At 37.8% G+C, this 144,179-nt stretch overlaps 1 protein-coding gene across 8 annotated transcripts; it reads left to right on the top strand.

Annotated features, from left to right (window-relative positions):
* The first annotated feature begins 31,488 nt into the window (after positions 1-31,488).
* PROX1 (prospero homeobox 1) lies at positions 31,489-106,018 on the top strand. 8 transcript variants are annotated; one of them, XR_009152969.1, is made up of 7 exons: positions 31,489-31,876; positions 40,487-42,277; positions 53,270-53,378; positions 55,089-55,226; positions 60,377-60,571; positions 98,055-100,774; positions 100,898-106,018. XR_009152969.1 is itself a non-coding variant. In XM_058165389.1 (6 exons), the coding sequence occupies exons 2-6, from the start codon at positions 40,554-40,556 to the stop codon at positions 98,241-98,243; spliced, it is 2,355 nt and encodes a 784-aa protein (XP_058021372.1). In that variant the 5' UTR covers positions 31,489-31,876; positions 40,487-40,553; the 3' UTR covers positions 98,244-106,018. The 8 variants fall into 8 exon arrangements, 7 of the variants coding, with proteins under 7 accessions (XP_058021372.1, XP_058021377.1, XP_058021378.1 ...); XM_058165389.1 differs by having other exon boundaries at positions 98,055-106,018; XM_058165394.1 differs by having other exon boundaries at positions 98,058-106,018.
* Positions 106,019-144,179: the final 38,161 nt, after the last annotated feature.

The following is a 144,179-nucleotide window of genomic DNA, read 5'->3' on the forward strand; positions in this document are numbered from 1 at the left end:
GGTCGCTCCCTGTTTCCCTTGTTTCAAGGGTTTTACCCATATCTATTTTTATACGCTTAAACTACTATTTTTAAAGTAGCTATAACACTGAAATGGAAGTGTCTACGGAGATTCTCAATCATTTTGGTCATGGTTGTCCCAAAGATGCTTTTTAAAAGGCACTGGACTTTCTTGGTTTTATTTCTTTGAAAGTATTTCACTGCTGATCCAAAAAGGTTCTTCAGTTCTGAACTGAACTGAAGAAGCTTCTTCAATGAGAGCGAAACGTTTTTCAAAGAAGAAAACCAAGAAAGTGTGGTTGCCTTTTGAAAAGCACCTTTGGGCCTGAAATGGAATCTGTCTCTTTCTATTGGTGTATGCATCTTGCTGGTTGTTGTTGTTTTTACCATATCTTGCAGATGCCCCTTTCTATTATGGAGCCCTTTCCCTCTTTTGTAAAACCTCTAAGAACAATTTAGGGATGGAAGCAATCAGGGAACAGATTTAAAGCTTCTTATGGCACATAACGCTCTCAGGCCAGATCAGGAATTGTGTTTTTATTTCTAGCAAATAACAACAAGAGGACAGTCATATACACTATAAACCTTTGAGAATATCTTGCTGTTGAAAAGTCTTACTTCTCTCCAGGAATCCCCGAGTTCTGAAATTCAGGAATGTCTGTTAAAGACCTTTAACAAATAGTTCTCATCATCCTCACAGTCTTTAGGATTTAGGACTGAAAGGGAAGCAAAGATACAAGTCTTTCTATCAGCAAGATCCTTTCAAAGTAATTGTTAGTTATAAAATAGCAGTTCCGGTATCAGACTAGAAAACCATCATATCGTAGCTTCTTTTCCAAAAACACCACACTACTAATCAGAGCATATAAAACATTCACTAGACCAATTCTAGAATACAGCTCACCTGTTTGGAACCCTCACCACATCTCTGACATCAACACAATTGAACGTGTCCAGAAATATTTTACAAGAAGAGTTCTGCATTCCTCTGAAAACAATAAAATACCTTATCCCACCAGACTTGAAATCCTAGGCTTAGAAAACTTGGAACTCCATCGCCTTCAACAAGACCTAAGTTTAACTCACAGAATCCTCTATTGTAATGTCCTTCCTGTCAAAGACTACTTCAGCTTTAATTGCAATAATACTAGAGCAACTAATAGATTTAAACTTAATGTCAACCGCTTTAATCTAGATTGCAGAAAATATGACTTCTGTAACAGAATCATCAGTGCTTGGAATACTTTACCTGACTCTGTGGTCTCTTCTCATAATCCTAAAAGCTTTAACCAAAAACTTTCTACTATTGACCTCACCCCATTCCTAAGAGGACCATAAGGGGCGTGCATAAGCGCACAAACGTGCCTACCGTTCCTGTCCTATTGTTTTTTTTCTTTTCTTCTTGCTATATTTTTTTTTTTATTTATTATTCAAATTTGTATACCGCCCTATCTCCCAAAGGACTCTTATGCTTATACCTCCTATATTTACTCATATATATGTTTATATACTATATAATCCTTTTGTATGATACCTACATATATTGTTGTGACAAAATAAATAAATAAAAATAAATAAAATAAATAAATAAATATACAAGATTGATAAAATCTAAAAGAGTAGTACAGGATAAAAAGATCAGCAACTTTACAAAACTACAGTTCCCAAATCCTTTACAGGAAACCACCATAGCTAAGCACTAGAAATTCAACTTATTCATAGATCTGAATGTGGAAAGCAGAATTATGTCAGTGAACTCTGTATCCTGACCTCTTTCAAATAGGTAAACAGAACCTATCTGTTCATAATCTCAACCTTAGCCTTTTTCCTTTATAGCACGCAGAGTTTAAACTGGAAGCTCACTTACAAAATGCGGCTATCCACTATCCCAGAACAGGGGATAGGGGGATAATTTCTTTTGCTGAGAAACAGTGCCAAAACTGAGAACATTATAAGAGTAATTTAGCAGTCAAAATCTCCTCTAGTAAATTTCCGAAATATTAATTTGCAAGTTCATCTTCCCAGTTTCATCAGGAAATCACAAACAGGCTTTTTAAGAAACTAATTAAGTTACAGTCCAACAGCAGAATGAATACAAATTAAATAATAAATTGGGAGAGGAACCAGCAAAAGCATGTTTTCGGATTTCATGGAAAATCCTTGTAGCCTTATCTCTATTATTTTACTTGCTGTTAAAACACACAAATATACCAAAAAAAAAAAAAAAGCACCAAACCCTCAGATTGCTGCTTTTGGGTACACTGTGGAAAACAACTAAATATAGCAATACTACACAGTGGGTGGGAACGGAAAACTACAGAAGTAGAAGCCGAGTTCCTGCTGATGTAACGTCATTCATTATATTACTATAATGTACATTTCTCTCTTCAACTATTTCTGGATAATACCCCTTGAAAATGACAAAGATTCTGATTAATGAGATAAATTATTTTTTTCGTGTCCCTATGGACAGCCAATGGTTCTTTCAAGGATGATCTTTATGTGGGAAGGGTAATTCACATTTCTTAGCTGAAGGATTTAGAAGAGTTAACCTGCCTTCTTCCACAAACGTCTATTCTGTCCCATGGATCAATTTTATTTTTGTCCAATATCCCAATAAGGAATCCCTCTCACCTAAATACAGTCTCTACTTTTGAAAAATGTTGTATTCTTCCAAACTTTCATCTGCGCAAGGATTATGCCCTAGCAGTAAGAATGGCCTATGGACTTTAGGCACAAAATGTTCTTGAGTCAGGGATACTCTGCTTTATAAATCAATCAGGCAATTGTTTGTTGGTATCACCATTGGTTTCAATGGTTTCAGCCATACTTGAGCACAGACCCACCTAAGCTCAAATATATAGGAATATGTAAAAGCAAGAATAGGAGCAGCTATGTCAGGCATGAAAAATTAAATTCACACATGAAAGTCTGATTAAATTGATTTATTGCTAAAAAAAATCTATGTGCAGGAATCTTCTCAACTAACAGTTATCACTTGCTTGGAGGGTGAATTAAGAAGGGTTAGACTTTGCTTGTGGCTATGTAGGGATTTGAGGCCTATCCCTCCTTTAACTCCACTCCCTGTTCTGCTCTTCTCCTACAAGCAATTATTTTTCAAACAGTAAATAGTAAAAACAATAAAAAATTCTGCTATTCTCTGAATGTTATAGAGTGACCAACTTAACATGCCAGAAAGAGTCAATAGAAACCTTAGCTTCTCTCCCTCCCTCTCCCTCTCAATTCCTCTTTAATTGCTCTAATGGGAATCCCTTGAGCTGGACCCTGCACATGTCCTTGTGGTTTTCTTGTCTGGCCTACAGTTCTGGATTTCCTAGTGGCCTATCATCCACGTCCTAGCTAGCTGGGATCCCTCTTATCTTTTTCAGGACCACCCAAGGTCAGCCAGATCGTGCTGTCAGCAACTAGTGGGCAACCCAAACAACTGAAGAGCACTTTGCAAATTAAAAGGGCTTTGGAAATGATTGAAAACAACAATGCAGAGAAGAGGGTGACTGATGTGCTTAGGTTTCTACACATCATCAAATGACTTACAGTGAAATATTGCCAACTGTTATGGGTAACAGGACAGTTCAAGATTAAATCAAGGATTCAGGGCATGTCATGAAGTTGACATACAGAAACTGCACAGCTTGGGGGGCTGTTGCTCTTACTGAACCGGCTGCCGGCCAATCCTTCGAGTGTCACTTACATCAGCTCCAAAGTAATCTGTTTGCCTGCCCTTCAAGCAAGAGATAAGATGTCACCATCAGTTAATAGAAAGTGGCAAGAAGGAATAATAGTAGATGGGGAAGCGGGAGGAGATTGGGGAGGGCATGAACCATTTTTCCCCCTTAACAGCCATGCTACCAGGGCCTTTCAGCAAGAGTCATTCATTGTTCTCCAAACCATGGTTGATTAATTCAAAAATAACTGCTCTTGAACTAAATAGGACATTTGGATTTTAGAAGAACTCCATAGAATCACCGTATCTGTTATTAATTGGGGCATCCATAGGGGCTGGACAAAGAAAGTCAAGGGGGACACAGTGGCTGTGTGACAGAACTCTGTCCCACCCCCACCCCCTGCCATTTTACATATGTCATGACTGCAATACACATCAAAAGAGGTGGGGCTTCAGTTGTGCAGTAATGGCTCCCCTCCTGACTTTTAGGCCTCCCCTCTCATTCACCAATTCTGATAATTTGAAGATTTAACCTAAGGGGAAAAAATTGGACAATGTGTCCTTCCAAATGTACCTCATGATGCTCTTAGGTTAGCCTTTTGTAATGATGCAGTACCTAAAATAAAGATTTAGCTTCTCAAATATGGCACTCATGGATCCAAATGTGGTCTTAGACACCTATTTTGGTATCTGCTGGGTTTCAGGCTATATTCTAAATTTTAATTTATATTATTTTTTAGCCCAAAAGAATGTGAAAAAGACATTATGTAGAGACTTCAGATTCTGTCTGTTATAATCAGACAGATTACTCTCTGAAACCTGAATGGAATACAATTAAATTTGGTGTGGTGGGGGGAGGGAGCAAAAGAAAAATTTAGGGAAAAATTGGTGGACCCAAAAAATGGAAGGGGGATCCCCCTATGCATCCTATTGGAAGAGGATAACAGTTTGGAATGTGGGCAGCTGCTCCATTCCAAGTCCCCTCCCTCCTTCCTCTTTGTCATATGCCTCTGAACAGATAATTGTAGCAGTATTTCTCGATCTCAGCAATTTAAGAAGTATGGACTCCCAAAAATTCCAAGTAGTACATCTTAAAACTGCTGAGACTGTGCTTCCCAGTATATGAACACACACAAATACAGCATAAAAGGGGAACAAAAATCCAGACACACACTGCAATTGTCAAACATTATTTATTATTTGCCTGTACACCGCCCTGAGTCCTTCGGGAGAAGGGCGGTATAGAAATCAAATAAATAAATAAATAAATTATACAGAAGGAAATACATATACCTTCTTTGTCCACTGGTAATAAAGTGGCCTAGTGAAGAGAAAGATTAGAGGGGGATGATAAGTATTTTCCAGTACTTGAGGAGCTATCATAAAGAAGAGGGAATTAATTTATTCTCCAAAGCAGCTGAGGGCAGGACAAGAAGTAATGGGTGGAAGCTTGCTAAAGAGAGATCCAACCTAGAAGTAAGGAGAAATTTTCTGACAGTGGGAATGATTAATCAATGGAATAGCTTACTTCCCAGAGTTGTGGGGTCCTCCATCACTGGAGGTTTTCTAAAATAGACTGGACAACCATTTGACCAGGATGGTATCAGGCCTCCTGCCTTGAACAGGGGATTGGACTAGAAGACCTCTGAGGTCTCTTCCAGTGCTATGATTCTATGGTCTAAGTTCTAGACCAGGGGTGTCCAAACTTGGTCCCTTTAAGACTTTTGGACTTCAACTCCCAGAGTCCCCCAGCCAGCAAAGCTGGCTGAGGAACTCTGGGAGTTGAAGTCCAAAAGTCTTAAAGGGACCAAGTTTGGACACCCCTGTTCTAGACTAAAAAGAATTCTGGCAGCCATTTTCCTCCCCTGAAATTAAAAAAAACTGGCATGCCGGCAAACAAAATACAAACCTCTGGAAATATCTTGATTTCCAACAAATATTTAATTATTTATGATATCCTGACATTTCAACGTCACTCCACTCCAAATGGCTCCAAACAAGCAAAAAATCAGAGATTAACCAGAAAAACAACAACAAATGTGTAAGCCACCTGTAATCACCTATGGGCAGCTATATAAATTGGTTTTTAAAAAAATCAATAAAATTAAAATAATGCAATGCAATGCAATGCAATGCAATAAAAATCCAGAGTCTGATCATGTGAAGATGTTTTGTTGTGGGTTAAATGATGCTAAATCCAAAACCAACTATCTTATGTTAGAAATTATTTTTGTAATGTTTAAGGCTAGAAGCTTAGAGTATGATTAATCCAATTAAAGGATGAGAAAAATTATGTAAGGCTCTGGAGATCCTTCCTTTCCAGCTTTTTCTACACGGGCTTATTATCCTTTTCCTCTGAAGAGCTGCATCATTGAAAGACAAAGTAAGAAAACGACTTCTTTGATACCATTTTGATTCCTGGTGTCTTCATGATGATGACAGTGGCATCACAATATTATTTTTACAATAATATTAAACTAGTTTGCCACTGTTTTCTTCTAGGATTTTTTTTTGTTCAAATTCCCAATTGAAACCATAACCTAGGGCTTTCCAGTGCTTCCCATCTATTAGCCCACTATAGCCCTGCTTAGCTTTTTGAAATCAGCCAATGTAATCTAGGTGCTGCCACCTAGCTGGAAGGCAGGAGGAAAAAGGAACAGATAAAACCCTTATGGATCGCTTTATTGACAAATTTATATCACATGTATACATCTTAATATAGCTTTATTGACAAAAAATGTCAATCTTTTGTCAATAAAATCATGTCAATAAAATTATATATTCCTTTGGTGTGTTCTTTTGCTGATCGTTCTAAATACTTTTGGAAGTTCCTGGAAGTCCATGGGCTGCTTCTCTTCAGCCCTTCAAAAAACATTCTGTTCACATTTAAACAAATATGATTGAGAGGAATGAGCATGACCTAACCTATTCCCTAGAATGCATTATGTATTAAGAGGGGATCCATAAAAACTTCAACTGTCCTTTTTATCTATTTCCCAACTAGGTGGAAATACCTAGATGTTAATTACAATTCAAGAGTCCCTTCCCTCACCACAATATCATGGATACCTTCTGGACAATTCGCAGAGATTGGGAATAGGAGAAACTTTTTGCAGTAGTTATTCTTACTCCTCTGCGTATAGCTCGATTTGGTAGTACTAGAAGAAGAGCCTTTATCTTAAGGTATTTTGGTTGCTTCAAATCTGTGCTCTTTCTCCTATCCTATTTAATAGTTACATAAATCAGGGAGGAGGTGATCTGCCAGTATGGGGGCTGGAATCATCAATATGTAGGTGATAGATACACATTTCAACCCAGGGCTGAACAGAAAAGATCAGGTCCCAATGCCTGGAAAGGATGACGTCTGGCTGAGGAAGAACAGACTCAGCTCAATCCCAGGAAGGAAACATTCCCCCTGGGATTAAAGCATTTTCAAGCCTGTTAGGATTTAGGAAGGCCACAAAGATCTGTTGTCCAAGAATTCTGTAGGAACCAAAAGCAGTATAGTTCCTCTTAGAAGAAATTTATTATTACTTATTAATCATCAAGCAATTAATTATTAGTTAAATAGTTGTGAATGTATTCTTCACACAATGGGCTGATTATATTATTATTCATATTATTTTAAACCTTGGTAGTGATATGGAATGCACACTGCTTAAAATAATTTTAGCAACATGGGAGCGTGCATAATAAATGAAAAGTAAAAAAAAAGAAAAATATAGAGTAATGTCATAGGTAATTCTCAATAGACAGAATAATCCATGCAAAACCTGTGGCCAAGCTATTCTGTTTCCTAAAACAATTACCATATTACTTGATCTATGTTAATACTTTTATTTTTCCCCCTGTTTTTTTTTAACCTTGAAAACACAAAAGGGATTGGCTACTATGAAAAACCATCTGGTTTTTAGCAGCCAGGCAACCCTTCTTTCTGGGAGCAGCTCTACTGATTAAGTTTAATGAGACAACTGCAACTTGTAATAGATTCAGGGTAGCAGCAACGTTAATGCTTCCCATTTCTCTTAGTCATTCCAGGCAGAGGGACAAAGATATCATAAAACTTCTCTCACTTTTTGATATTATTATAAGGGCTCCAACGTAAGGAACATTGGGTGAGTGTCCCATCATTTTACCTTTTCTTCATTTTCAATGGAACAACCCTTTAGGGTAGTGGGGGCAGAGAGATAATGACAACATCAGAGTCATCATGTGAACATTGTGATGGAATGGGGAGTTGAATGTGATTCCTCAAATCCCAACCCAGTCCATGACTACTATCATTCATGGTATTATTTGTGTTAAGTTTGGGCAATGAGGAGGCAGGAGACAGTCATTGGTGACAACAGCTCTTAAGTTTATTGTGAGAACCCAGCAAAAGCAACTGGCAAACAGCCCTCTTTATATAGTATTTTGGCTGAGGCACCAGCCAATCAGTAATGTGCTTTTTCCCGCCCAAATTTCCATCCAAAAATTCAAATACTTAACACTCCTCCCCTCCCAGAAAACACTTAGTCTACTATTTACATATTATTTACAAACGTAATCACGCAGGTAGTTGGGGCGTCTCCTAATCCTGGCTGACTTGACTTGTATCATTCCCTGGTGGGGACTTGAGCTGGTCAGAGGGACTCTCCGTTCTTCCCAGCTCCTCCAATTGGCTCTCCGGCCCTGGATTAATAGCAGAGTCATCCCTGCTGGTCTCTGGAGGGATTGTGGGGCGTCGCTGGACTTCGCCACTTTCAGATAAGTCCTCCGACCGCCTCGGGCTTGAGCTAGCTGTTGGCGTAAACATTTGGTAGTCAGGACCTGGTTGTTCGGTATCTGTTTTGGCTTCTAGTCTTTTTCGTAGCTGATCTATGTGCCTTTTCCAGACCCTGCCATCTCCCATATCCACTAAATACGATTTGGGACCTGTTACCCCTAGAATTGTCCCACCCAACCAAAGGGAACCTTCACTGTAATTTCGAGCAAATACAGGATCGCCAGTTGTAAATACCCTTGTTTTATCTCTCGTTGTTGGATACCCATCAGGGGAATAAGTCGGGTTTAATCTATCTAATGGGCATCGGAGTCTCCTTCCCATTAGCAACTCCGCTGGGCTGCGGCCAGTGGCCACGCAAGGTGTCCCATGCTGTATGGCCAGGAAGGTGTCAATTTTGGCTTGCCAGTCCCCTGGGCTAATTCTTGATAGGGCCTCCTTGGCACTTCTTACAAAACGTTCTGCAAGGCCATTACTAGCTGGATGGAAGGATGCCGAGAGGGCATGGCGGATGCCCATTTTGGCCAAGTACCCTTCGAATTGAGTGGCCGTGAATTGTGGCCCATTGTCCAACATCAGTGTGTCCGGCAACCCATGCATTACAAATAGTCGTCGCAAAACCCTTATAACTGCTTCAGCTATCATGGTTTTCATCAATATTATTTCCAACCACTTGGAATAAGCATCTGCTACAATTAAGAACGTTTGCCCATGAAAAGGGCCCACAAAGTCTATGTGAATTCTAGACCACGGTCCCTGTGGTTTCTCCCATTCCCTCACCAGGGCTATAGGGGATAATGGCCTAGAATCCTGGCAAGCCTGGCATATGCCTACCCGGTCACTGACGTCTTTGTCCATCTGAAGCCACCACACATAACTCCGTGCTAGACTTTTCATACGTACAATGCCCTGATGCCCCACATGCAACAAATCCAAGACATTATCCCTTAACCGTAGAGGAATAACCACTCTATCACCCCATAATAAACATCCCCCTTGCACAGACAATTCAGAACGTTTGGTCGCAAACTCTTTAAATTCCTTGCCCATTGAAACAGGCCATCCCCTCTGCCCCAGCCAATTACAGTGCGGATAATAATGTCTTTAGATGACGCCTTGGCCACTTCGGCAGAAGTGACAGGGCCAGTGTCCAAAGAGTCAAACTTGGCGTTCCCGGGGTCGGGTCTTGAATTGTGTCCAGTAAGGGACACCTGCTCAAAGCGTCCGCATGTCCCAAGTCTTTGCCCGGACAGTGGGTCAGGTGGTAAGAGTATGCTACCAGGAATATAGTCCAACGGGTCAGTCTGGGGACAGTGCAATCGGCGTAGGGCGGTCTCCAGCCAACAAACCCAACAATGGCTGATGGTCCATGACAATTTCAAATTGCCACCCAAACAAGTATTCGTGAAATTTTTTAACATCCGAGACAATTGCTAACGCCTCTCTGTCTAGTTGACTATAGTTCCTCTCTGCCCCCGATAAGGTGTGGGAGAAATATGCAATTGGGGCTTCTGCCTCATTAGGCAACTTGTGGCTGAGAACAGCTCCTACTCCATAGGGTGAAGCATCACAAACCAGGATGAGAGGCAAGGTTCCATTATATTGAATTAACAGACTGTCACTAGACAACAGCTTTTTGACAGCTTCGAAAGCTGCTGCTTCAGTCCTGCCCCAAGTCCACGGAGAGTTTTTTGCTAGCAGTCTGTGTAGTGGTTCAGCCACGGTTGCCTTGTCTTTTAAAAAGACTGCATAAAAATTCAAAAGTCCTAAAAAGGCTTGTAACTCTGCTTTGTTTTTTGGTGGGGGGGGGGCTTTCCGAATTGCTCGTACCTTGCTCTCTGTTGGATTAATGCCCTCCTTATCTATACGATATCCCAAAAATTCAACTGAGGGCACTCCAATTTGACACTTATTGAGCTTGACCTTAAGTCCAGCTGCTCTAAAAATGGACAACACCCTTCACAATTTGTCTCTTAGTTCCTTCATGTCACTAGCTGACACCAATACATCATCAAAATAGGGAACTACCCCTGGTAGACCCTGCAATAAGCGTTCCATGAGATTTTGGAACAGTCTAGGGGCGACACTAACCCTAAACTGAAGTCTGGTGCATTTAAATGCACCCCGGTGCGTGACTATCATTTGTGCCTCATCTGTTTCGTTATCAACAGGCAACTGCTGATACGCCTGAGTCAAATCAAGTTTGGCAAAGATTTGTCCCGGTCCTAGCGAATGCAGTAAATGTTGTACTATGGGGACAGGGTATGCACTTTTCTGCAATGCCTTATTTTGTGTTGCCTTGTAATCGGCGCAAATACGGACAGATCCATCTGGTTTAATGGGTGTCACTATTGGTGTCTCCCACTTAGCATGGTCAACTGGAATTAAGATGCCCTGTTTGACTAGTTCTTTGTCAATTTTGGGTTTCAAGGCAAAAGGAACCCTCCTAGCCTTAAGCCAAATTGGGGCTATTTGTGGATCTAAATTAAATGAAATGGGAGTCCCCACATACTTGCCCAGGCTGTCCTGGAACACGTCCTCAAATTCCTGTAGCAGTTCCTCCCTCAGGTCGCCTCCGATGCTGTAGACTCCGGTGATGCCCATTCCTAGGGCCCGGAACCAATCGAGACCTAACAAGCTGGGCAGGCTTCCATCTAGGATGGTGATCGGTAGAGATTTTGCATGTTTTCCATACTTGATTCGAACTGTGGTGATGCCTCGGACAGGAATTCGGTTTCCCTGGTAGTCTTAGACTCGCAGTCTCTGAGGCTGCAATTGACGTTTTGCGATGTTTGGTAGGTTCTGGGTGATCGTATCCCAGGACATGATTGTGATCGATGATCCGGTATCGACTTCCATCTTACACGGCACCCCTTCTATGCAGGCTCTTGTAAAAATCTTTTTCTCCGGTTTCATTGAGGCTTGGCCCACTCGTACTGTTGTGTGGTTGGACTTTGCGCCTTTTTGGATTGTATCAATAGGTGTCTGTCTCGCAGAGCTGGGGGTTTGCTGATAGGCTGGTTTAAATTCGGTTCGGAATTTTTGGCGGCACGGCTGAAGAGCTCGACACACCTGCACTAGGTGGCCTTTTTTGTCACACCTGCGGCAGATGGCTTCTTTGAAACAGCAGTTCTGTCGCTGGTGCTGTCCTTCACAACTCACGCACTCATCGCGGTCATTTCTTTCTGGCTTCCCCGTTTGGAAAACCTCTTCTTCACTTTCGCCCTCACACTCAGACTGGATTTCCTCACTGTGGACTGGTGTCGTTTTAGCTGAGGAATTCAGCGATGTTGGTTTTTGCAATGTTTCAGCAGCTTTGGTGGAAAGTTCATGTGCCCTAGCTTCATCTAGGGAAATCGTGAGGGTCAAGTTATTTTTAGCGAGTAATCGTCTCTGCAGCTGAATGTCCCGAACTCCACAGATCAGCTGCTCTAATAGGGAATCCTCTAAATCCCTATACTCGCAGTGAGTCGTGGCTTTTCTCAATGTAGCCATATAGATGCTGATTGATTCGCCCTCGCGTTGGACTCTCTGTCAGAGTTCATATCTCTGCATGAACTTCAATGGCACCGGGGCGTAGTGCGCTCTGAGCGTCGTCTGTAGTACTGGCCAGGGCACTAACTGGATGGGCGTCCGTTCCGATAACGATTTGGCGGTATCAAATACTTCTGGCCTGCAATGGCTCAGGAAGTATGCACACTTCCGACTGTCCGATACCCCCTGCAATTCGTTAGCTTCAAGGAAGCACTCGAAACGAGCCATGTATGACCCCCACTTCTCTTTGGCTGGGTCAAATGGCGCTGGTGGCGTGTAGTTAGACATTTCCTATCACTTCTACATCACTTCTACACACTTCTAAAACTGGATGGGTTCTAAACTATTTCTTCGCTTCAGCTCTTTCTTGGTCTCACTGCCATCCAAATCCCACCTTCGTCGCCAATGTTAAGTTCGGGCAATAAGGAGGCAGGAGACAGTCATTGGTGACAATAGCTCTTAAGTTTATTGTGAGAACCCAGCAAAAGCAACTGGCAAACAGCCCTCTTTATATAGTATTTTGGCTGAGGCACCAGCCAATCAGAAACATGCTTTTTCCCGCCCAAATTTCCCTCCCAAAAATTCAAATACATAACAACTTGCATGGGCAAATCTCAAGGAAATAAACAAGATATAGGTTGGTGTTTGAAAAGCATCCATCAAGACCAAGATGGCAAGCCTCTTCCCATTTCTAAAAATGCATGGTTGTGACTATAACGTCATCAGGAGACAATCTGAGTGAGCAGGGGCGGGTTTCAAAACCCATCGCTACCAGTTTGCTCGTGGGCATGCACGCACACAACGCTTCTGTGCATATGCAGAAGCATCCAAGCGGGTGGGTGGAGCCTCCTGCCACAGCTGCTACTGGTTCACCTGACCCAGGGCGAACCAGTAGCAACCCACCACTGTGAGTGAGTGCATCTTTACTTTTAAGGCATAGTTCACTATGTAGCATAAGATGTAACCTTGTTTATTTATTTATCAAATTTAGAGACGATAACTCTTGTCCTTCACTTGAGGATCTATCTTATTCCAATCCTCTAAACTTCCCCAAACAGATTTTCAGTCTTCTGTGATTCTTACTGGACTATATACAGGGGATAAACGTCTAGTAGTTTTTTTCTGCATAATATTTGTTCTACCTCTGTAAATCTTGAGTTTGGGTTCTCACAATCACATTACTACCTTCCTCGTGTTTCTCATTGGGCACTGTTTTGACATCAGTCCTGTGGCTCACAGCTTGTTGGTTAAGTTTGCTATAATATTTGTTTGTTTGTATATCACATTTAGAAAAATGAGGAAAATGGAGTGAAAAATTTTAAACTTCTGCTGGGAGGTTCAGAAGGATAGAAACAAATGCGGTTAATGTTTAATATTTTTCTTATCTTAATTTTTTTTGTTTAATTAGTATGCGTCTTAATAATCTTCCCTCTTTACCTTTTCTGTTTCCTTTTCCATGAACTTTCTATGGGGGGATGTGGGGGGGTTATTATTTTTTATTGCTTATTTTCTATATTGTAAGGTGCCTAGATTTGCTGTGAGCAAGCAGGCAGCCATACAAATTTCTTAAATAAATAAATAAATGTACTGATTTAACAGATTAACAGACTTGGAAGGGACCTTACAGGTCATCTTGTCCAACTCCCCTCCCCCCCCACTCAAGCAGGACACCCTAGACCATTTCTGACAAATGGAGGTCCAATCTTTTTTTGAAGGTCTCAAGTGATGAAGCTCCCACAACTTCCGAAGGCAAGTTCTTCCATAGGTTGATTGTCAGAAAGTTCCTCCTCATTTCTAGGTTGAATCTCTCCTTGGTCAGTTTTCATCCATTATTCCTTGTCTGTCCTTCAGGTGATGTGCAAAATAGCTTGACCCGCTCCCCTCTGTGGCAGCCCCTCAAATATTGGAACACTGTTATCATACCTCCCCTGATCCTTCTCTTCACTAGACTAGCCATGTAACTGTTCTTCATATGTTTTAGTTTCCAGTCCCCTAATCATCCTGGTTGCTCTCCTCTGCACTTTTTCTAGAGTCTCAACATCTTTTTTATAGTATATTAATATACTTAATAAGTATATTAAACTTCTTTTCTTTATGTTTTTTTTTAATTTATGGGTTTTAATTGGGGGTTTTAAATGGGGTTTTAAATTGTATCTAAATTTTTAGGCCGTTATTGAATCAGTTTTTTATATAGTTTTTAATTTGTATTCTATGTATTGTGTTTTTATTGGCTGTGAACCGCCCTGAGTCCTTCGGGAGAAGGGCGGTATACAAATATAATAAATAAATAAATAAATAAATAAATAAATGTTCCCATAATGGGTATTTTGGTTTTTCTTTGACAAGACTGAAGAAAAGTCACACCCAAGGAAGAATAGCATGATGCATTGGTTAATCAATTGCTTTTTTTTTCAAGAAAAATGATGTCTCTTTTCATTTACTGCCCTCATTTCTTTTTTGCCCATATTGATCTAAGGGGCCATAAACTGTACAGGCCTACCACAGAATTTCATGTCTTCTATCTATCTATAATCTGTGCGTTTTAAAATCTATTTCTTCAAGGGAAAAAAGGCTGACCCTGAATTTCCAGTTCCTGGAAGGAAATGGTTCCCGAAAATGCTTCTGAGAAAATGCTCCTGAAACCACCTTTGAAAGGTAACAGAAGCAAATACCCAGTCTAACCAGCCATTATTTTCCCACGGAGAGCCTGAACCTTCAGGAAAGAAACTTGATTTGTGAAGGAACTGTTAATTGGCTGACAGTTAATTATTGACAGATTTGGACAACTTTATCTTTTTATCAAAAGCTGGACCAAGACCAAACAGTATGCAATTTATAGTCAGAAAAGTCAATGTATCCACGTGCCTTTTAGTGTGACTTATTCCTTTCCTAATGCTTCACATAATTTGCCCCTGTTGCTAAAGCCAAATCCCTCTCCCATGTGGTGTATTCCTCTCAGGCTGCCAACCCTTTTGGCAGCAGCTGATCTGCAAAAGGCTCCACTCCAGGCAATCCCGTGGGTGAAAGGGGAGAAAACCCAGAAGAAAAAGCAAGTAAACAGAAACATCTCTCTAAAAGACTTTTACCCAAGTCAAGGTGTCCACCCACCTCAACCCCATTTGGCAGACCGGGAATTACTGGAAGGGTGGTGGGGGTGGGGTGGAATCCATCTGGAGCTGCCTGAGATAAGAGGCGTCCAGTGTTAAAAAACAGGCTTCCTCTATACCTCAGCATGGCCTTCCTTTTGTAAACAGTCTTCTTTTAATGTTGTAAAATGTTTTTTTCCATTTATCCAACAATAACGCCTATGGTGGTAGAAGAGGGAGAATAGAGGAGAAGCAGGGGAAATGGAAAGCAGAGAAAGAGGGGTGGGGGGAGAGTAATTAATATTGGAAATATTCCAAAGAAGACCCTCATCTGCTTTAAAAAGAAAGAACTCACCTGCTTTCAGAAGTAACAGGAAGAAGAAAGAGAGAACAAAAGAAGGAAGGAAAGAAGGAAGGAAGGAAGGAAGGAGGGAAGGAAGGAAGGAAAGAAAGAAAGAAAGAAAGAAAGAAAGAAAGAAAGAAAGAAAGAAAGAAAGAAAGAACCAGCTTTTCCAGAATCAGTGATTTATGTCCCTTTCTTATCTAAATTATTGCTGCCCTTCTTTCATTAGCCAACATACATCAGGACAATCAATGAAATAAACATTGTTGATTCTTCCTGCAGCATTTAGGAAAATGAACATTTCATGTCTTACCAAGACCACATGAAAGAAACGGGCAGCATCCAACTTAGGTTAATGAATGAATGAGATGCCCTTGAAGGTTACCTTTGTCCAAACAAAGGTCAGAGGACATCTTCAAAACAAAATATTGATTAAAGCAAGTTAAATGTTTTGACTGAAGGAAACATGAAGGATTAAAAAGGGAGGGGGAAAAACCCCCAAATGAAGCGGCCCGGATAAGAAAGGGACAGGAAAAGTGGGGGGAGGGGGGAGGGGGCATTCATACCCAGACACAAAGGAAATAGTAGAAAACATATCTGAATCAGCTAGTCATCTACTAACAAGCTGTAAAGATTTCCAATGACAAGTTGTCACATTAGTTTAGTGAAACTGAAGCAACACTTATCCCTTTTCCTGTGCTTAATCTCTCCCTGCGGTCCACAGAAACATGCTACTGCGTTTAATAGGATTAGGAGAGTTCACTTTCCCTTCTCATGAGCTCTTTCCTCTTTCCCACCCCCTTTCCTTTGACAAATCTATTTTCACCAGTGCAAGAGTCTGCTTTTTCCTAGACATTTCTCCCTTGAATCATCATTCTCGAGAACCTTCCCACCGCCCCCCTAATAAACACACCAGTAAGGTTCCTGGAGGAGATGGTGAAACATGTGGAGGGAATTATCTTCATTATTAACAGCTACCGGCCAGGTTATGATGGTTGGGATCTACTCAGGCAATGGAGGTTTTTCTTCCTCAGTTCCATTCTGCACTTCATAAATATCCCCAGCTCTGCTTTGGACCCTCTTAAGAAATCTGGAATGTGTTTGGGAAATGGAAAGTCTGATCTGGTTCTATCTTGCTGGCTAACAATTGGGTATCATCCGGTGGCGATATGATATATTTTTAACCTGGATGTTTTGTAATATGAATACTAAGGCTATTTATTATTTGTGCCAAACAGTCCTTAAAAGGTACTTTTGTGATTTCTGTCAAAAATAATACTATCGATAAAAAGCTCGTTTTTTATATTTTAAACTTATTGGTTACATTTCAGTGAGTTTATATATGGTCAAAGTTTCACTTTATTGGCTATTTTGGAGATAAGGCAGGTCTACCTAATAAACAAAAGAGACACTGCCATCTTTAAAGAAAGTTCCTGTTTAAGCTATAGGATTGAATGGGGTGTTTGGCTAACTATTCATTTTTAGCTTGTTTCATTTGCTATTTGTAATGCAGTTCTTACAGCTGAAATGTTTAGACCCCCTGTTCAAAAACTGAAATTCTGTACAGATTAAATTCTGGTTTTGACTAAATCCTCATGATCCTACCCATTCTCGCCTTCTCCCAGAAGTAGAAATTTGTCACTAGCTGTGTTAATTCCCCCCAGACTGAAGACTCTGGAAATTAGATATCTATATCCCTAGAGAGACAACTCATGGAACCTGGTGGGAATGGAGAGAGAGGTGATAGTAGAAATGAAATTAGCATATTTGTTTTCACTCTTTTTCCTAGTTTAATAAACATTGCCTCTAAATGCTTGGAAAGGACAAAAAATGAGTCTCCTGCTTAAACAAGGGGTTGGACTAGAAGACCCCCAAGGTCCCTTCTACCTCAATTCTGATTGATTGATTGATTGATTGATATGTCAATCAACATATTATAAATAAAAGATAGTTCTTACAAACAGAAATTTATTTTTGCAGGTCCTCTACTATGCAGTCTACTCTATTTTCCTTCCCAAAATTCCCTTCAGAGGGTAAAGGAGATTCACTGAAGTGGAAACTATACTCTGCTAATCTGCAGAGGGGAAGCAGCAATTGCTCAAAACTGGAATCTTCAATCAAATACACTTGGTAGCACAGCAAAAGTAAACTCAGACATATAAACTGAAAGTTGTAGCAAAATGTTCCAGTTGTGAAATTAGTTTTAGAAATTATCTTGATTATTGCTGCTCAAACTCCCAATTAGCTTTAAAGTTGAACTTAGAGGTCTTATCATCTCTGAATGAACCCTGAGCTCTGACATGATAGCAGACTTTTAATATTTTCACAATTCAAAGTAAAACTCATGATCACTTGTATATGTATGCCTTGAAATGCCACCATCTTGCGTATGCCAAAAAGTCATGAAAAAATACCATCTGCAATGCTCTAGAGCAGGGGTCACCAACCTTTCGGACCTCAGGGACCACTAAATTCACAATTTTAAATCCCACGGACCACTAAGACGAATTTTTAAAAAGATAAATAGTATTTGGTGCAATATAAAAATGCAAACAATTTTTCTGCGGACCACCAAAATTGCTAAACCAGACATAGGCGTGATCAGCGCGTGACACATCCAGCCCGTGGGCCAGGAGTTTGACAGCCCTGCTCTAGACATTGAGTAGTTTTATTGAAGCCTTTTTTCATTTCCTCTTCCTTGATGCATCACCACCATTGGGAACCCACAAACATACGTAGTGATGCCAAGTCTTAATACAGGCACGAGTTCCACCAGAACGTCTGCAGTTGTGTTTCATTTCTGTGTCAGTCCACTGCGGTAAACAAAGGATATATGAGCCAGATAAAGGTATTATGATTTGAAGATGAAAAAAATCAATGTATTGCAGATACCTTGTTCCTATGGGTACAATCAAAAATGTATTTAAAAAGGACAATGGATTTCTCCTGAGGTTCAAATCTTTCTTCCTCCCACTCTCTCTCTCCCTCCCTTCCTCCCTCCCTCCCTCCCCACACCCTATCATCTAAAACTGAAGTGATTTTCTAGATTCTGCCATTATTTGCTTACATATTTCACATCCATATCTTCAATAATGTTTCAAAAATAACTTCAAAAATGTTCCCTTTCAAGTTGACTTTGTTTCCTAGTGATTTAAGGGAACTATGCATGTAATGTTTTTGGTAATAATATGGAAGGGATATAACACTGCTTTGAGCCATCATGTTCTTTTGTCTTCCCAAGGCAGCCTTCAGCTCTGGGATTTCTCAGTGGTTTCACACGCAAATAGTCACCACACGTGTGTAATTTTGGGATTTAGAGAAGATCTACTAATGGTATAAACCAATAATAGCAATGAAGTTTTTTTTTCCTTGTATGAGACACAATTGTAGCTGCATTAATGGGCACATGGATGAAAGTAATGAAAAATATGCCGGGTTACCTCAGTCATAGGCCAAAATGTAACACTGTCAATATAGAGAAGGAGGAGGAGTAAACTAGCCAGTTCCTCTACTGTAATTAAACTTTCACTTTTTGTTTTTTTCTTTCTTTCCACATCTTGTCATTCTACACGTAGCTTTACATATGCACAATAATGGAAGCGCTGCCCAGAATGGGCAAGGCCAAATCAGGTCAGGCATTACCTGTACTGAATAAGGTAATGTACTGTTCGAAAGTGAGTAGCCAAAATTGCTTTCCTCCCCCCCATTCAAAGCTGATATTTATTATTTATTAAATTTATATACCCAGAGTTGCCTTTTAGAGTGAGATGGGCAGCACATAAATTTAATAAATAAATAAATATTTATCTCCATATTTCTTCCATTTTTTTTCTCTGCTCATTATTCTCTCCATAATTATTTCCCTACCTAGTTGTTTCACTTTCTCCTATTCTTGAACAGTTAAACAGGTAATACTTCTTTTTACTTTTTAAAAAACCTACTATATAATGGCTTCCACAGCATTAAAAGAAGCTTACTCAGCAGTTCATGAAATACCGATACCCCCAAAGAGTTATCACATAGTGGGTAGCTTCACTATTTTAAACATTCCTTTGTGTATTATTCTTTCTTTAGCTTTTTTTAGACTTCTTAATGTTTTTATTAATTGTTTTTAGCTCTGTTGTACACTTCCCAGATTTGCTTTTTTGTGAGATTTGCTTCTATGAATTAGTTTAATAAATACATAAATAAGTAATATAAAATCTGTTCCAAGGAATATATAGAATATTGAAGGGAATATATAGAGTATTGAAGCATTAGGAGGAATGGTAAGGGAGTGTGTTATATGAATTAGTCAGATATCAAAATAATGGGATAAAAATTTAAAATGGTTTATCTCTGTGATATAATGATTCATTAGATTGCAATGGTCCACTGTTTCTAAAGTGTCTCAGTAGTCCGGTGCATTTTGCATGATTGTGCAACCTGACGCTATTTTGATTCTAAGTTCTTTATTCAAGAGTATTGAAAACTCCTCCAGTCTGTTTGGCTGTATACAGTTCACTTGTCTGTGTTTTTCTGTGCACCTGATACCTTACTTCCTGCTTGTTTAAAACTTGCCATTGGGGACAATAAGTCCGTAAAAAATAGACATAGGCAGCTTAGAGATAAACATAAGCGTTTGTAAATTGTAGCCCATTTCATGCAATAGATTCATGAGAGTAGTAACATATAAATACATAGAGCTTCCCTTGGGAAGTATAGAGGGAAAGATGGAAGGTAAATGAAGAGGTGTGAAGCAGAGAAAATTACCTATAGTGTCCATAACAAAGCAGCAGACAGGCGTGACAAACACATTCTTGAATTAAATACCATATTTTTCAGAGTATAAGACCCTCCAGACTATAAGACGCACCTACATTTTCTGGTAAGGAAAACAAGAAAAAGAAATTTGCCTCTGCCTCTGCCTCCCAGCAATTTTGCCTTGTTGCAGCAAACAGCAAACAGCAAACAGCCTGCTTTACTTTCATTTTTGTTTTCAGCATAGCTTGATTAGCACAAGGAAAAAAAATTCTGCTCCCAGCAATTTACCTCTTTGCAGCAAGCAGCAGAAGCCCGCACAGCAATAGGCAATGGCAATCCCAGCAGCCTGAAACAGCTGAAAGTCAAGAGGCCGAACCAACCAGCAATCAACTGCTTGTGCTAATCAGGCTGTGCTGAAGCTGAAATGGACTGTTTGTGTTTGCTGCTTGCTGGGAGGAGGTAAATTGCTGGGAGGCAGAGGCCAAAGGGTGGGGGCCAGCAGGTGGACAGGGCTACAATTGGTGTATAAGACACACCCAAATTTTCACCCCCTTTTAGAGGGGAAAAAGGTGTGTCTTATACTCAGAAAAATGCAGTAGTTATACCTGAATTTCAATAATATCATGGAACAAACTATGTAAAAATCATACTGGAGCTCTTGTCTTCTTCAGCTAATTCTTAGCTGTCCATTAGCAAAGGTTTACTTAGCTTTTATTAACGAACTGATAGTATGTTATTTCTGAATATCTTCTTTCAAAAACAACTCATGAAATCCAGCTGGCAAGAAAATCCAAAAGCTTGTATTTGGGAAATATGTGTTGGATTCATTCACATTTAAATCTTGAGTTGATTCCTTATCTCTACTGTTGAAGTTGGATCCCTATAAAGACATCCAGACTGTAATAAGGACCAACAGGAGGCTTTTTGAACCATTTGGCAATTCCGAGAACTACAGAGAGAGAGGAATGGTGTGATTGACAGATCTACCTTCTAATCAAAGAGAATGGGTCATCAGAAGCTCTTAAATCACAGTGCTTTATGAGAAGGTGTTACAGTATCCTTTTCCCGCAAATATAATTTAATTCTATTCAAAAACAGCAAAAGTTTCTGGCACATTACTTTCTAGGTAGAATTAAAGAGCCTAGCTCGAAAACCTTTGTATCTACATATTTATCTGAGATTCAGCAGGCTTCTAATCTTTTAAAAAGTACCTGAAAAGCTTATAATAATGTGTGGCTTTCTTACACTAGTCAGTACCTATATCTCACTCCAGGCTTAAGTCCCAAATCTCTGATTCAATCTGAATTAAAATAGACGGGATGGGGATGGTGGGTGTCTTTCATATACCAATCACCTTTGCATTAAGATTTGTGGTTTGTGAACATATCCTCTAGCTGTCTCCTAGAGACTATAGTGCATGAATGCAACATGCAGGTGTCAAAAGTGCAGAAGTGGTTTGCCATTGCATTCATCTGGAATGCTTTTCAGCTTCCCAATCTAGATTTACAGCCCTGGTGTAATCTGATGGTCTCTCATATAAATACTAAACTAATCTGACCCTGCTTAGCTTCCACAGCCAGAGAAAGTCATCTCACCTGCTGAGACTATTATCTCATTTACACCTAATTAATTAGCCTCTTCCTCTGTTTGAGTAGTTTGCCTTAATAAGGCAAAGAAAGAACGGATTCACCTTTCCCAAAATATCCCATTGCACCAAGGAATTCGCATTGTACTTGTCCAAAACCAGACCAAACCAAGTCAAAATCCTTTGAAATATTGCATTTGAAATTACCACAATATGTAAGATAGGATTCAGAATGCCAAAGCCTTACTCCCCATTCCACAGCAATTACTCCAAAGTGGAAGCTCCCTGCTCCTATTTCAGTGTTTTCATCTCTACCCCACATTGGTATTTAAATAGGTATCTATTGATTTAAGTATTCGTTTACCTAATTATATAAGTTTAGAAGACAGTCCTTCACTTATGTATTGAGGAAAGATAGGATATCAGTATTTTAATTTTCTCCTCCAAATTATTGCAATAATTAATTGAATAAAATATCTACCAGTGCATCAATATCTACATGCCTCTATTTAGCAAAAACAGGGCCAGTTTGGTGTTTAGTTTAATTTAGTTTAGGTGTTAAGGCATCAGGCTAGATATCAGGTGCAACAGACAAGGACCGCAAGTAAAGTTACAATTACTGTACACTGATTTATTACCATTCATGTCTATGCACAGGAATCTATTCAACTAATGGTTAGTGGTATTTTGGTGCTAGCTATGGGTCAATGGAATTCAAGAGAGCGTGTACTTTGTATCCACATAGAGACTGTAGGCTGATTCTACTTTTGATTCCACCAGTCCTTCTCTTACGTCCTGAGACCACGAGTTCTAATCCTGCCTTAGGCACAAAGCCAGCTGGGTGACCTTGGGCCAGTCATTTTCTCTCAGCCCTAGAGTGGAGGCATTGGCAAACCATCTTGCCAAGAAAACTGCAGGGACTTTTCCAGGTAGTTTCCAAGAATCAGATACGATTGAATGGAAGAAAAAAAAATATCTGACATGATACAGAAAGAATATTTGTCCAAAATGTGGGGAAACATTGCCAGTCAGTCAGAATAAATATTGAAGACCTTTTCTCTAGAAACCTCTCTACAAATAATAACTTGATAGCTTGCTTTACAATGTTTAACTCAGTCCTGTTTCAGGAAGCTAAGCATATTCTTTCCAAACTCTAATAGTAAAACAACTCTATCTTCCATTGATTGATAAAACCAGATAGACAAAGAAGAAAAGAAGATGAGACCTGATTAAAAAGCTGTTTCATGTTATCTATGCTATTAAATACTACAAATCAAATAAAAGATATTTCCACAGAGAACTTTCTTCCTTCAATTAGAATTTGGTATTCATCCAAATTCCTGTCCTTTGAGCCCAGACTGATGGCCAAGTCAGAAATAGAGCTTAAATATATTTTATGCGGATACCTGCAAAGGATCCAGTATCTACTGTATGTTAGTGTGTCTTCTTTCTCTTCTTTTTCAAGGCAGAAGCGATACATATACAGGTAGTCTTCGATTTACGATCACAGCTGATCCCAAAATTTCTGTTGCTAAGCGAAACAGTTGTTAAGTTTATTTTGCCCCATTTTACAACCTTTCTTGCCACACTTGTTAAGTGAATCAATGCAGTTGTTGAGAGTTAGTAATAGGGCTCTTAGGCAAAGTTGGCTTCCCCACTGACTTTGCTTGTCAGAAGATCACAAAAGGTGATCACATGATCCCAGGACACTGCAACTGTCATAAATATGAACCACTTGCCGGCATCCAAATTTTGATCATATGACCACGGGGATGCTGTAATGGCTGTAAGAGTGAAAATCAGTCATAAGTCACTTTTTGCAGTGATGTGGTAACTTTGAATGGTCACTAAATGAACTGTTGCAATTTGAGGACTGATCTGTATTCGTAATACAGAAGACAAATAGCAAGTAGCAAGTAGCAGGGGAAGAAAAAGGGAAAACCGTGTTTATATTGGAGAAGTGAATAAGCCTAGTTGCTGCTGGATTGAGCAATTAATAGCTCGGAGAACTTTTCCCAACTTTGTACCATCAAGAAGGTCCCAGACTGAGAACACAAGGGGTTTATTCTGGGTCACATGACATTTTCGCAATGAAAATTTGCTTCGCTATTTATTTATTTATTTATTTATTTATTAGATTTTTATACCGCCCTTCTCCCGAAGGATTCAGGGCGGTGTACAGCCAGAATAAGAACAAAATATATACAATTTAAAACAACATTTAAAAAGAGCAAATTTTAAAGGCTGATTATTAAAATTTAGATTTAAAATTTAAAAAATATTAAGAATACCCAATTAAAATTCATCAATAATTATGCCAGTCCCGCTTTAATGAATAAATATGTTTTGAGCTCACGACGGAAGCTTTAAAGAAATAGAAATCAAGCTAGTGGTTTGTTATCATCAGATAAGAATAAAAGATAGACGGTGGGGAGAAAAGACAGAAGAGCAACATTTTCAAATCAAATGTACCTTTTAGCCAATGTGACTTTCAGATTCCTGGGCCTGAAAAACACACAACACTTTTTCTGATAAGGAGGTGTTCATTTGACTCTTCACACTTGCTGGGCTTCCAAACCATTCTTTTCACTCATCCTTATCAAGTGCTGATCAGCCAATTAAAGCAGCATAATCATATGTAGTAGGATATGATTAACTGAATATGAACAGCAGGAACAAAAACTCTGAATCCAAGACATGGTTGGTTACAGAGAAACTTAGAGATAATAGGCACATGTCATACAACGGAAATGCCACAAGCATGTCTCCCATTCTTTCAGGCCTAGAAGTGAACTGTGGTTGACACAGAACTTAATAATAATCCCAATACAGTATATCTGGAGGGAAAGCAGATTGGGTAAAATGGGAATAAAGGAGAGGATCTCCCTTTTAATTTCCATTTCCAGCCCAGACCATGAGCTTGGATGAATGGTGGGGATCTTTCAGTTAAAAGATTGGACAGCAGGTGGTGAAAATGAGTCCAGGAAACCATTCTGGACTAGATGGCAAATAGACTAGCCTGTGATAAAGGGCATCTGCTTATTTTATTCAAGATCTCTCCTCCCACGTGACAATATTCTGTGATGAATTTACCAAAGCCCTCAAATTTTTTTGATATCACAACAGCAGAACCAAGATGGCCATTTATAAAGAAAGAAAGAAAGAAAGAAAGAAAGAAAGAAAGAAAGAAAGAAAGAAAGAAAGAAAGAAAGAAAGAAAGGAACAATAGGGAGAGGACATTAAACCAAAAGAAAAGGGATAGGGATTTATAGCTGAGAACCAATTTGATTTCCTGGTTAAGGAACCAGGCTAGAAAAAGCGGGACCTTGAGTTCTAGTCCTACCTTAGCCACCTGGGTGACTTTGGATCAATCACTCTTTCTCAGCCCACCTCACAGGGTTGTTGTTATGAGAAAAATAAGGGGAGGAAGATGTGTTGGATGCATTTGCCATCTTGTATTATTTTCAAAAAAATAATAAAGGCAGAATATAACTGAATGAATGAATGAATGAATGAATGAATGAATGAATGAATGAATGAATGAATAAATAAATAAATAAATAAATAAATAAATAAATAAATAAATAAATAAATAAATAAATGGATAGGATAGGATAGGATAGGATAGGATTCATAGGATGCACAGTTCCTGGGGTAGGAATGTTGAAGGCTAAGAGCTTTTTACCCTGTGCTAAACTAAAACCGAAGTCATTCAGTTGCTAATCATTAAGCAACAGAAATTGGTTTTAAGTCCAAAGTGAAACTGAGGTGTTCATACTGTTATCTCTATACAACACAGCATTACATAAAATTAGCAGTTATTCATTTTGTATCCCAATAGATCTATGTAAGGGGGCATTCTTAAGAAAAAAGGTAGGGTTCACTATTTCCAGATGAAAATAAAATGGATCCAGATACGAAGTGGATGAAATGCAAACCTGTTTATATTTCAGAAGTTTAATTTTTTTTTAATAGACTTGGTATTGTGAAAATCACTTCTACCCAATATGATACCATTAATATTTATTGGGACTACAATTCCTAGAATATATGCTGGTCATGCTGGCTACAAATTCTGGGATTCGTAGTCTTAATATTTTTAAGGCTATTGGCTTAAAAAGCTCCAAGCAGTAATAGTTGAATATACCCATGGAATATTTTCTCCAAATATATTTCCAAATTGCTGTCCTTTGCATTCAGTAAGTTTCCTGTAGATGTTAACTGTGTTACTAACTCAGTCCAGGGAGTTAGTTACTGCCCTCCATTCCCTTTCAGGAAGTCATTTTGGGTCTTCTCATTACAAGTAATGAAGAGAAGTGAAAAATACTATTTAAAATATTGGATTAGGAGGGGGAACATCCAGATTCATAACCACCCTCAACCATGGAAGCTCATACGTCAACCCAGGCCACTTCACAGCTTTGTTGTAGTTGTGGGGATAAAACCAAAGAAATTTCCCTCACCCCATTATAAGCCTTCCTGGACAATCCCAAAGCATTCCAAGGTTTGTAATCATTTTCAAAACTATAGCACAACTCCTTCCTTCATGAATCAGACTGAACAATATACTGTATAAGACATGGATCCTATTGAGAAGATTTCAGGCAATTATACTGAATCCTGCAAATTCATATTTCCTAACAATCCAAAGGTTTGAGGACTGTTGTTTTTATTTTCCTTTGGGTTGAAAGATTGTATCCCACTATTCCAGTTTGCAAGCCATTATTGCTTGCTATTCATTTCCCGGTGTTATCTTTGTACTGTCTTTCCTCATTTTATATATTCATCCGTTTATTAGTATTTAGCCAGCCCTCTGAAGCAGCACAAATAAAGATCACTGAGCCCCCTTCGTGTCATATAAACAGTTGGCAAGCCATCGTCCCTTTTAGGAAGCAGGCTAAAAAAATTACTATTGTTGTTGTTATTTCAATTTCTCAAAAACTGAAGCTGCTGAAACAGGAGCATAAGGGAGAGGAATAAGGATGGGCCAAGTGCAGAACTCTTCAGAATACACGGTGTCCTTCTGGGATTCACTCTTTTCTCGGCTTGAGTGAAATGATTAGATTCTCTCTAAGCAACACCATCTCTCCATGTGGTTGCCACCATCTGTTAATGTCTTGATTTTTGGAAAGTTTGGTTGCCTGAGGCGAAGCCAGCCTTGGCTAGATCTCCGCTAGGAGCCAATTGCAAGTGGCTCTTTTATTGTCATGCTAAAAAATGTTTCTATTCCCCCTTCCCCTTCTCTCCCCAAGCAGTGGGCACAGAGATGGGAACCAAGTTCAAGTCCTTTACGTAACAGAGTGTCTGGCTAATCTGGAATGTCACCCACCTCTTAAAGTTCAACAGGTGCAGTTCTTCTAAATGCTGCACTCAGAGACTGTCTTTGCAGCCAGTCTCTCTGCCCAGCTTGCGTTATGGGCCTCGAAAGGCAAGGAAACTGGCTTCAAATATAATCCAGAGGGAAGCATTTCCTAGCACTGGGCTGCCTTTCTCCAGGCTCCAAGAGCTGCGCTGCCATGGGGACAAGAGGGAAGTTATTTTATGCCATCTCCTATTTTCCCCTTTAGTCTTTAAATCTTAATCCATAATGTGGGATCAATGGATCGGAAACTACATTCGCCCAGGGGGAGGAGAGCGTCCTTGAAGCTATCCAGAATGGAGAGAGAGAAAGAGAAAGAGAGGGGGAAAAAAAATCTAAGGATAGTTATACCTGTAAAGGAGTAAGATGTGTGAAACTAAAGTCGGTGCCGGTGCCATCGCCGGGACTTGGGGAAGGGGGCCCGATAATAAAGGAGTCCCAAGGAAAATAGTTGCGCAGATCCGGACAATTGCTCTAAGCGCCTTAAGAAGTCGCAAGAATCTTATCGACAAGCGAGCTTTTAATCATCGCGTAAAAACCTATTATTTTGGGCCGATAGGTGAGAAGGGAGAAATCGGTCATTTCGAGAGACCGAGAAACTTTGAGGGCTTCAATTTCAAACGCCGCGGGCAAACCTGGCTTTGTCTACTTTCCCCGGGCATTTTTTGTCAACGCTGAAGCCGTCGGTTAAACAAACCGCGCTTCTCGGAGGGGTCAGAAGGCAGCGGAGGGACTCCCGCGAGGGAATTCCTCTCCGCAGCTGCCGACCGCTTTGCGGAGCTTGGACTGGGGTGGGGGGAGTGTGCGCGGGGAAGCGGCCCAGCTCCTCCTCCGCCGTGGGGCTAACTTGGAGGGCAGGGCAGGGCGGTAGTTCCCGACAGGTCGCGCTTAATCAGGCTGAGGGTTTTCCGGGGATACCCGATGGCCACTAAGGACAGTGGGAGTTGCCCCTGCAGTTTTGGTTTTGTCACTGGGCTAATCGTCCTCAGTCAGCCCCACCATCTAATAAACCGGAGCGGCGGAGACTTTGCGAGGGATAAGTTAGCGGGATGCCACATTGGGAAGGGCGGCGTATGGAAGGCAAGGAGCAACTCTGACGGCAAAAAGGAAGGGGTTAAAAAGAAAGCCAGGGAAAAGCAGAAGTTGTCCGAAGAAGAACTTACAAAGTCCAACTCCTGGCCGCCTCCCTCTGCCTCTCCCCTCCCTTTCCTTCTTTTAAAACGGCCCCCTCAAGAGGTCCTAATCTTTGATTTCCTCTTTTATGAAAAGATAAGGAGGAGGGGGAAGGGAACCATTCCCAAGGGGAACGAGGGGACTGCCCCGATACCGAGGACTTCACGCCGCCTGACTCTTCTGCCTCACCTAACAGATTAGGAGACAGATGGGAGAAGCGCATCAGATATTCAGGAGGTTTTCTCCAGGGAAAAGGAAGCGGCGAAGAAAGGCCGGGGAGGGGGTAGGAGAGAAAGAGAGAGAGAGAGAGAGGAGGAGGAGGAGGAAGGGAGGGAGAGAAGGGAAGAGAGAGAGGGGGAGGGAGGGAGGGAGGGAGGGAGGGAGGGAGGGAGAGAGAGAGAGAGAGAGAGAGAGAGAGAGAGAGACCTGGAACTTCTTCATATTCCCCCGCAAAGGGCTCCTAAGGGCCGTTGCCAGCCCAGCTGATATCCAGCGTCGACGGTCGTCCAGGGCAGCAAACCCTGAAAAACGGGGTGATGGCGGGGGAAAACATTCTTTGGAAGGGGTAGCCGCAGCTTATCAGCTCCAAGGATGATACCCACTGCTAGCGTCCGCGGCAGGAAGGAAGGGGCGTGGTCCCCTCCCAGGGACAGTCTGTCCCCTCCCCACTCCCAGTTTCCACTCTGCTCTGAAGTAACTGGAAGCCGAGCGAAAGGGCAGATCGCCACCGTCCTTCTCCCTCGAGGACGGGGCCTCCAAAAAGCTGTCCGCCCTTTTCCCCCACTTCTTCCCCGCGTTTCCACGCGCGCCAAAGGCGCTGGCGCTTTCCACCAGACCGCCCTTGGCTTTTTCCCGAGTGGAGGTCACTCTTTGCTGGTGTTCTCGTGGGTTGGTTTGTTTGTTGGAAAGGTGTTCGAGGAAGCTTTTTAGACGTCTCTTTTTCATCGCCTTTCAATTCTTTTCTTTTTTTTAAAGGAAATTAAAAGTGTGCTATCCTCTTCGGCTTTCTTAAAGTTGGAGGCCAGCTGGGGCGGGGGGAGAGAAGAGAAGAAAGGGCGTGAAGTTTTATAGAACGAGGGCTTGTGCAGAATTAATAATAACAGCAATCCTAATAGCGCCAGAAATATGGTAGCGAGGTATTAAAACATGGAGTTTTCTTTCAGGCGTGGCAGACTGTTGAATGCGCCCTCCAAGTCCCTTAAATGTACCTTATTAAAAACATCCAAACAAACTTCTATCTCGGTATGATTTTATTTTATTTTTTTAATGGAGGCCCCAACTCATGCGGATGCAGTCGAGATTTTAAAGTCTATATTTGTAAATGTTTTACATAGTCATTTATCTATACCGAGAAAAAAAGGAACCGTGTTTCTTGAATGAGTATTCAAATCCAAAGAATCCATCGCCGTGCCCTTACCTTTCCCCCAACGATTAAACCCCCCTACTCTAATCTGGCACCTTCTGGACAGCCGCTCTTCTCCTGTGCTTGAGGCGCCTGTTCTTAAATATATCTTCCTTCTTTTTTCTCTTTTAAAGACAATTTGTAATGTTCTTTTTTAAGAAGAAGGAAGCGACGAGTTAGTTGAAGAAAACGTTTCTAATAGAAGAGTGAGGTGTGACCATACTTCATAAATTGGAAGCGTTGCAGGAATTTATTTATTTTTTTGAAAAAAAGAATTACACTCCTTGATGTTTCTGATATCTTTGGGGAAAGATACTGCCAATTTCCACCTTCTAATAATTTAAAACAGAAATTAAGCTTTTGATGACCTGCGGAAATCCACTGCTCTAAACTTTAGATGGATGTACATTAAAGAACGCGCTTGTAATAAACAGGAATAAAGCTGTACTTAGGAGCAATTTAAGACTGAACATGCCTTAAGAAGTAGAACTTGTTATGTGCGGGTCGTGAGGGAACCACGCTGAATTTAGGTGCAGAAGATAGCGAATTTCTCTTTAAAGTTTTGAAGTGGGTTTGTTAGCAAAGGCGACCAGGTATAATAAGATAATTGGCGTTGTCTACACCCTTCAGAGCCTTCCGAACCTAAAGTAATAAGGATCTAGGGCTACAAACAGATGAGATAGACACACGCCGGAAGAAAGACGTTTTTATACGCCCATGATTTCAAGGGGCCTTTTAATATTGATAAGTAAACGGTTTTCTTATAACGCGAGGGCTACTGACTGATCAGCCCCACTGACGGCTGCCTGCGTGCGCCCCGAATACCTTGACTTCGCGCAGCGCCACCCTCCCTCTCCGCAGCCCTAGCAAGACCGCACCGTCCGGTCCACCAGTTTTAACGGCACTCAAAAGAAGAAGAAAAAAAGATCTTTAAATCAGATTTATTCAAGGGAGAAGACATTCATGTCATCTTAAAACCTTACTCCCGGTGTGGGACAGTTCACAGAAACCTTGAATAGACCCTCGCATAATTCATACGCGCAATTTTCTGCAGGGCGAACGGGTTGCGCTCCGGAGCTGATCCTTTCGCTCTTAACCGGCGGTGGCAGCCTGGAGCGCAAATTGTTGGCGATAGCGGCCAAGCGCTCATCTAAGACTTAAGAGGTGAAGCCCTTTTGGAGTCAAGCTCGACTTCTGTTTATTTCTGGGTATGCAAGTGGGGTCGTTTACACGAGAGAGAGAGAGAGAGAGAGAGAGAGAGACAGGCAGACCACACGCGCGCGCGTACACACACGCGATGCCTAGAAAGATCGCGCGCCGGGATGCTTCTCCCATGTTTTCGGCCACTTGATTTTTGTTGTGGTTGTGGTTGATGGTGGTGGGTCGAGCTTTCACAGACCACCCCCCAACCTACCACCACTACCAGGTGTTGGCGTACAGCAACTGAACCGCCCGGTAAAGTTGAATTCCGAACTGAGCGCAAATAACTGCCAAGGTCATCTTCCCCCAAATTTGGTGATGAAGTTTCCTTCCCATCAGCAAATTAGGGGGGGGCGGTGCGGGATGGAGAAAGGGGGTAGGGGGAATGCGAGGGGGGGGAACAGGGATTCAGTTTCTCCTCCTCTCTCTCTCTCTCTCCCCCCCCTCTCTCTTCCCCCCCCCCACTACTCCTCCCAAGTTCTGCGCTCGCTATCCCCCTTGAATCCGAAGGAGCTTCCCGATTGGGCGCTGGGCCTAGGCACGTCACTCAGACCGTGACGTGTAGTCTTCCTGTTTCCTTCAGCTGTGTCTTAAAGTAAATCTTGTTGTGGTGCGGAGCCCTCAGCTCAGCGAGGCTGCTCTGCTGCTTGCAGAAAGAAAAGACAATTACAGCCTGGGAGAGAAGAGCGCCGCAGAAGAGCTGGTTCTCCTCCCCTCTCCTCTTTCTCGCTCTCTCTCTGTCTCTCGTAGCCTTTCTCTCCCACTCATTACCCCCCTCCCTCCCTCTCCCTCTCTCTCTCTCTGTCTGTCTCTCTCTCTCGCACGCGGGCACTCTTGCTTTCACCCTCCCTTGTCCAGTTGCAATATTCATCAGCAGCCAGATTATCAAGGCGATCTGAGCATTTGTATGAGCGCGTTTTTCTCTCTTTCTTTTCTTTCTCTCTAACCAGCAAGGGTGGGGGGGACAAAGAGAGAGGGACTCAGTTTCTTCGCCTTTGGAACTGAGTAAGTACCTTTTTCTCCCTGCCCTTCTCTTGCTTTCTCTTTTGGGGAGGGGGGAGGAGATATTCTTGACACGGAGAAGGGCTTGTTTGAAATACTGCTTCGGGGGGGGGGCGAGTGGTGGGTTTCCCCCCCCCTTTTCGTCTTTGGATACCATCCCGCCCCCCGGCTTCTCTCTCCACATTTCCTTTCCCCGGATTCTCCCTTCTGCTGAGTTTGTGACCGGAGTAAGATTGTTAGACTAAAAAAAAAAGCCGGCAGATGGTCCATATTCCGAAGCTTCATGGGAACCATCACAATAGTTTGGTCGGTGTGAAAGGACAAGGTTGGTGCGAAAAATGTCTTCTCGACCCTCTCTTGAGACTGTCTTTCTTCTTCCTTTTCTCTTCTCCCCAGTCTTTATTGATCCTTTGTGTTATTATAGTTTAAAGTTGAGAAAATAGCTTAGTTGTAGGTGAAGTCCTGAGGTTTCTTTCCTATTTTTTCTACCTCTCCCCTTTCTCACTCCCCCCCCCACCCCCCCGCAATCGGTTCTTTCTCAACTCCCCAAGTCCGGCCTTTCTTCTTCGTATTGTGTCGCTGCCTTTTTCTTTTTGTCTTCTCTGATTTGCTTATTATTTGCATGTCCCTGACTACTTCTCTCTCTCTCTCTGTCTCTCTCTCCCTCCCTGCCTTTCTCTCTCCTCTCTCTAAATTAGCGCTGGAGAGCAGTTTAGAAACCACACGCACCAGGCATATTTGAACACCCTCTTTTTGATCTACCCAAGGGCTAGGAGAAGAGTTGCGGAAAGAAGCTGTTTAGGGGGAATGGGTGGCGGGACGCATGGGAAGTTTTGAGGCCAGGTTGTTGGGTTTGGTTATACCCCGTCACTTTTCTGTGAAAGCGCCTTTTCCCTGAACCCATAGAGATTTTATTCTGGATCCAATAAATATGTATATGATTGGTGGGGGGGATACAGTGGGGAACGCGAGTAGAGATTGGGGCTGCTTTATCCCAAGGAAGATTGTTGAGGCGTGCGCTGTATCCTCCATTCATTAGAATTGTTTGAGGTTTGTGGAGCGGCTGCCCCGCTTGCCCCACTTTGCCCCGTCTGCGGGTGATGCGCGCATCGTGGTGGATCCCGATTGAGGCCAGGTTTAAAATGAGCCGCGCAGTCTTCGGTGGGATTTACTTGAGTCCCGACTCCCTACCGACGCCAAGGAGCTCAGTCTTCGGGATTCTTCTGATTTCTTTCAACGGTTTAATACCGAAGGGAGGGGGGTCACCTCGGGGTCCCTCGATTTACAGCTAGTTCCTTCCAGAGTTATGCCGCTGACCTGAAGCGAGGTGCTTGCAGACTTAAGCAGGAGACAGCAGACAGCCTGCCCTGCCCTCATCCTAATGCTGCAGTGAGATGAAAAAGGGGTCCTTGCCACCAGAAGCCTAATGATGGGACACCGGGGTTCCATCCCCCCCCCCTTCTCCAAAAGCTTTAGATTAACTTGTGAGATTAGGTCCACTTCGTGCACAAACTCAATACGACAAAGATAGAGCCCCCCTGCCTCTCTCTCTCCACACACCCCTCCCGCCTTTCCAGAGACGACCTTTCTTCCCAGCTCTGGTGCCCACGGGAAGAGCTGCTCTACGTCTCTCTCCGTGCGCGAACTAACTTTCAGCGCGCAGTGCAAAAGTTGCTAGTCCAAGTGCCGGCTAGAATGGAAAGCTGGTCTCCCTTCTCAGGAACTTCGGCGGGCGGGCGAAGGGTGTTTCCGGAGAAGGCAGAGGAAAGGAGTGGGAGAGATAAACCGGTTGTAAAACGGCGAGCGAACATCGGTTTGGGCTATAAAGCTGTTGTTGTTAACAGCCCCCGGTGGCCTCTTCTAAACAAGGGCGGACGGGAGAAGCGGGGGAACCGTTCGTGCGCTTCTCTCTGGCTCCGCCTGACAAAGCTCCAGCGTTGAAGTTGTACAAGGGGCGCTCGGCTCTAAGTGCGCATGGGCAGTGTCGGACAGGTGTGTTGTGTCAAGAAAGACAGGTGCAAGTTTCCCTCTGTTGAGCCCGAGTACAACGTCTATTTATGAATTTATGGCGCTTTGTTTGGAGATGGTCGGGCTCAGGGAGGAAGGAAGGAAGCCCAGAGCTCTTTTGTTAGCTGGATTTCTTGAGGGCTGCAAAGCAGGTTGTTTTCACTGGGAATTTCCAAAAGAGCACAGAAAAAAGATTTTTAAAAAAACAACAACACCCCCCAAAATCTGGCTCCTTTTGCTCTGTGTGATGTGTAAGGCAGTGAGTGTGGGGGAAGTAAACCGGTGAATGGCTGTTCTGCCTCTTATCTGCTGATTCCACTGGTAGTTTGGTAAAATCATTTGCTGTGGCAATTGGAGCATTGTTCTGGGTACCTTTATTTGGAGCAAATAGCACTGAATTTCATCTGTAAGTTACCGGACCCCTTGTTTGAAATGAAATATTTCCCCAAGTTAAATAGGAATTACTTTGTGGAGTAAGGCACCCACCTAGCCCCCAATTGAAACTATTTAACATCCTAACCCTATTCACCTTTCCACAGAAATTAAGCCCTTCAAAATTCTATAGGGGCCTATTCAAAGAATGAATTATGTGTGTGCTTCTTTGGGAACAATGTCCACTGAATTGGGCTGGAGGTTATTTCTGAATGTATTTAAGACTGGGCCTTATGTCTTAATCAAGATGAAAAACAGTAAGTATGATACAAGGAACCTAGGCAAGTTTTGACACATTTGACACAAGAATATGTCAACCTGCTGTCACGGTACAAACAGAACCTGTGATATATTTTTGTGTAATGGATGAGAAATTGTGAACAGGCACCATTAAAGGTGACATTCTCATCTATCAAAGATAAAATGCTCTTTTTCTTTTTTTAAAAAAAACCTCTTTTTCTCTCCTTCAAACTGACGCATGACTGAATTTGCAAGTCTTTGGTCTGCACTGGAATCTGCATGCTTAGAGATGACAGTCTAAATGCAGACATATGTGAACCTGTCATTTCTTTAATTTAATGCCATCTGCTAGGTTAGTGGGGATATGAGAAATACACATATTTACTGCTAGTTTTTTTTTTAATGGAAAGCATTGTTTTTAATACTTCTTTCCACTGTTTTGGCAGGCTTAATACATTTTAATATTAATCTAGTCTGCAAATGAATTTGCACGTGGCCCTATATTCTTTGTTTCTTGACTTGTTCTTTGCTAACTCTGCCATCGAGCATTTCATGTGGTTCCCGTAAGGCCCTTTCTGTCACTCATTTCATTGCTTTCCCTTCCGAAACTTAGTTTTTCCCCAATAAAAAGTATTAAGTATTTGACATCTCATATTTTAAAAAGATAAGCTTTTTTTTTTAAAAAAAAAAAGCCATACAATTTACACTTTGTTACTAATTTAGGATTAAATTATATTAACATTAGACATTACCTTGTACAACCTGTTTAACATTATTGTTTAATATGTAACTTTCTGCACTTTAATATGGGAAAGAGAATGCTCTCCTGCCACTGCAAATTGCTTTAATGATCAGTTCAAAATTAAATTGGCATCTCTCAGGTGGCTGGGTCTTGATAGTGAGGATTTCTGTAGCGAATTTCAGTGTTCAAAGTATTTGATCATGGATTACTTGACTGTGTTCCATTGCATGCTAGAGTAAGTTCTCAAGTATGTGCTGTGGATGAATTGATTCAGTCTTCTGATTGGATGTCCCATAACCTTAGGGAGGAGGGGAAAAGTGTAGGGTGACCTTAGGTTAGGAATGATCTATGAACAGTTGTATATAGTTGTTGATTTTGGTAGTAATTTTTTTTTCATGTTACATTAAAATGTTGGATTGCTAGAAAAAAAATATTATTTTATATATTTCTGATACTAATTGGGTAAATTGTGGATGCATTTATCCAGGAGAAGTTTTGCCAATGTCTTCCAAAGCCAATAAGATAGAACTCATTGTAGTCATCAAGGCATACATACCTATGTAGGAGGGAGAGAATGCAAAATATCTCACAGCAGCTTTTCAATACCATGCCGGATTGGCCTCCCTGTGCCAATGATGCTAAACAGTTGTCTAATTTCTTTGTGTGTGTGTTTTTAAAAAATATCATAATGATGTTTGTGTTATAACAGACATTTACATTTTTATATAATGTTATAATTTTTTTAAAAAAAAATCAGTGGTAGAAAAATCAGCTTTACTTCTAAATTCCATCACAATGCTTCAGAAGGCTATATAATTCTATTGTATGGGTAGTGAAGCTATGCAAATTTTACATATCCATGCTTTGCACTTCTCTGAAATGCAGCAAAAATATTTTATACTTCCAAGTAAGTCAGTGCAATGTAATGGACTTAAGTTTTACAATTGATATGGATTGCTGACATCATTTAATGTGTTTCATCCAATCTTGTTGGATGAAAAATGTTGTTTAATTTAAAAAATTCAATCTTATATATATATATTTAAGAATTTGAGGATGTCATTTAATTTCTCTACTTGCGTATGGCATGCAGTGCTGTGTGCAATGAAGGAGAAAGGGTAGCTGCATTCTATGAGAAGAACTAACAATTTTAAAATTTGCAGTTTCGCTTTGAAAAGTTCATTGCTGTTTTTCACAATCAGCAGGTTATATCAATTTGGACTTTAAAAATTGTATTAGAAATTCTTCCTATAAAAAGTACTTCTTTTTCCCTGGTATTTTTTTCTGGGAATTGCCATTCTACCTATTTTAGGTTATCTTTTTTTTTTTGAATCAATCTACATTGTACCAGTGGAAAAGCAGTTTAGCAAAAATACACTATATACAGTATAATTGCTTTACTGTAGTATCACCTAAAACAATATAACCCATGTGTACTATGTATTTAAGATATGGAGGACTGAAATGCCTTCTGAAATAGACTGTTTGTACTTGTGAGCAATGGGTATTTTTGTATACATATGTGTGATAATATTTGCTGCTCATATCTTTTGCAATGTGTATGTTTGATGGGGTGTGGTGGACTGGGAATTCAGTGGAATAGAGGAGAGGGTTGATTTCAGAAGTGCTAGTTATTATCCAAGTTTAGAGAATATTTTTTTTTATTACATCGTGTAGTTATCAGAAACTATAAAAACAGGGTATTTATGTCGTACCTCTCAGCAACTTTGAAAAACTGAGTGCTTTTGAAGTCCTATATAAGTTGAAGGCTCAAATAATGAAAGCTTGGCAGAGAGGGACTTGTCAAGAATAACTTAAAATGTACAAAGCTCAAACCAGTAAACTAATCAACGATATTTATGCGAACCATAATGAAAGCTAAAATTTAAATGACTTCTGAATTACCTCTGAACAAGAAATAAATCAAGCTGAGCAGATTTGCTTTCCTCTAAATTGGACAGGAGCACACTTTCTAATTCAATGACCAGTTTACCCTTCTGCATATGTATTTTTTTCCACATACCTAGTAGGAAAATCTCACCACAATCCTAGCCAAAGATCTGATTCTTGATGACTCAGAATCTTAGATTTTTCTGCAGCATTCTCTTTCCCTCAGAATGTTAATGCATTCTGGCACTTTTCAAATCCAGGGGCATATTTTCAGCCCCGTTAAAAACATAACATAAAATAATTATTTAAGTTCAGAAGGCAAAATATAAAGTTTGTCATATAAGGAGATAGCGTGAGTGTCGGCGGGAATCAAGGTAACATGAGGAAAGTAGAGGACCAACTAACACGTATCATTTATAAGCAATACTCCAATGATAGTCTGGCCTTCTCTCCTGGTATCTCCACTGTAAGCAAAGATGTAGAAGAAAAATGAATTCTTTGGATTATAGATCCGTGGCATTGACCTTATGATGTTTCTCAATTCAACATTTTATGAGCTTTGCAGACATCCTATGCCTCATTCCACCTTTAAATGAAATACAATAAAAGGAGAAAGAAATTAGGAACGAATTTTTTTAAAGCATATTGGGAATACTGTGTTATACATCAGAGGTCCATTGAAATCTGAAGTTCAGATTAAAATTTGTATTGCTCTTGCTTTTCCTTTCTGCTAATATCTTTATGTCCCTTCTAAAATGATGCACTTTCATTAATGCACCCCAACAACAAGCAACCTCTTTGAGACTTAGAGTGATGACGGATTTTGAAAGTAGAGGCAGACCTCAGAAGGTATTTACATCAGCATATAATGACAGGCTACAAATCTTTCCTATGTAAGGGACTTTCACCCTGCACATTTTTTTTTTGCCTTTTATTTATGGGCAAGGTTATTTAGTTGTAATTAACCTAGAAGCCAAAAAAATGACTTTCTGTTGTGAAGTGGAATGTTCCCATTAAATTAAACGAAGCAGCATATATCTGAAAATACACTGATACTTGTTTATACACAAAGGATCTGAACTAGATCCATAATCATGCGAAATAAACAGAGGGGGGGGGGAAGGCCACTGCCACCGAGTAGTGAAATTCCTTTTATCTCACAGGGAATTGGAATCATTTAATTTCTCACATAATTCCATGTATGACATGATACAATAAGGTATCTTTTTAATTATTCTAATTATTAAATATTGGATCTTTAGGTCTTTATGTAAATCCAGTTCTATTATATAATCTGAGACTGAGTATTTTTTTTATCTCAGTGGAAACAATATATGAGGAAACACCGCATAAGATTGCTGTGGTGAAACTGAATTTATACTAAGATGCCAATCAGATATGTTTGACCCAAAGTTATACTTGCTATTGCAAAATTCCGTATATGTGTTTGTGTTTCTTAATAGCAGTTCTGAGTATAACTACTAACAACTGTGTAGCCTCCTGAGGAGTACACTGCAAATTTTTTTTTAAAAATGTAGTTGAATAGTCCAAAGCTTGTACAGCATTTCTTAAGAATTATTTTATAACCTCCAAAATAACTGAATGATTGCATAGCCTTCACATGATAAACAAACAGATACAGGTTTCATTCTAAAAGTTTTTGTAGGGTTTTATTTTTATTTTTTTTACTGTTACACTTACAAACCCAGGCTATACACGCTGATAGCGTAGATTATTTCAGGCTGAAATTATGCTTATTTGCATGGATAGTCATTCTTTAAAAGCAGCTACAGATGCAGTCCTAGGGAGCACGTAGATGTTTTTACAGGTGAACCGAAACAGATGGGAACAGATCCAAAAGTCTGAATGCTGCCTTTGGCAAGATACCCTATTATTGTGGAAACTGTGCACTGTTAAGCTAATGTGGAGTTTAATATTAGATAAACATAGTATGGGAAAAATTAATATTACATTGGTATAGTTTTCAACTTGAAGGTACCGGAAGACGTCTGTAATGCTTCATATGCCATGTGAGTTTAGCATCATAGTTAATAAGTCATGAATGATGTCAAGAGCCTATTCTAAAATGCAAGGAAATGTGTTATCAGCCTTCCTTTTTAAATTCTGTATTCCCGGGAAACAATGATGGTTCCTATAAAAGAAAATATATCTTCCTTTCTCACGCTTTTGCTTGATGTTGCTTTCTTTCATCTCAGTTTCTTTCCTTCAGAATCACTCTCTCTTTCTCTTTCTCTCACTCTCTCCCCCCACCTTTTTTAATGCATGTGTGTGTGTGTGTGTGTGTGTGTGTGTGTGTGCGTGCGTGTGTGTGCTTTGCAGGAAATAAGGTTTTGTATGAGTACCATGTTGCATGAAATAATTATTTCAATAAGTCACCTGAGATATTATCTTGGGAAGTTGATGTAAGGGACAATGACACAGTGCTGAGAATGCCTTGTTTCTACTTCATGCAAAGAACTTGATGCCACATATCATAGCTTATGAAATGGGAAAATATCTCAAGGATGATAAATTCTGCCCCCACCCACCCCATCTTATCCCTTTCTGGAATGTTTAAAATGATGTCATGGGAATTATATGTTTTTGAAACTCCTATTTTTACTGCAAAATGCGGTATGACATGTATTTTATAATCAAAATGTAAATTCCTTCTTAAATAGTTTTCTTATAATGATTTCTAAGGTTTGTATCATCCTTTTTAACATGTGTGTCTATAGGTATGCACACTGCACCTGCTCATACTTACAGATATACTGGAACACACTTATAAAATTAAACCAAATTTCTGGTTTTAATCTCAAATCTGTTTTGCAACTAAATTTGATTTTTTTAAAGCCCAAATTATATATGATATCCTTACCTAAGAAACGAGACCTACTTTTATTTTATTTTGTGACATTATTTCAAACCCTAAATTTAATCAATTGGTTGTCAGTGTCTGTGTTCTTCTAATCTACTGTTTAGGTTTTTTTTTTTCCTAAAGATAAACAGTATTATTTTAGGCATTTGTGCAAAGAACCATATATTACTGGTGCTTAAGCAGTTTTTCCTCTTTCCTCTTTTTTTTTTTTTTAAAAAAAAATCTTAATCCATCTTAAACCAGTGGAGCAGAAATATTTAAAGTGTTTCATTTCAAGCAGAGTGCATAATAAATTGCAATAATTGTAATGTGCCATAAATCCCAGAGCCTATGCATTTTGCATTTGATTCAGGATAGAGGTCAGGAAATTTGGAGAAATTTAAAGAAAATGATTCATCAGTCCTTTTGTTCTGTTGGCCAGGGTCCCAGGATTCTTGAGCTGTGCCCAGCTGACAAGCTTTTGAAGATGGCACAATAACTGTTCAGTGATGCCTGACCATGACAGCACAGCCCTCTTAAGTAGGCAGACCAAGAGAAGAAGAGTTGACATTGGAGTGAAACGGACGGTAGGGACAGCATCTGCCTTTTTTGCAAAGGCGAGAGCATCGTTTTTTAGTGCCATGAATCCCCAAGGTTCCGAGCAGGATGTGGAGTATTCAGTGGTGCAGCATGCAGATGGGGAGAAGTCAAATGTGCTTCGCAAGCTGCTGAAGAGGGCAAACTCCTATGAAGATGCCATGATGCCTTTTCCAGGAGCAACTATAATTTCCCAGCTGTTGAAAAATAACATGAACAAAAATGGTGGCAACGAGCCCAGCTTTCAAGCGAGTGGCCTCTCCAGCACAGGCTCAGAAGTACATCAGGAGGATGTGTGCAGCAACTCTTCAAGAGACAGCCCCCAAGAGTGTCTTTCTCCATTTGGCAGACCCACGATGAGCCAGTTTGATATGGATCGGTTATGCGATGAGCACCTGAGAGCTAAGCGTGCCCGGGTTGAGAATATCATTCGAGGGATGAGCCATTCCCCAAGTGTGGCATTAAGGGGCAATGAAAATGAAAGAGAGATGGCTCCACAGTCTGTGAGTCCCCGAGAAAGTTACAGAGAAAATAAGCGCAAGCAAAAGCTGCCTCAACAGCAGCAACAGAGTTTCCAGCAGCTGGTTTCAGCTAGGAAAGAACAGAAGCGAGAGGAGCGCAGACAGCTGAAACAGCAGCTGGAGGACATGCAAAAACAGCTGCGCCAGCTTCAGGAAAAGTTCTACCAAATCTATGACAGCACAGATTCTGAAAATGACGAAGATGCTGGTAACCTCTCCGAAGACAGCCTGCATTCGGAAACACTGGATGTCAGGGCGAGAGATTCTGTGGGGAGGTCAGATAATGAAATGTGTGAATTGGACCCGGGGCAATTTATTGATCGTGCAAGAGCTCTGATTAGAGAACAGGAGATAGCGGAGAACAAACCCAGAAAAGATGGCCCCAAAGAAAAAGATCATGGGCCCAACTCTTTTCATCCAGAAGGCAAGCACTTAGCTGAGACGCTAAAGCAGGAATTGAACACTGCCATGTCTCAGGTTGTGGACACTGTGGTCAAGATTTTCTCTTCAAAGCCTGTACGTCAACTTCCTCAGGTCTTCCCACCTCTTCAGATCCCCCAAGCAAGATTTGCTGTCAATGGGGAGAACCACAATTTCCACACAGCAAACCAGCGCCTCCAGTGCTTTGGGGACATCATCATTCCAAACCCACTAGATACCTTTGGGAATGTGCCACTGTCTAATTCCACAGACCAAACAGAAGCACTACCCCTAGTTGTCCGCAAAAATTCATCAGACCAGCCTGCCTCTGCCCCACCTCCTGGCAGCCATCATGCTGCTCTCCATCAATCTCCACTGTCTGCCACCACGGGGTTCACTTCATCTTCGTTTCGTCATCCCTTTCCTCTGCCCCTTATGGCGTACCCATTTCAGAACCCCTTAGCCGCTCCTTCTGCCTCCTTCCCTGGGAAAGACAGAGCCTCCCCAGAATCCTTAGATTTAACAAGAGAGACCACAAGTCTGAGGACCAAGATGTCATCACATCATATGAACCATCACCCTTGTTCACCAGCACATCCTCCTAGCACTGCAGAAAGCCTTTCAATATCTCTCATCAAGTCTGAGTGTGGTGACCTTCAAGATATTTCCGAAATCTCACCTTATTCTGGGAGTGCCATATCCTTTACAATACATAGCCCATATTCTGCATGTTGATATGCCTTTATTTGGTAATGGGTACTAATAACTACTAATGTTGGGAGAGCAATAGGTGGGCATAACACCCATTATTTTTAACCTGTTATTTTTTTTATTATAATTCCCGTTCTATAATCAATGAAGATGTTTATTACTGAATCTCATCCATTTGTCTTTTGATGCAGTTTTAAATGGTTCCTTCTGAAGATAATCTTTCCTAAAATGCTTGACTTTAATCATGCTAAAGAGGTTGACAAAGTTCCAATCTAAGGCAGAATGACTTTGGCTTTTAAGAAGTAGGAAAAATACACAATTATTACATATTAAACAAAACCACAGCCATAAAACAGGAGAAATTTAATGGAAAAGAAATATCCATCCCCATAAAATTTTGTTCTGTTAACATGTATGTTTTATAGCATTTGCTTAGAAAGCAAATTTGGGAGCTGATTGAGAGCCATGACTTTTGAGATGCAATATCCCTGATTCCTTCTGTTTTAATTACGTCTGATCTATTGAATCTATTGGCTACCAAAGATCAATTAATCTGTGCAGAACATCCTGCAAACTCAACCTGCCTGAAGGCAAAATATCAATCTAAATAAACTGAATCTCTTGGTACTCTTGGTAAGTGCTTCAGCTGCTTGTATAAATTGTCCCACAGTCTAAAACTTGTATTTGCAAGCATTGCCATATATGTTTAAATAACCTCTGTGCTAATTTAGTGGTCTCCAAAAACCTATAGATAATTTTATATAACGCATATTAAGCGGTCAAGGCTTGCTAATACTGTAGTGTAACTTTTTGCTTTTCTTTTTAAAAAATGCTGCTTTCCATTAATGCAGCTTTGTAAACTCTTCTTTTTTCCTCACTACCATTAATAAAATAGTGGCAAAATTAGTTGTAGTGCTCTCAAATAATTTCTCGAATTCTGGTGGTCATCTGCAGATACGATCTTTACTAGATTTTCCCATACAGTATTTATGTTGTGCCTACTGAAATCTATAAGTCCTACTTCAGAGTAGACAGCCACCTAATTTCATGATTAAATAAAGATATATTTTTTTTTTTGAAAAGGAACCTTTCAAGTTGAAAGAAACATTTCACGTATTGATTGCTATGCTCCACACAAATGCTTCAAAACTTGAAAAATTATTTGGCAGTTTGGATGGGTGATGGTGAATGGGAGGCAAACTTATTTCAGGTGATATTCAAAATCCAATATATAATCTTCATAGTATTTTTAAAAAAACACAACCGCTTCTTAATATAAGGCCAATATTTCTTCTCTCCAAATAAATGAGTGAAGCATTTGAAAATCTTGTATACATTTTTCAGGTGGATATAAAAAAAGTGACACCAAACAAAATAAAGATATAAGTATTGATGCATTTAAGCTATATCAAATCCTTTTCCCTGTCATCGCCGCCCCCCCCCCCCCCGCAAGTCCTGTTCTCAGCTCCTGTGCAGCTGCTGGGTATGCATGGTTAACCTCTGCTCAGCCATACACAGAAAATCTTTTGTCCTAATATACAAAAAGCAAATCATTTGGCAAAGCTTGAGAGCACAATTAGATATAGAACTTCAGCTGGATTAATCTTATAGGGCACATCTTTTTCTTTTCCTCATCCTTAAAATTGTCCTCAATTGTGAAAGCTTTAAATAATATTTTATAAAAAGAACCCTGTGCATACTATGTCTCTTTTATCACAAGGATGCTAAAAGAAGACACATATGTGTCACTGGATCATTGGCATTCCAATTAATTCATGTTCAATTGGAAGGAATTCTCTGCCATTCAAAGGGACATACTTCTAAGAAATATGTTCAGAATTGGGACCCCCCCCTTGTTTTTTTTAGCTTAGTCCTATCTATGCATCCAACTCACTTCCCAATATAGTCAAATGTGTTAGATAAATCTGATCTTTCCATAGACAGTCTTAATATAGGCTCAAGAAGTCTTGAAATAAAGGCAAACTTCATCAATCTGAGATTACAACTGAGAGAGAATTAAATACAGTGGCTGGTTTCAATAAGCTGGAAAAAAAGCCATAAGTAAATGATGATATACCTTCATTATAAAGGAATATTAACAGTACTGGTGCACTACTTAAGAAAGTAGTGACATCTGATGAATCAAGAGTTTAGGCACTTTTCTGCATAATAAAAAGAATATTTAACAAAGCATAGATTGACTTACAGAATGATAAATATTTAGTGTTTCAGAAAGTAGCGGCAGTAGACTGATTTGGGCTTCAAAGATAACTAACCTTGACTCTAGTTAACAGGGAATACCAAAAGTATATTATAGATAGACTAAGAAAGCAAAAAAATCATCCTGGTTTAAAATAAAACAAAACAAAACAAAACAAAACAAAACAAAAATTATCCTAGGAACTCATAGTATTCTCTTTTATATATTATTTTAGTGTGTACTTATAATTCCCACTGGAAAATTTGGTCTACAGCACTTTTAATCATTAACACGTTGATCAAGATCAACTAGGAATGGCAAGAAATAGTATCCTTTAATGCCACTTTTAAAAGCTGTTCTTTAGAGATTCAAAAAATTGATAGGTGTCTTGCGCTGACATTGCCACTGCAAAAGTTAGACTAACAATCTTAATGGTAGTGAAGAAAATTAAACAAGAAAACTGAACCAATTTCTTATGTAGAACAATTGGATTCTGAAATGTAATCCTCAGACATATTAACAGAGCAAAAGTAACTACATATTCAACCCAAGATCTGTAATTTAGAGTGCTTACAACAGTAATGGGCAGTAATGGACTTAATCACTTGTCAGAACTGCTTTATTTTATTTTATTTTTTACTAACATTTGAGATCTAAAGAAAGGTATCAAAAATATATATTAAGAATAAAAGAGAAGAATGTTCCCTGACCATGTTTGAAATCTAAAAAAGAATGTTTTCATAACCAGTATTATACTAAAAACAAAGACATCATAAAAGTCTTTTTTTTTTGGTTATCCTGCTTTCTTCATTTGACTTTAGGTGGGAAGATATTTCATTAGCTGTTGTTAAAAGAATTGGGATACAGAGGCTTATGCATATCTACTACTAATCAGAAGCCTTCCTATAGGTCATGATCTACAGTCTGTGAGGAAGCATTCTCCTCTATTGGAGTTTCTGAATTATATATCTTTGCAACTGAATGTTTTCTGAGATTTATATGGGCCTTCCTGGTACATAAATGGTGTTTGAGTGAACAAATAAAAAAAGGATCATTTAATAAACAAAGTCATCCAACATGATTGTGTCAGGATGGGGGGGGGGGAAACATTCCCTATTTCATTTAAGCCAATTGAAGGGATAATTAGGACTAGTTATAGAATTAATTCATTAAACAACCAGGGCTGATTTGGGTCAGCCCCATCTTACATAAATTTGACAAACTTTGGCTTTTTGTCACAGTGAAGTTCTCAAGAAATAGATTTTAAGATCTACAGTGGTCTGCTCAAAATGAATTCCCAAGAACCTTGTTAAAAAGTCATTAACATTTAACTGTTTATAAAAAAAAAATATGGAACCATATCTCAGTTTTGGGTCCCCACTGATCTACAGACAGATTTATAATTTGAAAATTGAAATTTTTGAAATTGTGGCTTTCCTATCCAAAATCTCATAAAGACCATAGCATAAAATTATCCAGGTAAATAGAGCAACTTCTAAGAAGCTGCAGGCCTCCTTTATCTTGACCCACATCAAGTGTTCATGATTCCAACCGTAGAAGGCACTGGGTAAGGAAATAGGATTCATAACAATGTAGAAGCCATCACTCATTAAAAAGAACACTGATGTTCATTTGAACATTGCCAAAACTTCTGGATAACTGTCCATATTTCTGAAAAAATGTGCGAAGGACAGTTGTGTTAAAAATCAAATTTTTGAAGCCATGTAGCTAAACATCTGGGAGAAATCAAAGTCTGAATTCTACAATAATCATATATCAAATCTCAAGCATGGAAGAGATACTGTATAGTTTGGAAATGGTTGTTGCCTCACAAAGTGCAAATTGAGCTTCCTATCAGAGATTTTATAAGAAATTATCAACCTATCTCTGTTGGCTAAAGTTGAAGCACTAGTGGTTGGGTAACAAGACAGTGCTCCCAACATGCTACTATTTTACTTTTGTAACTTGTCTACTAGAGAATCAATAAAGAAGAACAAATTCAATATTTGGAATGGCCAAGACAGACTTTAGATCTAAACTCCATAGACATGTTTGGATAGGTTCCAAAATGAGAAATACATACTAGAGTACCTTCTAATATGACTAAGTTAATACAGTTTCAGTTAATATGTTTCTGATACATGAATCAGAATTCTTACACTGTAATGTGAACAATTGATCACCAATCACTGGAAGCATTAGATTGCAGCTATTGCAGTTAAAGGCACTGCAGTCCACTACTTAATCTGACTCTACTTTTTTACACCATCACTGCATGGTGGATGATTTTATTTATGAAAGAAATGAAATAAGCACCAACCTTTGGTATTATTTGTTTTCTCAGATTTTCCTTATTAGATAAAAAGGACGAATATGAATCTATGTTAACGCTCAGTGGCAGATATGCAAAAGCTCAGAAAATCCAAAATGAAGAAAAGATTCTTTTTCCACAGATATGAGTATGTATGAGTCGTTCACACAAATTGGTTTATTATATGGACCTAATTACAAAAGTCATTCTTAGCTGTTATTAGTCATTCCAAATAAATAAAGGCTTATAGTGGTAATTATTAAGAATGCAGGGATCCAGGGCTAATGACCATCTCAGTTCCAACTTCTGTCAGTTGACAGGAACATCTTGCAAATCTGATTGTAAATTTACTTTTATATACATTAAATGGCTTTCCAGTAAAATGCAGCCAGTATACAAAATGTTAGTTTGCCTGTTTGCATTCTTATATGTACTGTAGGTCTGCATTGATTAGTAATGAGTTTCCTTAATTTCACAAGGTTTGATTGCATTCTGTAATGCGGTATTGATATAAATAGATCCAAAATTCTTTCCATGGTATATCTGGATTTATTACTTTGCATAGCTTATCTTTTGTTATAATAATACTTTAAAAAAGAAAATGTTTGCTTAGTGCTTTCATGTGTCCAAAGCACTTCATGTGGACTATATAAGTAGAAATAATCCTTATATCAACTTAGTAAAATATATCAGTATTATAACTCTCTGCATTGTATTTTTTTTGAGGGGGGGGAGAGGAGATTAAGACCAAGAGAGAATGGCACGCTTTAAGGCTACTTAATATTGTAAGCTCATGGTAAAGGTGAGTTTTGAATTAAGGATTTTCTGATTCATTGCTCATCCATCTACATATTTTTAATTCTTTGCATTTCTCAAATTCAACTATTACTTCAGTATGACACTTTTGAAGAATAACCATTTTACAGTCTCATTGTCATTTCATCTCTGAGATTATCGTTTATGAAATCCAACTTTAATTTTCAATCATGGAGCTCAGAACAAGCCTATTATCTGTGCAAAAATTCTGTCATGATCTATGACAGTTTGTTCCAACCTTGCCACTTTCCAGATGTGTGGACTTCAACTCCATAATTCTCAGTAGCAGGCGGTGGCCGGAGAATACTGGAAGATGAAGTTTCCAAACTAGTAGAATATCCACATTGGTGAAAATTTATCTATACCATGTTCAGAGCTCTATATTGTATGGAGGATGCAGTGTTAGAGACATAATCTTATTCTTTACCACCCATGAATTCATATCCCCAAATGTATCACACAGAGAGGGATACCAATTGTCTCATAAGGCTATAATTAAAGGCACTTTGAGAATTTGGTATTAAAATTAATATTCCATATTTCTGCAAATAAATATGCAACATAAGGACATTAATAATCACCTGTCTCTATTATTCATCTGAAATTTCCAAAACATGATGTTATAAAATACCGAGCAGATAGTGAAGGACTGTTTTGATCTTGAATTCTGCTGGCTTGGTTACATTTTTAAAAACTTTCTGTACTTATCTATGAAATTTGACAAGAGAAAATGCATAGGATTCCCATGTATTTCTCATCTGGGTCCTTATCAGAAATTTAAATCTTCCATATATCCATCAAAAGTTGTAGGAATGTCCTAGAACTTTTAGAACAGGTGTTATATTAAAATAAAATAAAAAATGACGCAGCTCACAATCTTATTCATCCGGCAATCTTGCAGATCCCTCTTGAAGTAATATATCTTTAAAAGCATTGTATTTTCAATGAGGCTGCAATTATTTCTAAAATATTTATTTTATTTTTATTTATTTTATTTGCATTTATATCCCACCCTTCTCCGAAGACTCAGGGCGGCTTACACTATGTCAGGCAGTAGTCTTCATCCATTTGTATACTATATACAAAGTCAACTTATTGCCCCCCAACAATCTGGAATATGAAACTATTTTGTTTTATGACAACTGCCCATTTGTCTGGCTTATTTAAAGGCTTATTCAATAGGAAAGAAAAGCATAAGAGAGATGCGAGACTTTGTTCTTGATCAGGTTTTTGTTCCACTCTGCTTTACATGGTGCATGTGTATTCATGCAGATATATATTCATGCATTTATATATTAAGAGTTTTTTCTTAAGAATAGCAGTTCTTCCCTTTGGAACAGAAAACAGCACATCTCCGTGGAGAAGATACCCAGGATAAGAATGGAAACCAAGTATGTAAAAGCCAAGTTCAGGTTTTGGGAGCAAGAGCCCTTCCTGGTATATCTTGCTTTTACTGTAAAAAAAAATAACCATTATTTTCCTTTTTTTTTTAAGTGAAGGGAGAGAGTTAGCATTCATATGCCACATTAAACAACATAGAAAGATGCACCTGCACCTGCCTCACAGTTCCTGCCTGCTTCATGAATGCATTGTGTATCTTTGCAAACTAAATATGTTTAATCAAATACTGAAGTTTTTATTCAAATTGCCAAAGAAACAGACAGCTAGTTGTTTTACAACATGATCTTCCTTGTCAGGCACCCTCTTTGCATCTCAAGAAAGGTAGCCTTGTTTAGCCTCGGGGTATTTGCATACAGAATATTAAGCCACAACAGTAGATTGTGGGTGTAGTTTTGTTATTGTAATACATCTATTTTTCTTCCCAAGTAAAGACTGTAATCTTTACCTTTGTAGAAAGTAGTTTTTGAACATTGAAAAACTTTGAAAGTCAGGCAGATAATTCCTAAGCAAGATGAGACTGTTTCAGTACAGAGTATTAAGAAGCCATGCTAAGAAGCAGCAACATTTAACAAATGGCAATGCTTTGATCAGGACAGAGTAAAATAAAATGCATGGCTACTATACAGGTAATCCTCAACTCGTGACCACAACTGAGCCCCAAATTTATGTTGTTAAGTGAGAAATTATGTTAAGTGAGTTTTGCCCCATTTTATGACTTTTTCTTACCGTATTTGTTAAGTGTCTCACTGCAGTTTTTAAATTAGTAACCCGCTTGTTAAATTAATCTGGTTTCCCCATTGACTTTGCTTGCCAGAAGGTCGCAAAATGAGATCCCATGACTCCGGGACGCTGCAACTGTCCTAAATGTGAGTCAGTTGTCAAGCATCCAAATGTACATCACGTGACCATGGGGATGCTGCAACGGTCAGAAGTGTGAGAAATGGCCATACGTCACTTTTTTTCAGTGCCATTGTAACTTTGAATGGTCACTAAATGAACTGTTATAAATCCAGGACCACCTGTATGTCATCCAATGCATTTTGATTAAATCAACAGAAGCTTTTTTCTCCAGTATATTATTAATCCTAATCCTAAATACAAACACAATGTCTATAAATTTGGACATGCATTGAATCAAGCAGATAATACATATTGGAGGCACTGGTCTGCTCCTATATTCATATTTCTTTTTCTCTCTCTTTGTGTATCTGTATATGCATGTGTATATTGTGTATGTGTGTGTATGTGCATATATGTATATATATTTGACAGGTAACCTTTGAGAGGGTTTTAAAGGGAAAGGATAAAAATAAAGATCTCTTCTTTTAGCAATTCTGACAAAGAAGCTTCCAGTTGGGGAAAAAAATATTGCCGCATCCTACCCGCATGCTTTATCTCCAAACATCTCAAATCAGGAAGAAATATCTATCTTGCAAAAAAAAAAAAGAGAGAGCTACAAAGATACATATATGTGTCTCCTCCTTCCTTTAATTTTTTTTCTTTTTGCCTGTTCTTCACATCTCCCTTGCTGCTGCTGCTGCTGTTCTAAGCAGAAATACATTATGCTTTGTAAATATATAACAATCAGATCCTCGGGTTGTTTGAACACTGTTTTAGTTCAGCTGCAGTACACGGCTCCTCTGATCTTTTATGTTCCTGAGCAGATGTCTTTCATTAATTTATGGATTTATCATCTTTTCTTTTCTTTACCCCTCCCCCCCTTTTTTTACACCTGGCAGCTGGTTCAGGTTTCAGCAGTTACTGTCTTTTGCATTAGACATACAATTGAATGTCATCTGTCTTCACAAAGCTATGGCAGAGTACTGAGGCAAGCAACATCAGCTGTTGGGGCAGAGCGTGTTTGCCTTCTCTTGGCTTTTTTGTCCTCCCTGCTTTCCTACCTCTTTTCTCTCCCCTCCCCTCCCCTTACCTCCTTAATATTTATTTGTGCTCATTTTCTTTCCTGGCCTTGAATGGAGCTTAGCTCGTGTTCGGTACAGCTGTATGTTTACTGAATCTATTCCATCATGACTCATTGTGCGTGTGTAAGTATCCTGGAAACAGGCAGTGCTTTCTTGGAAGAACGGTTGCTTTTCAGCACAAGCACTTAAAAGGAAAATTAACCAATTGGTCAACTCAGTTTTAGCAAAGGGTCATCTCACTATTGGCCTTTAAGTGTTTTGCTATCTATTTTTAATAGTTGCTATTAGTGAGGCTTTTTAGCAATAATGTCATCTCTGAAACAAAGTATTTTGAAAAACAAACAACCCTCCCCCCAGCAAAATAAGATTGCATTAAAAGTGCTGGGCAAGGTTTTGAAAAGCCAAATATATATACATATATATATTGAATTTGCTCATAACATATATTTTGTGGAATCTTAATAATCCCATAGCATTAAAAGAATTTAGATATGTTTATGATTAGATTATTGAAATGTCTGGGTTCTGATACCCATGGGTCAAATAAAATATACAATTGATTTTGGATCAAACTCTACCATCCTTCTGTTTAATTTACCCTTATAGGCTGGTTTGAGGATATATGGAAAGTAACCTACAGATCAGTCTGGGTTCCTTTCAGGAGAAACAAGATACAAACAAAATAATGAAACAATAACAACAGCCATTACTTCGGTAGGAACCTCTACTGGCAAAGATTATTGAAATGAATGAGAGCCATGTGAGAAAACATTCGTTTTCTTGTGTGCCTGTCATTTGTTAAAATGGATCTGCTTCAGAAAAATTCCCAACAAATGGTTTCCAAGGTTAATTGCCTCACAATTAACTGTTATTTAAGGGTGAGAACATACCGACGTGTATGCACGTGTGTGAATACATTTCCTTTCCCCTCAGTGCAGTTGTGTAATAAAATGGATTCTATTGGAAAACTTTTTATTTGTCCATAACTCGTATTGCTAGTGTAGGTGGTGACAGCTTGCCACTTTTATTTTTTATGTAGATTTTGAGAGATGGCAGAAAGGCATTAATGCTCCTTTAGTTTTCTCTGTCAAGCTAACAGAGGTCCTTTAAACTCTTCTTCTGGCACAAAATGTATGTCCATCATAAGTTATCTTTTTTCAATTTTTGAGCATGGTCTGCAATGTGCTTATGCAAACCAGCAACCTTAAATGGTTGGGGTTTTTTTAAAAAAGAAATTAAGCATTTGCCAACAGAACAAATGAATACAATTTGCATCCACTTCATGTTTCAAAAATTCTACAAACTACTGCTTTTTTTAAAAAAAATTGATCCAAAACAACAACCTAAAAAGAATAAAAAGTTAATTGTGGTGCACTGTAAATTGTATCCGGGAACTTGACAAATATTGCCTTTTAATATTTTTTTTTTCACTGTGTCGTTAGTGAAAGTGCTTCAATTTCTGGATCACTTTGAATTTGTTTGACCTTTCCCTGCCTTGCAGTGTGCTATTTAATAAATGACATATTTATATGTGCATACTGACTGTCTTTAAGGGAGACAGTCTTCCAAGAAGCTACTGGGAGCTATCTTAATTGACCTTGTGGGGCCACGTTGACTTTTGTCATGTGCTTCTTCATTTCTGATACATTATAAAGCCTTTAATTTACAGAGGAAATGGCAGGGCCAGCCTGCTTCACAGATGTGACCAAAACTGCCCTAGCACAGAGTACACAAAAGAGTGCCAAGAAGCAGTAAGGGGGGGCGGGGAGGGAGGAGCACCAGAATGCCTGGATTGTTATAGTTATTTCCATATTCTCCTGGGAACTCTTTTGATTGTTCAGTTTGCAGACCTGAAAGGTAACAACAGATGACCCCATATACTTTGGTGTATTTCTAGAAGAAAGTTTCTGTTGGTATTTTCTGCATAACGTTCATGTGAACAATGTGATGCGTAAGGAAAAGAAAAGCGTTGTAAGGAAAGAGGAATTCTTACATGCACATATTTGCATATTTGTTTTCCTAGCAACAAATGAACATACATGTTTGCAAATTTTACAATTGAGATATTTCTTCCACCAACTCTTCTTCCCAACAAGAAGGAGAAATCTTATCCATATTTTAATGCTCCAGGAATTGTGCCACTTGAGATCTCTAAGTTATACTGTAGGCTCAGATTCATAATTTTCCCCTTTCTAAGTAATTGCAAATTATGCTAACCAAATACTAATGTAGTAGAAATACAATTATTCCAAAAGAACTTTGTTAGCCCTTAATATTGAGAGCTGTCATTCAAAGCAAATATTTTTCCTTAACTCATTTTGTCCTACATGCAGGAAGGTTTGTCACCAAACCACTTAAAAAAGGCCAAGCTTATGTTCTTTTATACTCGGTACCCAAGTTCCAATATGCTGAAAACCTACTTCTCAGATGTAAAGGTAGGAAATGCCAATTTAATGTTTATTCTCTTCCTATTGATTGCATGTTTGAATTTCTTGAATGCCTATTAATTTTCATTTAATTATGCTAATAAAATATGCTGACAAAGTTTTATAAACTTCCTTCCTTCCTTCCTTCCTTCCTTCCTTCCTTCCTTCCTTCCTTCCTTCCTTCCTTCCTTCCTTCCTTTGATTTACATATGTATTTATGGATTGTACTTTCTTTCTAATGTTTCTCTCTGCCCTCAAATGTGACATGGATATTAGAAAAAAAAAATCAAATGCTAAAAATCTCTACTAGTGGCATGAGCTTACTATCTAAGGGCATTTTGGAGAATAGATTTAAAATTCTCCTTTAACTGTTCCATTGCAGGCATGTTTCTAATATGCTGCTTACATTAGTGCCCACTCTGGAGATCCCTTTTTCTTCTATCAAAAAAGGAATGCAACATTGAAATTCTCCATGCAGTAGCTGCTTAAAAACAAAAGTGATGATTGTCTCTTATTTACAACTTAATTTGTTGTTGATGCAGAGTACACTGAACATAAGGAGGATGAATAAACTGACAGATTCAGGCCACATTATTCAAATGAGAATATGAAAGCTGTCGACGTACAGCTGCATCCTCCCCTCATTCTAAGAATATTAGGACCTCCTGATATTTTTTTTTCCTAAAGTAATTGTTTCTTCACATCAACTTGATTTTTTTGTGTTAATCTTTTTTTTTTTAAACTAATTTGGGTTCCAATTATTATAATGACATACATGGAATAATTTTGAAAACCTTTAAAAATAAACATCATATTAGTTTAAATTTGCTGTATTCAAATTCTTCTTGTCCGGGCCCTTTCTGTGCAAAATGCTCTGCATGTTTAACTCTATTCCCACCTCCAGACGCTAGCAAATTTGGATTTGTAAGAATGGCCTGCTTCTATAATAGAGCAGGTTTACGGTTTTCTCCTTAGGTGCCCTTCTAAAATGAAACAGGTATTTAAAGGGGTTTTCCTTCTTTTTATTAGCCTTTACATTTTATTAATTGGTTTAATAAACTAAACCTAAATATTGTATTTAACGTAACTAAAATTGTGTTTAATTTAACCATTGCTGTCCTAGTCTTGTTAATATCATTCTTTGTGCTAGATTAATATATGGATTTTTGTTTGTTTGTTTGCATGGTACATAGAGTTAACCTATTCTGTCCAATAAGAATTTCTGGAGAAACTGATTTAGCCGGCTGTGATAATACTTTGAAAAGCTGTTTGATTAGAAAGTGAAGGTGTATAGGATGAATGTATCTAGGATGGTCAGTGACCACTCCACGTTGGCCATTCAGGCCTCTTAAAAATGTTTTGTCCTATATACTTAACCCACACCTGATGATTGTCTCTGAACTTTGTGCAACGAACTGAAGAAAAGCAATGCTTCTGTGGAAGTATTATCTGCAATGTAATAATGCAAAGGATCTCTGTGGAGATTTCGAGCCATCGCTACAGCTTGACCTCAGTATGGCTTGAGAGAACCTCATGAGGACTCTCTTAAATGTTCTGTTTTGTAGTGGATGCTAATTCAAGGAGTTGCACAGAAGCATTTCACTAGTATTTTGGTGCCTGTTGTTTTTTTCAGCATGTGACAACCGAACTCAGTCTTCTTACAATGTTGCCAAGTTTATATGAAACATTTTGATGTTATGCCACCTTATATTTATATAGCATCATTCATCCAGAAGAAGCCCAAAGTGCTTTACAAACAGCCAATATAGGGATCATTCACCCACCACAGAAAGGCAACCGCTTCCGTGGTGGAAGGCAACAGCCATTCGGGGTCAGCAACATCACACACCAGTAGATGTAAATATTAGATCCATTCCTCTTTTCTTGGGGAGTGGGGTTGGAGGGTGGGTTTCCACGTTGATACATTTGGGATGTTTATTTTATGTAACAGTTCTTGAGTGAAATCAGCTTCTCTTTTGATTTGCTCTGCAGATTTGTTCAGACTGACCTGGGTTTAGCTCCTGGTTCATATAGGCAATCTACAGAGTAGAGTCTTGTGTAATTGTGACCATCACTTCCTTTCCCCCCCCCCTCTGTCTCAATCTCTCGTTGTTTGTGTGACTGTTTCTGTGTTTAGATAGAAAGATAGATGGTATTTTTTTTAAAAAAAATAACAAGCTGTCAAGATAGGAAATGATCTCAAATATGACAGCAACCTTTGCATTCTCGAACTAAAGAAAAAGTGAGAAATCTAGTAGCCTAATGGAATACGTAGTACAATAATCGTGAATACTCCAAATGGGGTGAAAAATACAAGAAAGTGACTTTTGCTGGTTTTGCTAGATCTCCTTGGGAATTATTCTAGATTATTTACTTCCATGTATAAATCAATAAATTCATCCATAACTGCCCAAGCTAGCGAGGACATATGGGAGCTGGTATCCAGCAAAATCTGAAGAACCATAGGTTCTATCTTTATAATGGAATATTGAATCATGTTCATTCAAAGTTCTATTAACTGAGATTCAAACGAAGGCTCCATGGATTGGACATATCACTCAATAGACAGAGCTTAGAACGAGCAAGTGCGATGCTGAAAGATTGGCATTCCATTTGAATATGCTTTTCCATGTATAAGAGGGCAAAAAAGTCATGTGATCTAAAAATAGATTGGGCCCCATGATGAGTTTCTTTTCATGTTATTTTGTTTGGAAGTAAAATGCTATGATGCCATTCATATGCCATGGTCTATACATGGTCTTAATGCAGTATTGTCCATTCACTACAGACATTCCTGTTGAACCAAAATGGATACCATACCCCAATAACTTTAATATCAGCTCATTAGTCAAACCATATGAAACAATGTTAATTTAAAAATTAATGGAAAATTGACAGTACAAAAGAGTATAATTTATTACTTATGTCTGATGGCAAGAAAATAAATCATAATTTCCACACAAAGTGTTTGGGAGATAATTATTTATGGTAGCATATGTTACTTCTCTACAATCTGATAATTCCAAGTGTGATTCTGGAAATGTTTAATCTTAACACATCTGGAAGGCACCATATTGAGAAATTTATATGATGCACTAATCATTCTTTCAGCAAACTATCCCTATCTGATCTAGGGTATATAATGTGGTTGTGCATTGCCTTCAAGCAAGAATAACTAAATAAAAGACATAAGATCACATTTTGTTAATCTTCTATAGTAAAATGTTCTGTAGCAAGACTTTTCAACTGAGTTTTACAACTACTAAATTCCTTGCTAGTACAGCAATATAAATATAAATAAACCATTACAATTGTCAGATACATGGATAGTTTGTTGTGAGAGCAGAAGCTCAGTATAAATTTAACTATCAATTTAAGTATCACATGTAAAGAAAAAAAGGACAAAAATTAGGTTGAACTAGAGAAGTCCCTTTAACCATATAAGGTCTCATCTTACTATTAGCCAGAATTAGGTAACCATTTTGAGGAAATAATCTTATTCACTTAATTTTGAAATGCCATAAAATTGTTAGGCATTTAATTTATTATTTATTATTACATTTTTATATTCAGAAAGGGGAGTAAATGCCTAAGGTGAAAAATTAGCTTTCTGTTGTATACACCTTGTGTTGATGATAGAGTGTCATTTGCTTCTCTGCCTCAGGCATGAGCATATCTTGGGCTATGAAAATCAAGTTTTTATGGTAGAGAAAAATATGTGCCTTCAATGTGGTGCAATTATTGGGATCACTTTAAAAGTTAATAGGAAGGGATTTAAAAATTACTAATAATATATTGCAGCAGAACTCGAAAATGTTTTATCATCAATTGTGACTATAAAAACTAGAAGTTGGGGTGTTGGATGGATGGATTGGTTGGTTTTTTGCAATTCATGGGTAGAGTTCCAGGAAGTCATAGACTGGCTTTCCATATGTAGGAACTCGCCATCAAACATTGCTTTCAAAACCCATTAAAAATTCATTCCAAAAAATCAGAGAATCTTTAGGTCATTTCTCATACAACATGAGCTTGAATTGGAACCAAATGCTTGGAAAATATACAAGGGCTCTTTGGATCACAGCCCACACACTGCAATTTATCCTAATATGTTGCACAATAAATGTACAAAGTCCCGTTCAAAGCCATGTGCTGGCCTATGCAGGTCCTATGTTTAAATGAACTTAGTTTAAATCAAAGCTAATTTAACAAACTTTATGAAATAATGGAGTATTTTCCATAAAAATAAACCCAACACATTTATTTGAAAATAAATTCAAATTGTTTCAGGGGATCAATTGCATTTAGAATTATGAGAAATTTTCCTTGAGTCATAATGCACATATGCACTGTGACTTTTTTTCTTATTTTAGTTAAGGAGCTAAACTAAATAAGAGCCGAATAAGATGTAGTCACCATGTTTGACTTGAGGTGAACATGTTCTTCTTAATTGGTATTGTAAAAAGAAATACCAGCTGTATCCAGTTCTTTCGCTCCACTTGGTGCCGATTTTAATGTGTAAACTAATAATTCTTAGACTGCTAAATACAACAGATTCAGTGTCATTTTAGCTTTGAAGAACGGGAGCTTCCAGGCTTTTCAACTCAGCGTGTTAAATGATGTATCTCATTCCTTCCACCCCTTGAGTCAACTGCTGCCTAGCCAGCTTAAGGTGTCAGATTGATTTGTTTTATACATCTTTTGACCATGCTCATTGAATATTTAGGAAGTTTCTTCAGCCCATATTGAGGCTGAGGTATCCCGTGGGAAGCATTAATCAAAGTCACAGAGACTCTTACACTGTGGAAGCACAGACTCTTTATTGTAGCGATTAGTTTTTGCAGTAACACATTAACGCACTACAGAGCTTTTCTTTTATAGAACAATTGATCCCTTTCTTGTACTCTGCTGCAGAAAGGGGGGGGGTGTCATGAAATAATTAACTCTTTAAAGTTTGGCAATTTAAAGAAGCCTAATGTATCTTTACTAAAATGTTGAGGCAAGGGCAGAGGTGTATGTGTGTGCATGTTTGTCTTCATATGTATGTGTCTGTCTATCTTCCACATGCATTTATGTTAACTTATCCTTCAAATGTTTTTATATTATTGTCTTTGTTTCTTTAGTGGTTATGTACGTAATTGCTCCATGTGTAATATTTCTATTGTCATTAGTTCTTCCCCCTCCCCATTTTCATGTCTCAACAGTAAATATTCAATCTTCCTTTGTATCCTGTTGCTAAATAATGATATGTGTGCACCTACTTTTTTTGTTGTTTTTGCTATCTACATTCACGACCATTCTAGGGTGTGTGTGGGGGGAAGTCCTTTTTCTATTTTTCCTCTCTCCAGAACTCTTGTCCATATGAGACAATGTCTTGTAACAATGCAAGAGTCTAATCTCCATGTCAAAGCAATTTTCATTCCCCAGTGCACACCCTGCTATCATTTTGTAATGTTTTGTTTCTTATTCTAAAAGAATTAAAAAGGAACAGTAAGCTGTCACAGGGGCCTGTAGTCCTTATCTCGGTGTCTGGAAATTTGGACAGTGTATTTTACTACTGAGATAAAATGGAAAGAACTCCAAGTTCAGCAAATCGTAATGGGTTTAAGTTCTATTGAAATCGGTAACCAGAAGATCAGATAACAGGGGTCCTTCAGTTGTCTTTTTAATCAGGTTCCCCGCAAGGGCTGAATAGAGACAGAGCAGACACACAGTGAAAATATAATTCTTGGATAGGTTAAGTACATGTTTGAACTCTTGCAAGCAGAAGCGATTTGATGATGACTTAATCATTTTCTGGTCAATTATCTGTAAGGACCCTTGCAACTGCATGGCAATTATGATGCAAGTTGGCCTTTTGGGAGAAACACCAGTCTCCCTGCTTCTGTTTCCTTGTTGCTTAGATTCTCTGCCATAAATTTTCATTCGTTTATTATCTTTGCTAGCATGGAAACAACTTTCTGTGTAGTAATTACAGCCCCAATGCACACTTTAGCTGTCATCTTGTTGGAGGCCTGGATGTCCTCATGGCCAGCATTTGATAAGTGTTCTTTGTTGATTTTTGATTAATGCACATCTCTTCCTGGGGGCCAGGGGAAGTGAATGCCTGTGATGACAAAAGGCAGGGGATAGTATATCAGCTTGCCTGATATATAGCTATGGATTTATTGGCTTTAACTTGGCAAGTTGAGTTGCATCTGTCCTTTACACATAGAAGAGGCTGTCAATAAGAGGGTATCAGCTGCAGCATAGCCTAAATGACATCTTCAGTTCAAAGGTCATAGGAAATAGTAAGAAAACTCATCCTGAAAGATACCAACATTTTTCATGTTAGCTTTATTCCCTGTGAGTTAAGGTGATGCATCACTGAGCTAACAAAATTTAAATTTTATATGCAGAAGGACAAAATTTGATATGTTCCCACATTATTCTAATCAGAAAAGTATGTTCTCTGATCTGCCTTACATATGCATCATTTAACTTTCAAAATCAAAATCTATAATGTTATACAATGTTCAACTCTTATTAATTGGGGAACCATAAAAATGACATAATAGGCAGCTCATGTTTTTTCCTTTACCCTATACATCATTCCATAAATGTCCTCAGTAGGATCTTGTATTAATTTACTATTGATAGTGATGCTTTGGCTATTGTACAAAGCTTGAAAATCCAAGGCACCTGCTAGGTTAAGTGCCAGAATCTTGATAGTGGTGCCTAGAAATCTTGAAATATTTTCCATGCCTGATGCTGCGTCTAGTAGAACAGTAGTGCATTGGATAGCAACTTCAGGAATGAGACTCAAAGAGTATTTTGCTATTTAAAAGTTTGGTGCAATATTTTTATATCATCTGACTCAACCTCTTGTATCTCCTTATCCCTCAGGTTTAAAAGCTTTTGAAGATGAGCTTTGTAAGGGTAGGGAAGAGGAAGGGATGTAAGAATGCTGTGGGGAGGAAAAGGAGGAAATGTCAATGATCTAATCCTTTGTACTCTTTACACTTTAACAGTTCAACAGATGTATTACTTCTCAGCTCATCAAGTGGTTTAGCAATTTCCGTGAGTTCTACTACATTCAGATGGAGAAGTATGCACGTCAAGCCATCAATGATGGTGTAACAAGCACTGAAGAGCTGTCTATAACCAGAGACTGTGAGCTGTACAGAGCCCTCAACATGCACTACAATAAAGCAAATGACTTTGAGGTACGCACTGATCTTTCTATTTCCTCTTCCCCTGGATAACTGGGATGGGAAAACAATTACAGGATTTCACAGTATTTTTCATTTGTCTCTTCATTGGACATAGCTCATCTTGGGTAATGATGAAATGGGTCCATAAAGACAATAAAGCCAGAAAATGGGAAAGTTCTCTTTTGTAATAGGCACAGTTTTGGTGATTTCACTTCCTTCTTCCTTTCCAACATTTTCTATTTGCATGCCAGATAAGTGTGCTTACATTATTATCTAAAAGGCCAGTCTTCATGAGCTTTTCTTGGAAATTAATATTTTGTGTGGGGAAAATGCAATCCATTTGCAAAATAGATAAAGAAACACAAGGCAGAAAAGGTTGGTTGTCCTTTTGGTTGGTTGTTCCATCAAAATCATTGGAGAATTCTATTGAAATTTCTGGAATACATTCTGTTGCTTGATGACTTTCAATGTAAAAGTTCCTTATAAGCTAATCATCAGCTAGCATGAGTTAGCCACTGAGGGAACAGCTCAGCAGGTTTTGTTGCTAATGTGCTGACCCATAGTAGCAAATTCCTCAATGCTGACAGTGTCATTTTGCTACATCCAGATAGATTCATGCAGAGATAAGGCAAGAGGAGTATTCTGGGAGTTGTAAGGGTATGGCCATGAGGTCTTCTGGCAGTATATTAACATGAACTAATCAAACAGGTTAAATATTGTATTTATTGTACAATATTGTAAACATGTACAATATTATATTGGAATTTAAGCTTCACAATAGGGTAGTCAGAAGGTGATATTGATTCTGTTCTGTTCCTAATGGAAATAGAGTATGTGTTAGGCATTAAACTTGCTCTGAAACTTTTCTCTTTCAAATTGGTGGACATCATCAATGTTTCTGAAATTTTATAGGTATGTTGTTATGCTTACATGTAATTATTTTTGCTACCAAGATTGAAATTGATATCTTTGCAAGCCCAATTCAAAGCTTTGTTTTACGAGCAGCCAATACATTTCATATTTTCTGCTCATGTGGTTTCCTTGATAAAAAATATAGGAAAGATTTCTCAGTGCCTTCTTTCACATAGTATTAATTGATGTTCATGCCATTGTCACGAAAATGATCACTTGATTCCAGATCTTTCTATATTGCTGCATTTCAATATAGATGCCTGGATCAACAACTTGATGATACTTGATCAATGATTATTTTTATAAAAGAAAAAAGGATAAAGCTATTAATTAGAAGGAAAGGGATAGAGGAAGTTATAGTGCAAATTTCATTTGCAATTTTACTAATTTAAAATGGTCTCAGTGCATGTAAAATGTAGCACAGTGCATGCAGTCAATCACATACAATTGAATTTGAATGATATTTATACATAAATTTCTCCTACTTTATGATCTTACAATTATCAACTGTGCTTCTCTTGAGGATCAAACTTGAAAAGTGAAATCAAAATGTGTTTTTTTGTTTTTCAAGAGAGCATACTTGTAATTTTTAATAATGATGTAAACTTTGAATGAATGACTTTTGTTTCACAACTTGCAGGATGATCTACTGTTCTATGTCCTTAACTTTTCAACAGGATATTTTTTAAAATAATACCTAGCATAAATAGCTAATGTTGCTTCCTCATGGCACCAGCCTAAACCAAAAATGGTGAAGTTACATCAGTATAAAGGTCACACAAAGTAAGTAGGTCCTTGAAGACCTGATTATGATGGGACAGTTAAAGCATAAATAGCCCTTTAACCCACAAAACTCAGAACCATTCAAATAATTTGCTCCTACCCACTTAAGGGAGTTCTGAAAACGCTAATAGAGGCAGCACTGTTGTTCCAGTTACATTTTTTGCCTCAGTGATCTAAACTTTGGAACTTTCCACTGAAGTTCCAAAGTGACTCGCCACTTTGTCTCATAGTTTTTTCAGAGGGTTTTTTATCCAAGACTCGATGATTCTAATTTTTATATTGCTTGCTTTGTGGTAGATAGGTCCCAAAGTAGAAGTTGGTGGCCAATTACTATGATCTTATATGACTATAAACCATTACGAGAAAAGGCCAAAATCGAAAGTAAGACCACTCCCTTTCTTTCCCTTCCCTTCCCTCCCCTCCCCTCCCCTCCTATCTCATCCCATCTCACCCTATCAAACAGGAAAAGGACAGCTCAGAGTATAACAATGATAGCATTTTAAGATCAAATACATTTCCTCAGGAGATTGAGTAGGACACAGCTATAGCGGTATCCACAGTATACCAAACACTTTTTAAAAAGAAATATCTATGACTTCTTTTTTAATAACTAAATGAATACTAACTAGTTTTCATCAGTTGAAATAGAGCTTTACTTAGCTAGGGAGTTTAATCACATTTGTAAAAGTATAGTTAGCAGGTACAGTCAGCTGCCACCTGTTCATAGAATGCTATATTCCATAGAATATAGTTGAAAAAATAATATTCTTCATGTGTTCACAAGTCTCCTGTTTTCCACCTACCTTACTTATCTTTTTAATCCTGATCTGTCAATATTCTACTTGCAACTGGGTTTTCTGCAAGGAGCAATCATAGAGTTTTTTGATGCAAATCCAGAGTATCTAATAATGTAGGTTTAGTATAGGGCAGACGTTGTTGCTGGATACTGCAATAATCAAAAGCTTTAATAAATATGACATTTTCCTGAAGGAATTTGTGACCAATGCTAGCATATCTATGCTGAAAAAATCTGGATGGCCACCTACTTCCTTGTTGTTATTTATTGGTTGTTCAGAATTTTGCAGTTAAAATATGTTAGTTCTGATGAGAATGGAGCTACAATATTAATGAGTCAGAAAATATAGAAAGAAGAACTGGGAGGAGAACACTGATGTTAGCTTTCCTTCCTGTAACCTCACTTATATCAAAGTAACTAGATAGAAGGGGCACACTTTCTATGTATACAAAATGCATGTGTGCATAATTTATGTCCATGTGCATACAGATGACTTTGTGGGGAATGACCCACTACCCATTATGTGCAACCTTCAGAGATGAAACAATTGTGGAAAATAAAAGCTGTATTCATTACTTGGCAGGATTTATTCTAAAAATAACTCTTCCGTGTGAAAATGATACAAGATTATATTTACTGAAATGCCATTTTTTTTTGTCTTTGACCTACTCATATAATATTTCCTTTGATTCAGTTTCAGGCAAAGAAATTTTAATTCCTTTTTTAAAAAATAAAGCAATGTAATGTAGAAATTCGCTATATTAAATACTATTTATTCTCTTTTTATATATGCTGCCTGCCTTAAACTATCATAAGGTAGCATGCATTTTTCTTCCTCCTTCCTTATTTTATTCTTATGATCCTGTGAAGTAGATTAGAAACAAGGACTGACTTCAAATCATTCAGAGAATTTCATGAATGAGAGATTTGAACTCTGTCCCATGAAAATATAGTTCCAGTAACCCATAATGCAAGTATTTTTACTGGCACTGAAATGCTTAAATACATGGCAAAGATTTGCCATTACTATTTTCAAATATGCAGTTCTTTTACATGGCAATTTGCTTTTTTAAAAAAGCATACCTGCAATTGTCCTAAAGAGACTGTTAATGCATATCACTGAATCTGGAAGTAGGCATTCTTGCCGCATCAGCAGAAATTGGATCTGAATACTCTGAGCAAAGGGAGCATTTTCTATATTTAGCATCATCAAAGTTTCTCCCCTTGTTCTTTTATTGCTAATCTTTTAACACAATCGAGGCCTGATATGCATTCCATTTTAAATAGCATAAATGCTTTTTAGTTCTTCTTTTATTGCCAAATTAATATTTATAATAGATATCTTAATGCAATATTAAAGAAATAAGGATATAAGTAAGTAGGTGTATATCTCAGAATCACAAAAATCTTTCATAAAGTCAGGTCCTGGGCACCTGTAAGGAGCCACAATATATGTCATGAATGACATGGATTACATACTTCACATGAGAGGAGTGATGCAGATCTGTGTCAATTACATGACATACAAAAGCTTTCTTACTGCAAATATCAGTAACTTAAGTAAGTTACTATATTAACAAGTCAAATGCTTCATTTCTTTCTTTTTTCTTTTGGCTTTACCAGAATAGACTCAGTCTTATAGTTGCAAGAAGATAAGGACATAGTAGCTTTAATAAGTGACCTTTGTGACTGCTCATTATAGTTAAGTGAGGCATTTGCAAAACTACAAAATGACAGAAACTCCGTGAAATTTAAGGAAACAGTTCCTCCTTTCTGACTCAAATTTGGTAACTGAATTTCTGTGTTTGAGAAGAACTATGGTACATTTTTGTCCATCAAAAATAATAAAAGCTTCTGTGATCTCCAGGCCAATTCATGTATGTTATATCATAGATAGAATACAAATATCGAAACATACAGCATCTTTGAACGACACAACAGAGATTTATTACTCAATCACAAGTCTAGGCAGCTTACATGGTGTAAATAATTTTTTTTAAAAATGTAAACCAAGATGTCATAATTTTCACAATTGTGAAGGTAATGAAGTTTCCTTTACAAAGACAGTTCTTGTTGATCCAGTGACTTGTTGGTGCTTTTCATAATCAGCTGAGAGGTTTTCCCCACTCCTGCCTTCTAATCTGTTTAACAATTGGATATGCTACAGACAGAATCTAACTTCATACATAGAAGTGCTTACTATAGTCAATGGCTCCAGAGGTACTGGCAGCTTCTGAAAGCTTTGCATGCAGTCTCCAGTACTCCTGCCAGAAACGAGATGGCTAATAGCACTAATATATTTTATTCAAGTTAAATAAAATTTAACTTTTGTGTGCCCCTACCCATTTCTTTTCCCACCCACTTGTTAAGCACAAAAACAATAATGCTATTACTTTAACACTTTTAAAATATGCAGTTTATTACAGCAATACAGTAACATAGTTACTATGTTACACTACATAGTAACTACATGTAACATACTGTATAGTATATATACTATACATCATTGTGTTGCAGGATTTGATTTTTTTTTATTAAGTTTTTGGTATTATTAAGGAGAGATTTGGAATTTATTTAAAAATGAACATAAAATGAAAAAAAATATGAGTCAATAAATTGAGAAGAGGCAAACCCTTGCATATGTAGCTATAACAAATTAAACACTAAAATTTCATTAGAACTCCCTTACTTTTCCAACCATTGTACATGTCTTAAAAGGGATAATTCTACTGGTGCTTAAGAAGATTTGAAATGCAATGAAAATACATATATTTAAACATATTGTGAACATCTTTAGACCAAAAATTTTCATTTTCGTATGCATTTATGTTCTCCGATAAAAGGTTAGGATCTGAATGTGTTTTAAGAGCTTTAAGTACTCTTGAACATAGTCTTAACTATCTGCAATAGCTGTTACTTTTTATCTTTTAAAAAGTAGAAATAGGAAATATTAGAATTACAAGTATGGAAGATTTTAAAATACAAATAGCTAGAAACCATATGACTTGAAAAAGAGTGAACCAAAGTATCTGATTTATCATGTCAACGCAAGCCAAACTTGAAAGTGAGACTCCTGCCTTTTTTAGATTTAAACATGCCATAATGTCAGGTTTAAGGCTATACTAAACATGAACCTCAATTTATCATAAATACTTACATGTATCATATATGCTGCAATGCATGTTGTTCAATAGACACAGTGCTTCTAGGGTAATTTAACAGCATTCATTTACTTCCTACATATTATTGTTATTATTATTATTCATAAGAGTCCTGTTATCTGCACCAGAAAGTCATAAATCTCATATATTGAAGTCCGTGAATATATTTTCCTTAATAAATTAATGATGGATAACATTGAGGTATATAAAAATTACAGACTGAATTTTTTTCAGCTGTTGGTTCCCCTTCTTTTTCATGAAAACACATGCATATTGATACAGATTGTAACTATATCATGGAATTTTAGGGAATTTTTTTTTAGTATGAATCACTCTTCTGTCAGCTAATTATATTGCTATCCTAAATCTCTTACTAGGATCAGATATAAAAAGTGCGCAAGGAATATGAAGTGGTGGTATAAAGCATAAATTACTGTTTAAATAGAATCCTCCTAAACTGAACCAGGCTCAGCATATGATGGGAAAATACACCCAACGGATACATACATATATCTACATATATTCAGACTTATTTGTCGATTACCAAATCTGATAAAGTTTTGAGTCAAAATGCTGTCTTGCTCTGATGTTTTCTCCTCTTGGAGTAAAGGTGTTCATTACTACATCGAAAGAGAGGCCAGATCTTTGGTTTGTTTGATTTGATGTGATTACATTTTATAACTCCCTACAATTCCCTCCCCCCTTTGGTCATTGAGTTACATTTAAGCACAGCAAGATCAAGTTTTAAACCTCCTTACTCAACGGCTCTATTACTTATAATGCTCCGTGACCTCTCTCCACATTCTTAAAGAAAAAGATACAGTGTAATGTCACTTTACTTGGCTTATTGTTCTTTGTTGAGGTGAACAAAGCATTTTCTACAGTGGTTATAGCACATAATTATACAGCTTTCAATGGTGGTGTCTTGGCACATATCAAAGTTCAGAAGAGCCTTTAGGAAGAAAAAAAAAAGATGTTTGTGGCAGCCTAGGGAAGGTCTCATCTTTCCTTCAGAAAAGAGTTCAAGGCTCTTCTGTCAGGCTTCCCTACTTAGAGCTTTTTCTCCTCCTGCTTCATAAAGTTTAAAGGGGATTCAGTGGAGTTCTGTGATCTCTTTCCTTTGAAAGATTGTTCCTTTGCACAGAGAAGTCCTTTGACTTCAAGAGTTCACAGATTCATGTCTTTAGGTATCATATGTCTGACCTTATCAGTTACTCTATTTAATGTAGGAGAAAAAGTCTCAAACTCCTTTGTGTTTGTCTGTTTTTCTGCCTCTGTGAAGTGATTTGGTGGAGAGAGGGGAAGGGGAGGGGGAAGCAAAGAAAAAGACCATCCTTTTTAAAACGCCACTCTGAGGCTGTTTCCAGCTGTAACCTACCCTGTGGCTTTTTTGGAAGGAGGGGGTGGAGAAGGCAGAATAGGCGTGCTCTGCATTTGGAGAGTTTTGCACTGATCATAGAAGGATACGTGGCCTGGCAGGCATTAAAGCTCCTTATTCTTTGTCTCCTCGCTCTTGTGCCCTGAATCCTTCTTGCCCACAGGTTCTCTGGGTTGTTTTGGGTGCCCAACTGGCAACATGTCGTTGAACAAACAGGGCAAGCCAGGTCTGGAGATCTGGGCTGCTGCAAGTTTTCTCTTGCATAGACCTCCCCCTAAGGCTTTCATAATTAATGGTTCCTCCAAGCTGAGGAAAGTTCAGAGACCAGGGCTATTATCTGACCTTCAGTTATCCTTCCTTCAGCTCTTTTTCTTCACACCAAAAGGGTTATCAATAGGAGCCGAGAGCAAGGGTGCCTTTTCATAACTGCAGGTGGCAGGTGTTGCATTCGGCGGGAAACCTATCATTGTCTTGCTGCAGTCTGTGGATTAAATGGCCTCGCAAAGTTCTGACAACTCTTCTCAGAACTGCCTTGCATTTTGTAGGCACTCCAGCAGAGCCATTTTGTGTGCTCTTCAGCAACTTTGATCATTAGAACTTTTTTTCATGTTTTCTCACTCGGATGCTTCTGAAGTAAAACATTGTGGTGCATCTCCCATCCCATCTGCATTTTCTCAGGAGTGAGCCAATACAGAGGAATTTACTGCTATGTAAGCACTATTTCACTCTTATTTTTAGCATCCTGTCAAAATAGATTTCTGGTGGAAGGTGGCAGGGAAGAAAATAATGGCTCGTTAATGGAAGCATTGGTCTGAGATAGATAGACATGTAGACAGATTCTCTGATAGGCTGCTTTCATAAATACTAGGGCTTAAATTCATTGTTATAGCCAAAATACCATTGAAGTATCAGAGAAAATATGGAGGTTCTTTACTATAGCTATGCTCTAGTCTAAATGAATTGGCCTGATTCCACATTCAAAGACAGAGTGGTGGTACTGCCCCCTGGGAAATATTGTGTTTATATATAAAAACCTGCCATTAGTAAATAGTTTACTTTCTCTGTCTGAAGTAAGGAGCTATTGTCCAGTTGGTAAAAGATTGCACACATTGTTTTTTTTTCCCTTCAAAATTTAACTTACCACAAAATTCTTCAGATATCTCATCTGAGAAGCTCACAGTCCAAATCAGCAGGGCCCACAAATGTTTCGAATCAGGCAAGATGGCAGTTACTACAACGCAATCAAAGCCTTGCTCTGTGTACTTTCAAGTGACATTGACATACATAGAAAAAGGATGGGCTTGGATCACACTGCAGTAATTGCTATCTTGCCAAAAAAATAATAATAATAATCCCAGGGACACTCTTGATCCAAATATTGTTTGTAGTGAATGAACAACAGCCCAAACAATCAAGATGGTTGGTTGCAGCTAAGCTGTGTCACTGAATTTGCCTCTATAACTTACCTACAAATAATCCAATGTGCCTGAAAATAGAACTATTTTCTTCGGTACATTGTTTCTTGTAAATGAGTAGTGAAATATGGGAAAATGCTACCCAAATACATTTACTATAAGTCACTAACCTATATGGGCACAATTGAATTCAAAGAATGGAGGAAATGGGTATCTTACAATGAAGGAACATAGCTGTCTTTCCTGCCGTTACCATAGCTGATGAAACTATCAACAATAAATACTTTGCTATTCAGGTTTCCTGAGAAAAGTGCTCCTAATTAAAATTATAATAGCCTAATAATATCTATCAAATAGCAAAGAACCAGAGTTTGCTAACCAGATTATTAATACTGTTTTACCTTCTGCGATTAATTTGGAATCCTCTGTGGCTTAATTATTTCAATGAACAACAACATAACAGAATGATATACATATTTAGTTGTATTCCCTAATGTATTTAGCAAGCTAAGGTTTGGTCAGAAGAGAAGATGTAAAAGTATATCCAAATAATATTAATACGGGTTGGAGCACAGTAGTAATGTTCATATAACAATGAAGATTATATCAAGAAAACAGATTGGGGCCAGGTATATCATTAAATAATGTATCAGATAAGCTGTCCATCCAAAAAATGTATTTTTCCATGTGGAACTTTAGACATTTTGTTAAATTCTCATAATTACAGTAGGGAAATGGTTGCGAACTAGCTGGCTTAACACTAAGGCCGCAATCATATGCTCACTTACCTGCAAAATTGCTCCCATCCCAGTTGAATTCAGTAGGATTTATTCCTGATTATACATGTATAAGAGCACACAGTCTGTACTTCTGAGCTCACTATGAATTGCAATTATATAAAGCATTCTGCAACAGGTTTATCCAAGGGTTATTTTACTGTATGCAAAGCAAGCACTGCTAACAGAGTGAAGCAAAATGGATCATAAAAATTTAAAGTTATTCAATTGAATTTTTCATGAGTCAGAAGTAAAAAAAAAGCCACTAGTGAAGCAAAGAGCTTTACTTGGAATCTCCCTTGCAATTTAAATGCTGTGTCACAGTAGTTACATACATGAGTAGATACTTTTTGAATTCAGAGTTGTATAGCTAAATAATGCCCAATCAATCTGTTTGGGAGATAAGGCTGGGGAAACCAAACATCAGCATTTTGCTTTCCGAAAGGACTTCAAAATTTTACAGAGCATGGCAATAAAGCATCAGGATTTCACTTTTTACTATAAAACCCACAACTTATTATTTAACAATGTAATTATGATAACATTTAGGCAGAATCCTGTACAAATCCTGTTCCTGTCAAGAGTGGCGTTCCTCAAGGCAGCGTTCTTGGACCAACACTCTTTATACTATACATTAATGATCTTTGTGACCATATCTCAAGTAATTGTGTTCTCTTTGCTGATGATGTCAAACTATTTAACATCACAGACAATACTTCTATCATTCAAAACGACCTTGATCATCTAACCGCTTGGTCTAAAAATTGGCAGCTCCAAATTTCAACCAGCAAATGCTCAGTCTTACATATAGGAAAAAAGAACCCAAAAACTAAGTACATACTAGATGGACATTACCTTACAGACGACCCCCATCCCGTTAAAGACCTTGGAGTTTTCATGTCAAACGATCTAAGTGCCAAAGCCCACTGCAATTACATAGCAAAAAAAGCTCTAAGAGTTGTAAACCTAATCTTGTGTAGTTTCTTTTCCAAAAATACCACACTATTAACCAGAGCATATAAAACATTTGCTAGACCAATTCTAGAATACAGCTCGCCTGTTTGGAACCCTCACCACATCTCTGACATCAATACAATTGAACACGTCCAGAAATATTTTACAAGAAGAGTTCTCCATTCCTCTGAAAACAATAGAATACCCTATCCCACCAGACTTGAAATCCTAGGCTTAGAAAACTTGGAACTCCGTCGCCTTCGACAAGACCTAAGCTTAACTCACAGAATCATCTATTGTAATGTCCTTCCGGTTAAAGACTACTTCAGCTTTAATTGCAATAATACTAGAGCAACTAATAGATTTAAACTTAATGTCAACCGCTTTAATCTAGATTGCAGAAAATATGACTTCTGTAACAGAATCATCAGTGCTTGGAACACTTTACCTGACTCTGTGGTCTCTTCCCATAATCCTAAAAGCTTTATCCAAAAACTTTCTACTATTGACCTCACCCCATTCCTAAGAGGACCATAAGGGGTGTGCATAAGCACACAAACGTGCCTACCGTTCCTGTCCTATTGTTTTTCTTTTCTTCTTTCTATATATATGCTTATACCTCCTTATATTTACCCATATATGTTTATATACTATATAATCTTTTGTATGATTCCTACATATATTGTTGTGACAAAATAAATAAATAAATAAACAAATAATAAGGATCTTACTTAAGTAACTCTTATCAGGAACTTAGCTTGAAATAACTATTTGCCTATGGTGGGTCAATACATTAATGAACATGGGATCAAGAAGCACGAATTTAGTGGAGCTTATACTTGTCTAACATAGGTAGGCATCCTGCAGTTCCAAGGGGAAGGGAAAAGAAAAAGATGAAAAAATATATTTGGGAGGATCTGAAATGGAAAATGGAAAATAGGATGAGAATACTTGGCATGCTATTAGCTGAGATCCTGAGCCAAGAATAGAATCCTTCCATATTATCCTGCTGGAAAGCATGGGGTAAAATAGAATGGGATGACAACAAGAAAAGGAATAAAGAGATGGTCCCATCTACTCTTTGAACCTGCCTAATACTAGTTCCAGTTTTGCTCAGTTTGATTGGCTACACCATCCCAAAAGGGAAAGTGACTAATCTATAGTTGAGTTTCTCAACCTCGGCATCTTGAAGATACTGACTGGAAAATTCTGGGAACTGAATGTCAACCTTTCTTTAAGCTGTCAGGGTTGAGAAATACTTTGCTCTATAGAAATAAGGTTCTCTGCTGTGAACATAATCACTAATTTACATAGTATGTTTTCCTTTTTAACATGTTTGAATTGGTAACTTGTAGTCACTGGTTAAATATAATACTGTATAAAAGATTTCCTGGAACTCTTTTTAAGTGCCATTTCTTTCAGTTGAACATGGTTAAATATTTTCTACTGAATTTCTATTATATTTTCCTGAAAATAAACTTCCTTTAATAATTGCTGACTTTGGAAGTCCAGTGATCTTATTAAATATATTAAAGTCAGAATGGCCTTGTAACTATAATTAAGATGTAGTTTGGAAAATCATATTTTTAAAAACAATGATTGATTTTCTAAATTTTTCTGGCGGATTATTTTACATGGAGTAGTCTTTGATAGATAGATATGCTATACATAAAATTATTTTCAATACTTCATTCCCTTCCTTCTCTTCTCTTCTCTCCTTTCCATCATTCATACAAAGAATTTGGCAAACATTATGAAACTCTGCTGACATTTCATTTTGTGTGCAATGAGGGGCAAGGAAGATTAAGAAATCAGAAAGAAGACAAGCCACACTTTCCAGGGTTGGCTCGGTTGAAAGTTTCTTTTGCTAGCATTTCATAGTACAATTTCAACTTTTATAAGACGGTATCTCTATATTGGCAGCACTGACGGCTGTGGCTATTTCTTCCTCTCTGTGTGCTCTATGCCTCTAAAGACTCTTATTTATTCCCTCCCATGTCACCTTGTGTACAGTCTGGCCTGTGACACTGATGGTGATTATGTCATTATTTTGCTCTGGGGGCTTTGGCACATCTGCAGAGCTGATGCACATCTTCTTTGTTACGCTGGCATACATCCCATATTGCAAATGCTTCATTAGCCTTACTGCCTGCCTGCCTGCCTTGCCAGACAAGAATGCCCAAACCCAGGCTTCTTTTTGCTGTGTTCTTTTGTGCAGTATGATGAGCCTTTATTCATCTTCCCAGTTCCTCCCTGTTTTCCTGAACTCCAGATGTCCTGAGTTCACAACTCTCCCTTAAAAGGATTGTGACAAAAAATGGAGACGACAGCAAGTTAACCTTTTGTACCCCAGCCTGAACTCCCTAATATCTTTCCCCCTACTCACTTAAAAAAAGAAAGACTTTTGTTTTATAATCATGCTGTGATGCCGGCACCCTGATACAGTCAGCTGCAGCTGACTGTCGGGGGCGAGTTATTGGCCCCAAGGGAAAGGGTGCGCAACTTGGGTGTTCTCCTGGATGCACGGCTGTCGTTTGAAGATCATTTGACGGCCATCTCCAGGAGAGCCTTTCACCAGGTTCGCCTGGTTCGCCAGTTGTGCCCCTTCCTCAATCGGGATGCCTTATGCACAGTCACTCATGCTCTCGTTACCTCTCGCCTGGATTATTGCAATGCTCTCTACATGGGGCTCCCCTTGAGGTGCACTCGGAGGCTTCAGTTGGTCCAGAATGCAGCTGCGCGGGTGATAGAGGGAGTTCCACGTAGCTCCCATGTAACACCTCTCCTGCGCAGACTGCACTGGCTACCTGTTGCCTTTCAGGTGCATTTCAAGGTTTTGGTTACTGCCTTCAAAGCGCTCCATGGCTTGGGGCCTGGGTACTTATGGGACCGCCTACTGTTACCTCATGCCTCCCACCGACCCGTATGCTCACACAGAGAGGGACTTCTCAGGGTGCCGTCCGCCAAACAATGTCGGCTGGCGGGCCCCAGGGAAAGATCCTTCTCTGTGGGGGCTCCTACTCTCTGGAATGAACTTTCCCCTGGTTTACACCAAATACCTGACCTTCGGACCTTTCGCTGCAAATTGAAAACACATTTATTCATTTGCGCGGGGCTGGCTTAAGTTTTTCTTAAACTGCTTAAATTTTTAAATTTTTAAATTCTATTTATGTTTTAAATTGGGTTTTTAGATTTTAAATATTTTCGGCCAATTGTATAATAAGTTTCTTAATTCAGTTTTTAATTGTACATTGTTTATGTTTTATCCTGGCTGTACACCGCCCTGAGTTCTTCGGGAGAAGGGCGGTCTAGAAATCCAATAAATAAATAAATAAATGCTTAGCACACATTTGAAAATGCTCATGGCTGCAGAGTGGAATATAGTCTCTATGTACTCGCTTTTATAGTTTCCTCATACTCCCCCCAAAAACTTCTGAGCATCTTGTTCTCATGGCTGCAATAGGGGACCTGATACGAACACTTCCGCTAAGTGCTTTGAAAATGAATAGTGTTTGATTAGGAGTTACAATAGACAGCACACAGACAGCTTTCCTCCTGAGTGTTGGAGCTGCAGGAACAAGATTCGAAGAGCATTAGGCCTTAATGATATGTGTGAGTATAAGTAGTGAAGCTGCCTTGTGCTTCATGTGATCACATACACTGTTGCTGTCCAAAGATGATTTGAGCATAATGCTTTAAAGGTGAGCAGGACATTCCTAGCTACAGCAATGATAGATGGAGGAAGAGGAAAGAATGGTAATGGGTAGCATATTGATGATTCACAGTAGGTCATGTGAGAGATGGGGTGATTTCTTGCTACTTTTTGAGTTGGAATGTAAGGCTTTATCTGCTCACTGGATCCATTTTTTCAGTAATGACAAAATTTAAGATCTCTTTTTGAGGAGCAGGCAGGCTTTAGAAACTTCTTTTGACAATCCTGACATGCCCCTATTCAATGAACAGCAATTGCAGGAGGGTAAATTTTTTTTGCCTCTGTAAAAGAGGCTGCAATGCTATGGAGCAGAAGAATCTATACTTCTTTGGTTTCAGGGATGACACACCCTCAAAGTACTATGAGGGTATGTCATCAAGGATCAAAAGTGCTTGTCTCAGTCTTGTTTTCTAGTGCAATTTGAAATGAATGTGAGAGTGGCTAATAATTGGAAGTCGGCTCAAGAAAATGGAACCATCCATCTACTTTAAACGGCATGTTCCCCCTTGGAACTTTCCTAATGCAGCACATATTGCCTCCTGCTTAGAAATGATTTAAATCAGGAGTTTTCAAATTTCTTCAAGTTTGAATGCAGAATGTATAACAGATAGTCCTTATTTAGCAACCAGATTGGTTGCTAAATAAGTTGGAATGTAAGACTCCATCTGCCCACTGGAACCATTATTTCAGTGATGAGAAAATTTAAGATCTCTTTTTGAGGAGCCAATAGGTAACTAAATGGTTTCCCTTAGTGACCATAGATCAGATAACTTTATTGAGACCAATGACCATCAGTAAAGAAATGCTATTCAGATTTCTAAAATATCCATGACTATGTCAGGAGAGTTAGGAAAAGTACATACAAATTAGAAAAAAATGGATAAAAGATCATATTAAATTAAACTATGATAAAGGGTTTTATCAGGTTAGATATATGTATAAGGAGAGATTAAAATTAGCAATCTATATAATATAAACTTTGAAATAGGAATGTTATCATTTGACGACCAAGTTGTTTCTCCCAGTTGTGATTGCTAATCAAGAACTACCTGTAATTTTTTTAAACAAAGCAAAACAAAACCCATGATCTGCAAAATGAAGCCATAGCTATTTTTCTGGGGTAGCAAACCTGCCCTTTCTATTAAAATGATCCTTCCTTCTTTCCTTCCTTCCTGCCTGCCTCCCTCCCTCCCTCCCTCCCTCCTCATCATAGAACTCAATCAAGTTCTCACATTTCACTTCAGGCGTAATTTCTAGTGCCTATTAATATAATAGTATATAAAATTATATTATGATTTATATAGAACATATAGTGCATACACATATGTGTACAGAAAGGGTCATATTTTGTTGAGCATTGCTGAGTTGTGAGCAGGAAAAATGCCATACATGCAATTGCTGATTTGTAAACCTGCATTCTGCTTCTACCTCATTTACAATTTTAGATATATGTGTTGGTCCATTGTCTGTTTTTTTTTTTAAAAAATATTTTTTGAAGCTTCTAATTCCTGTAAAAGGTTCTGTACAATATCATATACAATAATTTTTCTCCAGAGTGCTGTTTGATGTCATTTGCTAGCCATTACAAGGACTGGATGCCACCATTCTTATATCATAACCCATGAGGTCGTGAATATCTTAATCCAAAATCGATTCTGGTAGTTGATTTATTTATACCAGTTCCCCCTAACTACTCTACCTTGCTTTGGCTCTCCCTTCTACTTTTATAGGTAAAAATGCTACATGCATGAATCTAATTCAATTAATTTACACTTAATGGTATTTTCACTATTTGCATGTTGCCGAACTATAAGTTTGTTTTAAAATATCATGGTAAATTAGTCAAATTTTAACAAATTAAATTTTCATGTGACTAAATTGTAGTGTTGTAGAAAAAGAGTATGTCTTTTTTCGTTGTATACTGCTTTTGAAGAGTTGTACCCTATATCATGAGAAGAAAATAGGAGTGTTTATTCTAAAATGGTGTCTTACATCTACAATATTCAAAAGTATTTGTTATGTTTAATCAATTGAACCTAATCAATTAAACATTGAAACTTTAATCCCATAAAATATTCTGGCCTTTGATGCATTAGTGTGTTTTCAGTCAAGGTACTAAAATTAAACAGGCATTTTAACCTTTATTATTTAATGAATGTACCCAAATTAAAATGGAGCATTTAAATTTTGAGCTGTTTATTTTAATTTTTGAAAGCAGAATTCCAGCACTGATTTTTTTTCTGATCAAAACAATGAAGATTATTAGAAAATGCCTGAGAGTTGCATTCTAATTTTGCCATTTTCAGCAGTAGCTATTTCTTACCAACACATTTAGCTTAAATTCTGGGAGTGTGGAATTATGTCTATGGGATGTAGGCTGCAAAAATCCATAAATCCACTAGATGACAACAAAGAAAAATAGAAAACCTTTGCTGCTATCTAGTGGATATTCACATTTTGGCAACTCAATCTGTTAGCCCTAATATACTGCTTCTATCAATGGGTTTAACAGTAGAAACCTTGCCTATTTTCTAAGTAAATCTAATTTAGATTTAAAATTTTAAGTTGTTTCAGGAAATAGAGATTTATGATGGATAATTCACATTTATCCCCATTAATTGCAATAACCAATGTCAGTCAGAGTTCAAAAGAGTAATCTGATGAGTCATTTTGAGTATTAGACTTAAGTCTAGTAGCCACAGAAGTCATGTTTCTCTCAGGCTGTATAATTGTCCTATTCTTTTTCTAGAATTTTAAAAAGTATTCATTTGTCACCAATTCTAAAAATCAAATGTAACAGGATTCAAATTCAGTATTCTTGAATAATATTTTTTATAATATTTAACTAACTTGCACATTTAAAAAGAGAATAAAGGCGCTGTTAAGAAAGTAAAGCTAAAATATGATTTTATAATTGGTATATTGTTATACTGTGCATTTTCTCTAATCCTAATATTTTAAACAACAGCTTTGGTAATATTTTATGCATGAGAGAGAGAAACTAAATTTGGTTATTGTTAATTTTAGGATTGGTTATTACTTTTTAAATTTATACCTTCTAAGACTTTTGAAATTAGAAGTGAGATTGAAAAAAATGAGATGTTAGTCCAGGGCACTATGAAAATAGTTAGTTGGTACTGTAAGTCTATTATGAACTACAAAGTAATCTTAGATAGGTCATTGTCTTTCACTTGATTCTATCTGTAACAATAAATGAATCCTATGATTATTCCAATATTTAAAAATTTAAAAACCAAGATTCTATACTTACACTTCCCAAGTGTTTCTGGGAAGCTCAAACATGGGACTTGGGAGCAAACATTTCTTCTGCCCATTCCTGACTAGGTGGCTCAGTGGCTAAGACACTGAGCTTGTCGATCAGAAAGGTCGGCAGTTCGGTGGTTCAAATCCCTAGTACAGGTCTCCTGCATGAGTAGGGGATTGAACTAGATGACCTCCAAGGTCCCTTACAACTCTGTTACTGTTACCTGTTTTACCTTATGCCTATTGGACATAGTATAGAAGGCATTTTAGAAAGCTATTTAAATATGGCTGTTCTTGGAGGCATAAGTCTTAATAAGTTGGGAAACCATAAACTCATAAACTATTTAAGTTCATTTATTTTCATTCATTTATTTTCAAGTACAAGTTAAATCCTGTCAACCAGAATTATATTTGTTTGTTCCTCAAGAATTAATCCTACTTGCTTGCCCTAAATACAATTTATCTTTTGTCTTGGGCATCTTTAGTCTAGGCATATATTAATAGAAGATCATCAGAGAAAACTGAGCAGGCTTCCCCCCACCCCTGAATCATGACAATAGAATGAGTGTCAGCACTATGGTAGTAATATAATATATCTGCTAGCACTTTTAATATGATGGGCAACTGTAATCTGCCATATTGCTGTTTGGGATATGTAAAGACTCCTACAGCATGAAATTTATAAATCTGCATTTTAAGGTACTGGATCAACTTGACAAGGTAAAATTTGCCTCTTTTTGGTGGATAGGTATGCTTAGTGTTTCATGATATAAAAGAAAATCTAGCATCTGTCTTAGCCTTTATTTCATTTTTTTAAATCCAAAAATGGTGCTGCTAAATACTTTATACTGTAGGAGTGTTCCAAGGCTCACAAAAATATGTCTGGGGGAATATAGGCTGCAGATTGCCCACCCCACTCTAAAATTTGAGAATAAGAAAAGCAAGTGAGGCCCCGTAATCCATCTTTCCTTACAAATAGGCCAGCATATTCAGGCGTTTGGTTTTTTTTTCACATGAAGGAGTGCTGTTATAGATAGGGGAAGGTACCAGCAAGAGGTGAATGAGAATTTTAATCAGTACTTACTAAATTTATAATTTCTTTAAATGTATGACAAAGTGTACTTCAGATTTCCCTTTTAAACATGGATTATGGGAGAAAGTAAAACTGATAGAAGAAGCAAAGAGCTTTGTGCACTTAGATCTTCTTTTTTTAAGTCTGCCTTTGAATATCTACATATTCATCCATACATGCAAAGCTAAATTGGACTTGCTTCCTCTTTTTTTTCCTCCTTGACATGCTCTTTAGGGCTGAATATATCCACTGAACCCAGCCTGTGCAAGTAGAAAAGAACTCATTTGTTAGGGGATAATTTTAAAAAGCAAGGAATAGTAAAAATTCACACATTCTTCATATAATAGGGATGGAATATGAGATCTTTTAAAGAATCAAATACAGTGTGCGGCATGATAATGACATCCGTCCATTTCTAATTCCAGTGAAGCAGATAAAGAGGATGAGAAGAAAAGGATCATAAGTTTAAGCAGATAACAGTGTAGCAAAACCTTTAGATCAAAACATTGAAGAGTGCTTAGAAAAATATCAGGGAGTTAGTATAGTTCTCATCCAGCTGCTGCTGTCTATTTTCAAAGCCATTTTCCCCTCACAAATATTATCTTGGGAGTGCTGAGTTGATGGCTAATGTTCCCATCCCCATATTGCAAATGGCTGAGAAATAATGACTTGCCTAAGGCCACCCAGTGAGTTACCAACTGAGCTGAGATTTGAACTAGAGACTCCCTAGTCATACTGTGTCCGCTCTTAACTGATCTGCTCCATAACATGATGAATTCAGATGGGTTTTGCTAAAATCAGTGCTCTCCCATAGCTGGGCCTTCTGCTGCTTTCCTTAATTCTAAGCCTTACATTTTAAAATTCTTTACTTCTAAACCAATATTCTCGTGTCATCTCTTCTTTATTGCAGTGTGCTCTCGTTCTCCTGCAAAGCATTTCCTGTATGCTTAAGCTAACAGTCTTATCTGTTCCGAATCCAAGCTTTATCTCTCCTGCTTTCCTTTTAAAAAAGACAGTTTCCTTCTTAGCTACTTCGCCTTTGCTATCTTAATTAAAGTGTAAGATTTTGGAGCAGGGGATCTGTTTTTCTCTGCAACATAAATAACATTTTAACACACTTTAATGATTTACCATTGTAAATAGGGCTCTTCCTCCTCCTGCTCTTTCTTCTTAATAAAGGATGAAAATGGGCCAAGGACAATTTGATTCTTCTTACAACACAAGCAGATAGAAACTTCATTGGGCAGCTATTGCTTTTAATTTTGTAGAAATTTTTAATAGCCATCGGTTTCAGGCAGAATCTTTGTTTTTCTGAGGGCAGAGGAAGGAATTACTAAAGATCACTCAGTCAGACTTTCAGTTTAAGAACATCAATATTCCAAAGCCAGAAGCACTGATTCTTAAGTGGCTTAATCTACAGATCTTGTCAGTACCTCTTAAAAGCTTACAAGCAATAAAAGGGGATGCAGTAATTACAGTCTTTTTCTCATCTGCTACAGCAACGAATCGTTTGGTAAAGAAATCATTAGAGACTTTTTTATTTGTTAGATTTATTTCCTATTTTTCCTTCAGGAGCTCATGGTAGTAAGTATGGAACTCCTTCTTCCCATTTTACCACATAATAACCTTTTGAGGTAGGGTGGGCTGAATGCTGGTCCAAAGTCACCAGGATGCTTGGCTTAGGGAAGAGTTCAACCTAGCTTTTGATGGTACTCATCCGTTTACCCACCTTTTTTATCTACTATATCGCATCGGCTCTAATGAAATGCATGGCAAAAGGGCGTTTTTTCTTCTGATTTCTTTCAGGCATTTTTGTTGATTTGGGTCTTTATTTTGTGTTATTGTTCATTCCATTATTAAATCTGCAAGCCAAATGGTTTGCAGATTCACAACAGTATCAATAAGGTAACATTAAATCACAACAGCAGCTTAATCAGCACATCAGTTTAAAAGGAGAAGATTAAGGAGTTAAAGGTTAGGTGAGCCTTTGAGGCTGAAGCAAAGCTGTGGCTGAAATCAGCTGTGCCATGGGCCTGATGAGCTGATGATAGAGTCTAACTCTCACAGTGACCTGCCAGTTCTCACCTGTAGGGGATACAGTTATTCCTTGCAGCTTCTCTGGGCAAATGAAAATATACAACAACTGATTAAGGACACTCTATTTCTAGTGTCATGAGTAATAGCCATGGATAAAGCTAAATGTTCGTATAGAATGTGAAGCCAACAAAGGCAATATTTAATTGTTTACATCCTGCTTCGTGCATTGGACTTTTTCATCAACATGTGAGGATAAAATACAGGCAAGCTTATATTTTAAAAATACAGGTAATCTTGTATTTGACATATTGATACTGATGAATTATAGCACCAGTAGAAGCACAAATAATGTCCTGTGGTATGAAATTCGCTTGCCAAGAAACAGGTACCAGCGGGGATGTATACATTAGTGAATTTGGTGGGGAGGGGAGAAGGAGCATTGCGAAAGAATCAGAATCCCTTTATTCAGATGAGTTAGGTACAATATCATTCAGGAAGAAATATTGCAGCATATTTTGTCCCTTTGTAAATTATTTCACATTCTTTGCTTTCCCTCATGGGGGAAAAAATGCACCTAATTCAGTACATGAAGTGTCACCAAAATAATGAGGGTGGGGTTTTACAAATTACAGCAGAAATTGCATGTGATGTAAAGTATATCTTAGAAGAATGCTGAATCTGAGTATAATTTCCTGTTGAAATTAGCAATCTAGAATGATGTTTTGGTTTTTTTTAAAAATGGAAGGAAATACTTGTGCCACCATATATGCATATATTTGGCTCTTGAAGCCTAAGCTAGGTTGTAAAGGATTGACATACTCTCTCACAGGGTCTTTTGAAAGTAATTTTTAAATTTATAAAGTTTCTAATATTTCTCTTTTTTATGACCTACTTTGCTTTATATAAAGGAAATGTAAATTTTTTTAGATCTGTTTTATTTTTATTTGTGTTTGAATATCTTTAAGCAGACTTTATTTTTGCAATTAGTAGGACACTGTACAAAGATAGGACCCAAACTTCAACGGAAATGGGCATGCAATACAATAAACAGAACACGTCAGCTAGTTAAATGCATGAATGAATAAAAAGATTATGAGGTGGCACTAAAAAGATTGTATTTAAATCTTCATAGGGTGGGTATTCCATAATGGGAGTGTTTTTTGCTTTGTCACATCAAGTACACAAGGTAATTTTTTACCTTGACGAGACAAGAACCTTTTTGCATTATTTGCACTCCAGAACTAGGCCAGAATATTAGCTATGCTAATCAGAAGCTCTCCAAGAACATTCAGAAACCCTTCAGATTACAAACATCTCCTAAAGTAGATCATCTTAAATTAGTCCACATTTGTAAAGGAGGATGATTAATACCAGTCAACTACAGTATGTAGTTTCTCTCATTTTTGAACTACTGCTTTCAAAACTCGATGAAAACAAAAACATGACAATATCCTTTGACATATATGCATGATGATGTAAACCCATTATTGTCTCTCTCTAAGACACTTCTAATACAAGTGTTGAGATCTACTAAGGCAGCTCCTATTCCACCCCAGGTCCGTGTGTGTGTGTGTGAGAGAGAGAGAGAGAGGGGGGGGGGATGGCAGACAGGCAGGCAGGAAGTATCAGGAATAGAATAGAATAGAATAGAATAGAATAGAATTTTTTATTGGCCAAGTGTGATTGGACACACAAGGAATTTGTCTTGGTGCATATGCTCTCAGTGTACATAAAAGAAAAGATACGTTCATCAAGGTACAACATTTACAACACAACACAACACAACATTTAGGTGGTCAAAATAGCAAAGAATTCCTAATCTAAATCAATGATATCCTGGTGAGGAGAAAGGTTGCTCTTCCAGTCTTTGTCATGTTGTGGTGTATACTCAGAAAAAGAGTTGAATAAGACACATCTATCATAATCAGTATGTTGACTAGGTGAGACCTTATTAGTGGCATTTATAAGCAGCATTTCTTGACTTGAAGACAAATTAGCAAACCAACCCAACTCCAATTGATTTGGAAAAGGAGTAGAAAAGAGATAGTCTTACTGATTTTCTCCTCAGCTGGCTAAATGTCCTATTTATATTGTATTGAAATAAGGCTACTCCTTAAAATGGCACATAATGAAAATTACCTTTTATGTTTCATATTTCTAATGCTGTAAATGTTCTAAATCATCTACCTTGATGTACTGTTATCTGTGTTAAGGTAAATTCCTATTGCAGCACACAAGAAGGAAATTACCAACTTCCCTCCTGAACCTGTTTACCACCTATTGATATGACCTTGTACAGTTTAATTCTGCAGTTTAAGCAGTTTTCACCAAGCCGAGATCTCTAGGCTCAAATCTTCAGGAGATAGGAATTAGTCTTTCTGGCAAGATTGGCCACTGACTGAATAAAAGTGGGATCCGGAAAGGCTTTGCTATAAAAATTAAAAAATTACAATTTCTCAAGGCATGGGAGAAAGCCTTGATTGCCAGGGAAAGCATGAGAAGCCTGCCATTCTAGAAACCTTACATTTCTGTAAAATTGCTAAGCAAACTTGTCCTGGCTTAGCCTTATCATATTTAAAGTATGTTTGTCCAGCTTTGTAATAGGAGCAAGCAGACTGTTTGAAGGCCACATAGCTTTCAAACCTTGGTTGTGACACGCCAGCCCCATTTTGAAACCATCTTTATCTGGACGAGAAAACTAAAAACTGTTTAACCAACTAGCTCTCTGGCCAGTTTATCTTGTAATATGCCTTTAGCTCACAGAGCTTATTGATTTTCTTAAATTAATGTTTACAGAATGCTGCTGAATTTTACTCAATGGGACATTGTTCTTTTGAAGCTTAGTAAAATACGAGACAGAATGTTTTTGCTCTTAGTTCTTGTGCTAGGACTGATGAAACATTCTGATTTTTTTAAGGCTAGCCTTGAACTATAGCTGTTTCCTACAAGTATGTTTACTCTGGGTACATTAGTAATGCGACACAGCATTAGACTCTAGCATTCTACTTTGTTTAGACATCTCTAGATGCAACAGAGCTATCAGAATTCCAGAAATGAGAATATATTTCATTTTTAACAAAATATTCAGGCAGAATACATTTATTAGTGATAATTAGAAATATTTAAAGTAGAAAATTTTAGTCAATTCTATTTGTATGAGGAAATTCAGCTTTGCTAGAGCTTATTCTCATACTACTATGTCATGGTTAACATATCACACAGTAAGTCCTGTCCTAAGGAAATTGTCAGCCCCAGTAGGTAGATCAGACTAGAAAGTGCTAAAACTATTCTTTACTTTACTATTCTTTACAGAAACGTGCAAGTCTTCCCCTCCTGTTCTTCATATATCATAATGCCGAAGCCTTCAAACTTGGTAGCTTGAAGACTTGTGGACTTCAAGTCCCAGAATTCTCCAGCCAGCATAGGTGGCTGGAGAATTCTGGGAGTTGAAGTCCACAAGTCTTCAAGCTGCCAAATTTGAAGGCCACTGCCCTAGTGAATCAGAGAGGAGTAACTTCTAAACACAATGTTGCTTCTTAGGACTTAAAACAAAAGTTTCAGCCTTCTTTGCTTATGTAACAATTCTTGCATATTTCTGCCAAGGCCATCTTCCTGATTCTCTAAAGAAATGCTATAAAGCACCATAGTTGTTTCCTTGAAAGTCTTCAGTTGTTTCCAAGGAAAATCTTCCGGTTTCCTTGATGTGTCACATCATTTGTCACATGCCCCACAAATGTTCTGGCAGTTTCTTGATAGGTATAAATAATAAACATCAAGACCTGGTTCAGAGTTATTAAACATGACAGTGTAGATCAGAGGAAGAGATTTAAAGAATTTGTGCTTGGTTTATTGTGAATTATAGTTTCTGGTTTCATCTACTGGGAGGCTTGTCACACATCCCTAGTCAGAAAACAGGCTTGAGGTTCAAAAGGATCTTGGTAGACTTGAACAATGGGCCTTTTCCATTAAAATGCAGTTTAATGATGAGAAATGTAGGCTTCTATACTTAGGTAAGGGAAACATGCACAGCAATCAAACATATATACAAATAGATGGTAATGACTCTTTGGTTATATTTGTGAGAGGAACCTGGGTATCCTGATACACCACAGATTAAGCATTAGATAGAGGTGTGCTGCTACTGTCTAAAGCAGGGGCCTCCAACCCTAGTAACTTTAAGGTTTGTGGACTTCAACTCCCAATGTCCCTCAGCCAGCTTTGCTGGCTGAGGAACTCTGGGAGTTGAAGTCCACAAGCCTTAAAGTTACTAAGGTTGGAGACCCTTGGTCTAAAGAATCAATATAATCTTGGGCTACATCCATAGCAGTTAAGATCACAGGAAGTGATACTTCTACTCCGCACTATGCTAGTCAAACTGCAAAATTGTATCCAGGATAGGAAAGATGCTGATGAACTGGAAAGATTGCAGAGAAAAGTAACAACTATGTTGAGAGACATGGTGGTCAAATCCTCTGGTTACAAGAACGAGGTATATTTAGTCTAAAGAATAGAAGACTTGACAGTGGTTTTCGAGTATTCGAACTACTGCCATGAGGAAATGGGTAAAGATTTTTTTTCTCCATAGGGCCCAAAGGCCTAAAGATCAAAGGGTGGAAGAACTTACAAATAACAATTCAAACTTTAAGTAAAGAGTAAGTTCTGAATGGTGAAGCCATCTGACTCCTGGAGTCATGGGTGATATGCTGTCAGCATGAACAGCAAGACTCACATGCACAGAGATCAAACTATTATGTTCTACTTTATAATATAGGAGTTTCCAAAGTATGGCAGCCTACTCCTTGGAACAGGATAAGATAAGGCTCCATGGAAAATTTAGGAAGAGTCAGCCCTACCTCTTTTGCAATTGCATAGTGACTCCAGGCTACATCCACGCTTGATCCTCCATGTCAGGTTGGGTTCTTCCCAATATATACCATTGAAGGTTTTCAAACAAAGTTTGGATTATGATTTATACGGGATGGTCTGAGGATTCTTGCCCGGGCAAGGGCTTGGACTAAAAAACCTCCAAGTCAGCGTGGTCAATATATAGGCACTTCAAATAAGATTGTTTTGGATCTTTCTCCCTTTGATATTTTCATATTGGAAGCACTCAAACTGCTGAAGTAATGTGATCCCGTCAATTTCTCCTTTGATTCATTTACTGGTGAACGTTCCTGGTTGCCCTATTTCAATAAGGAGAATGTATTTCAATTTACATTGCAGAAAAAGAAAACCAAAGTGGCTGTGAAAAGACGATTTAGGAAACTCTGAAGTTAGTTTCTTATTTGTAGCTGTTCTCCCCATTACAGCTCACATATAGGACAATATATTATAGGAAACTTGATATTATTTAAACTGTCTCATTGCAATTAATATAGCTCATAAGTTCTTAACAATCATATTAATTTAGCCAAAAGTAATTGAACTGCCTTCCTGAGAGACTGTCTAAATAAAGCTCATCAAGTCTCTGTTTAGGTTGCATTCTGTCTCTATTTCTTTTCCAATTGTGCTTATATAGGTAAATAAATATTTCTCCAATTCTCAGTAACCATGCTCCATACCCTTTTAAAATAGAAGATTTTTACTTTTTATTTTAAGAAATAGATTTCACTTTGAATAACTAATTTTTGAATGTTTCCTGAAGTAATAGTGAATGGATCAATAAAGGTTAGGATGATAAAGCAACTAAACTACATTGTGTAAATTGCATGAGTGTCTTAAATGAAGTTTTCCCTATTTTATCTTTGCAGCAATGTTGCAAGGTAATGTTGTTAGACTGAGGGATATATCACATATCCATACTCAGGTTCACTAAATCCATACCAAGAACATCTTTGTTCAAATCTACTGTAGGAAAATGTAGCATCCCCAAGCTTCATAACTTCTCAGTGCATTGTTAGCTGGGGATTATAGAATTTAAAACTTGGCTTATACCAGACTGATGAAAACTGAAGTTTAGATTTTCTGGGTCAGAAATATTGCGCTCATGACCACTCCAAATTCAATTAAAACAAATTTCAATTAATTCCTTTGAAATAAATGATTTTCCAGCCTCATTTAAGAATGCTAAATAAATACCTATGAATTTGTGAATTGGGAGAACTAAAATTTCACACGATTTCATAAATTTCATCATTATATTTTTCCCCCCAGTGTAGGGATTCTGAAAATATTGCTGATTCCTAGTTTAATAAAAGGCCAGGAATAATGAAATGATATAACCATATTCTTTTCGCCTAGCACTATCCATTCTAACTGGCAATAGGTCTCCAGGCATCTGACCTGCAATATGACTTTTTTACACCACAAATGCCAAGATTTGGAGCTGCAGGGTTCTGCATGCACAGCAGGAACTCTGTTGCTCAGCTGAAACTGCTATCTGTGGCTTTCTCTTCCATCTAGATCGTGATAAATTCTGTGTAGGTAAATTTATCTGTGTAGATACACAGATAAATTCTCTTAAGTTATAAGATTTGTTATGCAAAAAGGTTCTAGGACTCAGTTTATCGACTAAGTTGCATTTTTCCATTATTTTCTATACACAACCTCAAAAGAATTATGCTGGTTCACAATATATATTAGCAAGACACCATTAAAGGACAGTGAATGAACATAGCCAATAAAAATAGCTGAATATTTCTAAAGGGTTACTGTGTATAAGTAGGAATTTGACTGAAAGCAAAAATGAATTTGAAAGGGAAAAAAGGGGATCCAATTCATTTATTATGAAAATTGAGGTCTGAATTTAATCATCTCATTTTCTTACATGGCAGATACTGGATGAAATTCCCTTTTGATGTTGTGTACTTCTTGAACAGTTTCATACTGTTCTTTTGGCAAGTTTCATTTTTTATAACTTGCTAGATTGGTGGCTGCAAAGCCTGACACATATTAATAGGTCCTTTTAGAATAACTTCTTCAAGAAAATTCTTCTCCGCACTGTAAATGAGAAATTTGCTATAATTTGGAAAAACCCAGAAGGCTTCCATGAAACTCCTGTAAATAGGAGTTTCTTTTAAAGAAGAATGCATTGGCATACAGCCTTTTGAAAGTCAGAGAGTTCTGTGGCGTTATGAAGAAATTATCACATAATTGAAATTCAAGCTTTTTAAGTTCAGGCATGAACTTTAAGTTAAGGCATGAAATTCAAACATTTCATGCCTTCCTGTCATTCAGATTTTATGGTGGCTGCATGTCCATTCAGGAAAGGCCATCCATAGTTTTTCTCTATGATGGACTTTGTCATCACTTCACTGTTTAAGAAAGAAAACTAACAAAAACAACAACATATAACTTTTACATTTAATCACTCCACAAACTGGTTAAACCAGAAAGCTTGATTTTAAGATGACTTAATTCTACAGCCCTAATCAATTTAAATCAGGACATTTCGACTTAGCAGGTTGTTACTCAAGACTCTGATGTGTACTCTGATGTGATTGAGATACTCTGCTGTGTTGTTTCTCTGGGAGTTTATATGCCAAGAAAATGCTTTTTTAAAAAACTTCAGTTGTTTATTTAGTAGAAGATATTTACAGACAAAGTATAACCATGTCTGATATCCTCGGTAAGGAAAAAAAAAAAACAGGTCCCATTTCATCTCTTTACCTAAGAGATGATGTGAGGAGTTACTAAAACTGTCAAGTTTATCTGTTTTAAGTCCACTTTATCTGTAGTGCAAGTCCCCCAGCTTGTGTCACTGGTGTCAGGAGATAGATCTCTCCTTAATCAATATTTACTTAACAAACAGCAAGGGATAGGAGAGTTTGTTTAGAAGAATCATGTGCACATAAGGGTGAATGAATGCTCGGTTAAGTACTTCGCCTGTTTGTCACCGTTTCTCTTTTCCTCTCTTCTTTTCGGCATTCAGACTTCAGTTTTTGTTTCTTGTCCTGTGATCATGTTAAGGAACTGCGATCATGTTCAGAAATGGTTTAATAACTCTCCCTAGAGAAGAAGCTGTGCATAATACTTCCATTAGTATAATGGCTAAAAGACTGGATTGTGAATCGGAAGGTTTACATTTTTCAACATCTCCTCTGTTATAAACTGTATGGCAGCCTAAGAAATCCATTCTTTCTCCATTTCATTTTCCCAGCTGCAGTACAGAGAAATGGAGTATCGGTTTATAATTATTTTGCAGAACAACAGCAACAAACACAACAAAGAGTCCTGTGGCACCTAAAGGACTAACAAATGCATGATTGCATGTGTTTTTGTAGATAAAATTCTGCATCCTTCTTATACACATATTCAGTGTGCCTTACATATGATGAACAGAACCGTTACTGACAAAAAACTTATATGGTAATAAACGCTATTATGCTTGTGAAATGTTTTGGAAACTATTATATCAAGTTGCTAATATTAATAATAATGATAGATGCTGCAAACATGTATTTTCTGCTTTTGCCCTTTAGAAAAACTGCTCTTGCTTTTGGAGGACTCCTGGCAATAACTCTCCAAGGTCTCTTCCAAAAGATCTTCAGGCTTAGATCTGTTACCATGGGAAAGGATTTCCATAGTTGTGGGGCAGGCTTATCTCTTTATGTATTCTTGCAGATCCAGCGTGGCACCTGGCAGCATTATTTTTAAACAAATAACAAATAAACAAATTTATATGTACAAAATATATTTTAAATACTTCAGCCTAATTGCATTTCATTCTGACTATTTTAAAATCCACTTCTAAAACTATTCTTCCTTGCACTCATATTTAATATTGAGAAATTCTGCCCCTTGGTTTATGTACTAAGATAATACTTCTCTATCTTTTTTAAACCCCATTATATTCATGAAATGCATGTGGTTTCTGAAGGGACACATGTAGTAAAATGTTATCCTGAGCTATCGTTCTCCCTGACTTTTCCCCCTCTTTGAATCCAACCAGCTAGACTAAAAAGTAGATAGAAAAGAGCTCTTTATCTTCTCCTCTAGAACAATTGAACTGGCCACATACAATTAGCTTTAAGGCATCTGAGCCTAGTTGTGTGTGCTTTTTTATTTTGTGAATCAGAGTTGTAAAAGCCATCTGAAATATTCATGCAGAATTGTCTGAGAAGCAGTTTCTGTTTTATTTACTGCACACTAGAACAGCCACAGTGGATTAGTTTGACAATACCCGTAACAAAAGCACAACAGCTGATGCGTGTGATGTTAGGAGGTGACAAAACAGTTAAAGTATGCTGCTGGCTACAGGCAAGCAGTCAGCAGATGCAGACAAAAGGGTTTGTGACAAGAATAACTCTCTCTCCAAGGCGAGCAGTCAAGAGTATCCAAAATACCAATACCCTTTTCTCCTTGACATTGTCTTCTTACACTCAGCATTTTATTGCCCTTTTATAGTAAAGAAACACAAACAAAACCAAAGTGCAATTCCCAGGGAGATCTGTTTTGACATAAGGGGGATCTTCCTTTCGCCCTTACTTTCCCTCTCCTCTGACTTTAAGGTGATTCAGTCTAGAGGCAAACCTGGCGTAGGGGACATCTCAGATGCTGCCTCTTTTGCACACGTGCCTCTGGGAGTAAGAGGAGCGGTGCAAGGACATTTTCTTCACTATTCCCATCCCTTTCTGTTGAGATTCTACAAAGGTAACTCATAAGTGAGTGCATTGGGGGAGAGAAAGAGAGAGAGAGAGCACTTTAAAACCAGTCTGCCTGTTAAAAATTAACAAGGCAAAAAAAAAAACATCCTTTAAACAGAGCAGGTTGCTTCTTTTTTCACCTTAAAGTAATGAAATCAATTTCTGCCACTAATAAAGAACAATAGAATTAGGTAAGACACATGGGTGTCTAAAAATAGCAAGAACATCAGTTCTGCCTCATACACACACACTCTTCAGGCAGGGAAAAGAAAAGCTTTGGTCAGAAAGTTTTAAGGGAGTGATAAATATTTTTTTTCCCTACAAACTGACATTTCTTTCAAAAATGGGACAGGGGAGAATGTGGAAGATGTAAGAAGGAAGGGAAAAAAAGTGGAGGCAAGGCTGCCTTCTCGCTAACCTTTGTAACTCTCCTTCTATTCTCTCTGACATTCATTCAGCTGCCAAGTGTGTTTGGCAAAAGCTGCAGCCAGCCAGCACACTTCCAGTGACCGCTAACCTTGGTATGTCCTGACACTTATGATGAGTATCTGCAGGACACAGAAGGCAGGCAGGCTGCTATGTCAGGCTTTTATTATGTACTGCAGAGGCTGGGGACAGTCAGTTTAATAAAACAAATCATCCTTGAAGGTAAAGCAACTGGGAGGAGAAGGGAGGGGGGCTGGGGGGGAGGAGAGGGGAGGGAAAGTCTTTGCTGCTCGGGCAAAAATAAAAATAAAGAAATAAACCTCCCAAGAAAAGACAGGGACGAAAGTGGGGAGTGAAGGACTGCCAGTAAAGCATCCCATTTGAAGCTCTGGCATCAGTACAATTCTATCTAGTAGACAAACCCTTTTTTTGCTGGCGGATTAAGGTTTAGCAGCACAATCCTATATGCATCTACTCAAACTGAAGTTCCGTCAAGTTCAGTGGCCATTATTTCATAAAATATTGAAGCCTAAAGGCCTACTGGTTAACAAATCTAAGTTTTGTTGATGGAACTCTAGGGTTTTCATGCTAAATGTGGTCGCAGAAAAATTTTCTCTGCAAATCTACAATAGTCCCAATGAATAATTTTGAAAAGTAATTTGATTTTGGTTCTCTATATTAAGCAACATATTCATTGGAGAAACTTATGAATGTGTTTTAACTATACTATAACTGCATTATATCTCATTTGAAAAATTTCCTTCCTTCCTTCCTTCCTTAAAATTTTCTGGACTTTGGTTTTAAAAGTTCCATGTTGAATAAATACAATACAGCTACTGTTGTTACTACACTAATAGTATAATAGTAGTAGTAGTAGACTGCCCAGAATGTCTGAGAATGAGATAGGGAATCTCTAAATTTGATAAATAATGTATCTTACGATGTTCATAAAGCCAATTTTATTAATTTTATGCGTTTTCATTATTTTCAGTTTATTTACTTTATTTAAATTGTTGTGCATTATGATAAGTTGTGTTTGTGAACTTTATGACATAATATTAGAGCATTCTAAAGATTACATCAGGGAGACCTTTATCTGCTTGCAATATTTCTAATGTCAGCTAATGTATTTGTAATCAGAGTTTATTTCTGAATCATTTATGCATGATTCATAGACAATCAGATTGTATATATTATCTTAGCTGGATACCAAGCCTGATTGTATACAAGGATGTTTACTTATGCGCATGAAGCAACAGTTTTTTAGTTTGCATTTCTGTCAAAACCATGCCCGAGTTTGTTCATAAAATGTGGCGAGCATGCAATATTATGATTACTTTCTGAAGTTAAGACCAAGTAAATCAAGATTTTCCCACCAATCTCTATCCTCCTTCCTGACAGGAAGATTGATATATTAAAGAAGCCTTGAAGGAGTTGCTAAGTCTATGACTGCTATGGGAGCCATAGGAGCAAACACCATATTTATCAGCGGACACCAGAAAAGCTGTTCTTTCTTGGTTTTACTATGAAATCCCACCCCCAGGAAATCATTCTAATAATACTTTCACATGCACTTCTGTTTCTCTTCCATGTCTGCACATGAATCAATTTTTCCAAGCTATTCAAATTTACAAGGAACATTGTCTTCCCCCTTTCTGAAAGAAGATTGTGTGTCTGAAGTCCACCACCTCGTTCCTCCTCTCAGCATTGTCTTTCTTCCCAATGAATGTCAAGTATTATTATTTGATTGACTGTAGCCACCTGATGCTAGGAAAATGTTCTGGGTTCATAGTAGGGATTGTTGTTGCGTCTATAAAAAGAAATCTGGACGGGGCTCTTATTTGTCACTGAGGCATTGTTTCTGCAGATGTTTCTGCTGGAGAGATGTTCAATCTAATAGGTGTAAAGATGTACTTAGTAGGTCATTCTTACTTAGGATCAGGGAAAAGCTGCCCCCAGACACACACAATTAGCACAGCTGACTGGTTATTTGCTCACTAGGAAAAAAAAAAGATCATCTAACTCTCTAATCACTCATCCATTTAAACAATTAGATGCTTTGCCTCAGAATGTGCATTCTCTTAAGAAATTATGACGTGCACCTTATGAAATGGGAAGGGGAGGCAGTCTGCTAGATTAAGCATTGAACAGTGCTAAATTTGTAAAAGAAGGGCAACATTCATTACATCTCCTGACTTAGCAATCTTTCCATGCCAACCAATCTTATGGTTTGTGGTGAAAGAGAAGGGTTCTTCAGAGGTTTTAAATGCCTTTAACAGCACAGAAACAAAAGAAATAAAATAAACTTCAGAAAGATTGTACAGTATGAAGAAAAAAACAGGACCCAGGGCAATGGTGTGAAGCTTACAAACTAAATCTGGCTAATATAGCAATAGCATTTAGACTTATAAACCACTTCACAGTGATTATAGTCCTTTCTAAGCGGTTTACAGAATCAGCATATTGCCCCCAATAATCTGGGTCTTCATATGCAATACAAAGGAATAAGTCAGGCTCCCTGAGAGGAACAAGCTTGTTGGATTTTTAATTAAAAAAAAAATAGCTTTGAGCAGGAAACTTTTGTAACCCCCCCACAAAGGTAACATTACATGTGGTCGCTTATTTTGGCTACACATGAGGTACCAAAAAGCATTCAGTATAGGTCAGTGATGGCAAACTATGACACACATGTCAAAGGTGTCATGCCATGACAATTTGTGTGACATGGCAGTTTCAACATCTGAAAACAACTATTTTCAAAAGCATGCCTGTTCTTCTGCAATTTTTGGAGCCTGTGGCCACTGGGTGAAAATGGTGTGTACTCTTTTTTTTTTTTAATTGAAAAAGTTTTTAAAAACTCTTATGCAACCTATAGAGCAGAGATCTTCAAACTTGGCAGCTTTAAGACTTCCAGCCAGAGAATTCTGGAATTTGAAGTCCACAAGTCTTAAAGCTGCCAAGTTTGAAGACCTCTGCTCTAGAGCATCTGAAAAAGACACAAGAACATGCTTTTGCATGGGGAAACATGCTTTTGCATCATTTTCAGACCATGGAACATGCTTTTGCATGGTTTTCAGACCATGAAAGATCATTCTCTGAAGCTACTACAAAACTTAAAGGCCTTGTGCGGAGCAGCCTTGGGTAGCCCTCAGAGTCCTGTCAAAAGAAAGAGACTACTGCCTAAAGATAAACAGCATAGCAGATCCTGAAGAGAACTGGGCCACAGGCCGATTATATCATTTCCTGAGGTTCATGTGCAGGCGGAATGTGAGGCGGTATTTTGAGTGATAGCAGTGGCACTAAGGCTGAAATTGAGGCCCAGGCTTCAGTTGCTTCCACCAAGTATTGCTGTTCAAGGTGGCCTAGATGGAGTGGTGAGAGATAGTTGTTTCACTATTGTTCAGTGAGGGAGAGGTGGAACATACTTAGAATCAGGTTAAGCATTTTCTGAATTTTTGACATGCTGAGCCCAAAAGGCTTTTCAGTGAATCTCTTCAGTATATTATTTATGAAGGTTGAACTTACTTCGAAGAATTCAAGATTGCTTTACCTTTTTCTCTTTAACTTTACCAGTTATCTTTAACTATATCATTATAAAATATTGCTCTCTTTTTCTTCTAATCCCAGGACTTTCTCTCTCATTCTCATGAACATATACATCTGTACAAAGATGTACAAACCCTAACCCTAACCCTAACTTTCACAACTATCACTTTTTAGGAGTGGTTCCACTGCTTGTGCTTTGGAGAATTAAAATACTGAAAACCACTACATATGAAACAATTTTGAATTTTCTAGTTGTGGGCCATTCTTTTGCAGATGACATACCATGGCTATACTGTTGTGCTATCACAAATTTGAAATATTCCTTTAGGAAACTTTCTAAGATCTTTCTCTTAGAGCAGAATGTCAAACTCGATTTCATTGAGGGCCGCATCAGTGTTGTTTTTGACCTTTGGGGACCAGGGTGGGTGTGGCCAGCTCAATGTCATTCCTGTCGGGAGCATCTGTGGTGGCCCGAGTGCTCTGCCAGCAAAATGGGCTCCTGAGCTCTGTTTTCAGCTGCAACGGCCTCCTGCAACCTTCTGCCAGCAAAAACAGAGCTTGGGAGGGATACACTTCCATACACAATTGTGGGGGATAATCTCTATTTCCCTGTTAACTGGAATATTCAGAACCATAGTCCAAAATGTTTGGAGAAACATCAGACTGTGGAAAGTTGGCCTCTCTTCTATTCCTTAGTACAAAAAATAGCACTGATGGCATGGCAAATTTGTTTCCATCACACCTGCTCGACCCTGGTTTTTCAGCAATTCATTTCAAGGCCTACAGCTAGAGATATAGAGAATTCACTCAACTATTCCTTCATGTTTTTTTTCCTTTATAATTCCATTTTTACTATATTTTCCGAGAGTTCTATTTATACTTCTGAATAATTGCTCTCTTCTGCCAAAGTGGCATTTGAAGAAAATCAAAAATAAAACCGTTACTGCATTAAACCACAATCTTGACAACTCCAGAAAGTAGATGGTCCTAGTCTAGATAAACAAAAACAAAAGGCAGCTTCATTTTATACAAAATTCTCTTGCTTTTTTAATAGCACCCATAAAACAACTCTTGACATTTGTCTGCCCTCCTCCTTACCTATGTCACAGTTCCAAAGGAAGAGATATATTAAAATAAATTTTTAGCAAATGCCTCCCATGTTCCCCAAGCTTTCAGATGCACTACTATATGCAACATTTAATGGTAACATGTGTTGTCAACATTTAGGAAAGAATTTCTATAATTCTAGCAATTAGAAGCATCATATATCATTAGATTCAGTATTTCTATAATTAAAATAAAACAAATGTGTTGACTGCTTAAAAGGGTTTTTTTCCCCAGTGACAAAAATTATGTCTTGACTCCATCCCCTTTCTAACTGTTTTCACTTAGTATTTCTTTTGCATTGTAAATCAATTTATTTTTGCAAAATGTGCCTGGTGTTTGGGTACAAATTCCACCTTTGAGTGTATTCAAGCAAACTCTCTGGACTTCAGTAGCTGCTGATCACATGTCTGCCTCATGGCAAAATCTTATTTGTGAAGTGCTTGTGTTTGATCTGCTACAGTGGTAAGAAAGCTTCAGTGCATTGTGTACAGTAGAAGAAGCTAAATTTTCATGCTTTCCATGTAGGATGCAAAACATTTGGGCCAACACCTTTGCAACAATAGGGCATAAGGATTCATTAGCCAATGCGGAATTGCAGACAATGTGTGTGTGTGGGAGATATCAATTTTTTCATGGTTCTTTCTGGAAAACTACTTGATCCCTATAAATAAAAGAAAACTTCTGGCACTATATTTTTTTTTAAATGATGTAACAAAGGAGTAGGCTTTTATTTGACTCCTACCTCACTTTTTTTCTTTGTATTATTTCAGGATTTTTATTTATTTTATTTTTTTTGCATTTATATCCCGCCCTTCTCCAAAGACTCAGGGCGGCTTACACTATATTAGCAATAGTCTTCATCCTATTTGTATATTTATATACAAAGTCAACTTATTGCCCCCAACAATCTGGGTCCTCATTTTACCTACCTTATAAAGGATGGAAGGCTGAGTCAACCTAGACTAGAACCTGCAGTAATTGCAAGCAGCTGTGTTAATAACAGACTCTCTTAGCAGTCTGAGCCACAGAGGCCCTATTTTTTACCCTTCCAGCTGTGTTTTTGGCCTTTAAAAAAATTACCCCATTTACAGGAATATATGAAGAAATTCTACATACAGAATTGTTTCTTGGGCTTATATTTTAATTGATTCTTTTTCCTTTCTTTAATAAAAAATATGTTAATTATATACTTTATGGCTACTATTTTTGAGGATATTGTCCTCTTCTATATTGTTTTTTTTTTGTTTTGGGTTGGTTTTTTTTAAGGATTGACTGATCAGCTGCCTCAGGTAGTACCTATGCTTGTGCTAAATTCAAGTCCACACTTTGAGCAAACATATCAAAATGTTTTATGTGGGTCAATCTGTCAATCTGTCTCATCAATATTGTCCTTCTTTTCTGGCAAAAGCTTTCCAGAATCTCAGACAATCTTCTGCTAGCCAGGTACTTTTCATGAAAATGCCAGAAGTTAAAGTTGTTCCCCTATTTAAAGTAAAATATGAGCTCTGTTAAAGAATCAATGTAATTATTTTTCCTTCTATCCAACATTAACACTCAGCTGCATCTTAATATGAGGAATTCTTGCAAAAAGTTGTTGAAAAATGGGTTTAGAAACTACTCAGCCTAAGCAGCTGAAAGATATTTACTTTCGGAGTTACATTGCCATTGATTACTCACAATCTTGCGAATTACTGATGCAGCCATCAATCTACACTCACTACATAGTTTTTAAAATGGAAAGGTAACAATAAGATAATGAATGATTCAAGGTTGCTTGTCTTCTTGGAACAAGTTCCTTTTCTCCAAAGGGATAGTTATGAAATGTTATGAAAACAAAACATTCTTAATCACTTATTTTCAAAACATCATACATTGTCCTTCATGCCAATTGGGGCTGCTGGGAGTTGTGAATGAACATATTTTAAATGGCTGTATCTTATTTATTCCTGGTCTATGGCCATTGCATGTACAGAGTCCTGTGCTGCATAAACTCATTTTAATAAGGCTTTATGTCTGAAGAGGACTATTTATGGAATCCTCAGAAATTGGATAACTACTGAATCAAGGTGTTGAGAGCTTTATTGGATTCTCTCAAGAACAATGCATAGTTATACTCTTCTTTTGCTGATTTTTAGCATTAGCTGGTACCACAGGAACACACAGGAAAAAAGACCAGAAATTGCTTTCAGCACATGCTTTATGCTCTTAGAGAAAAATAATGAATTCATAAATGAGCGTTATATCCTGCAGACCTCAAGGCAATCACCTTTCCACCTCATTCCCTCCTTTGTTAATTATATCTTATAAAAACAGCACCCTCTAAACCCAGATGTTCATATTCTAATACTAACATTCTGCAGTTCATCTTTACAAAGCTAGCTAACACATGTTTTAAAAGTTATTGTACTATATATAACAGCCTTGCCTAAGAGAATAGAGTCCTGCTACATTTAGAAAATGCAGGTGCTATGTAAGCTCCCTTTTGAAAGCAAGGACTTAGCTCAGTTTCCTTTGAAGATCCAGAGACTTGAAACTGAAAACTTTTATTAATGCCATTGTCTCCTTGTATCAGCAGGTTCCAGAGAGATTCCTGGAAGTGGCTCAGATCACATTACGAGAGTTTTTCAATGCCATTATCGCAGGCAAAGATGTTGATCCTTCCTGGAAGAAGGCCATATACAAGGTCATCTGTAAGCTGGACAGTGAAGTTCCTGAGATTTTCAAATCCCCAAACTGCCTCCAAGAGCTTCTTCATGAGTAGAGATTTTCAACCGCTATTTATGAATGTATTAAAAAAGTAGCAGACTCTCCCTTTTTTATGCCCAAGCTATGTGCGAATGTGTGTGTATGTGTTTCATATATGAAATCAGATCAGAATCCCTTGTGATTTATTATAAGTTTAGGTCAGTAATAAGTGTATAATTATTTTAACTCCAGCTTTTGTTTTACTTTGCCTGTGACTTTTAACATTTTGGGAAAAAACAGTATTGGGGCATTTTCTTCCCCTTCTGGTCCCTTTTCTTATCCCTTGAGAAGAAGGATGATTTGAAGTGTGTACAAGTCTAATCTATCTATCTATCATCTATCTATCTATCTATCTATCTATCTATCTATCTATCTATCTATCTATCTATCTATCTATCTATCACCTATCTACCAATCCATGCATCCATTTATCTATCTATCTATCTATCTATCTATCTATCTATCTATCTATCTATCTATCTATCTATCTATCTATCTATCTATCTATCTATCTATCATCTATATTACTATATATTACCATTACCTGGTTGATTTTTCCCCAGATGTTATGGTAAAATCCTACAGAAGGTGATGGCCCTTTGTTTGTATTAAAAGCTCTTAACCCTATGGGGGATTTCCACAGCTAAGGTTTCTAAATTTTTAGTTCAACTGCTTAATGAAGGAAGTGCACTTTGTGTGTAACACTGTACAAGATATATAAATCCTCTTTTCCTTTCTCAACTGTGAGCAAAAGTCATCATCTCTTCTAAGCTTTATGACTTTCCTTTTATGAGAACAATGTATGACCATATTTTGGCATCTTTTATTCTACTATAAGCATGTGTTCAAGCTTCTTGAGCCCTACTGTCATGTTTTGGGGAGCGTCATCTACCTAAAATTTCTATTGTTAGGAAGTTTGGGAAAACAAAAGTAGTGGCAAGTTCTCTCAGAATGTACCACAGAGATGGAAGTATGCTCTGTTCTGTTCTATGTTGGGCTCACCACATGTTAGAGGGACTGGATACAAAATAAAAGTAGCCTGGAGATGGAACTGGATGAACCCAAAATTCCAGAGTTGAAATGCCCTCATTTTTTGATGTTTGCCTCAGCTATATTTATCTAGCTATGTTTCCCTTTCTCCTTTCAAGCAAGGAAATACCGTGCAAAGCAAATGATGGCAAGATAATTTGTAGTTTGGCTAATACAATTCTGTAATATGGTCAGCTCCTTAACACAATAGCATTTCACTCTTCATAGAGTAAAAAAGAAAGGTTGCTGCTGTATGGTCTTTGTTCATATTGGAGCATTTTAAATTATTTTATTGGTCATGGGGAAATATTTCCTATTGAAATCCATGGAATCCAAAAGGAGCAGTCCCATGCACATGCATTTTTGGGGACTAAGTCCAGAAGTTATTTCTAACCATATGTTTATATGACTATGATGATTGATGAATGTTTTATTTTGACTGAATTGTACCCTTTTACTTCATCACATTGAATAGTTGGGTCTGGGCCATCTTCTAAATAGCATTTGATACAAATGTATTCTTCCCCTTCTTCTCTGAAATCTTTACATGATGTATATATTTGATATTTCATATTTTTACCTGAAACATGTTTTAACTACTTTTTCATCTGAAAAGCATTGTAAGGTATGTTTGCTTTATTCTCAAATTACTATGGCAAAAATGACATCATCTCAAGAGTGCAAGAATACTTTCAATATATTAGAAATGGAATAGAAACATTTTTATAGAAATATTGTTTAAACTAGGCACAATATATACTGAAAGCACAACTCTGGAGAAGAAAACAGTGCATACAGTTAAGTGTTTAACTGTGCTAACTAACTTTCTAAGTTTTGAGCACGCTTCATGAGAACTGGATTGCACCTAAACATCGTGCAGAATTTGTATTTCTGTCCCATTGGCTAGGAAAATAAACCCTAGTCACTATTCATTCCTCAGATTTACATAACTCATAACCAATGAATAGAAGTAATTAAATACTTTCTGTTCTACAGCAAAAGTTTGTGCCAAACAAAACACAAGAGCAGTGCATAATGTATTAAAAATGGAGCTCTTCAGAGTTGTCCTGATATTTTCAAGATAATATTTTGCAACTAAGAGTCACTGAGTCCTACTTCCGGCATCTTTCAATAAAGCTAAACACAACATGCCAAATGCAGAGCTGCTATTGAAAATTGCTAATATTTTCATACTTTCTATGATATTAATCTAATTGCATACTGAGACCATGATTGCATACTGAGATCCCCACCAGCAGTGGATGACACAAGGGCGGACAAGCCCGAAATGTCCTAATATCCAAACACAACAAGTTCTTTGCTGTTGATGGGAGGAGCTTATTTTAAGGCTGCCATTTTCAGCAAGGACAGAATATGTTTACTTCTTCTTGGATATGATTGTTGGTATTTACTGGACAAGAATGCTGATTGAAGTCCAGAATGGAATTTCATCTCAAAATGACAAAAACAATGTTGATTTTTCAATGAAAAGCAGGAATAAGCGTGGTATGGATCGAGGTCAGTGGTCTCCAACCTTGGTCCCTTTAAAACTTGTGAACTTCAACTCCCAGAGTTCCTCAGCCAGCTTTACTGACTGAGGGACTCTGGGAGTTGAAGTCCACAAGTCTTAAAGGGACCAAGGTTGGAGACCCCTGATCTATCTGAAACTAATTGCAACAATTTGTCTAATTCAAAAAACAAGAAAATGTTCCCTGAATGTTTTTATGTTTTCTTCAGAGGTCTCTTTTTTTTCTCCACACTTTTGGAAAGTGTCGTGTCTAGTAGAATTACCTATATGTTATGGCACTATATGTTTGTTGTTTTCTGTGTCTTTTGTACAGATGCAGTAAGAATTTATTGTTATCTGGACTGATATTTATCATTACCTCTTGTCTCCCCCAGGAAATTGAATCAGATTCAGCCCTAACTGACCATGGTGGCAGTTTTACAGTTTAGCAGATAGCTTTCTTTAGGATCCTCCTTTTTTTCCTCCCTTTCTTGAAATTGCTTTTTAAAGAAAAACAAAACATAAATTGTATTTTGACTTTGGAGAGTGAAAGTTTACCCCATATACATTACGATAATAAAAAAGCTGACCTAGTCATTGCAATGATGCCTCATTTATAAATATTGCTTGAGAGACAAAAATGATGAAAAGAGTTGACAGTAAAAAGCCTTAAAACCTGCTGATTATTTTTTTTTAAAAATGAGGACACAGGCCTTTGTTTAGTGACAGAAACACACAGGGTTTCTCAATATGCAGAATAGCAGTTTTCTTGGTGCAAAAGCTTTGCTGAAGCCAGCCAGATACACTAAAGCACACATTATGTTAAAGAAAAAGTCTAGTGGGTCTTTTCATATGTAATACTTCTAGCTAAAAAACAAAACATAGTTTATTGATCCAGGAATAGGTTCCCGTATTTGCTTTTATTCTTGAGCGTTATTTTTGATATTTTTATTCTGGTGTGCTCCCCAATATATCTGACATAAGGAACTGGTTTAAAATCAGTTATTAAGTAGGATCTGAAATAATTATTGGAACATAGTTTAAGATCCTAAATGTTAGTCAACTAACATTAATAAAAACATTCCTTGTCCCTGATATATACAAGGAATTTCATAGTTCAAATCAAATCAAACTAAATTACCAGCAGTAGTTTACAAAGAGAAAAGATTATGGGAAAACTTATCTACTCTTCTGGGAGTTGCTATTTCAACCCATCTGGAGCCAATCCAACTTTTTAAAAAATGGGGTGATTGTTATGATTACGTCCTTTTATTGTCTCATTTTGAAAGAAGTAGTTTAAAGCTTGCTTCTGCTAAAGATTTATGGAAAGGTACAGGAGGCTTGAAAGAGAGACATTGTCCTCACATTAATACAGAAAGCTCTTCATCTTTCTCCATATTCAAAACATCATGAAATCCTCTAGCAGTTTACTTTATTATTCTCCTACTGTATTATCCCCTTGCCATGACCAAACATACCCAACTAAAGCCATACTTAATTTCTTAGACATCATTTTGAAGACTATACTTTGTTAGTAACGTTAGTGCCGTAAACTTTAGCGCCATTTGTCTTGAAATGAAATGTGATTCATTGAACTCAATGAACTTTTAAAACTTATGCCATTTATTTATTTGAAACATAGCTTCTGGAAAAAGGAGAGCAAGTGAGGCTTCAAAACGCCTTTAGGGGTGGAGAGAGAACCAAGCAAACCTTGATTTGCTTTTTTAAAAAGACCTTACCTGATTATTCCCTAGTTATTTAATTGTAATTTCATTGTGTTAGTTGTGTTGCATTTGTGCCTCCCAAAGCACACCAGATTGAGTGTGAAATATCAATTTTTGTTCTATTTTAAGAATATTTTTTTTCATCCTCCCAATGATTTTTTTTTGTTAGAATTTCATTTTTAAAGAATAAAATGATCACCTCCTGCCATAGATTTTGTGGCCATGCTGAGACACTAGAGCAGCACAAGTTGCTGGAGTTGTCGTATTATGTCTCCTGTCCATTTAAAAAGAAGAAGAAAAGGAGAAAACAAGAGGATAGCTTTATTGATTTGGAATTTGGAAGCATTCAGATCAACAATTCTATGAAGCAAAGCCCTGTAATCCAATTTCTCTAAGTATACCTCCTAAGAATTCATGAGAGAGAATTGTGGTCACCTCATTTCCATGAATCTGATATGGATTTTTTTTTTTTTTTGCATGAGTACTCTAATTTTTAATAATGCTGCTCCTGATTACTGTTGATTTTTTAAGCCAGGCTTTCCTTTATCAGCTTCTAATATCTAAAACTGAGCCATGTTCAGCAATAGTAATTATTCAAATTGTCCATAGAATATACTAAAAAATAAAAGATGGCAGCCATAGCAGTATAGTCAAAGCTCTGCTTGTTTATGTACAATGTAACACGCAGAAAAAAAATGAGTGGAGCTTTGACCACACCATTAAGACTACTATTTTGCCTTTCTTGTCCATTCCTGTGGACAGGACTGGGTTAGAAAAGACAGAAGGTACTTTTAATATAGGAAAAAGAAATTGACATAGAGAAATTGATTTAAAACACTTTTTTTTTAAAGACCTGGAAATTCTGTATTGACATTCATTGTTCTCTCTTTCCCTGTTTTCCCTACTACAGAAACTGGAGCTTATAGTGTGTGCCTAGACCTTAAATGCACCAGCGGAAGGATTAGATAAAACAAATCCTTCAAATTACCAGTTATTCTCCCTTAACCAGTACAATTATTCTTGTGCCTTCTGTGGCTTACAATTTTCATATGTTTGGCCCTTCCTTCCTTCACACAACTCCCCAGATGCAATAAACACTGGTTTTCTCTCCACCTTTTTCCCCCCAGCTGTTTAACACAATGTTGATAGCTATGCACATTTTGTGTCTTTTTAAAGAAAATTAAAAACAAAAGCAGGAGAATAAGTTTTTGAAGAAGATAATTTTTAGAACAGTTTGATACCGCAAATTATTTTTTCTCAATCGTTTGAGCCGCATTCAATTTTGAAAATTTCTTGTAGAAGCCAATTTTTTGTAACAGTGGTGCAGATCTTGTGTTTTCTTAGCCTAACAAACAGTAGTATAGGAGCAATATTTCATACGTATTATATATATGTGTATAAATATACATACATATATAACAATATATACACCTGCTAATATATATATAAAGATATATATATGTATATATACCTATACACACACAATAAGCGTGTGAAGTGAAATGCTTACATTTTTCCAGTGTAGATTAAGAACCTATTTTAGACATTTGTTATGCTTTGTGAGAAGAATGTTCTATTTGAAGCTATAAAACACTTAATTCTTACTGTATCTCTGGTTGTGTAATGGGAACGCTTCACATTAAATGATTTTTAAAAAGTGAAAGATATTAGGATGTAATAATTATTTAAGGAAGTGTTCACCCATATATTCTTGAGGTTTGCTTTGTGCCTCTGAGTATTATTTAATTTTAAAGTGTTTTAAGTTTGCAGAATCATTGTTACTGTACTGAGTATGTGGGTGAACAACGATAGCCAAGGGGAATTTTTATAAAGCAATGTATATATTCAGCTTGAGGGCTCTTCTTGAACAAAAGGCATATGATTTTAATAACTACATTCTGAGAACATCTGTTAAATTTATAGGAATCACTGCAGTAACTGCATAGATAGTTGAAAGCATTCTTTAAAACCCAGCTCAATACTTTTTAAAGATAGATTTCTCTCATCATGTATCCAGGAGAAGAGTGATCCACTTTCCGTAACGTTACAAAAAAAAATTTCTATGTGCACAATGTAATTTATTGGCAATGGATTCTTTCCTCCACAGGTTACTATTAAGTGAAAGGTAAAAGTGAAGATTTTGTGGCTTTAAATATAGGACTTTCACCAGCAGAACTGAAAGATATAAATATATATATATATAAAATATATATAAATAAATAATTATATATATATATATAAAAGTGGTTTGCAAATCCCCTCAAAGGAGCATTGTACATGAGAAGTAATTTTTTTTAATCCTCTTCTATTTGTCATGTGTATTATATAGTAATTATTGGTGTTTTAGTGCAAAGACTTCTTTTGGATATGTATTCTGTGTTTGGAAATTTTAATAAACATTGTTTTTAAAAAGCTCCCCTTAATGAATGTAACTGGTTTATATTAGTAAACAGTTACTATATTGCACTTAAATGTTCTGTTGAAGGAAATACAGTTTTGTTGGTTATAAACCATTGAAAATATTAAGAGTTTGACCTGGGATATAAACTGTCATTTAACCTTTGAATCTTCTTAGGGCTAACTCTGTTTCAAACTATGAAAAGTGCAAAATCTTCAGCCTTTTTCTCTATTCAGACAGTAAAAATGTCCAAGAAATACATGGCAAAATGTAGATAAGATGGCAAGTTTAAATTTTGCTCCCAGTCTTTCTACTCTAGACTTTGTTAAGGCTTTGTTATAATACTGTAGAATTTATTAAAAAATGTAAACACACATATACATTTTTATCAGGAAGATATTCATATTAATCTGAACTCAAGAATCAGAGAAATACTGTACCTTTATAAACTGGAAGAATCAAAGGTTAAGGCATAAATATTGCTGTTGTCCCAGCTACTTCTCATATGTATATAGTTACAAAAGTTACAAAACACTGCCTTTATATTATTTAGCAATATGTTGTAAATAGCATTATCAAAGTTCTTTTGTAATAAAAACCCTTTAATTTGAAGTTAGTACAATAACTGAATTAATGAATTCAATTTTTGGATTATTTTTAATTTTATTATTTAGATAGAGGCAATTTCAACTGTTGGGGGGGGTTTGTTGTTGTCTATTGTTCTGAAGACTTCGCATAATTTATTGGTTTAATTTATCCTAATTTATTTGATGGTGTACAATTTTGTATTGCCAAGGATGTACTGTAATATTAATTGATGATGTGATAAAACATGAAGACTCCCCTGTCTGTATGGAGGAAAAAAAGGTGCAGTAGACAATTGACTGAAAAACTTACAATTCTAGCTTGGCAGCTACTAAATTGAAAAGAAATCAGGAAAAATGTTTTTTTTGGGGGGGGAGGAGTTGGGGGAAACTCTTTTTTTGTGTGTGTTTTAAGCTTTTGTATACTCTCCAGATCTTTACCTTTTTGCTTTGTACCACTTAAAGGATACAGTAGTTCAATTGCCTTGTGTGCCTTCCATCTTCTCTAAATTGAATGTATGTGCAGTATATATGCAAGCTTGTGCAAAATAAAATATAAATTACAAGCTCATTGCTCCTGGCTTATATTCTTACTAATATTCTTTCTTATGAGAGACCAATGTGAAACTACTCAAAAGTTGGAGCAAAATTAAAAGATGCAGAAAGGGACTAAATTTTTAGTTACATATGCTCCAAAGAACTTTGCAGATTACATCTGGAGCCCGACACTGAATTTTCATTTAAAATCCAATGTAAAATTGAGCACATTTGATGTTCAAAAGCCTCAAATAGAAAGCATTCTTTATGAATTACTGTGTGTGAACCCAACTGATAAAGGGTGGTTTATAAGAACATCGTAGAAAGTCTTCTATTTGCAATTTCTTCAGCAAGGTTTGAATAAACAAAATGTAGGGTTACTGTGATGGACAAATTCAATCTCTGGCTGTATCTGTCTGCCTCCCTACCTACGTAGAAGGTTCTGATCAATTCTTTGTTAGTTGCAGAGGACTTTTAAAATTACACATAAAATCAGAGTTAATAATGATGCCTGTCTATGGGAAGTCCCCTTGGCTTCCCCGTGATCAGGATTTTGTAGGTTATAAACCATAAATTATCCCATCGATCCAGTGTAGTTTTGTAGATAGGTTTTTCTTACATGCACACATATATACATACCGTGTTTTCCCAAAAATTAAGACCCTGTCTTATATTTTTTTGAACCCTGAAATAAGCGCTTCGCTTTATTGCCATGTGCTCAAAAATCCAATTGGGCTTATTATCAGGGGATGTCTTATTTTGGGGGAAAGAATAGAATAGAATAGAATAGAATAGAATAGAATAGAATAGAATAGAATAGAATAGAATAGAATAGAATAGAATAGAATAGAATAGAATTTTTTATTGGCCAAGTGTGATTGGACGCACAAGGAATTTGTCTTGGTGCATATGCTCTCAGTGTCAATAAAAGAAAAGATACGTTCATCAAGAATCATAAGGCACAACACTTAATGATAGTCATAGGGTACAAATAAACAATCAGGAAACAATATCAATATAAATCATAAGGATACAAGCAACAAAGTTACAGTCATACAGTCCTAAGTGGAAGGAGATGGATGATGGGAACGATGAGAAGATTAATAGTGCAGACTTAGTGAATAGTTTGACAGTGTTGAGGGAATTATTTGTTTAGCAGAGTGATGGCGTTCAGGGAAAAACTGTTCTTGTGTCTAATTGTTCTGGTGTGCTCTATAGCATTGTTTTGAGGGTAGGAGTTGAAACAGTTTATGTCCAGGATGTGAGGGGTCTGTAAATATTTTCACAGTCCTCTTTTTGACTTGTGCAGTATACAGGTCCTCAATGGAAGGCAGGTTGGTAGTAATTGTTTTTTCTGGGTATACGCATACACACATACACCCAGACACATATTTAGCACACTTTTGGAGATGAAAAGAAAACAAGAGTTGTGCTTTCCTGAGAGAATGAGAATTCTGCTTCACTGAAGGCCGATTAAAATAAGGTTTTTACCTCCTGTGTATTGCTAGAACTGTCACCAGGGAGAATGATGGGGAATTTCACATGCAGGGACTCTTTCACTTTTTCGGTCCATTCCCCTGCAGTACTGCCCAGAGAAAGTCAGTTGTCTGTAAGACACTGTGTTTTTTAATGGTTTGGGTAGCATAAAAATTCAATTAATAAACAATCACTGCCCTCTCTCCCTCCCCCGTTTCTCTGGCTTGTCACCTGATCTATTTGAGGACATGGTTCCTTCGTAGAAGAGTACTACTTTCATATTCAGAAACAATCAGGCTGTCAAGTTTGAGGCAGAGCTCACCTCTGCACCTATGACCTGTTAGTTGGGCATCTTGTCAGGTGTTTTAAAACACAAATTCAAGTGACTAGCTACACTCACTCCTCTCCACCTCTCCACATATTAAGGGGAACAATTTGTAGCAGGTGGTGTTTAGTGAGAAAGGAATTAAGCCAGAAGATCCACTAATCATTTTTCTTAACTGGTCCCACATTCAAACAGTAAAAATAGCACCATTTGCTAGTCTTGTTACTAAGGGAGAAGCGGAATCAGCAATGAGGGAGGCAAGCACAATTTATGCTGACATAGTTTTTTGCCAAATCAAGGACTGCAGGATCGTGCTAACACAGCCCTCTGGTTGTGCCCTAAGAGTGCTGAGAGGTTTGGCAAATGAACAGTAGAGTCGCTCGGTGGCTTTGTTAGCCGATGAAGAGTCATGGTAGATTCATTAGTTAAAATTACAACAGCAGTGATGGAAGTAGTCATTACTGATTGATGGTAGACAGAATGCAGAGGAACACTGATTTAAATCACCAGTGACCTAATCTTGATGCATCCTACACCAGTGTAATAGCAAAACCTGCTGACATCTTTCTTAACTATTCACTACTATGAATTCAATCTTTTCTTGGACACATTGCCTAATGTTGCTGATTCATTCAATGAACGAGCCACTTCAGAACTTCAGTTTCAAAATGCACTCCTTAAATGATTGATAGATTGATATGTACTCCTTAAATGACTGATCTCCTGAAAACTTCATGAATGGAACCCAGAGTTATAATAAGAAATCTTGGGAAGAACTCAAGAAAAGCTGCTAGGGATTTCAGAGAGACGGTGGAATCTAAGAAGATTGTCTCCACTTACTATCTACAAACACAAACACAAAGAAGAAACTTTGGGATTTATTGGTCTATAATTCCCTCTAGTTTTGAGGACCAAAGTTCTAGTTCACATGAGGTTTGTAGGCACATCACACAAGATGAGACAGGCAGCCTTCAATTGGAATACTTCAATTCGAGTAACTGGAATGCTCTTCTTAGTTTCTTTTCGAATAGGAATTATTGGGAAAAGGGCTCCATGCACATACTTGGAAAACATACATGTAGCCTTGGAAAGATTTTCCCAAGTTCAGAGGAGTACAATAGGATGTACTGGGACAACGTGCATAAATAATAATGTGCATTAACATTAAAAATAGATGTCTATATGACATCTCATGTTAAACAATTCCAAAACACATTAAATGATTCCAGTTAGATTTAGAATTCCAATCATAGGGCATATACAAACTTTTTCCACTGCCTGTTTCAAGATGAAACCAGAGACTCTTTATGTGTGTGTGCATGTGCACAAGTGCATGCATCTTGAGAAAGAGCTTACATACATACATACATACATACATACATACATACATACATACATACTAAGTGTTTTTCTGTCGAAGCACCTGGTCTGCCCCAATATGGGAGGGAGCACACTGCTTCCCTTTTGCCTTTCAACTCCAATCCAGGAGCCCTCAGGCAGTCGCTTTCACGACAAACTATATACACAGTATATTCTTTAGTTCAAGGTTACTGGCACTATAACATAGATGATTCTGCTAGTGGAATGTTTTAGAGCTGTGATGGCGAACCTATGGCATGCATGAGCTGTCACTGCAGCTCAGGTCTGCCGCCCATGTGCGCATGCCTCCTGCTGGCCAACTGGTCTTCAGGTCTCTGCCACGCATGCGCAGGATTAGGGCACACCCGGGGTGCATGTGCATGCATGCACAGGGCAGGATGCACATGGGGCACGTGCACATGCACAAGGGTGGGGTGCATGTGTGGGGGCCACGCATACATGCACGGGGGTTGGGTTGCATGCACAGTGCCCATGCGTGCATTGCATTTTGGGGGTTCATGTGCGCTTTGAGCACTTGGTCCAGAAAATGTTAGCCATCACTGTTCTAGAGGTTTGGAATATAGAATCCATGCTTGATTCTTATCAAAAAAAGCACCTTTTCTGTGAGTCTAGTAGCTAACTATTTAAAGTTTATTCTATTCCAACCTCATCTGCCATTTTGATTTCCATTTGGACAACATGGCAATTGTACAACATATGTGTTTTTTTCTTTTGTACTTAATGTGTATTCAAAGGGTAGTAAAAAGAAATCACGTTCCTATTTGAATAAAATATTTAGAATTTAGGCATCAATACTATTTGTTTTCAGTGGTCTTCGAGGATCATTCTGGTTGCATCGACTGTTGATTTTTAGAAATGCATGCTTGCCTTAGGAAAATATTTATGCTGAAAAAAAAATGCATTTTTAGATCCAATACAAATGGCCTTTTTTCCTTTGTAACAGGCACAACAAATGGGCAGCTGGGGGAGGTGACAAGGGAGAACACTTGATGGGGAAAATCTTGTGGCAACAGTGGCCAGTTTCATTATAGCCTTGCCAGGCTATGAAACAACTCTTGGGGCCTGAAAATCCTATTGCCTATTAAAACTGGGCATGACCGTTCTTTTTTATGCTTCGCCAGCCAGAGATAGAACTGGATCCTGGGGGAAATAAGGAAAAATATTTATTACAAGTGTTTAACACCTTTTAGTACAAACAGCTATCGTCAGTGATAATTTTCTGCCAGCATATTGCAAAAGCCAAAGGGAATTTTTTATACATCTAATAATTGTCAGAAGAAGAGAGACCAATCTTATCCCCAATCTTAATCAAACCGAATCCATATTGTCTGAGCAAAAGCATCTGGATTCTTGTGGTCGACCTTTTTTTTTTTTTTTTTGGCTCCAGTTTGCCAGTCTCTCTTCTCTCCTCTTATCTTAAAAGAAACTTACTTAGAATGGCAAGACAAGCTACTCCTGAGATTCAGAGCAAGTTAAAAGCAGAAGGTAGGGTACCAAAATAATAGATAAGTTGGGGGCCTATAAAAGTCATACTCAAGCATCTGGAAGGGAACAGGTTTTCAGCTTGGAATGGAGAAAGAAAGCAAAAGTTTTTTCTTTCTTCTTGCTCTTATCAGAACCTACATACTAAGAAGGCTGGATAGCAGACAGCAATAACCTTGAAAGAAAGCTCAGATGAAGAGCTTCTGTGGATCAGCAAAAGGCTCCTGCCAGGCATTCAGGTTCTACTTTCAGGGTGTGCTGCAGTTGGCTCATATGTCTCGTGAGAGCTGTTAGATAGTCAGAAAAGTTGTGAGCCAATGGAGAGCAGAGCTGAACAGCAACACCAAATGCATCAATCAGCTGTTTGGGAGCAGCAGAGGAGCTAGTAGAGCCAGTTATGCATTTCTCAGGGCACCACTGGTTGCATTTATAATAATTTTTGCTAGCTAATGTTTCATCTTAGACAGTATTCGTTCTTTTTTTTAAAAAGTTTTTTATTTTATAGACAAACAAACATTTAGTACATCAATCATTCCTTCCGTGTGACATCTCGGTGTTTTCTTCATGGCTCCATCTTTTTGTTGTTGCTTCTTTCTTCACTTCAATTTAATCTATTACTATTTTTTCACAAGCACAGTATTCTAATTATACCTTTCTTTTACATAATTACCTGCTGCTTATCTGCCTTTTTTCTAACCAATGGTAAAATTTATCCCATATCTTAAAATATTCTGAATCCTCTCTTTCTTTGATCATCAAAGTTAATCTATTCATTTCTGCACAGTCTAAATTTTTTTTAATAATTTCTCCTTCAAGGGGTATTTTCTCTGCTTTCCAATTTTGCGCAAAAACAATTCTTGCTGCTGTTATTATGTGTATAATCAAATAAATATTTTCCTCACTGATTTTTTTCTGGTAGAATACCCAATAAGAACAGCTTTGGTTTTAAGTCAGTGTGTTGTTGGGTCATTTCTTCTAACTAACCCTTTATTTTATCCCAATAATTTTTAGCTTCTGGGCATGTCCACCACATATGATAATAAGTTCCTGGTAACTGATAACATTTCCAGCACTTAGCTATTCATTCTGAGTGCCCTATCAGTTGAAAGGTAGGGTATGTTCTTGAAAAGGCTGGGAGCAAATTGTCTACCATATCTCTGCAATAAGTTACAAAGAGTTTTTTTTTTTTTTTTACATTTATATCCCGCCCTTCTCCGAAGACTCAGGGCAGCTTACAGTGTATAAGGCAATAGTCTCATTCTATTTGTATATTTACAAAGTCAACTTATTGCCCCCCCAACAATCTGGGTCCTCATTTTACCTACCTTATAAAGGATGGAAGGCTGAGTCAACCTTGGGCCGGGCTTGAACCTGCAGTAATTGCAGGCTACTGTGTTCTAATAACAGGCTCCTTACAGCCTGAGCTATTCCGGCCCTTTTTTTAGTGAAATCAACTAGATGCCCAAATCCTCCTGGAATAAATTTTTAATCCTAGGTGCACTTTGATTATTAGTGCCATTTTTCCAGGTAGTTGTAAAAAATAGTTACTCTGCATCACGTACATTTTGCAGTACTTGCAGCATTTCACATACAAGTTATCTAGTATTTTATCACAGGCACAACATATCTTAAATAACTTGAACTAATAAAAATATTTTTATTTAAGGTAATTTTAAGAGAGAGGTTTGGAAAAGAGTGGATACCAAAGCAGAAGGAACAAATGCCTTCTCTCATGGTGAACATGGCTTTATTTTACTGCAGTGCTTAGGGGCTGGGTCCACTTTTCCTCAATTTTGTCCCAGTTCCTTCTACTACAACATATCCAGATGTGGGGTTCAGTAGGTTCTGACCAGTTCTGGAGGACCGGTAACAGAAATTTTGAGTAGTTCGGAGAACCGGTAAATACCACCTCTGACTAACCCCGCCCCCATCTATTCTCTTCCTCCAGAGTCCCAGCTGATTGGGAGGGAATGGGGATTTTGCAGTAACCTTCCCCTGGAGTGGGGTGGGAATGGAGATTTTGCAGTATCCTTCCCCTGCCACGCCCACCAAGCCACACTCACAGAACTGGTGGTAAAAAAATTTGAAACCCACCACTGAACTATTTGGGGACAAGCTTGAATTGCTTTTTTTCCCCCAACAGATTTGGTTTTATCTGCCATATATTAACAAAGTCTAGCTTCCCCCACCCCAACAAGTTATGAATGACCTGATCACCTGAAAAAAATACAAGTCATTGAGGTCATGCCACATGCCATAGCCTTTCTCCATTCTAGTCCAGTCTCAGATAAGGTGGTAGGAGTTATAATTGTTCATCCCCCTCTGCATCTTTTTTTCTTTCTTGACTTTTGCTACCCTCAGTATTCTATTGAGTAGGTACAACTGATCTACACCAAAGACCGGATTTTGTTTTGCTGCCCAATCTAACAACCAATCAGGCATGCAATGCAATGCAATGTACTATGGTTTGTTTGTTTGTTAACAGCAGTTTTAATCTTACTACATAAGATATCAATATTACTGTTTTGCTAGAGTTGTATAGAGCTAGAAATTAGTCTGTCAGTATCTTGGAAAACTGCTGGCAGCCAAACCAAATGATTCTGGGTCAGATGGTTGACTCAGTATACATTAAAATCTTTATTTTGTAAATGAAAAGACAATTTCTTGTCTAGAATACAATCCTAGGAAAACCTGAGACCTGTTTATTGATTCATACAATTCTACAGTTGGACAAAGAATTAGGTCTACTTTTCGTTCATCTTGGATATGCTTGGAAGTAATCAGTCTGGATTTTGGAAGCTTAGCACAGCAACACTGGAAACTCACACACTAGCATAAGAAATTCCTGTTAAAAGAGGGGTGGAATCAGAAATCTTCCAGCATTGTGGATATATTTTCCCTTATGAAGTTACAAATATTCAGCTCCAGCATCCACTGACTGAGTTCATAGTCATCACTGTAGATCCATTAAGCTGGAACAGTTGACATTTTGCCCATAACCTCTGTTGTGACTTGTTTACATTCTTCAACTAGGAGCAATGGGAGGAGGATACCATAGTTATAGGATTTATATTGCTATCTGTGGTAGCACAGTGGTTAGAATGCAGTAGTGCATGCTAATTCTACCGACTGCCAACTGCCAGACTTTGAGTCTCACCGGCTCAAAGTTGACTCAGCTTTCCATCCTTCTAAGGTTGGTAAAATGAGGACCCAGATTGTTGGGGAAAATATGCTGACTCTGTAAAACAATTAGAGAGGGCTATAAAGCATTGTGAAGCAGTATATAAGCCTAAATGCTAACTGCTATTGCTATCCAGATGAAGAAAAGAGACAAAACAAGCTGTTTCTCTAGCATCTGTACATCTTGCTAGTATGACTTGCAAAAGGATGAGCAGAAATCTAGACTGGAAAGAAGTAGGAAGTGTAATCATTATGTACCTGACATGTAGTCAGTTAAAGGGTGCCATTCATTTTCTGCATAAACAATAGCAATAGCAGTTCGACTTATATAGGGTTTCATAGTGCTTTACAGCACTCTCTAAGTGGTTTACAGAGTCAACATATTGCCCCCAACAATTTGGGTCCTCATTTTACCAACCTCGGAAAGATGGAAGGCTGAGTCAATTTTGAGCCAGTCGGGATTGAATGCCTGACTGTGGGCAGAGTTTGCCTGCAATACTGCATTCTAACCAGCCTCTGCTAACCAGTTAAGCTTTGAACACTTTAGCATCATTGGTGCATTCAGTTGGACGCATATCCAAGGAAGTCTGTTTAGAGGTAATGTCAAAATGGTGTTTGACACATTACCTTGTCTGGAGTAGGATGGCAACTTATGATGGCTCTTTGACAGTCATGAAAGAAAAATTGCTGGCAATACTTTTAAAATATTTAAGTATTAAGATGTAACTTGCAAAGGGATTTTAATTCATTTTTCAGTGTTGGTAGATTTCTTTCCCATTTCCCTTATTCAATGGCAATAGTAACATGTAAATGCAAAAGAGAGTACACACACACACACACACACACACAATGTTAACATGCTCCTTTCAAAGCAATGCAGTGGAAATGTAGTATTGAGTTATGAAAAGGCAAGCCACTTGCAAAACCAAATGAGGAATAATCAGGGAAGCAGCAGGGGAGGGGAGGAGAAAATGTTGAAGAAGAAAATTATCCCGATTTCTAACTCTGCTGGAAAAATGTTAAAAGTTATTGCCACACAAAGAACCTCTTGAACTGCTCTGGCTTCCAAAATTTCTGCTGCACTCTCTGCAGTTACTTGTGTATGGCAGAAGCAGCATCTTTGTATTATATGAACAGTCTGCTTCATAATCAAATACCATCTGTCGCTACATCTGAACTTGTTTTCAACATCTGTGCGTTCTGGTCTTAACAAAGCTTTAAAAACTAATTCAAAAACTTTCACAGATCACTGGCTAAATATGTACATTTACCATCTTTCGCCTTGCTTTAAAATATTTCTTTGCTTTTTTGCCACCCCTTGGCTGCGAATAGTGAAGATGCAAGCACTAAGAGGCTTTATTAAGCTTATTTTCTAACAGCCTCGGGTAGCCAAGTGCAAAAAGGGGACACTTGCTCAGGCACCGAGAGGACCCATCATATCCTTTCTTGGTGCCAATACAGTCCCTTCCTGCCAATGAGAAACCTGAAAGTTGATCAGCTACCATACCCCAATTACTCAAAATGACACTACAGATAAAACGGCAACCAAGGGGAGAATCAACTGTACGGCTTATATGCTGCTAAAGTGTGTCTGAACAAATGGCGAAGTAAAATCCTGAGAGCTCTCTGGAGGATAAGGATGTTGTTACTTTGCACATGCTTCAGAAATGGGAAGTACATCTTTACCGAACTTTGGGCCAACCCACTAGCAGATGTTGACCAGTTTTGCTTATGTATACATCAGTTGCAGAACACTAAAAACAGAGATTAGAAATTTTAATTTAGTCAAGGCAGTTGGGCTAAAATGATGGCTTTTGTTGAAACCATTAAATAGAGCTGCCTAATGAAGTACAGTACCGAGCTGGCAGAGGGATTTCTGATGGGAGCACGGCTGCCAATTCCAAACGGCAGCCTTGGAAAGGGTAAAGAAGGAAGCGTTGGAGTCTTTAGCGAAAGTGGAACAGCACAACAGCCCTTGTTGAAGCTGCTTCTGATTTCACATCAGAGGAGAGGACAGCACTTGGATGTGATTACTCTGACATTTTAAGCAGACCCTGGAAATGTACCATTATGGGTCGCAGTCCCCCTCCTCAGTCCCCATCCTATATTTCTTCTTTCTATTTGTTCAGAAAGGAAGCTGATCACAGAAGGTGATGAAATGGTCGTAAATTCACATTTCAAAGGTCATTTGAGTTCAAAGCCTGAAGATGGAGTATGGCAAATTCTTTAGGCATAAGGAAAAGTAGTGGGAGGGAGAAGTGGGGGGGTGGGGCAGTCATTCAGTCTAATGACTGATTTCACTACACAATGATTCTTGCCGTTTATTTCACAATAGCTATTGCCAACCCCAGTTCCATTATTCTTCCATTTCTTAGGGTTAATACATAGGTACTGAGGGGACGGGGGAATAACACCTTGACAGTATTAAATGAAGCAGTCTCCATTAACTAAATGTTGGGCAAGCGGAAGGCTCCTCTTTATTGACCACATATATGTTCAATATCTAGAGCCGTATAATCACACAAGTTCCTCTGACAAATTTCCGTTGGTCCCAAGGTGCTCTGCAGCTGAGGGAGGCGCCCTACCCCCCACAAGCCAATTTCTTCATAGTTCAGGCTGTGAGACATTCATAGATCTAGCCTTTTATTAGCCCTTCGGACCCTTTAATAATGGGTGTGCTGACACAAACTAGCAGCATCTATAAAATAGCACACAGGCATTTCTAATCATCAATGTGTCTAATAATCCATGTTATATGTTTCCGTTGTGTTATCATTCGGCTGAGGGCTTGCCCTAGACTGAAAGGTGTTTGAGGCCAAGAGCAATTTCAGATCCCCTCCTCAGATTGGTTCAACATTTCAAACATACACAGACACACAAACGCAAATGCACACAAAGAAAAACTGGTACCCCATCTCACAAGTTAGATGATTGGTTAGCAAATACCCCTTGTAATTTTAACCTCTCACTTTTCTAATAAATTGGGGTGCCATCAAATATTATCTGAATGCAGATTGGAAACCGGCAGGTTTGCTGTGTTTGCTGTAATGAATAATAAACTGTACAACTTTTGTCTTTGTCTTCTGATGTCAATAAGTTGCCAAAAGCTGTACAAGGGGGACTGGACTGGAGGGTGTTACTTAGTCGGTGGCATCAGAAGAAATGCTTCTCTATGATGCTGCCTCTATCCAAGTTGCTGATTTTATTGACTGTGAGCAAGGACACACCCAACTTCTGTTTAATTAGACAGGTAGCCTGAGGCAGGACGTTCTAACAGGCAAGATTTGTTCCACCCTAATGGTATTGTGAGGTGCTACGCCTTTACTTTCTTCTAGATGAATCAGGGGTGGCTAACCTTTCTGCTTGAGGATCACATTCCCATGGCAGTAATTGCCTTGGGACACAGAGAATGGTGGGCTGAGCTAAAGCAAAGAGCAGGTGGGGCTGGTGCCCAAAAGTTATGGGTGGGACCAGATACCCATTTGTTTCGGTTTCTGACACTCCTTTTTTCCTCTTCCTATTCTTTTTATATTCCACCACATGCAGGATGGGGATGCAGGAGACAATTGCTTTCATCATCCCAGAAAAAGTCAGATGCAAAGGGCAAAACATCTGAGACACACCCATCTCCCTCATGGAGGGATCCATGAAATTAAAAGCCTTCTTTTTTCCTATAATGGGGAGTATTATCTGGCCTGGTGCACTCTCATCTGAGATTTTATGCAATGTCCAGGTGAGATCACAAGAATCTCTTGGGAACAGAAAATGTTCTGGGAGTGTGGAGGGATTTGAAGAGGCACCTGGGCCGTTGTATGCCATAACCAGTTGGTGATACTTTGGAAAATATGGTAAAAGTAAAGTTCTGAGGTTACGTTGGAAACATAAAGTTGTATTCCCTGATTCAACCTGTCATATCTAAAAGATGCAATCAGTAGAAATATCTGAAGAGAAGATATGAAAATGTGCAAAACCTGAAACGGTTAATTTGCTCACAGCAAGTTATACTTTTGTAATCATGTACTATTATGGTCTAATATTTTTTGATGGAACAATGGAATCTTTTTTGATGGAATATTTTTAATGCATTCAGATAAAATGGATGGCTGAAACAAGGAAGAACCATTGTCCACTAAATACATTTTCTTTAAAGTAGATTTCATCAGCCTACCAGCAGTCATCTTGGGACATATTGAACTGCAGTTCTCCAATTCTCCAGCCAATGGTAGGAAATTATAATAACTCTAGTTCAATGATCTGGAGGGAGCATAAAGTTAGGAAAGCTTACTTTAAATGCTTAATGTTAACTGGATATTTTATACACTGGCTTTGAGATGGCTCTAATTGTTCGTGTTGCGTGTGACCAAGATATTCATATGTATTTTCATCCATCAAACTCAATAGCACCCAGATGAATATTACTGTGGTGGATGTTTCTGTCACTTCTCCCTTGATGGATTTTTGGCATATAAATATATTCATGAACAAGCAGTTCATGTTTTGTAGGACTTTCAAATCCTTAAATTCTTCTCTATGGTTCAATCAGCTTGCATACTAGGTTTTCTTTTGTTTTGAATTCAACTTTTTTCCCAAGAAGCTCAAGGAAGATGACATTCTTCTCCTACCTTTCCTACCTTGTGGAACCATTAATTGACCTGGTCCTCCTAAACTATATTTTTTAATTGGGTATTCTTTCAAAGGGGCTCCAGGAATCTTATGTAGATTTTCCATAATCCCATTCAATTTTATCTTTCAGAATAACTCTAGAGTAGTTTATGCTAAGAAACAGTGATTGGTCCAAAGTTGCTTATCATGTCATACTTTATTTGTTGATTCTCTACTTAAAGGAAAATAAAATTCCTATCTACAATATTTGAAATAGCTAGCATTCTGGGCACAGAGGTTCCAGAGTAGGGGCGAATCTTTCTTACTAAGAGGTTTCAAAATAGAATGGCTGACAAGTGTGTGTGTGTGTTATAGAGTAGAAGCATGGACTCATGTTGTAATATTAAATGCAGTCTTTTTGCATGCTTTAACAGCAGTGTTTTGTATCCTTAAATTTCAAGTAGAAACTCAACAGCATAACTGGATGGCAACCGCTCAGTTCACATAAAAGATTTATAACCTCCCCAAGTCTGTCTTTCTTTTCATTTTCTCCATCTGCACAGTAGAACAATGACAGGATTTTTTTTCCCCCTTTGTAAAGGCCATCCAGGCCTTCACATTTAAATAAAAGCTCCTTGCACGATTGCTGGATATTCTCATCCAAAAATACCCCTTTGGCTTTCATCCTAGAGACACAAGCACCCAGTCACCAGACTTTCAACTGTTGCGAGGACCGTATTGTTATTCTCATAATTTGAGAACTGACTTGTCATCAGTTCCCCAGTATTTAATTTTTCATAGTGTTCTCAGAACCTTTCACATATTTGTTTTGATTTGTTCAATATTGATCCTTTCTCTGACTTTCAGCGAGCTATCACCTTCCCCGGCTGTTCAAAATAAACTGCCAAGCCAGCAGTTTGCAATTTTGTCATAATACATGTGTTTAGATATCTGAGTTGCTGTCACAAAGCTTTTGGATCTCACAAATGTCACACTTGCTTTTTTTTTTAATTCGGATTTGATTTATGCGATGCAATGACTTTGGAAGATAAGGGCCTTCCCTAGTGGGAATGTAATCCTTCCTTTCTACTGTTCAATATTGTGCTGATTGAAGCATCAAACTGTTACCTTATTTGGGCAGAGCGTAAAGGAGAGTAAGAGTGGGACTGCATTACATGGATCATGTTAAAGAATATTCTGTGGTTTATATACAAAGTTATCAATTAGTTCTTATTGTAATGTCTTTAGAAATATATGTATATACATAAGTTGGATGAGTGTGTCTAGATATGTGCCTACATATCTAGACTTTCCTATATGGCTGCTCTACTCCACTGCTTGTATCCTTTCTCTGAGAGCAGTGATGACTTTGAACCAGTCATGAGAGTATATTTATAATATCACCCTTCCCCATCCTAGTGATATCCAAAGTTCTCATATGACTTAACTAATTAGAAGGCCTAAGTCATCTTCTTACCCTACTTCAGGCACACCTCACCCACCAATTCCAAACCTCTGCATCAATCATAAGGCAACTCACAATCCAATATTGATGTGTACTGGAGAGTTTGATATGCCTTTCTGTCATTCTCTGGTTCAGAGTCATCACTGTACTGAAAGAAAGGATAGAAGCAGTGGAGATGGAGGAGCCACGTAGAAAATTCTTGATATGGGGATCTGTGAGATTCCTGGCAGCACAGATTACTATTGCTCCTGGCACATAAAGAAAGCATGAACTGTGGATTTGGTCACTAACCAGACAAAACTATTAAATATTTCCCAGAGACCATCTACACACTAATAACTCCCTCCAATCACATCCCTTCAGCCTTAATAAAGAAAGATAAGAGATCATGCTATATTAATGCTATGCTATGAATAATTATCTTGTGTAGTTTCTGCCCATTCTCTTCCTATTTGCTTTCAGGGAAATATAAGCATTTGTGAAATTCTCACGGATGATGTGTGATACTTTTGGACTTACTTAGTTATCAGTTTCTAGTAGGAATTCATTCATTCATTCCCTGAAGAAATAGGGATGGCATTGCAGAGGAGACAATTGTGGGCAGACAACGAATTCTGGCTGGTTCAGTTTCTCTGGAAAATGGAACGTCCATGAGATTACTCCAGACAGCTGCAGGAATGGAGGTTTGTGAGTTAAACGATTGGGAATTGAGGCATTTCAACCAAGTTCACAGCCATAACGCATAAGCCTGTATGGACATAAGGTTTGGCCAAGCCTCATTTCTTTCAAATGTAACTAATTTACAACAAAAGAGATTTTCTGAGTGGTAGGATAAATCTTCCACTTGGTGAGTCATCATTCTTTCTAGTTTACAAAGAAATAAAAAAAGAAACTGCAACAAGATTAGTGTATGCACAAAGATGGAAAGATTCAGCACTACCTCAGTAGAGGAATGGTTGGTAAAGATAAATGGAATATTCTAAGATGGCCAAACTGACTTCTTTGATCAGAGAAAAGACAATACCTATATTTATTTCTGATTCGACACCCCTTATGGACCTTTTTGGGTGAAATAGAAAAAAAAATGAACTTACCATTTATGGTTTTCAAGATCAGAAAGGATAGATTACAGAAAGAAAAGAATTGTGTTGTAAACATAATGCAACAGGGAAATTTATAATTGTACTTAGAACTGCTGTAAAGATCATCAACTGCGTCTTTGCAGCTTTTTTCTTTTTTTTTCTATTTTTCTTTTACTATTTTCCTTTCTTGCAGTTTTAGCTTTCTCCTTGATTTCTTTCTTTTCTTTTGTTCTTCTTATATTACTTTGTATTGATTTTTAATCTTCCTTTTCAAAAATCTTTAATAAAAATTGTATAGATATATAATTATACATGACTATATATACACATCAGTGGTGAAATCCAATTTTTTTTACTACCGGTTCTGTGGGCGTGGCATGGTGGGCGTGGTGTGGCTTGGTGGGCGTGGCTTGGTAGGCATGGCAGGGGAAGGATACTGCAAAATCCCCATTCCCATCCCACTCCAGGGGAAGGATACTGCAAAATCCCCATTCCATCCCCACTCCAGGGGAAGGATACTGCAAAATCCCCATTCCCTCCCCACTCCTGGGGCAAGGATACTGCAAAATCCCCATTCCCATCCCACTCTGGGGCCAGCCAGAGGTGGTAGTTGCCGGTTCTCTGAAATGCTCAAAATTTCCACTAGTGGTTCTCCAGAACCTGTCAGAACCTGCTGGATTTCACCCCAATACACATATACATGTACATGTAGATGTATATATACATAAACGACTTAATCGTGAAATGGTCATAGGGCATCTATGAATACCTTGCATTTCATTGTAAAATAATTTCTCAGTTCGTTGTAGCCTTTCTTGCTTCCTACACATGTCAAGCATATATCAGACACTCTTCTTTTGAAAGACTTCTTGAGTTAGCAAGTGCTCGTTTTCTTTTGAATTGAATACCAATAGCACAGAAACAAAAAACAACAACAATAAGAAAAGGTCAATGTGCATTCTCATCATTGCAAGAAGATCCTAGAAGGCATTAGGTAAGGAATGATCTGAAGAATTTTCAAGTGAACATTCAGGAATTATAGGTAACCAGTGGGATAGGGAGTAGAAAAGCAAATGACACATATGATCACATTATTATGTAAATATATATCTGTTAAGACACAAGCATGCAGTTGTGATATTTGTGTGATGGGATTATTATACATGTTGTTATCTTAATATCATTGCATTGACCACTGTACTGGATGCAGCTGGCGGAAGAATAAACTGGAGGATAATTGAGAAATTGGTTCTATTAAAAAAATCCAAGAATATAGGCTAAATTCATCATCATTGTCATCTTTATCATTGTCATTATCTTGGAAAAGGGGAATACAAATTAGCACCGTATTTGTTGTCAAGAAAACAAAATGGACATGTCCATAAAGTCTACCATTTTGTTCAACTTGTCTTTGTTATGTTGGGCGAGTGAAGAGACTGAAAACAGCTTCAGACAACAGGACTTTATTTGACAACCATCTACAATCCAGCATCTTGCCTCTCTGACAGCTTGCCATTTTATAGGGAGCTGTCAGGTGTTTCAACCAATCATGTTTGAGTATTTTTCCTGCTCAAACACCGGACCTGACTGAAGCCTTTCAGGCTGTCAGTATCTAACAGTCTTTAACTTATGTACTTATATATACTTCATTTTATGTTAATTATCCATCTTTTCCTTTTTAAAGCTAAATTGACTTTTACACAAACAAATCAATCATATAATATACTATGAACAAAAAATCTGATTAATAGTCATCTAGTTGATTTCTTTTCCTTTCCCCCCCCAAAAAAAATTATTTTTTAAAGAAATTCCAAGGGAATTGTTCATGAGGGCAATACTCTTCATTTGTCTATATTTCAGATTTGCAATTATGGCCCATCTCATATCTAATCATACAAACCTTTTGTTCTATAATATAAGTACTAGGTTACTAATGTGCACTGCTTTTTTGATCTTGTTCAGTTCTCAGGTTACAGCATGGTTTGAGAACCTGATATTGCATCATGGCTAGCTTATACTGAAATTTGAATTACTGCCACATTTCTGTTAAGATGCTTATTTTCAAGTCAATATTTTCAAAAATCTTGGGTGAGGCAAGAAAATCACTATTGGAATGTCTCCTGTCTTTTCTTCTCTATAATAAAATAATATTGGCTGAAAATATCCAATATTTGGCTGAAAATATCTGAACTGTAATTGCATTCAAAACAAACAGATGGATAAATAGCTCTTTGCTGCCATTGAATGGGTATCTGGAGTTTTACATCTCAGATTGCCCCATGTCTAGAGCATATCAGATCCCAAACCTCCAAAAATCTGTCCTAATTGGTCAAGGTATTGTTTGGCAGGCCTTCTCACTTTCCTAAAATACTATCCTTGCATCTAGGATTGGGCAGATTGGAAGACCTACAATACGGTAAATGTATGCACCTGAAATGCTACGTATTTATTGTGCTCAACTATATTAAATAATGACATCAAATGACTTTTTAAAATTGCATACTGCCACCTAACAAACCTCCAGCTTTTATATCTAAAATAGATATAAGTGTATCTTTTTTATAATAGAAACGATTCTTTATTTCTGAAAGATAGCTTTCATGTATATTTGATTAAATTATTTATTTTCTTGGTTTTACTCTTGAATTTTCCTTTGTAAAGTAGTTATAAACTATTTTTAATTCATATGAATCTTTTAGATTTACCTTTTTTCCAATTTTATTCAAGGTTATTTTTTTCCAAGAAAATGATTACTGACTACAGAAAGAAATACTGCATTGTATTAATGTATATTAAAACAATTACTACCAGCCTGCCTTCGATTGAGGACCTGTATACTGCACAAGTCAAAAAGAGGGCAGTGAAAATATTTATAGACCCCTCATATCCTGGACATCAACTCCTACCCTCAAAACGACGCTATAGAGCAATGCACACTAGAACAACTAGACACAAGAACAGTTTTTTTCCCAAGTGCCATCACTCTGCTAAACAAATAATTCCCTCAACACTGTCAAATTATTTACTAAGACTACACTACTATTAATCTTCTCATCTTCTCACCATTCTCATCACCCATCTCCTTCCACTTATGATTGTATGACTGTAACTTTGTTGCTTGCTTACGATTTATATTGATATTGTTTCCTGATTGCTTATTTGTAACCTTTGACTATCATTAAGTGTTGTATCTTATGATGCTTGAGAAGGTATCTTTTCTTTTATGTACATTGAGAGCATATGCACCAAGACAAATTCTTTGTGTGTCCAATCACACTTGGCCAATAAAAAATTCTATTTTATTCTACTCTTTTTTATTCTACTCTACTCTACTCTACTCTACTCTACTCTACTCTACTCTATTCATAAGATGCATAAAGTTACATCCAGAACGGATTTGTATAATCTGGTCTTTGTCAAACTTTGAACAATGGGGGACAGACCCAACCCTATCTTTATCCAGAGGTGAGAAGCCACCTCATTGGCAGATGTGAGATGAAGTAAAGTAGTGGAGGTTGGGGTTGTATGTGCTTTGCCATTTGTGCTGAGCCTATTTCTGGCAGATGTAAAGGAGAATTCTCCCTCATACCAGCACCGAGATATAAAACTCAACTTTCAGGCATGTGGCTTTGTTGTATAATCTTTTTTTATTTAAAATCACAGGAAGTGGTATTTTGTGCCAGTCCTGCTCTAGAGCAAGGACAAATAGCTTGTAAAAGCCCACATACTGAACATCTTTGCTGAAACCAAGAAGCCTAACTTTATGAATATGTACTCAAAAGCAGAGCTGGTAACAAAAGGGCATACTCCCAAGTAATGACTTCCAAGTGTCAGTAAGTGAATGTTCTTAAATTGTCTAATTTATCCTGTTTCTCTATGCTGAAAATTTCTCTTGTAAGTTAAAGAATGGTATTGATCACTTTATCCCTTGTTTACTGAATAGAACATAAAGATAAGAAAAAACTAATAAAAGGGCTGTCTTCTAAGATTAAGGACAGAGATATTCTGATCTGTGAATTCTATGTAGCCATGAATGTCTTCAATCAATCAATCAATCAATCAATCAATCAATCAAGGTGAAGTCAGACATAAATGTCAGATTCTACTCAGCCATGTGCAATCAGTTCTTCATAACATCCTCTTCTTTTGCAAAATGCAGCTATGGAGACTAATATTTGCAGCAGAAAGCAAGCTGAAGGTTGAACTCCTTAACTCTTGTAGATTGAGGTTCTCCCTGCCCAAGCAGCTCTTCATTTAGCCAGCTAGGAGCCATTTGTCTATTTCTTCTTGCTAGCAACTAGAGGTAGATTTCAAACAGTAAAGAGCCTTTCCCTCTCTACACACAGATGCAGAGCAATCAGTTATATCCAACTATTGCCAGCAATAGTATATTTTATTTTTATGCACAGCTATTAAAGGTGCCTCTCAAGTCCTGCTGCACTGCCTTATTGTGGCAGGGAGTGTTCTTGGGAGAGATGAGAAAAGAAAAGCCAAGGGTATGCGCCAAGCAAACATTTACCCCAGCAGGATCAATGAAGACATGCAGGTCATCCCAGCTGCCCAGATAAGGCAGGGAGGCACCTATAATGGGCAGAAAAGATATCAGAAGTTGCTAGAGGCAAATAATCACCTTACTTACAATGGCAAAGGCATCATTTCATGCTTTATAGGAGAAGACAGTAGTAACCACTCCTGGATTTTAACAAGAAAATCACATGGATAGACAATATAAAGTGATTGATGATGTGGTGCTGGATGATGGCCCCTCAGGTTGGATGGCACTCAACTTGCTACTGAGGAACAGCTGAGGATCTTTCCGAGTACTAATTGTGTTTATGACATGGCTAGATTAAAGCCTTCAGGATATCTAGCTGTGATATTGCTATGTAGAAAAAGAAAATCCAAAGCTGCAAAAACAGAATTACAGTTGGGCACATGGAATGACAGAAGAATGAACTCAGGAAAGCTCAGTACAATGAAATAAGATATGAATCAACTACACATTGACATTTTAGGCATAAATGAATGGAAATGAGTTGGAATTGGGCAGAAATAATCAGAATGTTTTACAATTTACTAGTCATAACATGATAAACAAAGAAGGAATTGAGTTGCTTTCAAGGTAAGTGAAGTTTTAATAATAGTACTTGGCTATAATACAATCAGTGACTGAATAATATCAATTAAAATTTACGGACAAGTTTTTAACATGACAATTTATTTTATTTTATTTTTATTTATTTATTTATTTTGTCACAACAATATATATATAAGCATCACACAAAAAGATTATATAGTATATTTTTATCCAGCTTAACAGAATAACAGAGTTGGAAGGGACCTTAGAGTCTTCTAATCCAACATTTATGCTCCAGTCACTGAGGCAGAGGAAGAGGAGGTTGATGAATTTTATGGTAAAGTTATAATTGTCAGAACATGCAAACAAGATATATTGCTTGTGGTTAAAAAACGACAATGTCAAATTTAGAAATATCTAGAAGGAAAACATAATTGCACTATATAACTTAGGAAACTGAAATAAAGAGCTCATGACCACATAACCACCATTTTCAAGGAGAACATGAGGAACTGCTTTGAGTTCCTGAAACTCATTGGTTAAGAATAAGAGAAATTGTGGAATGAAATCAAAGAACTTTTGAAAGACACATGTGAAAGGAGACTGCCAAAGACTAAAAAAAATCAAAAATAGCCTACTGGATATCAGAACAAACAGTGGAAATTGCCAAAAATAGAAGAGAAATCAAAGCCAAGGAAGACAAAGATTTTAGAAAAGAATCTAATAAAGAATCTCAGAGGGTTATTAGAAGAGACAAGAAGCAGTTTTACATCCTCTGTAGACATCAAAGATAGAAATAGACATGGGGGGAAAAAGGTACTGCAAACTCAGAAGAAGGTTCCTGCCTCAAATTAAATGATAATGGACAGATATTAACTGATCCCAAAAGATCAAAAAAAAAATGGAAGAATATACCTAAATTCTGTATAGTAGAGGTGTAGCATCCAAGATACCTTAAAAGATATTATCTATTAACATGTAGTAATAGAAGTTAATAGCAATGTATTAACATCTCTAGAAGTAGAAGATCACGTTATGTCAGCACTCTGGTCATAACCAAGTCTGAAGGCTACAGTGATCGATGCAATAGCTACAGAAATATGGCAAGCAACAGAAGAAGAATCTGTAAAGTTATGCCACGCTATGCCATCAAATCTGGAGAAGAGAGTGGCCAACAGATTGGAAGAGTTTAGTCCAGTGGTGAAATCTGAACCGGTTTATTTCCGGTTTGCTGGCACCAAATGTGAGGCATGTGCGCACGCAGTTCATGCCAAAAGGAGGCATGGGGAAAGTAGAACATCGGGGGGGGGGGATCAGCTGTGGCGCGCAATCTTTTTTTTACTTTTAAAAGCATTTTTACAACCTATTCGGCAGAAGAGGTTGTTAAAAAATGCTTTTAAAAGTAAAAAAAAAGGGCTCTGATAATTGCGTGGCTCAGCTGGGCATGGACAGAGGGGCAGGGATTTTTGCTATCGGTTCTCCAAACCACCTGCTGCCATTGCTACTGGATCAGCTGATCCTGTCCGAACTGAGAGCATTTCACCCCTGGTTTAGTCTACAGAACAATACCAGAAAAAGGAAATTTAACATTGTACACAAGTAAAGGTAAAGGTTCCCCTCGCACATATGTGCTAGTCGTTGCCAACTCTAGGGGGCGGTGCTCATCTCCGTTTCAAAGCCAAAGAGCCAGCGCTGTCTGAAGACGTTTCCGTGGTCATGTGGCCAGCATGACTCAACGCCAAAGGCACATGGAACGCTGTTACCTTCCCACCAAGGTGGTCCCTATTTTTTCTACTTGCATTTTTACGTGCTTTCGAAACTTCTAGGTTGGCAGAAGCTGGGACAAGTAATGGGAGCTCACCCTATTACATGGCAGCACTAGGGATTTGAACCACTGAGCTGCCGACCTTTCAATCAACAAGCTCAACGTCCTAGCCCCTGAGCCACCGCGTCCCTTCATTGTACACAAACTATCATATAAAATCTTTAATTTAACATGCTGCATCATTCAATGCAGATTAGAATCCTGTATAAAACAGGAGATGCCAGATGTTCAGGTTGAATTTAGAAAAGACTGAGGAATACAAAACATTACTGCTGATGCAGACTGCATAACTAAAAAAAAAAAGACCCAAAGGCAAAAAAAGAGAAAAGACGATATATGACTACAAGAAGGTCTTCAATTTTGTTAATCTGTGGATTGTACTTCAAAAATGGGACTCTCAGAGCATCCCATTGTCCTTCTGATACAGATCAGAATATTGCCTGCAGTCATCTGGTCATTAGAACTCTTTCTGAGAGTCATTGAGGCCAACTGGAGATTTATCTGTGCCCTCAGGGTCACTTGAATAGTGCCTGAATAGGTTTCACACCCATTTGCACTATTCAGGTGACCCTGAAGGCACAGAACATAAACACTAATGATATAAGGAAAGTACCACAATTATCCTTTTCCTGGGATTGCATCACAATTATTCACTGGGGAAAAAAACCCTCTCTACTCACAAGGGACACACAATAATTCTAGACCTGTCAATTCAGACATAAGTTCTATCAGGTCAGTGCTTAGTGCTGCTGTAGATGGTTTGACATCAGTTTGTCTAAAGGATTTCACAACTATTTGAATCCTCTGTCATTTGTCCTGCTCTGAGTCCAGCAAGCTTGTTGGAGAGACTTTTCAGTATAAATGCCTCCTGAGAAACGTTCCATGGGGAAATTGCCAACCTGGGACAGCTGCTGTTGAGTGCCTGCTGTCCCTTCCTGCCACTCCCCCTTCTTCAATGCAAGTGAAAGAACGCTAAAAGACTAAGACTGCTGGGGCAAAGCCAACAAGAGCTAAAGATCTCGCAGCTGGTTGCACCACCTGGGCCTTGGGCCATGCCATAAGTGGAAGACAGAAAAGATGGATAATTTCACACTCAGGGACATAGCGCTAAAGAGGTGGCTGTGAATCACTCTGCACTCTCTTCAAGGACCTTGTGCTGGGCTGTGGAAGGGATCCACCAATGAACAGAGAGAGAGAGCAGTCTTCTCACTGCCAAGACAAATCTGTATTGCGATAAAGGGTCAGATGCTTTTTTTTTTAAAGGGATTTTTTTTCATAGTAAGTGGCCAATTCAAAACAGCTTATAAAATTTCCTTTTCAGTTACATAAGAAGCCACTAATTTTCATTAGTCCATGACATAGTTTAAATATGATTTTTTTTAAAAAAATGACTGAAATGGGATGATTTTTTTTTCTTAGATGAAGGAGCTTTTCTTAGATCCACTGATTAATGCAATGCAATTGCACCTATTTTATTCCCTGACAATGAAGTGAATTTGGGTGGGTTTAATCTAATATATCAGTTAGCTGAAGTAGTTGCACTAGAATGTACTATACAGTTTTAAACATGCTATTTCCTTGTTTCATTTTAAATCTCACTAAAATCATTCCAAGAATTTTAATTTTCAATATCATCTATCCTTAGTGAGCGATGACATATCTAATGTGAGTGCAACATGCTGTTGATATAGAGCGAGTCAGAATCAAATGTCATAAGCCTAAATATTTAAGCAATAAGATATGACAGGTAGAAAATGTCCTAGCAATGAGAGTTCACTTTAAATACTGTTATGATAGGGCATCCATTCTAAGACCTAGTAACTTTAATCAGCATTACAGTATCTTTGACTGGAAAAATACATATACTGTGTACTGTCATTGTTGCTGTTGTTGATAATGATTAATGATAAACCTAGAAGCTACACAGATTTTCCTCATTTCTTCCTAGCTTTTCTTCTATATTTGTTAGAAAATAATCACTGGTTTGTGTAGTGTAACATAAAAAAGGATATAGAAGCCATTTCATGCTGTGATTTTAAAATAGAAGATCACACATTAATATGTAGCAAATCATGTGCACAAAGAGTTTTAAATGACCCAATGCTGTGCTCAGATATACGGATGGTATGCTAAAGAAATTGGAAGACACGAAGAGCAATACCTGTCTTTTACAAATTGGCTTACCTGTAGGAGAATTAGCATCTGACCTGACCAAATATAACACTATCAAATCTGAGCTTTGAAAATCCATATAACCATTAGTTGTCAGCAAAGAATTATATACAGTAGTGGCCAAAATTGTGGAAACCTTTTGGGAAAAGTGTATTTTCTAAAACTAGCTAATAACACCACTTTTTTTTAGTAGTACCATAAAATTATATATCAATGGAAAGATAATTTAATCAAGAATGTAATGCAATAACGTTTATGAAGGATTTGCTATTAGAATAGCAGTTACAGTATAAAGAAGAAAAGTGAAACACATAGAAAAAACGAGATATACAAAAATTATCACCATGTCAGTTAATATTTAATTGGGTAACCTTTAGCATGAATTACGGCCTTACAACGTCTTCCCATGGAGTGAACCAAGTCTTTTAGTTCTGCAGCTAGATTGAATGATTGCTTCTATTAACTGGGTTTTATTTCTGGGTCACTTCTGACTAACAAGTTTCTTTAGTCGGCTTCATAGATTTTCAATTGAGTTAAGGTCTGGCCTATTCCCAGGCCATTCCAGCAGTGGAATGTGATTATCTTGAAACTCCAAAAAAAGTGGTGTTGTTAGCCATCAAACTCAAAAATACATTTTCCCCAAAAGGTTTCCACAGTTTTGACCACTACTGTATGTATCTCTCCAATGCCATCAAGTTCTGGGGATTTTTGCAGATTTGCCTTGCCTGATACTATCAGTCCAACTAGGTAAACCAGACCAGGAAATCAATTCCATGGGACACCTAAAACTATTTACATTCAGATTGGCCATAATAACAAAATCCTGCAGTTTACTCCTTTTTATAGTTCAGTGAATTAGAGAGGTATCTGCCCGAGTCACTTCCAGATTTATCTCATAGCTCTGGACTGAAAACATGTTTCAGTCCTTTTTGTCTAGGCAATGGTTCCTGCCAGTGGTGGGATTCAATTTTTTTTACTACCGGTTCTGTGACCATGGCTTGGTGGGCGAGGCAGGGGAAGGATACTGTAAAATCTCCATTCTCTCCCCACTCCAGGGGAAAGTTACTGAAAAATCCCCATTTCCCCCTGATCAACTGGGACTCGGGAGGCAGAGAATAGATGGGGGCAAGGTCAGTCAGAGGTGGTATTCTTCGAACTACTCAAAATTTCCGCTACTGGTTCTCCAGAACTGGTCAGAACCTGCTGAATACCACCTCTGATTCCTGCATATCTCCATCAAGATTATTTTCCTTATTGTATACAGTACATATACTTATTAGTCTAGCTTAGGATTTCTAAACATTTTGCCATTGCTCCTCTCTTTAGTGTAATCTTAATATGCATACCTAAAAATCCAAACATCAAAATGAATACAAATGAACAATGAAGGTAATCAATGAAATTTTGGGAAAGAGTAACTTAACATTTCTTCATACTTCCCCTAGAATGTGTCTGTACCTCCCAAAGGGAGGTATATCTCATGTTTTGGAAGAAAAGCAACGAATAGTGGGTGCATGAGGTCCAATTGAGTGTTTAGGCCTAGTACTGTAATCTGAAACTATGAACCACAGATAATCTGTTGGCAAGCCAAGTAGGAGCACATGAGCAGAGAATTCAAACCTGTGCAGAAGCATCCTGAGAAAATGTTAATATATTATACTAAATAAATCTGGTGATCAAAGAAGTAAGGCCTGACTATATTATCACTATTATGATCACTCTGTATAGAATACAAATGATTTCCTTCCAAGTGAAATCCAGAGAAAGACTGCATCATTGGAACATCATCCCTGGTGGTGCAGTGGTTATAGTGCAGTGTTACAGCCAAACTCTGCCCACAGGCTAGAGTTCGATCCTGATGGGGCTCAAGGTTGATTCAGCTTTCCATCCTTTCAAGGTCAGTAAAATGAAAGCCCAGATTTTGGGGGGATATTTGCAAATAATGCTTCTTCATTGTAAATTGCCCAGAGAGTGCTATGGGATACTATAAGCTTAAATGCTATTTATATTCATATCTCATTGAATATTTCAACAGTTCCACATCCAGGAACAACAATCAAGTAAATGGTTCTGGACTTTGAAGAAATAAGAAGTCAGAGACCCCAAAAACAAGAAATTGTAATGTTAGGAAGACTGGCTGACAGCTTCTCTGGTCCCATGGGAGATAATCATATGCCATCAATGTGTCTTGGGTAGCAACCTGTCCCAATAATGCCAAGATGAGACAGCTAGAACAGCGGGCACCAGCCTTTTGGGCACCAGGGACCGATTCCATGGAGAGAGGTTTTTCCACATACCGGAAGGGGCATGGTTTCGGGTGCTGCCTGCATTCCATGGAAGCTTCGCTTGCTTGTGCGGCTGTTTCTGGTATGCCACAACCTGTACCAGGCCATGGACCGGGGGTTGGAAACCCCTGAAGCAGAAGCAAAATTTTCTTTTGTGATCATTCCTGAACACTTTAAAATGAAATATAAATGAAAGCATGCTTCCTTCATTTTGCAAGCAATTTAATTCAATTAAAAATAAATAGCACTCCGTGGCTCAGTAGATATAGTGATATAAAATATTATGCTTAACTTCGCTTCAACTACATTCAACTACAATTGTGTCATTGCAGTGATACAGCTAACACCAAACAACTCTTTATATCCCTATGGCATAATTTCTCTACCCCTCATCAAATCCATGAGCCTGCACTCCATGAATATCAGTTCTGCTACTTTGACCTGCAGAGACTGCTGTCTCTACTCCATGTGTCACCTAACATATCCTACACCAGAGTCTAATTTTCTTAGAAGAAAGCTATTTAGGAAAGATTTAAATAATCCAGCATGGACCTCAAACTCCCCTAGCATGCAGAGACCTTGGAAAATAAAAGTAATTTGGGGACTTTGAGCAGATCAAATGATAAAACTGTACTGTGGAAAACTGGTTTAGGTTCTCTTTCAGTCTATTGCTTATAACTTTCTGGTAATAAGATTGCTCTTCAGCATTTAGCGCTGCATCAAGTTCAGAGAAGCAGAAGCAGTGAAAGACAAACAATAACAGAAGGAACACAACAGAGACTATCACGTAGTAATAATCTCATAATTGTGTGTTTAATGAAGACATTATGTGTTGGAGTAAAGTTTTTGTTCTGGCAATTATTTTTATTATTTTTGGTTTTTGTTTTGTTAGCTTTCTCATGCAAATGAGTAGGAGTTTGATTTCTCTAGAAAGATAGTCCTTCACAATAAGGTGTTGTTGTTTTTTTGTCTCTGTCACTAAGGGAAAGAATTGCCACAATCACTGGAGAGCAATGATGATGTCAGGTAGTAGTATAGTGTAAGAGGATGGACTGAAGAAAAGGAGGGAGGGAGGGAGGGAGGGAGAAGGAAGGAAGGAAGGAAGGAAGGAAGGAAGGAAGGAAGGAAGGAAGGAAGGAAGGAAGGAAGGAAGGAAAGGAAAGGAAGGAGGGAGATTTTATTTACTGTTAGAGGTCACTATCCAGGCACACTGTGAATATTACTAATATATCATCTGTCTCTAAGAAAATTAATGAAGAGTTGGAATAAATTGTACTAGTGCAAATTTTGGGCTGGGGATTGAGAGAAGGCTCATATGATAATTATGAATTTCTCAAACCAAATCAAAGTGGGTTTTAGACTGAATTTATCTACTATGTTTGGGTTAGCAATTACCACGGATGAAAGCCAAAATTCAGCAAAGGCAGTACACAGCAAAGAGTTTTGGTAATTTGTGTGTGATAAGATCTTTATGCCACAAATTTGAAGCAACAACAGGAGCTGATTACTACAGATAAATGATTAAAATATGAAGGGTGGGGGGGATTACCATCTCTAGGTAGAAAAATGCATTTTTACCTAAAGACCCACGTGTTTGGAGATTTCCCAGCTTGTTTTAATTTCTCTAAGCAAATGAGAGCCCTCAAGGCTCATTAGGGCTATTTACACAGTTCTTAACTGGAAAAAATTAGATCTACACAAAAAATGAATAAATAAGTAAACTAATGTGAAATATGAATGAACTAATCATGTTTGAAATGGAGTTCCAAGTCGGAGAGATGACACGCTGAAAACTCCAGCCAGCTGAGGCCATTTCTTTGACTTGACTTCCCCTTGCTTACTATTATGGAGATAAGTCTATGAGGAGAAAATGTAAAAGAATGGAAACAAAGGGTGATTACGCACAGCATTGGCAAAGGACAGAAACAAAGGACGGGCGGGGGTGGGGGGGATGACAGAATCCCAAACCTTGAATTGTAATTCTACTCTTGACAGAAGAACACTGAAGACAGCAGAACTTCGAGCCTCTGTCTTCCATTTGCCACTTACGATAATGTCATGACAAAACCAATAGAATCCAGAAGAAAATAGCATCCAGCATTCCATTTCTTGTTAGCAACAAGTCTATGCCACCCTCCATTTTATTTAGCACAAATGTATTTTAATATATGGAGAATCACTACTTTGAGAGAGTTTAAGAAAGTGCCTTCTGGTAGCCTATTAGTATGTAAATAGCATCTTATGATTTCTAAAGCACTCGTAAACAGTGGCAGGGAGTTCAAACCTTCTGTTTCATTTTCCCACAATGCCATATAAGTAGTATAATTCAAGAGCTTTGCAGAAAATTAAGTCCATAATTCTTCTCAAAATATGGCCTTTCCCCAAACTGTGATTAACTTAACCAATACTCTTTCATAATTCTGAATCTCAGCATCTCTCACTGTAGATTGTGCTTAATAGCATTCTGTTATTTCAAGACCAATTTATGTTTTTACTGCTGCCTATTCGATCCCTATACAGGTTGTCCTTGACTTGCGACCATAATTGAGCCCAACATTTCTGTTGCTGAGACATTTGTTAAGTTTTGTCCCATTTTCCGACCTTTTTTGCCGCATTTGTTAAGTGAATGGCTGCAGTTCTTAAGTTAATAACAGGGATGTTAAGTGAATCTGGCTTCCCCATTGACTTTGCTTGTCAGAAGGTTGCAAAAGGGGATCACATGACCTCAGGATGCTGCGACCATCATAAATAGGAATCAGTCTGAATTTTGATCATGTGATGTGAACATGGGGATGCTGCAATGGTCATGAGTGTGAAATACAGTCATAAGTTATCTTTTTCAGTGATGTTGTAACTTTGGTCACTAAATGAACTACTGTAAATTGAGGACTACCTGTAGTTGGCGGATACCATGATTAAAACCAGAATAGAATAGTATGATTGGACACACAAGGAATTTGTCTTGGTGCATATGCTCTCAGTGTACATAAAAGAAAAGATACGTTCATCAAGAATCATAAGATACAACACTTAATGATAGTCATAGGGTACAAATAAGCAATCAGGAAACAATCATTATCGATATAAATTATAAGGATACAAGCAACAAAGTTACAGTCATACAGTCATAAGTGGAAGGAGTTGGGTGATGGGAACAATGAGATTAATAGTAGTGCAGACTTAGTAAATAGTTTGACAGTGTTGAGGGAATTATTTGTTTAGCAGAGTGATGGCGTTTGGGAAGAAACTGTTCCTGTGTCTAGTTGTTCTGGTGTGCAGTGCTCTGTAGTGTTGTTTTGAGGTTAGGAGTTGAAACAGTTATGTCCAGGATGTGAGGGGTCTGTAAATATTTTCACAGCCCTCTTTTTTACTTGTGCAGTATACAGGTCCTCAAGTATATGCTATTCCATTAAAAATTGCCATTTCTCTGCATAACCATTGAACTCGAAAGCAGGGGTCTCCAATGGCTTTGCTGGCTGGGGCTTTCTGGGAGTTAAAGTCCGCCAGGCTTAAAGTTGCCAAGGTTGGAGACCCCTGCTCTAAAGCACTGATCAGCTCTGTTGAGGCTTCTGGAGTGGTGTCACTATTGGAGGATAAGGTAAGCTGCCATTGGGTGTCTATGAGCATGTTGCCTGTGGAAATCTTAAAAGCCCAAGAAAAAAGATGGATTTCCATCAACTGAAGTGAGAGTTTTGATTCAAATTTGACAAAAATCAATAGTTCTCAAGTCAGAATATACACATGATTAACATGCCTAAATGCTTTATACTATACTATTAAAATTCCTAAATGGTTTTCTAGCCTTCTTCGTGAGATAATATTGCACTCCAAAACTTTGGTCTGTGCAGTTTGTTTTTTTCATTGTAGAAAAAAAAAATAATTAAAGACCCGCAATGAAATAGATATCTAAACATTGTCTTCTGGTTTCTCTACAGTAAGAATAGGTAACTAATGGCCTATGGACTATATGTTTGCTTCAGCTCTTCATCAATTTATTACATTAGCAAAAAGATATAATGGTTAAGATACTGGACTAAAACCAGGATGTGAGTTTTACTCCTACCTTAGGCATGGAAGCCAGCTATATGACTGAGTCACCAGTCACTGTTTTCCAGACCAACCTAGCTGATGGAGTTGTAGAGAAAATACAAGGAAGGAGCACCATGTACAAATTAAAGTTGGAACATATGTCTACTAAATAAATAATAATAACAACAGAGTTGGAAGGGACCTTGGAGGTCTTCTAGTCCAACCCCCTGCCCAGGCAGGAAACCCTACACCATCTCAGACAGATGGTTATCCAACATCTTCTTAAAAATTTCCAGTGTTGGGGCATTTACAACTTCTGCAGACAAGTTGTTCCACTTACTAATTGTTCTAACTGTCAGGAAATTTCTCCTTAGTTTTAAGTTGCTTCTTTCCTTGATCAGTTTCCACCCATTTTTTCTTGTTCTACCCTCAGGTGCTTTGAAGAATAGTTTGATTCCCTCTTCTTTGTGGCAACCCCTGAGATATTGGAACACTACTATCATGTCTCCCCTAGTCCTTCTTTTTATTAAACTAGACATACCCAGTTCCTGCAACCATTCTTCATATGTTTTAGCCTCCAGTCCCCTAATCATCTTCGTTGCTCTTCTCTGCACTCTTTCTAGAGTCTCAGCACCTTTTTAACATCGTGGCAACCAAAACTGAATGCAATATTCCAAGTGTGGCCTTACCAAGGCATTATAAAGTGTATTAACACTTCATGTGATCTTGATTCTATCCCTCTGTTTATGCAGCCCAGAACTGTGTTGGCTTTTTTAGCAGCTGCTGCACACTGCTGGCTCATATCTAAATGGATGTCCACTAGGACTCCAAGATCCCTCTCACAGTTACTACTATTGAGCAAGGTACCACATATATGGTACCTGTGCATTTTGGGGTTTTTTGCCTAAATGTAGAACCTTACTTTTTTCACAAATAACATGGCTGATTTGAGGAAGCAGGGATAGCATTCCTTATTCCTCATTTTCATATATAGAAAAAATGTGAATTGTTAAGCTTTTACCAGAATTTAATTGAGCAACATTTTCATTCATTTGCATTGCCACATTCAACAAGAGTAAATGCTCTTAGCATGAAAAGAAGCATGCAGTGTATGCAGGTGTAGGTGATGCGATTAGAAAAGAGATAACAACCTTAATTCGGTATACTGAACATCACTGGATTCAAACCCAGACTAAGTGATCAGAATCTTTAGGCCAAAAAAAAAATGACAATAAAGGTTATTTTAAGATTAGTTGGTTTCACTTTTTCAGGATTTAAATCTTGAATTCTGTAGAGATTCTCAGTCATCCAGGTCATGGCTGTCCCAAAGGTGCTTTTTCAGGAGGCAACTGGACTGTCTTGTCTTCAATCAAAAAGAAAGTCAGTCCAGTTGCCTCCTGAAAAAGCACCTTTGGGGAAAATCTTGAATTGCTTCTATCATGTCTATGAGTCAGACCCTTGCTTATAAGGTATGTGTGTAGGGGGGAATGATTGTTCCCTCATCTCTATTTTTAAGTTTTGATTGATTGATTGATTGATTGATTGATTGATTGATTGATTGATTGATTGATTAAATGTATATGCTGCCTGACTTCCAGTGAAATATGAAAATAAAAACAAGAAATAAAAAAGAGTAGAGATGGCAGAATGGCAAACTGGGTGAAAACAAAAGAAAGTTAAAAAGTTAAAAAAGTTAAAAAGAGACTTCAGTCATCCCCATCAGAGGCCCCTTTAAAACACTAACATTGCAGGTATTTCTTATCTCAGTGTGAATGGTAATAATACATCTTGGACATGGATGTGCAGTCTTTCTGTCAGAACTTCAGCTTATCAAACAGTCAGGTTATAAAGTGCCTCTAAGCTTGTAATGACTGCAGGCTCAACCTGCTGCCTACAAATTGTGCAATGGGACCCAGACCCCTCACTAGAAGGGTTCGTCCTATTTTCAAGAGTTTTCATTTTTAAGAATTTGCAAATTTTCAGTGTCATTAGTATAATAAGATATGATTATGGCAACATAATGCATGCATTAACTATGAAACATGGCCTGGGGTGTTACTACCTAGGGCTGTGATCTGTGCACCTCTCCCAAACAACAGCAGGACAGCAGGACTGTTTTCGCATTTTGATGAGCAAAGTCAAAGAAAACATAATTACTGTTGGAAGCAACCTTGGTCATTTAGTGAATGACACTTTCTTTGAGCTATTTATTTCTGACCTTCTTCACTCTGTTAGAATTGTTGCTTGCACAAATCTTTGCAAACGATTTGAGGATATCTGTATGGGAAAAATAAGAATTATTCATGTTCATGCTTGCTTGAAAAATATTTCTCACTTATTTGCATTGTTTTTATTGCATTTTCAACTGAAGTTGTTTTCGGTGATTCCATTCAACCATCTACAGGAAGTGACAATTATTACCTTTAATGCCCTGTTGAGAACATACCAGGATATATCTGGCAATGTCCTCTCAGTATAGAATCTGTCTGTCTGGTCTGGACATTTAAAATGGTCTCTTGAGGGTTCCACCTCTTTGTGAAGTTCGTAAGGTATGGACCAGGCAGCAGAACTTCATGGTTGTGGCCCCACACTTTAGACAGCACTTTCCCCAGTAGTAGAGATGGCCACAAGCCTCAATGCGTTTTGAAGCAAGTGAAAACTGTCATGCCTAAGCATGCTTTCACACCTTAGTTGTTTCATGATCCTTGCCATGTGTCCGTTTGTTAAATAGGTTTTCGAATTCTAGCTTTATTTATTATGATCCACTCAGAGTCTGCTAGGATTAAAAAGGTAAAGGTAAAGGTTCCCCTTGCACATATGTGCTAGTCGTTGCTGACTCTAGGGGGGCGGTGCTCATCTCTGTTTCAAAGCCGAAGAGCCAGCGCTGTCCGAAGGCATCTCTGTGGTCATGTGGCCGGCATGACTCAATGCCAAAGGCACACGGAACGCTGTTACCTTCCCACCAAAAGTGATCCCTATTTTTTCTACTTGCATTTTTACGTGCTTTTGAAACTGCTAGGTTGGCAGAAGCTGGGACAAGTAATGAGAGCTCACCCCGTTACATGGCAGCACTAGGGATTTGAACCGCTGAGCTGCCGACCTTTCGATCGACAAGCTCAACGTCCTAGCCCCTGAGCCACTGCGTCACTTCCTGCTAGGATTAGGATGGTATATAAATACTGGAAATAAAATAACAGAACAGAAGTGGTGAGGGAAAAGTGTAACTAAAAAAAAAGCACATGAAGGAGGAGTAAGCATTAGACTTGTAAAGCATCCGCTCATAATAACTATATGTTAAATAGCACCTGTGGGACTATAACCTATAACAACTGTACTTGAATTCCCTCTCCACAAATTCAATTTACAAGCTTTCTAATCTCATCTCTGATTTGTAAAACGTACTTCCAACATGCAACTGCAGGAATGCTGGCATCGTATAAAAGGAGATACCACAATCACATGGAGCCCCTTTTAACTGTGTTTGCTAAAAGATAATTTTGAGGTGGGGAATAAGTGGAGACAGTAACATAATCTTCAAAATAGGCCACATCAAAATTTAAAAACTCTCCCAAGTTCCTAGCCATATACGATTCCATCCAACATAGTTCTCGGCCTCCCTGAAAATATTAAGAGTCTCTGCTGGCTACAAAAAAAGAATCAGCTTTGGGTTGGTTCTTGCAAAGGTTTTTGAAGAAAAGAATAGTGAGCCTCAACATCAGAACAACCAAATATATCACACCGGCAAGCATTTCATATATCCAGTGAAGCAAGCCTGAGACATTTTGCTTTTTCATTCCATAGACAACAGCAAACTAATAGCAGTTGATTCTGACCTTGGAACTCAAGATAGGATGGTATCCTGTAACACAAATGAGACAGTAGTCTAACTTTAGATAAGAGACTGGGGATAGGCAACTCCATTCTTCAATGCAAGGAAAGAGCCAGGGGCTGCTACCCCGAGATCTGCTGCTCAAGGCATTCCTTTCACTCTGCTGTCCTTGATACAAAGTCCAATTCTTCCTAGATACAACCAATCTGTTAAACTTATGTAACATTGGCTGTTCTTGATCAAAACAAAAGAAGCTTCCATGCATGATCTGTCCAAGGCTCTTCAAGGTCCTTAGAAGAGATCCAGCCTTTATAAGGGTTTATATATTAGAAATGCTTGAGAAATGTGACACATAACAAGACAGAGCCTAAGAAACACCCAGCCTTTCCTTTTGTTTCCTGCTAGCAATAAGGGATGCATGGCAGAATGGTTTTGTTGCTAAGCAGAAGGAAAAGCATGAAAGATAAGATTCTCTTGTCAGGCTTGACTAAGCACCTGTTCAAAATGGCAAATAATGACCACTTCTATGCATTCTTCCTTCACCGGCCTTTAATAGAGGGAAGTAGATTTCCTGTAAACATCTACAAGATTTCTACATTGTCCTTGCCAGTCTCTGCACATTAGCTCTGTCTTTGCAATGATCCCTATGAAAAGCTTGGCAAGACTCGGGCTTTGGCACACAGAGATCATTGTCTTCAAGTAAGCAATGTTTGCATACTTGTGCTATGCCATCTGTGCTGTTTTGACTTATAGACCATACTTAGACCCAATCCCTAAAGGTATTGTTGGGATGCAACTATTATTTCCAGGCTAGCAACAATGCCAGGAAATCACAGCCCTCCTATCATAAAATGCCAACGATGGGAGGGGGAGAAGAAGGGGGCATTTAAAAGCTTGCTGTATTGCTGAAAGGAGTCCATAAAGCATGAGACAGCAGGATCAAGAGGCTGAATCTCACTACCTAAACCATGTAAGATTTTTGTATCAAATCAACCTCACAGGCTGAGTTCCTGTTTAACAGTAAGCTGTGATATGATTTACTCAGGTTTATTGAAACAATAAAGCTGCTTGGTATAAGGGCTCAGTCTTTATTCTGTGCATCTAAAGTACAAGGATTCTTGCAATTCTCTACTGAGAAGATAATTCTGCCCTTTATCTGCACTGAACCATTCATTGCTGAATCATTCGATCACTCTTGATTGAATGATCCTGAAGTATCTATCATGAGGAAAGTTGTCCACTGCATGAATCCCTGGTGCATCTCTGGCAAGCTCCAGAGATGACCTTGGAGAAACTATGTGGCAACAGTTTACAAAAACATGTTTTAAGCCTGGAAAATTTTAGAAACTCAAACTGGCTCTGCCTTAATGCCATAAGGCAGAGGGAACAAAAGCACACTCACACTTTCAAAATTCTGTTAACTATAATGTATATCAGTAAAGTTGACTTCCAATCATTCCAGAGGAGTCTGTACCTTGTCCTACCTTGAAGGACTAGCACTGCATATGATATCTTTCCTGAGTTCTGTTTCAAATGTAAACCCCCAATCCCCACCTACCCAAGCAGAATGTAAAGTCATAGACAGGTGAAGCAGACCTGGGCAAGGTAGGTTCCTGGTTTCAGTAAAATAATTCAAAAGTAAACAATGCAAGTCAAGGTCAAATCAATAAAAAATAGATAGTACCCTGGACAGCTCCTTGCAACCCAAAGGATCAACTCAAATGTTGCTTCAGCAACAGGGAATCCCAGTTGAAGTTATATTTGAATGGTTAGGCCCACCTTCATTAAAATAAACATCTTCATTCAATAAACTTAGCTAGATTCACTTCATGAACTTCTGGGTCTTCAGTGCATTGTGCCTCTGCTGTCTTCAATAGCCTGGTATTTTCATAGCCAAAGAAGATAAAGTATTTTAATTGGCAAAATGATCTTTTCTTATGCTGCAACTTCTGGGACTGAGTTTGGGGAAAAATCTTTCCCCTGAATGCAAAGTGGGAAGTCAGACCCTGGAATCACTACTTCTTTTTCTTGTTCGCACCTTCTTCTTTGGGCATTTTAAAAATTGCTGGCTTTACTTACAGCAGGTGTCTCAAATGATTTTTCATTGTACTGTTTCCTTTAGTAATCTATAGCAGGGGTCTCCAACCTTGGCAACTTTAAGACTTGTGGACTTCAACTCCCAGAATCCCTCAGCCAGCAAAGCTTTTAATTAATTCTAGGAGTTGAAGTCCACAAGTCTTAAAGTTGCCAAGGTTGGAGACCCCTGATCTATAGTAATGCCCCTAAAGCTTATTTTATAGTTTAAATATTCAGAACAATCTATGCATAATTGGAAGTTGTGCATATTCTGAAGCAATGACAGGGACCATCCAAAGCCACAAAAATGATTGAAGAAAACGTCTTTCCGATCCTGGTACGGAACATTTCGGTAGATATACGTATGTTTGGAATGGGCACAAACTTTGCACAACTTTCAGTTATGCATGCGTGTCCTTCTGAATTTTTAAAGCATAAAATAAATTGTAGACATTCTGTAAAGATAGTGCTGTACAGTAACAATGTAGAGCAGGGGTCTCCAACCTTGGCAACTTTAAGACTTGTGGACTTCAACTCCCAGAGTTCCTCAGCCAGCTTTGCTAAGCAAAGTCCACAAGTCTTAAAGTTACCAAGGTTGGAGACCCCTCATGTAGAGCAAGTCAATTCAAAGTACCCATTACAAGTAAAACAAGCAATCCAATTTTTAAAAAGCCAGTGAGGTCATTTTGGTCTTCCATAAGATTCCATAAGATTTTGGACCTCTGACCAAAGCTCATGTCACTGATAGGGGAACCTTATCTAAAAGGCTTCCTCCTTGTCCTTAATCATTTACCCAAGAGCCCAGTATGATGGCTTGCAGAATGCAAGCTGCTATGGATGAAGGCAGTTTAAGTTTTTTTAAAAAATGAAAACAAACATTTTCAATTGGAATCAAAATGCAGATAAAGCATTATTGCTGTTATATCAGCTTACTTCCCAGCCTTCCCCAATATCCATGAACTTTAAAAGCAGCCTCACATGTCATTCTGAAATGAGGGTGGTATTTTTGTGTTAGTTGATATGCCATGTTGAATACAATGTGCACAGCTGCAATCCCCCAATACTGTATCACAGACTGAATTGCAGATAGTATCACTTAATCGCACATCATGTCCAGTCTGGCTAGGTTTCCCTATTTGGCTGATAATTACAGCCTTCACCAAGCCATAGAACAGAGTGACCTGTCCATCTCTGACTGATACATCTTCATATTGCATTGAAACCAGGTGTAGCTTTGCAACCACAATGCTAAAAATGGAAATTTAAGCCCTCTAAAACACTATACAAAATAATAAATTAAGCAGAGGTGCTCACTTAAATATACAGTAACATAGACCTGGACCTCTGTCCACAGATTATACGATTTCTTTATTCATATATTGAAAATGAAAAACAATAGAGGATCCAATCAAAAGAAGAATAAATACGTATGTGGGACTAAGAATATGTATCTGAGACAAGAAAGAATTTGCCACAATAAATATTCATAAGAATCGACGAGATATTTTTTTTGTCTTCGCTGAGAATCTGGAGAGAGAGAGACAAATAATATTCTAACTTTTCTGGAATCAATCGATGAGATATTTTTTTTGTCTTCGCTGAGAATCTGGAGAGAGAGAGACAAATAATATTCTAACTTTTCTGGAATCAAAGACGGTTTCAGAGTAGGAAAAATACCCCAAATCAGTCCAAAGGTAAGAAGCGTTTCAACATGTTCTTATTTTTTTGTTGTTGCCATAACTGTATTGGCTTGATAGCAAAATGTCAGGTTTCTGACAATAGTTGTTTAGGCAGATTGCCATGTAGCTCCCAAGCAAAGGAGACTGAAGAGGTCAAAACATTATTCTGTTAACCCAGAAGAGTTTGCAACTCACATTTGTATCTGAAC

Source organism: Ahaetulla prasina, chromosome 1 (genome assembly GCF_028640845.1).
Source record: "Ahaetulla prasina isolate Xishuangbanna chromosome 1, ASM2864084v1, whole genome shotgun sequence".
Taxonomy (NCBI): Eukaryota; Metazoa; Chordata; class Lepidosauria; order Squamata; family Colubridae; genus Ahaetulla; species Ahaetulla prasina.

Coding starts and splice junctions, on each gene's coding strand:
- PROX1 (XM_058165389.1), top strand. CDS start 40,554: ATGCCTGACCATGACAGCACAGCCCTCTTAAGTAGGCAGACCAAGAGA. Junction 42,278..53,269: donor TCACCTTATTCTGGGAGTGC/CATATCCTTTAC, acceptor CATTTTGTCCTA/CATGCAGGAAGGTTTGTCAC. Junction 55,227..60,376: donor AACATCACACACCAGTAGAT/GTAAATATTAGA, acceptor ACACTTTAACAG/TTCAACAGATGTATTACTTC.